The sequence below is a fragment of the Chiloscyllium punctatum genome, chromosome 48 (genome assembly GCF_047496795.1).
Source record: "Chiloscyllium punctatum isolate Juve2018m chromosome 48, sChiPun1.3, whole genome shotgun sequence".
Lineage (NCBI taxonomy): Eukaryota > Metazoa > Chordata > Chondrichthyes > Orectolobiformes > Hemiscylliidae > Chiloscyllium > Chiloscyllium punctatum.
Genome location: NC_092786.1, coordinates 49,518,159 through 49,662,337, shown reverse-complemented (window position 1 = coordinate 49,662,337; position 144,179 = coordinate 49,518,159). Strand labels below are relative to the sequence as shown.

General features: G+C 39.9%; 1 protein-coding gene across 5 annotated transcripts; it reads left to right on the top strand.

Moving 5' to 3' along the window:
* Positions 1 to 33,655: 33,655 nt before the first annotated feature.
* Positions 33,656 to 126,893, top strand: LOC140469008 (monoacylglycerol lipase ABHD2-like). Of its 5 annotated transcripts, none has more exons than XM_072565180.1 (10): positions 33,656 to 33,738; positions 53,109 to 53,317; positions 78,541 to 78,716; positions 79,928 to 80,095; positions 94,556 to 94,739; positions 112,517 to 112,609; positions 113,817 to 113,930; positions 119,092 to 119,161; positions 120,636 to 120,720; positions 126,163 to 126,893. In XM_072565180.1, exons 2-10 carry the CDS (start codon positions 53,115 to 53,117, stop codon positions 126,363 to 126,365), a joined length of 1,296 nt encoding a protein of 431 aa, XP_072421281.1. In that variant the 5' UTR covers positions 33,656 to 33,738; positions 53,109 to 53,114; the 3' UTR covers positions 126,366 to 126,893. The 5 variants fall into 5 exon arrangements, with proteins under 5 accessions (XP_072421281.1, XP_072421284.1, XP_072421282.1 ...); XM_072565183.1 differs by lacking the exon at positions 120,636 to 120,720 and adding an exon at positions 34,822 to 34,865 and having other exon boundaries at positions 33,694 to 33,738; positions 126,163 to 126,332; XM_072565181.1 differs by lacking the exon at positions 33,656 to 33,738 and adding an exon at positions 33,825 to 34,036.
* The last annotated feature ends 17,286 nt before the right edge of the window (positions 126,894 to 144,179 follow it).

The window sequence follows — 144,179 nt, the reverse complement described above, 5'->3', positions numbered from 1 at the left end:
AAATCATGAGAGGCATGGATAGGATAAATAGACAAGGTCTTTTCCCTGGGGTGGGGGAATCCAGGACTATAGGGCATGGGTTTAAAGTGAAAGGGGAGTGATTTAAAAGGGACATAAGGGCAACTCTTTTACATAGAGGACAGTACCAGAGGAAGTGATGGAGGCTGGTACGATTGCAGCATTTAAAAAGCATCTAGATAGGTATATGAATAGGAAGGATTTAGAGGGATATGAGCCAAGTGCTTGCAAATGGGACTAGATTAGGTAAGGATATCTGGTTGGCATGGATGAATTGGACCGAAGGGTCTGTTTCTACGCTGTACACCTTTGGCAGCTTATTTTAGATCTCTCCTGATATTTATTTCTGGTGAAAAGTTGCAATGTCAATATTTTACCTTATTTATTTTGTTATACAGCATCACTGTTGTACCACCCACAATTCCAGGTTTCTATCATGCTCCAGCTTCCTATTCATATCATAAGTAACACTGGCTTGACTTCTAAATGTTCTGCTTTTCTACATGAGAAATGTAGGTGATGGTTCAAGGATAGTACCAAGTTTGAAATGAGGAGGAGGGAATCTGTGATAAATCAAACTGATGAGACACCACTTTCTATGTCTCAAATTCTTTATGACTGTCAAATGAATATACACAGAAGAGTATTGGACATGCAAAAAAACCACACAGAAACAGGTTTTAATAAAAACAGAAAATGCTGGATATAGTCAGAAACAGGCCATTTGGTAGCAGGTCTATGCTGTTGTCTAAGCTCCACACTGGTGTCGTCCAACCATGTTTCACCTAGTGCCTAACCATTCATCATTTAGTGCTTAACCTTCTAATTCATTTTATCTTCTATACTTCCCTAGCTTTCATTTAAATGGATCTATACAATAAAGATTTGGATTGTTCTGGTCCACACACAGATGTACGGATTATTGTAATCCTGTATTTCCAGTTAATCCTTTCGCCCTTTATTCTCTAATTAATCAGCTATCTATTTTTTATTTGAGTCCTTCAATTGTACTATAACCTTTTACATTAAAGGGTAAGTATATACATCAATGTCACTTCTCAAGATACTTTTAGCCTGATCTATCCATAGTTTATAATCAAGTCCTTTCTGTTTTAATGTTTCAATGAGGGCGTAAGCTGCCAGTAAGAATCAAGATATGCAATTTTCTCAATTTGAGAGGAAAACAAGTGAATATGAACTCATATGTGGTTAACAAAGCCCTTCTAACTCCTTTAATGAAGCAAGAGTCTTGTTGCTCCCTGTGGACCCCTCTATTTATACCACATGTCTGGTTTTGATGAACACTGTTGTATCATAAATGGAAACTGATCCCACCCATCATGTGGTTCAGACAAACGGATATGCAAGATGTTGTTGGTTAAAAATCTAAATAAAACTCAAACCATCGTAATTTTTATATAAAATAAATTGGACACGGTATAAATATAAAAAAGAATTCTCTATACAGGAGTGTTCATTGACATTATTATTCCACATGTTTAATGACCCTTTCTGGCATGCTTGATGTATAAATTCTGTTTATTCCCTTCCTGGGGCAAAATTTTAAATGTGACCAGCATAAAGTAGTCAGATGCTTTAAGATAGCCTTAGAACATGCACAACTATGCAAAAAGGAACAATAACTCTTTCTCTGGTTTGTACCTTCTGATTAAAACCCTATAAAACTATTAAAAGAATAATTAGGGTCATTATTTTTATGTAACTCCTTTCTTAAAAGATATCTGCCTTCTCTTCAAGCTCCTGCATTTCTCATAAGTCAGCTTTATCAATTTGTGGGGTCAAGTTAATGTACCATGGGAAGGGGCACTGCTGATCCTGATGACTCTGTTCTCACTCAAGGTTTAACCTAAATATTTATTAGTGCCTTTCGCGACCTCAAAACATCCCCAAGTACTTTTAAACCAGGAAGGTATTTTTGATTTGTAATCCTTGGTATAAAAATAAAACCAGGTCACCAATTTTCATACAAGATCTTATAATCAGCAGTGTGGTATTAATCAGATAATCTATTTATAGTAACATTGCTGATAAATGTTGATGAGCACAGAAGGGAAGACTGTACTGCTCTCTTTCAAATATTACCCCAAATTGCATTATAGCCACCTGAGAGGACAGTTGGGAATTTGGTTTATCATCTCATCCAAAATATAGCACTCTAATAGTGTATCACTCCCTTCACACAGTGTTAGAATATCAAACTGAATGAACTGCTCAAAACTTTGAACTAGATTGTAAATCCATGACCTTCTGAGGGAAGACCACTGAACAAGAATTGAGGCACATACATTGTATTGAAACTTAGACCTTTTGCTACTTCCCTGACTGAATTCAGCTAACTCCAAGTGAGACTGGAACTTTTAGTTTGTGGAGTCTCATTTCTTTCCTGGGACATCAAGGATGTCTGCAGCACACTTTAATGCCAGCGCCCTAATTATGTTTCTCTTTATAACAAAGGTACCGCACCACCCCGATCATTTTTCTTTTTCTCTAATGATATATCTTTATCAAAGGTTGATGTATAATCACACCCTGCAAATAGCCATCATTTATGTTTTGTAAGACGTATTTTCTGTCCATGTACAATCCATTCAAATCACCTGTGAGTGGAAGATGAAGCAGTGCTGGCTTGTGATTTATTTGTGCTTTTAGAAGTAGGTAAATCTGTGAGTGTCTTTATTGAGATGTAAACACAGGGGAACAGCTCTGGCCTGAGGCCTGAAGGTCCATTACATCAACTTCACTTGAATAGACCATCTGACCTGCTCAATGTACTACGCTTTACTGTAATGGAAAGAACTAAAAATGCTATTACATGGAATGGTAACGAGTCAGAAAGGTTTCTATATGATTAACTTACAAACATAAAGGTGTTTTCTCCAAGCAATTTTCAAACAGAGGTTTAATCACGCTTACAGACAGCAGACAGCTTGTGGTATAGAACCACAGTTGTAACAGGAGTTCACTGTTACCAAAGCTCATCTATACATTGGAAATGCATTTCACATGTAATCTCTAACTTCTTCAAAGTGTTATGATCATCTCATGATAAACTTCAATTCCTTGATGACTCCATGGATAAATGGTTTCTGCATGAGTCATACATAATAACAACTAGCATTTATATGGTGCTTATACCATGAAAGTTTAATATGTGTGGTGCCATGAATTCCGTCTCTTTCTATCCAACTTATTGTCATAGATCAGACAAGGTGATTATTCATACACCATCACACCCTGCTGGGAACATTTCAGAAGTATGCTGAGATGTGCCTGTCTATTCCTGTCTCTTGACCCTCTAAACCCAACATTATAGCAAATCATTTCAGAAACACGCTGCTGCAGGGCTTACATTACAAGAGTTATTTGGATAATTATGTGTACACTAGAATTATCTGTTATTGAGAGGGAGTAAAAATGCCAAAGGCAAAGTTCCCGTCTTCTGATCAACGTTTGTTTTAAACTAATATCTTCTTTTAAACAAAGAAATATGGTAAGTGTAAAACCTGAATAGTCAAATTGACTAGTGCTCCATTGGACTAGTAAGACATCAATGTATCTTGAAGAGAAGATGATAAAACTGATATCAAACAAATGAAGGAAGAAACTGTAGGAGAAAGGGAAGGTGGAAATGCTGGAATTGTGGTGTTTCTTCTTTTAGGAATAATGAACACATTTGAGCAAGAAATTAATCTCGGCCAGTTTTGGGTTATCATCCTCATGCTCTCACCGACTCCTCATGCAACTGCCCTGGCATTATCCAATGCATATATCTCTCTGACAAAAAAAAGGCTTCTCTCCCTTCCCCAACCTGATAACCTCCAATATCCTATTCTATTTCTTTTGAATCTATTTAAATCTATGCCTCAGTCTCCACAACAGTATTGTCCAGCGAAGAAATTCAATGGCATATTGATTTGAAGTTGAACAGAATCTAAATTTGAAACTGAAATTAAAATTGCATTGAGATAGAAGTTGAATGAGAACTTTAATTTGAAATTGCAACAGCAAACACATTACACCAGACTCCAGAAATGGGAGGTGAACTGTATGGGAGCCCATATTATATTTGTTCTCTGAACTACAACTGCTATGGGAGGCCCTGGCTTGTGACCAAGCAAGATGCAGAAGGCTTCAAACAACCCATCTGCCCAACCCTTCAGACATCACCTGTTCCATATGTGGCAGCTGAATCTGCAGATTGTGCATTGGTCTTAGCAGCCATCTCAGAGCCCATCGAACCAGAGGGACTGCCTCAGAGAGACTGCCCTGGTTGTTAAATTAAAGGTGAGGAAATACTGAATGTTAGTTTCAGATTTCCAGCATCTGAATGATCTTGCTTTCATCTTACTAAAATGAAAAGATTTCAGTTGTTAAAAGTTGGCTTCCTTTGCTTCCCTTAGCCCTAAAACTATTTTTAAAATACCAGATAAAAAATATATAGACATTAGCTAGAGACTGGCATTAAGCTTTATTAGTGTAGGCTTTCTCACAGGAAAGCTCTGACTGGCAAATTCAAAACTCTAGGTAGAGGTTTGTCTCCACAGTGTGTGCATGTACTTTTCATTCCAACAGTGTCCCCACCCTAAACCAGGTTGGTGTACAAGCTTGGCACCTTGTCAGTCAGGGAGTACTGCAGTCACAGCCTAGGCACAAGTGCGTATCTTTCCCACTGCTATGGTAGAGGTTATAAGGCTGGCCTGAGGGGAAGATGATGGTGGTGGTGGTAGCAGTTGTTCAATGAAGATCAGAAGTTGTTATTGTAGCCTGATAGGGGTGGAGCCAGGCTGGTAATCACAGGACAGTGTGCAAAAGTGAGGGCTGGTTCCCTTTTGTGGGAGAGGCTTTGTTAATTCATGTTCGGAAGTGACATGTTTGCAAGTGTCAGGCAGGATCTGACCATGGAAGGTCATGGGGCCAGGAGCAGAAGAGCATGAGCCAAAAGCAGTATTGGGATACCTTTCAGTGCTGGCATGCAGTCATTTCTGCCTTTCAGGCTGGCCAGTGTTAAACTTGGAAGAGAGATCCACTCTGAAGCACTAGATTGAATAACTAGATTGAAATAACTTCACAGAGGCCAGTATCCAGTCACCAAGTCACTCTTTATTTACACTTAGACAGTCCTTGACTTATCAGCTCCCCCAGAGCCAGCTCTCAGAGTGAACAGGATGTCTGACACTCCTGTTCTCATCTGTCAGCCAGGGCTCCCTGATTGGACCAGATTAGCAACCCCAATCAGGGAACTCATATTCTATGAGGTTTACCTAGCTGAACTCTTTATAATCAGTACAAATAGGTTGCTTGGAGTGGGTTAGTTCACACACACATACACACATACACACACACACTCACACACTCATATCCATCATGACTGAACAATAATGTCAAGGTGAGTTTAAATTGAAGACCTTCAAAATCCAAGTGTTTAAATCAGGGTGTGATTGATTGGTTCAGATAAAGTAGATACAGAGAATAGTAAATTTCTTTCTCCCAGGTTAACTTGCACAGGATTGAAGACCTAATCACTCAAAACAGTCTCTGTCAGGCAGGACATGTTGTTCCTACTTCTGACACCAGATTCTTAAAGCAACTGCTCTGTTCAGAACTTGATTTCAGCAAGAGCTTCCTAGGTGTGCCCACCATCTACAAGACACAAATCAGGAGTGTGATGGAGTACGCCTCACTTGTCTGGATGAGTATAACTCCAAAAAAACTCAAGAAGCTCGACACCATCCAGGAAAAACAGCTTACTTGCCACGACACCACCAATGCTCAGTAGCAGCAGTGTGGACCATGAGTAAGTTGCACTGCAGAAATTCTCCAAAAGTCCTTAGACTGTACCATCCAAACCCATGGCCATAATTATCTAGCAGGACAAGGGCAGGAGATACATGAGAAAACCACCATTCAGAATTTCCCCTCTGAGTCATGCACCATACTGACATGGAGTCATATCACTCTTCCTTCAGTGTCATTGGGTCAAAATCTTGGAATTGCCTTCCTCATAGCATTGTGAGTCTAACACATGACATGGATGAGAGCAGTTCAAGAAAGAAACTCACCACACCTTCTCAGGGGCAACTAGGGATGGGCAATAAATGCTGATCCAGCCAATAGTCCCCACATCCAATGAGTGAATAAATAAAATTGGAAATGCCTTAGGGATGTACTCAAAGCATCCCTGAAGTTATGAATGATACTTGTTGACTCATGGGAGAAAAATCAGAAATTGCTGGAAAAAAATCGCATCTGTGGACAGAAAGCAGACTTAATGGTTCGGGTCCAGTGACACTTCAACAGAATTGATTGTAACTCGGAAATGGTTGAAGATTTGGTGAGGGGAGGTGGAAGGAGTAAACAACAGCTGGAAAATGGGAAGCCTTCAGAAATGAGATAACAATAATCCAGAGAAAGTATATTCCTGTCAAGGTGAAAGGGAAGGCTGGTAGGTATAGGGAATGCTGGATGATTATAAAGAAATTGAGGGTTTGATTAAGAAAAAGAAGGAAGCATATGTCAGGTATAGACAGGATAGATCGAGTGAATCCTTAGAGTATAAAGAAAGTAGGAGTAGACTGAAGAGGGAAATCAGGAGGGCAAAACAGGGACATGAGATAGCTTTGGCAAATAGAATTAAGGAGAATCCTAAGGGTTTTTACAAATATATTAAGGACAAAAGGGTAACTAGGGAGAGAATAGGGCCCCTCATAGATCAGCAAGGCGGCCTTTGTTTGGAGCCACAGAAAGTGGGGGAGATACGAAATTAATATTTTGCATCAGTATTTACTGTGGAAAAGGATATGTATGATAGAGACTGTAAGGAAATAGATGGTGACATCTTGCAAAATGTCCAGATTACAGAGTAGGTGGTGCTGGATGTCTTGAAACGGTTAAAGGTGGATAAATCCCCAGGATCTGATCAGATGTATCCGAGAATTCTGTGGGAAGCTAGAGAAGTGATTGCTGGGCCTCTTGCTGAGATATTTGTATAATCGATAGTCACAGGTGAGGTGCCAGTGAAGACTGGACGTTGGCAAACATGGTGCCACTGTTTAAGAAGGGCAGTAAAGACAAGCCAGGGAACTATAGACTGGTGAGCCTGACCTCGGTGGTGGGTAAGTTGTTGGAGGGAATCCTGAGGGACAGGATGTACATGTATTTGGAAATATTGCAGTTCAGGCAGCATCCAACGAGCAGCAAAATCGACGTTTCAGGCAAAAGCCCTTCATCAGGAAACCTTTTTACCTTTTTACCATGTATTTGGAAAGGCAAGGACTGATTCGGGATAGTCAACATGGCTTTGTGCATGGGAAATCATGTCTCACAAACTTGATTGAGTTTTTTGAAGAAGTAACAAAGAAGATTGATGAGGACAGAGCAGTAGATGTGATCTAGATGAACTTCAGTAAGGCGTTCGACAAGGTTCCCCATGGGAGACTGATTAACAAGGTTAGATGTCATGGAATAAAGGGAGAACTAGCCATTTGGATACAAAACTGGCTCAAAGGTAGAAGACGGAGGGTGGTGGTGGAAGGTTGTTTTTCAGACTGGAGGCCTGTGACCAGTGGAGTGCCACAAGATATGGTGCTGGGTCCTCTACTTTTTGTCATTTACATAAATGATTTGAATGCGAGATAAGAGGTACAGATAGTAAGTTTGCAGATGACACCAAAATTGGAGGTGTAGTGGACAGCAAAGAGGGTTACCTCAGATTACAACAGGGTCTGGACCAGATGGGCCAATGGGCTGAGAAGTGGCAGGTGGAGTTTAATTCAGATAAATGCGAGGTGCTGCATTTTGGGAAAGCAAATCTTAGCTGGACTTATACACTTAATGGTCAGGTCCTAGGGAGTGTTGCTGAACAAAGAGACCTTAGAGTGCAGATTCATAGCTCCTTGAAAGTGGAGTCACAGGTAGATAGGATAGTGAAGAAGGCGTGTGGTATGCTTTGCTTTATTGGTCAGAGCATTGAGTACAGGAGTTGGGAGGTCATGTTGCGGCTATACAGGACATCGGTTAGGCCACTGTTGGAATATTGCACACAATTATGGTCTCCTTCCTATCGGAAAGATGTTGTGAAACTTGAAAGGGTTCAAAAAAGATTTACAAGGATGTTGCCAGGGTTGGAGGATTTGGGCTATAGGGAGAGACGAAACAGGCTGGGGCTGGTTTCCCTGGAACGTCGGAGGCTGAGAGGTGACCTTACAGAGGTTTACAAAATTATGAGGGGCATGGATTGGATAAATAGACAAAGACTTTTCCCTGGGATTGGGGAGTCCAGTACTAGAGGCCATGGGTTTAGGGTGAGAGGGGAAAAATATAAAACAGACCTAAGGGGCAACTTTTGCACACAGAGGGTGGTACGGGTATGGAATGAGCTGCCAGAGGATGTGGTGGAGGCTGGTACAATTGCAACATTTAAGAGGCATTTGGATGGGTATATGAATAGGAAGGGTTTGGAGGGATATGGGCCGGGTGCTGGCAGGTGGGACTAGATTGAGTTGGGATATCTCGTCGGTATGGACAGGTTGGGCTGAAGGATCTGTTTCCATGCTGTACATCTCTATGACTCTATGACTTTAATAGGTGGAGATTGAGCACAGAAAGAGAGAAATATATTTGAGCAGACAAAGTAAATGTCAGCCTAGGAGATTTAATAGCTGCTAATGGGGACCGTCAGTAGCTGATGATGGGCTGTTTGTGGTAGCAACACATGATGTCAAGGTGTAGAATGTGGGGGTAGAATTATAGAATGTGGAAGCAGATTATTCGGCACATCAAGTCTACACTGACCTTCCAAACAGCGTCCCATGCAAACCTACCCCATCCCTGTAACACTGCATTCTCCATGGCTAATCCACTAGCTTGCACATCCTTGGATACTATGGGCAATTTAGCATGGCAAATCCAGCTGACCTGCACATCTATGGACTGTGGGAGGAAACCAGAGCACCTGGAAGAAGCCCATGCAGACACAGAGAGAATGTGCAAACTCCACACAAACAATTCCCTAAGACTGGAATCAAACCAGGCACTGTGAGGCAGTAGTGCTAACTGCTGAGCCACCATATTGGGTGAAGGACATGGATGAAGGTGCTCAGGCCTTAAGATTATTGAACTCTGCCCTGACAAACTCATCGGTGACCCTACCTTGTGAGTAACTGAAATGTGGAAGACTGTTTCGGGAAGGTAAGAATACGGTATAAAAAGTGCATTTAATCAGGGATGTGCAGAGGCAAATCTGAAGGGAGTGGACAAACCTTCAAACATCAATCAACCCAACCCTTCAATCACTAGCATCCCCACATGCAGCAATGGTGAGCCTGCAAATTGCGCATTGGATAATTCAGTCATGTCAGAACCAACCACACCAGAGGGACTGCCTCAAGAGAAAGATTTCTCTCGGTTGTAAAGTCAAGTCTGAGGATAAATACCTAAAATGAACACTCGGTCATTTAAGATCAATGTCAGGAGGCACATTTCCATGCAAAGGGTAGAAGAAATCTGGATTGTATATTCCGTTTATGCACTTTGATAGATTGCTCTTTCCAATTCTGTACATTCCTATGATATTTAAACAATTGCTTGCTAGGATGGCTACAAGTTGTGTGAGTGATTAGTTTATTGTGAGGTAGATAAAGTAAGTGGTAAGTTATTTGAATGAGTATTTGACGGTGCAACTATTTAAGGAAGTGATAGTTGAATGCTCAATTAATTCAGCAGTTTTGTGAGTGACTAATATTGAAGTAGGTGGTCGGTCATATTGCTGGTTAACTACTGTGATGTGAAGAGAATGAATCCGTCAAGCCATTCAGCCCTATTTGTAAGACTATAACTGAATTTTCATGTTGGACATAGAGTCATAGACTCATACAGCACGGAAATAGATCCTTCAGTCCAACTAGTCCATGCCAAACATAATCCCAGACTAGACCCACCTGCCTATTCCTGGCCCATATCCCTCCAAACCTTTCCTGTTCATGTAACTATCCAAATGTCTTTTAAATATTGTAATTGTACCATATCCAAAACTCCCGTGGAAACTCATTCCACTTTCGAACATTTTGTGCAAACAATTTGCCTCTTATGTCTTTTTTAAATCTCTCTCCTTTCAACATAAAAATGCACCCCCAAGTCTTGAAATCCCCCATTTGAGGGAAAAGACAACAACCCATTAACTCTATCAATACCTCTAATTATTTTATGAACTTCTATCAGGTCACCTGTCAAACCCTATGCTCCGGTGCAAAAGGTCCTAGCCTATCCAGCCTTTCAAACATTCCATACCCGGCAACATAGAGTCATAGAGTCAGAGAGATGTACAGCATGGAAACAGACTCTTCGGTCAAACTCCAAATAGATATCCTAACCTAATCTAGTCCCACTTGCCAACACTTGGCCCGTATCTCTCTAAACCCTTGCTATTCATATACCCATCCAGATGCCTTTTAAATTTTATAATTGTGCCAGTGTCCAACACTTCATCTGGCAGCTCATTCCATACAAGCACCACCCTCTGCGTGAAAAAAATGCCTCTTAGGTCCCTTTTACATTTTTCCCCTCTCACCCTAAACCTATGCCCTCTAGTTCAGGACACCCCCACTCCAGGGAAAAGACCTTGTCTATTTACCCTATGCATGCCCCTCATGATTTTATAAACCTCTGTAAGGTCACTCCTCAGCCTCCGATGCTCCAGGGAAAACAGCCCCAGCCTGTTCAGCCTCTCTCTGTAGCTCAAATCCTCCAACACTGGCAACATCCTTGTAAATCTTTTCTCAACTCTTTCAAGTTTCACAACATCCATCCGATAGGAAGGAGACCAGAATTGCATGCAATATTCCAAAAATGGCCTAGCCAATGTCCTGTATAGCCGCACCATGAACTCCCAACTCCTATACTCAATGCTCTGATGAATAAAGGAAAGCATACTAAATGCCTTCTTCACTATCCTATCTATCTGAGACTACTTTCAAGGAACTATGAACCTGCACTCCAAGGTCTCTTTGGTTAGCAACATTTCCCAGGACCTTACCATTAAGTGAATAAGTCCTGCTCTGATTTGCCTTTCTTAAATGCAGCACCTCACATTTATCTTAATCAAACTCCACCTGCCACTTCTCAGCCCATTAGCCCATTTGATCAATATCCTGTTGTCCTCTGAGTAATCTCCTTTGCTGTGCACTGCACCTCCAATTTTAGTGTCATCCACAAACGTACTAACAATACCTCCCATGTTCACATCCAAATCATTGAAATAAATGATGAAAATGCAGTGGACCCAGCACCAATCCATGTGGCACTCCACTGGTCACAGGCCTCCAGTCTGAAAAGCAATCCTCCACCACTACCCTCTGTCTTCCCCCTTCAAGCCAGTTCTGTATCCATGAGATCTATCCTTGCTAACCAGCCTACCATGAGGAAACTTATCGGATACCTTACTGAAGTCCATATAGATCACATCCACCGCTATGCCCTCATCAATCCTCTTTGTTATTTCTTCAAAAAATTCAATCAAGTTCTTGAAACATGATTTCCCATGCACAAAGCTATGCTAACTATTTCTAAACAGCCCTTGCTTTTCCAAATGCATGCAAATCCTGTCTTTCAGGCTTCCCTCCAACAACTTGCCCACCACCGATGTCAGGCTCACCGGTCTATAGTTCCCTGGCTTTTCCTTACACCTTTCTTAAAATGTGTCTTCATGTTAGCCAACCTCTAGTCTTCCAGCACTGCACCTGTGATTATCAATGATAAAAATATCTCAGCAATCACCTCCTTAACTTTCCACAGACTTCTAGGGTACACAGGATTAGGTCCTGGGGATTTATCCACTTTTATGCATTTCAAGATATCCAGCACCTCCTCCTCTGTAATGTGAACATTTTTCAAGATGTCACCAACTATTTCCCCAGATTCTTCTTCCATGTCCTTCTTCACAGTAAAGCCTGATGCAAAATACTTATTGATTAGTATCTCCCCCATCTTCTATTGTTCCACACATAGGCTGCCTTGCTGATCTTTGAGGGGAGCTATTCTCTCCCTAGTTACCCTTTTGTCCAGAACGTATTTATGAAATCCCTTTGGATTCTTATTCGCCAAAGCTATCTCATGTCCCCTTTTTGCCTTCCTGAGTCCCCTCTTAAGTATACTCAGACTGCCTTTATATTCTTCTAGGGAATCACTTGATCTTTGATGTCTATGCCTGACATATGCTTCCTACCTTTTCTTCACCAAAACCTCAATTTCTTTAGTCATCCAGCATTTCCTACACCTACTAGCCTTGTCTTTCACCCTAACAAGAATATACTGTCTCTCAATTCTTGTTATCTCATTTCTGAAGGCTTCCCATTTTCCAGCTGTCTCTTTCCCAGCTCAAATCTGCCCCCATCAGCTTTTGAGAGTTCTTGCCTAATATAGTCAAAATTGGCCTTCCTCCAATTTTGAACTTCAACTTTTAGATATAATCTATCCTTTTCTATCATTACTTTAAAACAAATAGAATAATGGTTGCTGGCCCCAAAGTGCTTCCCCATTGACATTTCAGTCACCGGCCCTGCCTTATTTCCCAAGAGTCGGTCAAGTTTTGCACCTTCTCTAGTAGGTACATCCACATACTGAATCAGAAAGTTTCCTTGTACACATTTAACAAATTCCTCTCCATTTCAACCCTCAACACTGTGTCAGTCCCATAGCCACCCTACCATAACCACCGTATTAGTCTTACAGATAAATGAGATCTCCTTATAAATTTATTTCTCAATTTCCTGCTGATTCTTGAGGGGTCTATAATATAATCCCAATAAGGTGACCAACCCTTTCCTATGTCTCAGTTCATACCAAATAACCTCCCTGGATGTATTCCCAGGAATATCCTCACTAAGTTCAGCTGTAATGGTATCCCTTATCAAAAATGCCATTCCCACCCTCCCCCCCCTTTCTTGCACCCCCCCACCTTAACTTTTCTCCCCTTCTTATACCATTTGTATCCTGGAACATTAAGCTGCCAATCCTGTCCAGCCCTAAGCCACATTGCTAATTGCTATGATATCCTCGTCCATTGTTCCTAACCATGCCCTGAGCCCATCTGCCTTCCCTGTTAGGCCTCTTGTATTGAAATAAATGCAGTTTAATTTATAAGCCCTGGCTTCTTCTCTGCTTTGTCCCTGCCTGCTCTGACTGTTTGACTTGCTCCTTTTCCCCGACTCTACCAGTCTCAGATTGATCTCTTTCCTCACTATTTTCCTAAGTCCCACCCCTCCACACTACTAGTTTAAATCCTCCCGAGCAGCTCTAGCAAATCTCCCTGCCTTTATATGCGTCATCTTCCAATTCAGGTGCAACCTGTCCTTCTTGTACAGGTCACTTCTACACTAGGAGAGATTCCAAGGATTCAAAAATGTGAACCTTTCTCCCCTGTACCAGCTCCTCAGCCACGCATTCATCTGCTCTATCCTCCTATTCCGACCCTCACTAGCTTGTAACACAAGGAGTAATCTAGATATTACTACCCTTGAGGATCTCCTTTCTAAATTCCTGCCTAATTTTCTATATTTTCCCTTCATCCATTTCTCTTCCTATGTCGTTAGTCCTGGTAAATCTCTTCTGAACCCTCTCCAGCTTAATAATAGCCTTCCCATAAGTGGGTGACCAGAACTGCACATAATATTCCAGAAGAGGCCTCAACAATATCCTGTATAGCTTCAACATGACATCCCAACTCCCATACTCAAAGGACTGAGCAATAAAGGCGAGCCTGCCAAACACCTTTTTAACCATCTTGTCTATACATGATACAAACTTCATAGAAATATGTACCTGCACTCCAAGGTCCCTGTTTTCTACAACACTACCCAAGACCCTACCATCAATTGTATAAGCCCTAGCCTTATGTGTCAGTCCCATAGCAATATCGTGCATTTACCCAGATTGAACTCAATCTGCCATTTTTCAGCCCATTGACCCATTTGATCAAGATCTCTTTTTAATCTTACCAAAACCTTCTTCACTGTCTACTATGCCACCTCTTGCAAGAATCAATACGTGAGGTGTTAATGTAATGGAAATAGTACAGAACAAATAGCATTTCATAGAGATATTGCCACAAAGTTTCATCATTATTTTTACAGTTTGAATCTCAGCATATATAGATTAATCTTTCTTCATTTCAATTGCTCAATATTGAAGCACATTTCCATCTCTTTTCATTTTTAAGGTGTTTTCCTATCCCACGTCTCATCACTTTGAACTGATCACCGCAGCTGGGTAGATTAGATTAGATTAGATTAGATAACTTACAGTGTGGAAACAGGCCCTTCGGCCCAACAAGTCCACACCGCCCCGCCAAAGCACAACCCACCCATACCCCTACATCTACCCCTTACCTAACACTATGGGCAATTTAGCATGGCCAATTCACCTGACCTGCACATCTTTGGACTGTGGGAGGAAACCGGAGCACCCGGAGGAAACCCACGCAGACACGGGGAGAACATGCAAACTCCACACAGTCAGTCGCCTGAGGCGGGAAGTGAACCCAGGTCTCTGGCGCAGTGAGGCAGCAGTGCTAAACACTGTGCTACCGTGCCGCCCTACTTGCAAACAAACATTTGGCTGGATGGTCATTTTCCTCTCGCTCAGTATTCGAGTGACACAGCTTTGTTGGAGAGGTGAGATCATCAGAAAAGAAGCAGATGTAAAACTATGTGGCTCTTTGGGCCTGCATTATTTCATGGATGTTCCATTATTTCATTATTTCATAACTGTTCAAAAAGTGTAATTACAACTCTCGGTCCAGGGTGCTGTATGAATCATTGCTCTAAGATTTCTGGTAAAATTCTTTGTATTATCTTTCTCCAGAAATGGCAACATGAGTATTACAGATACACTTGTTCAATCTGAGGAAGTGTCATATCAGACTTGAAATGTTAGTTCTGTTTCTCTCTCCGCAAATGCTACAGACCTGCTGAGTTTGTCCAGAATTCTCTTTTTTTTCAGTAACTGCATTACTGCATTTTTATTTGAGGATTACAGATGATTGTTTAAACTTGACGTTTTAACCTTTTTGTTTCTCAGGGAGAATCCAAATGATTCTCCAGACCTGAACAAAAATAATCAATCTTGAACGCTGTTCAGTCAACATAAAAACTCCATAAACCACAGAATAACCTGTGGATTTTGGCAACAAATCATTGATTAGCTGCAGAACCATTTTCACCTCGTCATTTGGATGGAAAATGCTAATCACAGGATAGCATGGACCTGCTTCAGAAATATTTTCAGGCTATCAATTGTTGTATTATTTTAAATAAGGGCTTTCATATCATCCTTTTAAATTGTTACTCTAGAAGCTTGGAGTCTCTCAGTTGTTGTGGACTAGTGCTCATCCTTTCCAGTCTATTGCTATCTCCCTCTGCTGGTTAGAATCAGCTAATTCACCATGCATCGGAGAAATGGGCACTATTCCTGAATGACTCAGCACCATACACCTAGCATGTTTCAGCCTTGACTCAGTCCAAACATGTCCGACATTTGATCTAAGGGATTAATTAGTTTGTCATTGACCTCTTGTGTCTCATTATTTCCTTGCTGCAGTTTGTCCTTGTCTGATCCACTATTTGCTTTCCATTTTGCTTCTTGCTGTATGTGAAATAACTCCACTGGGGCCGGTATCCTGTCACCAAGTCACCCTTTAGTTACATATCGAGAGTCTTTGACACTGACAGTCAGCTTCCAGAGTGAATAGAACCTCTGACACTCCTGTTTATATCTGTCAGTCAAAGTTCCCTAATGGGACCAGATTAACAGCCCCAATCAGGGAATCCATATTCTATGAGGTCCACCTTGTTGGCCTCGTTACAATCACGACATCCCTCCCTCTCTGCGCACCTTCTGGAGTATTTTAGCACTGGGCCAAGCTCCTCCAACTCTGCTTCTGATACGGACGGCGTATATCACACAGTACCTCACCTCTTACACCTGGAGTATCTTTGGAGAAATTAATTCTCCTCTTCAGGTGGCAAAGGCGGCGACATCCATTGTGTCAGATTCCGAGGTATTTTCAACGTTTTACGGAGAGGGAGAACCCACAGGTTCTGGAACAGTAGAAAAGGCTGTAGAGGAGCTGAACTCATTTTGTTCCTGCACTGCTTGCGAGTTTGCAGTTTTCATATGGTCCACATGCTGGCTCAGGACCATCGCACCTACCCAAACTTTATATGTCACTGGACCTTAAATTGCATCAATCTTGCCTCTTACCCAATTTGGGCCATTCCTATGGTTTCTACACCAAACATCGTCCCCTGAAGTAAACTTCCTCTCTCACTTAAAGGAATCTTGTGTCTGGCATTGGTGTTCCTGAGGTAAAAACAATGACTGCAGATGCTGGAAACCAGATTCTGGATTAGTGGTGCTGGAAGAGCACAGCAGTTCAGGCAGCATCCAAGTAGATGCATTTCACCCTCCCCCACCCAGATCCAGGAAGATCAGATTTAACATGCTGCAGAATCTTCTCCCCATTAGCAACTCTGCTGGGGCTATTCCTGTAGTTGATGATGCGTGGTCCCATAATCAAACAGGAACCGGGACAGTTTGGTGTAAATGAAGCTGCAGGCTATTTCTTTAAGGGGGAGAAAGTGAACACTGCAGATGCTGAAGATCAGAATCAAAAGAGTGTGGTGCTGGAAAAGCACAGCAGGTCAGGCAGCATCCAAGGAGCAGGAGATGAAAAGCTTATGCTTGAAACATCGATTCTCCTGCTCCTCGGATGCTGCCTGACCGGCTGTACTTTTCCAGCACCACACTCTTCGACTATTTATTTAAGCCTGCCTTCAAAGTTTGGACTGCTATTTCTGCCAGACCATTGGATAATGGATGATATGGAGCTGTCCTTATATGATGAATACCATTCAACTTTAGGAAATACGCATACTCCCAGCTGGTAAACGATGGACTGTTATTTGTGACCAACGGTTCCCGGGATCCATGTATTTCAAAAGGTGCACAATTTTTTTTATTGTCCTCCCATGTTTGAGGAATGAACTCTATGCATATCCAGCCATTTTGAGTGGGTGTCCATAATGACTAAGAATGTTGAGCCCCATGCATCATCATGGTGTAACTGAGTCCAGGGTTTAGCTAGCCAATCCCACTAATATGGCGGATATGCTGGCAATAAGTTCTGTCCTTGCTGGCACTCTGGGCACTGCCCCATCAACACAGCTATGTCTGCATCCAATCCTGGCCATCAGACATAACTTCTTCCCAACATCTTCATTTTGGAAACTGCTGGATGACCCTGGTGGAGTTCAGCCAGTATCTGGCAGTAACCTTTGCTTGGGGTAATCACTCTTGCTCCCCATAATAATGTGATTTGGTCTCTCTGGGTTCAAGAAAGCTTTTGATTCTGGTTGTGACAGCCCTTTGATTTCTCCCATCAATACCAATTGATTCAGGTTTACCAGGAATGGATCCTTCTGCGCCCAAAGTCTGACATTGTCAGCTGTGACTGGAAGTGTGTTCAAAGAATCTAAAATCATTACAGACACTTCCAGTGGCAGTTCCACCAATGGTCTATCTGTCAGTGGGAGGCAGTTCAAAGCATCCATGTTTGTTACTTGGCTTCCTGGATGATATTCCAACTTGTAATTATACGCATTTAATCTTAGAGCCCACTGCTGAATTCGGCCTGAATTTATGGGCGGCACTGCCTTGTCCTCTTTAAGTAGAGCTAGCAGGGGTTTATGATCAATTATTAATACAAGTTAACACCCATAAAGATATTGGTGGAACTTGCTGACTTCAAATATGACAACCAAACCTTCCTTAGCGAGTTTGAGAAGATTTGTAGCTCAGTTTGAGGTCCTGGATGTAAGTTTGCTCGCTGAGCTGGAAAGTTTGTTTTCAGACATTTTGCCACCATACTAGGTAGCATCATCACGGGCAACATGGTGGCTCAGTGGTTAGCACTGCTACCTCACAGCACCAGGGACATGGGTTTGATTCCAGCCTTGGGAGACTGTGTGTGTGGAGTTTGCACATTTTCCTTCTGTCTGCGTGGGTTTCCTTTGGGTTCTCTGGTTTCCTCACACAATCCAAAGCTGTGCATGTCAGGTGAATTGGCCATGCTAAGTTGCCCATAGTGTTAGGTGCATTAGTCAGGGGTAAAGATAGGATAGGGCAATGGGTATGGATGGGTTACTCTTTGGAGGTTGGTGTGTACTTGTTGGGCCGAATTGCCTGTTTCCATACTGTAGAGATTCTAATCTCATCAATGAAGCACTGATGTTAGTAACCCACTTTCTATTTATGTGTTTAGGCTTCCTTGAGCTGGTGATGTCATTTATTCTGGTGATGTCATATCATGTTCTTTTTCTCAGAGGTAAATGGAAGTCATTGCATTTGTTGATAGAGTCCTAGTTGGAATGCTATGCTTCTCGGGATTCTTGTGCGTGTCTCTGTTTGGCTTGTCCTAGGATGGATGTGCTGTCACAGATGAAGTGGTGTCCTTCCTCACCTGTATGTAACAATACTAGTGAGAGTGGGTCATGTCCTTTTGTGGCTAGTTAACGTTCATGTATCCTGGTGGCTAGTTTTCTGCCTGTTTGTCCAATATACCTTGCAAGGTATTTTGTCAATGATATTAGTTTTGTTTGTTGTCTGTATATGTTTAGATTAGATTAGATTACTTACAGTGTGGAAACAGGCCCTTCGGCCCAACAAGTCCACACCGACCCGCCGAAGCGCAACCCACCCATACCCCTACATTTACCCCTTACCTAACACTACGGGCAATTTAGCATGGCCAATTCACCTGACCCGCACATCTTTGGACTGTGGGAGGAAACCGGAGCACCCGGAGGAAACCCACGCAGACACGGGGAGAATGTGCAAACTCCACACAGTCAGTCGCCTGAGGCGGGAATTGAACCCGGGTCTCTGGAGCTGTGAGGCAGCAGTGCTAACCACTGTGCCACTGTGCATGTTCTTTCAAGTTTATTAGTTACTGTTTTAGTGTGTTGGTGTGTTTGTGGGCTACCATGATGCCAAGAGGTCTGAATAGTCTAGCAGTCATTCCCGTGATGTCATCAATGTAAGAGAGAGTGGCTCGGGTTTCTGGATGCATTTTGTCTGCTTATTTGGGTTTGTTGCTGAGAAATCGGAAGACCGTGTTCATTGGGTACCATTTTTGAATGGGCTATATCAGTGATTTTCCTCTGCTCTTCGTAGTTCCTCTGTGCTGCAGTGTGTAGTGGCTCATTGAAATAATGTTATAATGCCGCTTTGTTTGTGGGTGTTGGGATGATTGCTTCTGTAGTTCAATGTTTGGTTCACATGTGTTGTTTTCCTGTAGACGCTGGTATGAATTTAGCCATTGGCTGTTTGTTTTACTGTGACATCTAGGGGTGGCAGTTTGTTATTGTTTTCCTCCTCTTTAGTGAATTTTATGCCAGTAAGGGTATTATTGATGGTCTTTAAGGTTTCCTCTAATTTGTTTTGTTTAGTGATGACAAAGGTGTCGTCCACATAGCGGACCCAAAGTTTGGGTTGGATGGTTGGCAGAGCTGTTAGTTCAAGTCTCTGCATTACTGCCTCTGCTAAGAACCCTGATAATGGAGATCCCACAGGTGTTCCATTGATTTGTCTGTAGGTTTTGTTGTTGAAAGCGAAGTGAGTGGTAAGGCATAGGTCTTACTAGTCACTAACACTAATGCTTCACCAGATACTCACTGATGACATTACCTAGTATGGTGACAAAACATCTGAAAATGAACCTTCTAGCTCAGCGAGCAAGCTTACATCCAAACCTTCTTTCTCTGTCTGAGCATATTTACATTCCACTGCACTGCTGCACAATGATTAGTATTGCTGCCTCACAGCAAGGTGGCCTTGACTTCATCGATAGTCCCTACACTTTCCTGTAAAACATCCGTGTATTTAATTAGGACTTCACTCAGGCAGCCATCTTCTAATTGAAAAATGTTGAACCCAATCTAGGTGAATCTTTTACAACCAATTTCACCCCATACAGTTGTGCCCGAGCCTTTTACTATAATCAGTGGTAACTGAACGAGCTGCTTCGCACAAGGTTTGGAACTGAAGTTGTACCTTCAATTTGTAATGGTCCTCTGGTATAAGTCATCAGTCTAGCTGAGGTCTTGCACAAACTTACAGGTTGGAATTCAGAGCAAATGTTGTTAAAGACTGGTTTTGCAATCACTGAAATGGTCGCTTCCGTATTGACCTCCATAAGAAGCCCTGGGTTTATTTTGATTGGTTCTGATTTGGATGTTGTTGGGCAATTTAACTGTTCCAGGGTGTACACATTCCTGGATACTGGCTCATGAGTTCTTTTATTCAACTCAGATCTAGTAGGACTCTTTTGCTGTCTCGTGTCCGCATATTGGCAGCAACTACAATGGCTCGCTGGCCCAAATCCTGAAGAAACCTTGAACCTTTTGGCTGAGGCTTGGCTTTAGTTTGGAGTTTTGCTGTGGACTGACCCAAAGTCCCTCTGTTTATGATATGGCCTAAGTGAGGCTATGAAAATTGCTTTCACACAAGACGTGTTCATCAAGCTCAGTCAGCCTGGCGAAGGTGCCCCTTCCATTGGAATACCATACAACTAGAGTCATAGAGATGTACAGCATGGAAACAGACCCGTCGGTCCAACTTGTCCATGCTGACCAGATATCCCACCCCAATCTAGTCCCACCTGCCAGCACCTGGCCCATATCCCTCCAAACCCTTCCTATTCATATACCCATCCAGATGCCTTATAAATGTTACAATTGTACTAGCCTCCACCAGTTCCTCTGGCAGCTCATTCCATACACATACCACTCTCCGCATGAAAAAGTTGCCCCTTAGGTCCCTTTTACCCTAAACCTATGCCCCTCTAGTTCTGGACTCCTCCACCCCAGGGAAAAGACTTTGTCTATATACGCTATCTATGCCCCTCATGATTTTATAAACCTCTATAATGTCACCCCTCAGCCTTCAACGCTCCAGGGAAAACAGCCCCAGCCTATTCAACCTCTCTCTATAGCTCAAATTCTTGATAACACACTTGTAAATCTTTTCTGAACCCTTTCAAGTTTCACAACATTTTTCCAATAGGAAGGAGGCCAGAATTGCATGCAATATTCCAACGTGACCTAACCAATGTCCTGTATAGCCACAACATGACCTCCCAACTCCTGTACTCAATATTCAGACCAAGATTCCAGCCTTGGGCAACTGTCTGTGTGGAGTTTGCACATTCTCCCCGTGTCTGCGTGGGTTTCCTCCGGGTGCTCAGGTTTCCTCCCACATTCCAAAGAAGTGCAGGTCAGGCGAATTGGCCATGCTAAATTGCCCATATTATTACGTGCATTAGTCGGAGGGAAGTGGGTCTGATTGAGTTACTCTTAGGAGGGTCAGTGTGGACTGGTTGGGCCAAAGAGCCTGTTTCCACACTTTAGGGAATCTAATCTAATCTAATACCAAACGTCTTCTTCACTATCCTATCTACCTGTGACTCTACTTTCAAGCAGCTATGAACCTGCACTCCAAGGTCTCTTTGTTCAGCAGCACTCTCTAGGAGCTTATCATTAAGTGTATAAGTCCTGCTAAGATTTGCTTTCCCAAAATGCAGCACCTCACATTTATCTAAATTATACTCCATCTGCCACTTCTCAGCCAATTGGCCCATCTGATAAAGATCCCGTTGTAATCTGAGGTATCCTAAAAATGTATTACCATTTTAAACTCGTGATTACAGGTAGTGTTTGGCATGAAGAAACTTTTCAAGAAAGGATTATCAAACTACTGATAGAAATAAATGACTTAAATTTGCATTAAATCACTTTTCTTCCACTTGTCACATTTTTCAATAATGAAGCCAGTTGCAGTGCCTGTTGGGCTTCAGCTATTAAGCATTTTTGTATGCTTACATTATTAATCCTACAGGCCAAATGGTCTCTCAGCATCTCCATAAGGGTTAAACCAAAGTTACATGTCTCTGCCAGTCATCTCAAGCTCGTCAAAAGTCCTGACCCAAATTGCCGAGTTAAACCCATAGCATCTCAGAATTAAAGGGGGTTTGGGGTCATAATATTGCTTAACTATATCCATCAACTCTTGAAAGTTTTTCATATCTGGTGCCTCAGGAAAAGTTAGATGTGTAATAATCAAAAATGCTCCTGGTCCACAAGCTGTCAGGATAATTACTCATCACTTTTCATCTGCCCCCATGTCATTTGCCCAGAAAGATCGACAGCAAGATTGAATGACTAAATAATGGTATAATAAGAGAAATGCTTATCCAAAATCAAAGATGACAAATGCGAGTGAATTTCTTCAGGAGCGTGCTTTCCTCTCATTGCTACTGAAATAACTCCACAGAGGACCTCATCCCATTACCAAGCCACCCTCTATCAACACATGGAGAGTCTTTGACACTGATCCAGCTTCCTTAGAGAGAACCTGTGACATTCCTGTTTATATCTGTCAGCCAGGGTTCCCTCGTGGGACCAGATTAACAGCCCCAGTCAGAGAACTCATATTCTATTAGGTCTACTTGGCTGTCCTTATTACAATCACGACAATACTTAGTTACATTTTTTTATCAGTATTTATTCTGTATTTAAAAGATTTATGCTGGTTTTATTTATTGTGCTTCCCCTTCTATAATCTAAGATTGCAGAACTATGACTATGAGATTTCAGCTCCTCCTGCTTCCTGCCCTCTCACATGAGTTTGAATACAGACTGTCATTGGTGACTTCAAAGCACTGATCAACATTTAGCAATCTGCAAAGAAAACTGTTAAAAAAAAGTGATTCGCCAAGAAGAAATTTCCACATGTGAGAGGTCTACATGAAATGGGTTTGGACCATCTCACCATAGCAGGAACGGAGCCACAATATACTCTATCCCTGATTTGGATTGATATTGCTTGTTTTCACTTAGAAAGACTGTCATAGACTGATGTCGGAAATATGTATGACAGTACACAATGGTAAATGTTTTGCCCAGATTGAGGATGAGATGAGTCATCATTAGAAAGGGAACTATGATTTACATCTAACCAAGCTGCAACTGACTGTGTTCAAAGCTGACGCCTGTGTCAAAGTTGGTGCTGTGTTCCTCGTCAAATTTCCACCTTGAAATTCTTATCAGAGAACATTTCACATTTCTGAATTCCCGGCACACTGAAACAACATTTTGAGGATATTGGCAATGTAGCCCTAACTTTCTAACCTGCATTCCCCAGGAAAGTGCATTCCCACAGGTAATGCCAATTCATAGAATTAGCCTTCTGTCTGGAAACAATATATACATATTTTAGTCATCACTAATGTGATAAAATGATAAGGGTATTTCTGTATCATTTCTATTAAAGAGGTAAGAACCAATTGTATTAAAAATGATGTTTTAGTCAATAATATATTTGATTTTCTAATGTATGATATCACAACCAAAATTACTTTAAAAACTTGTCACATTGAATTACCCTTGTGGTAATGTGGTGCAGGCAAGCATGGCAGCTATTTTGCATTTAAGATCCTTCAAACAAGATTGAGATGATGATTGAGATGATGAGTAGTTAGCTTTCTTTCGTCTGGAACTGTGTTAGTTTTATTTGATCAGACTGTTTGTCTGGCATCCAAGCTTAGATGAGCTACAATTTTCTCCAGCTAAACAAATTAGAAACATGAAAGCCGTTGTATTCAACCCACACTTCAAATTCTGTATCCTTGCAATATTGACTCTATTCCTCCCGCAAGGTCATTGTATCAGTTTTTTCAGATTAGATTAGATTCCCAACAGTATGGAAACAGGCCATTTGGCCCAACCAGTCCACACCAACCCTCCGGAGAGAGTAACCCTCCCAGACCCATTTCCCTCTGACTGATGCACCTAACACCAAGGGCAATTTACAATGGCCAAGTCACCTGACCTGCACATCTTTAGACTGTGGGAGGAAACTGGAGCACCTAGACACAACCCATGCAGACACGGGGAGAATGTGCAAACTCCACACAGACAGTTGCCCAAGGCTGGAATTGAACCTGGCACCGTGGTGCTGTGAGGCAGCAGTGCTAACCACTGAGCCACCATGCCACCCCATGGGCTATGGGCTATAGGGATATGGGCTTCAATGGTTACATCAGCATTTCATGCCCATCTCTCAGTTTCCATTCTCTCAATTCCCTTTAGTATGTGAATTTCCTTTTGAATGACTGTCGTCCTTTTGGTGTAGGTAGATCCACAATACTATTGTGGAGGGACTTCAGGGATTTTAATCCATTGACAACAAAGGAATACCAACATATTTCCCAATCAGGATGGTGAGTGGCATGGAGGGGAACTTTCATGTGGTGGTGTTCCCATGTATCTGCTGTCCTTCTCCTTCTAGATGGTGATGGCTGTGGGTTTAGAAGGTGTTGGATAAGGAGCATGGCACACATTGCTGCTACTGAGCATCAATGGGGGAGAGACTGAATGTAGGAATACTTTGTCATAGATGGTGTCAAGCTTCTTGAGTGTTGTTAAATCTGAAGTCATCCAGACAAGTGGGGAATATTCCATCACACTCCTGTCTTGTGCCTTGAGTAGTAGGTCAGACTTTGGGAAGTAAGGAGGTGGGTTACCCACTGCAGAATTCCTAGACTCTGACCTGTTTTTCTAGCCACTGTATTTACATGGCTAGTCCAGTTCAGTTTCTGCTCAATGGTAATGCCATTGAACACCGTGACAGTTACATTCTCACATGTTGGAGACGTTCACTGCTTGGCACTTTGTGTGATCGACTCTTAATTCCTCCTTGTCAAGTCCCACCTACTCCGAAAGTGCATCAGAACCTCTCTGAACAGGTTGATTTAAAAAGTACCTATTACGAAGAACTCCTTCACTGGAACTAAAATACTGGCCTCAACAACCACAATCATCTGGTTCCCCTTTATATTGGCTGTTCCACTGAAATATTGATTTTTAAATAAACATTGAATAAGTCCTGTTATAATTTCTCTTGAGCATGAGCTTTTGATGCAGTGATGTAAATTACATCTGAATATATTCTCAGTCTCGAACATTGAGAGTAAGATTTCCACAGTTTATTAGTGACAAACGCAATAATGTATTTACAACTTTTGTATTTTATGTGCAAAGGGGAAACTTGCAACCATGATGACTAAAGCAAAGGAAAACCTTTCTTCATTATCCAACAAAAGAAGCATAGCAAACATTTTGTTTCATGTAATGTCTCTTCACTTAGTAAGTGATTGAAAATTCCCCTATCAACTGTATTACTTAATTCAAAATGTTTCAATAAATGCTGCACAAATGCCTTTTTAAATTGTAATTTTTTAATGCTTTCTAATGCATTATTAACTTAATTTGGGTTATGCCAAGGTTATAAACAATTCAAATTTGCAAGGGGTGGCATGGTGGCACAGTGGTTAGCACTGCTGCCTCACAGCGTCAGAGACCCAGGTTTAGTTCCCACCTCAGGCAACTGTCTGTGGAGTTCGCATATTCTCCTTGTGTCTGTGTGGGTTTCCTCCGGATGCTCCGGTTTGTTCCCACAGTCCAAAAATGTGCAGGTTAGGTGATTTGGCCATCCTAAATTGCCCGAAGTGTGAGGTAATGTAGGGGAGTGGGTCTGGGTGGGTTACTCTTCGGAGGGTCGGTGTGGACTTGTTGGGCCGAAGGGCCTGTTTCCACACTGTAAGTAATCTAATCTTAAATACAAACACACAGATTTAGTATAAATAGATTAAGATTAAGTTATTGCATGACTAGTGTCAGTAAGAAAACAAATGGCAAAATCTCAACAAGTTGATGTGAAACTTACTTATATTTTATCTAAGTTATAGGAGAAATTATGACCCTGTCACTAGGCTAATTCTGTTTGGGTCACAGATTCAAATCTACCGCAGCAACTGGTGGAACCTTAATTCAAATAATAAATCTGGAATTGAATTCTAGTTTCAGTATTGGCATTGTGGAACTACCACCAAATGTTATAAAAACACATCTATTTCAATAATAACCTGAAGGAAAGGAAGCCACCATCCCTACCCAGTTCAGCCGACAATTGACTTCAGGTCCATGGTAATATAACTGACTCTTAACTGTCCCCTGAGATGGTCTAGCCAGCTACATAGTTAAAGTGTAACAATGCGAGCCTTGAGAGTGATGGCTATGTAGTGTGAAAGAATAAAAATTATATAAAGATGTCTGTAATTATCAACTAAATTGTAGCCTATGGTTATAGGGTGGGGTTAGGGGAGGTATTATTGATTTAGATAGCAGTACGGTTGCTCGGTAATTAGCAATGCTGCCTCACAGTGCCAGGGACCCAGGTTAGATTCCAGCCTCAGGCAACTATCTGTGTGGAGTTTTCACATTCTCCCCGTGTGTGCATGGGATTTCTCCAGGTGCTCTGATTTCCTCCCACAATCCAAAAATGTGCAAGTCAGGTGAATTGGCAATGTTAAATTATCCATAGTGTTAGGTGCATTTGTCAGACGTAAATGTAGGGTAGGGAAATGGGTCTGGGTGGGTTACTCTCCGGAGGGTCGGTATGGACTTGTTGGGCCAAATGGCCTGTTTCCACACTGCAGGGAATCTAATCTAATCTAGATCTTGCTGCCTTAATTCAACTTAGATTGTAGATTAGATCAATTCAAACAGAATGTAAGTTTAGTTTTGTAGGATTAATGTGAGATCCCAGAAACTAATTATTCGGTCTTAAGGTCATACTCAATGGTCTGACAACGAGACTTACCCGTGTCCAATTTCTCATCAGGCCAAATTCTGCGATTACATCCCCATCACAATTTTCCATGACCCCTTATCAGTTTTGTGACATACATTTGTTACCTGTAAAGAATATTCCAGGCTCAATATTTAGTCTGTGCTGATTAGCTGAGACTGCACAGCAATAGGGAGTGTCTATAAAGGACAAGAAACAAGTTTTCAATAAGCACATAGATAGTAAGAAGTTAATGAATCTAAAAGTACTAAGAGATGAAAGAAATAAGCTTATCATGGACAATGACAGAGTGGCAGAACTGTTAGCATTTCTACCTGGATACAAGATCCATGTGATTTTCATTGCCATAGTGATGAGCTTTGAGATCTTCAGAGGTTTACACAAATCGGCAATCCACCAGTATTCAGGAAAGAGAGGCAGCTAGAGACCAATTTTTTTCTGGTTCACTACACAAGAATGTAAGTTGTAGCTTGTGCTCAGCTTGAAAAGACTCAAATTTGTGAGGATTTGAAAACAACACAGTAAAGTTTGACTAGCTTGCAATAGGGTCAAAATTTCCGGGAAAATATATCCACTCCCTTCCTTATTTTTAAATTGTGTCCTCTGGATCTCAACTCCCAACTAGTGGAAACATGATACCTGCATCTACCCGTGTATTCCCTTACTAGTTTGTAGCTTTCATTAAATCACCTTATACTGATTGAAACTTCAGTTTTCCGAATCTCTCTTCATTGGAAATTCCTGCCAATCCAATAACATGTCTGGTGAACATTTGCAGAACTCCCTCTGCAGCAATAATATCTTTCCTGAGATAAGGAGACCAAAACTGCACTCAGGTGTGCTCTAACCAATTTCCTTACTTATAGTGTGGAAACAGGCCCTTCGGCCCAACAAGTCCACACCGCCCCGCCGAAGCGCAACCCACCCATACCCCTACATTTACCCCCTTACCTAACACTACGGGCAATTTAGAATGGCCAATTCACCTAACCTGCACATCTTTGGACTGTGGGAGGAAACCGGAGCACCCAGAGGAAACCCACGCAGACACGGGGAGAACATGCAAACTCCACACAGACAGTCGCTTGAGGTGGGAATTGAACCCAGGTCTCTGGCACTGTGAGGCAGCAGTGCTAACCACTGTGCCACCGTGCCACCCATGGCATTTTACAATGAGATTAAAATCTTGAGACTCAAAGTTCTCACTGGTTTAATTGTTTTAATTCATTATAGTCTTGAAGACCTCAGCAGTAAAAATAAAAGTATGGAATTATTGATTTAACTTTCTAGATTTTTGAGTTTAACTGCACAAATACATACAGAGTCTGCATCATAGGTGTTTTGACAATGAAGATTAGTATTTTTGTAGCCATTATTATTGCAGCATCCAGACCAATACATTTCGCCTTCATTTTCACTGAAGTGTTGGACATTGAGGTTACTGTAGCCCATGACATAGGTGTAGAAAAGTGGCTATTATTAAAGTCAGATGATAGAAGTTACCCAAATGTCCAGATGTTTCCAGATAAAGGACATTGGATTGGCCTATAAATTTGAAACATTCGGTATGTGGAAATGAAAATAATGACAAAATGTTAGAAAGTGAAAAACATGGCAACCTCTCTGTGAAAAATGACACAAGTAGGCCAGGAAATTATGTGTCATTCAGTCTTACTTCAGTGGCTAAGCAACTACTGAAATTTATAAAAGATGTCAAATTACTAAGTACTTTGTGAATCAAGTTAATTAGTGGTATTCAGGTTAATTTCTATAAGGCTGTCATGCCTGACTGAATATACATCTTTAAAGAAAAATAAGGACGACAGACAAATGAAATGGCGAGTATATAGATCATCCAAAAGCATTTAATAAGATTCCACCTAAAGAGATGTGTCAAAATAATGAGTCATTGATTTAGGGGAATTGGAGCCACATGGATCCAGAAATTACTGGAGTGCAGAAAGCAAAGGATAGGCATGTTAGCAAGTTTATAGAACTTAGAAGACTATAGTCATGTAAGTCAATATTGGGCCCCTTTTATTTCCTACATAAGTTACTATATTACATTTACAGAGAGAGTCAGCTCAGTTGGCTGGATGACAGGTTTACATTGCAGAGAGACACCAACCACACAGGTTCAATTTCCTAACCAGCTGAGGTTACCATGAAGGCCCTGCTGCCTTCTCAATCTTGCCTTTTGCCTGAGGCATAGTAATCCTCACTTTAAACTCGCCATCAGTCATCTCTCTAATGAAAGCGCCGTCCTCTGGACGTTGCGGATACTACTATAGGTAGTAAGGTGATTGCTTACAAATTGACAGAATTGTACCCAGATTTGTGAATACCACCAACTGTTGTAAATGGCAGTATACTAATGAGGTTTATGAAAAACTTCATGATAACTTCGACAACATAGCAGGACAGACAGGCTGGTTACAAGTACATTTCAAAGTGAAGCAATATTTCTGGAAGAAAGATCAGAGAAAGCACATAAAAATTAAATTGAAAGATTTTAAATGAAGTCAAGAAAATGGACATTGATGGGTCAATACACAGATCAATAAAATTGCAAGCAGCTGAAGCCATTGATATAGAATTCATTGGTTTAGTACCTAGATGCAAGGAATAGTGACGCAAGTAGATGATTTAAAACTTGTTCAAAACCCATTTAGGTTCCAGTTGAAGTATCTTGTGTATACCCATAGACACTCCATTAGGGAAAAGATTTAAAGTCAATGGAACAGTGTGGTGCATATTTACAATACAGGAGGGGTGTATGACTTTTTTTTTCACTAAAACTGTGAAGGATAAATGAAGAACTGACAAACTTTCAAGATGGTGAAATATCATGTTACAAGAAGCAATGATAAATTTGTTTCCAATGGTTAGATTGACAATAACAAAATGGAAATAATTAAGATGACCAGATTTTTAAAAATTAAAGGGTAGAATGCAGGGATATGTTACAATTTTAAGTTTAAATATCTCAAGTAAAATTCCTTTGAAGACTCAGTGGCTATAGTTCCTCCTTATGAGGTCTGAACACCCTGCTTATGAAAGTTAGCTCACAATGTATGACATTTATTTTTATGAAAGCAAAATCTGAGACTAACAATAACATCCTCTGGTGATCTGTTTTAGTCACAATTGTCTTTTTTGCACATTTGTGCCTTCAGACTCTCTAAAGGAAGACTGAACAAGTTTGGTTCTAATTGTAAACAACATTATTCCACAACTAAGTTAAATGTACAGTCATAGTAGTATGATTAGAATAGCTTAATTGAAATGAATATACCAAATAAGGAACTTTTACCATCCTTCTTTGGTATGTTCTGGTACACTCATGCCAATGAAAAGGTTTTCTTTATTTTCTCTATCAAAACCTGAGAAAAACCGTAAGTGCTACAGAGCAGAAGAAGTCTATTCGGCCCATTGTGTCTACACCACCAATTCAATTGAGTATCATTGCCTAGTGCTGAAAATGTGTTGCTGGAAAAGCGCAGCAGGTCAGGCAGCATCCAAGGAGCAGGAGAATCGACGTTTCAGGCATGAGCCCTTGTTCAGGAATGAGGAAAGTGTGTCCAGCAGGCTAAGATAAAAGGTAGGGAGGAGGGACTTGGGGAAGGGGCATTGGAAATGCGATAGGTGGAAGGAGGTTAAGGTGAGGGTGATAGGCCGGAGTGGGGGTGGGGGCGGAGAAGTCAGGAAGAGGATTGCAGGTTAAGAAGGTGATGCTGAGTTCGAGGGTTGGGACTGAGACAAGGTGGGGAGAGGGGAAATGAGGAAACTGGAGAAATCTGAGTTCATCCCTTTGGTTGGAGGGTTCCTGGCGGAAGGTGAGGTGCCCTGGCGATGGAGGAGTCCAAGGAGCTGCATGTCCTTGGTGGAATGGGAGGGGGAGTTGAAGTGTTGAGCCACAGGGTGGTTGGGTTGGTTGGTCTGGGTGTCCCAGAGGTGTTCTCTGAAACGTTCCGCAAGTAGGCGGCCTGTCTCCCCAATATAGAGGAGGCCACATCGGGTGTAGCGGATGCAGTAAATGATGTCATTGCCTAGTAACAGCCTCCTCCTTTTCCTCATATTTTTCACATTATTTATATTCAAATAATCATCCAATGAACTTGCCTCCCCCACACTTTCAGGCAGTGCATTTCAAATCCTAACTATTCACTGTGTGAAGAAGACATTTTTTGCATCACATTTGGTCCTTTTGCAAATCATTTTAAATGTATGCCCTGTGGTTCTTGTTGCCTTTATGAGTAGGAACAGTTTCTCCCTATCCATTCAATCCAACTCACTTGTAATTTTGAAAATCCCCATCATATCCTGGATGTAGGTTTGCTCACTGACCTGGAAGGTTAGTTTTCAAATGTTTCATCACCATACTAGGTAGCATCATCAGTGAGCCTCCGAATGAAGCACTGGTGATATGGCCTGCTTTTTATTTATGTGTTTAGGTTTCCTTAGGTTGGTGATGTCATTTCCTGTGGTAATGCCATATCCTGTGGTGATGTCATTTCCTGTTCTTTTTCTCAGGGGGTGTTAAATGGGATCCAAGTCAATGTGTTTGTTGATAAAGTTCTGCTTAAAATGCCATGCTTCTAGGAATTCTCACTTATGTCTCTGTTTGGCTTGTCCTAGGATGGATGCATTGTCTCAGTCGAAGTGGTGTCATGTCTGTGTCATGTCCTTTTGTGCCTAGTTGATGATCATGAACAAACACATTGACTTGGATCCCGTTTAACACCCCCTGAGAAAAGGAACAGGAAATTACATCACCCCAGGAAATGACATCACCATGGAAAATGACATTGCCAACCCAAGGAAGCCTAAACATATAAATAAAAAGCAGGCCCTACCACCAGCGCTTCATCCGGAGACTCACTGATGATATTACCTCGTGTGGTGATGAAACATCTGAAAATGAACCTTCCAGCTCAGTGAGCAAACCTACATCCAGAACCTCAGCCTGACCTATAAATCTTCTCAAAACTCTCTATCATATCCTGCCAAGTCTTCTTTTCTCCAAAAGGTACTGTCCCAACTTCTTCAATCCATCTTCATAACTGAGGTCCTTCACTCCTGGAACAGTTCTTGTAAACCTTTTCTGTGCTGTCACAAAGCTAGCCCCTTTTTTTCCCTAAAAGCTGTTCCTTGGCTCAAGGAGATTCTCTCCTTGATTTTTTTCTGAGGGGCCATAGACTGGACCGGACTCTGATCAGTCTGGTTTGGTACAGAGATGAAAAGGATTTTGAGAGGCTTTTTGGTTATATGTAAACAGATGAGATTTCACACCAAAGTGGTCATGTTTTAGAAGTGACCTGTATAATGAAAGGGGAATGGTCAGATCTTTAGCTGGGCTGAGCAGTTTTAGTTCAGTCTTGAACTGGGAAGTTCAACAGGGATCTGTGCGGAAACTCTCTCTCTTTTCTGCCCTTCATCTTCAACTTGTAAGCATGTGCTCCATTTATACTGGGGATTTTAGAGGACCTTTGCTTATTGGGAATGTTGTGTATATTTGGAACAGCATAATTAAGTCTAGTTGGATAGGTGAGTTCCCTAGGGGTTCATTATTCTGTTCTTTGTGTTTCATTGTGTAATTTTGTGAATAGTAGTCAACCCAGCTGTCTTACTCTGGGTAATTTTCACTGTATACTTACTGAAACAAATTACAAAGTCACAGTCTGGGGCTGCCTGCTTAAGAGTGTCATAACACTGTGTATGGTTCCACATCACCTCTTTGCTCTTTTACTCTGTGCCCTATTGATAAAGCTGATACTATATGTCTTCTTAACTAATCTCTTCACCTATCCTGTCACCCTCAATAATCTTTGCATACTTACATCCAAGGTTTCTCTACTCCTGCACACCCTGTAAACTTCTAATAACTTGAAACAATATTCTAAAATCTTCTGGACATTCCCTACTTTGAGGGCAATAGTTCTATTTTCTTTCTCAAAATAAATGAAATCCATAATCCTGGACATTATTCTAATAAACACACTCTGCATCCTCTACAATCTCTTGACATTTTTTACAGTATGATGCCCAAGCCTGGACTAAAGGTTGGGCCACCCCGCCACACAGTGTTCCCTCAGTATGCGTGAGACATTATGTGGCTGCTGGATACCATTTGGACTACATTGTGGATTAATGGAGCAATATTACCATTTGAACACAGTGTAGGAACAAACTACTGCAGATGCTGGAATATGTACTCAAAACAAAAAATGCTGGAGATCACAGCAAGTCAGGCAGCATCCGTGAGGAGAGAGAAAGCAAGCTAACGTTTCGAATCTAGATGAGTCTTCATCAGAGCTGATGAACAGTCATCTGGACTTGAAACACTTGCTTATCTCCAGTGGATGCTGCCTGACCTGCTCTGATTTCCATCATTTTTTGCTCTCATTCAAATGTAAACGTTTGGAATTCATTGTGTTCTCTAAAGGATTGAGCAATCATGTTTTGAGGAACTACGCTTTCACAATTAAAGATCAATCATTCAAATTGCTATATTAAAACAATTACATTTTCATGGAGAAACAATTGCCACATAAAGATTCAAGGTACATGTTCTCAGGTTGAAGGTTGTCAGGTACCTGACGGGTCATTGGTAGACCATGCTGTCAATTATGCTGATGCCTGGTTATGGTCATGACGACGGTGCAGCCAATGGGGAAAGGTGGTAGGCGGGACCTACGCTTGTGTCTGGGGACGTAAGGAGGCGACGTGCACAAACGCGGCGGGCGGAATGATGAATGTGCATGATATCCAATAGGCGGGCGCAGACAAGATGATCGATGTGCATAGTACCCAATAGTACACAGAGACGGGTGGGTGGGCGCGGCCGGTGATTGCGGGAGACGGCGGTCAGGGGGCGGGATCTAGCGGTTGCCTGGAGGGGAAGGTGCTGTTGGTGGTACTGCCTGATGCTCGGCGTCGCTGGAGGTGAGGAAAGTGCTGCAACGTGTCTGGGGAAGGGGGCCGGGCGGTGAAGGGTTCGGGGAGTGGGGAGTGTGATACTTCTCCCGGTGGAGCTGCCGGGCGGGGATGGAGCGGCCTGTGGGTTGTCAAGAGGAGGAAGCGCCGCGTCTATATCCCGCAGCCACCGTCTGGAGCCTCCCCCACCCCCTCACAACAACTTTGCAGAATAGTAACAGTATGATTTAGATGCAATAATTGCCACAGAACTCGCCATTTTACATCCGTCTCTGTCTTTTGATGTCATATTTCTGGAATCTTTAAAGTAAGGGTGTAATATTGTAATGCTCCTATGGTTATTTTATCAAAAGTATTTTTTTCTCCTTTGTGTTTAAAAATATAACTGAATATTTTCCTTGTGACAGCCCCCCCCCCCCCCCCCCCCGGTTAGGTACTGATCCTGTATAACATAATGTTGCAATTCAGGTTTTTACTCCATTTTTGATTTGCGCCTTATTGTGAACCCAGAATTTACTGCTGCCTGTCAAAGTCAGCAGGTGGGTGATGGTGACTTGTCAAGTTTTAAGGGGAGGAAACCCCGACCGTTTATAACGTAGCTTGCTGATTTACAGCCACTGCTTCGGTGCACACCCTTATGGGAAAGTTGACTCCTTTATAGCAGAGGTTTTTGTTTCGCCAACGTTTTGAAGTTAATCTGAGACCATTTTGTAGTTGCTTGCAAAATTCTAGTTCCAAGTCTCTAGAACCCAGCGTAAACTGGCTGATTTATTTTTTTCTAAAGATTGCTTGAGTCTATTGTCAAGTATAATTGGGATTGCTATGGCTATTCAGGGTGTTGTTCTGAGCACTAAAGTTATTGAAGTTGTAAAAAAGATATTACCCTTAATTTCAAGATGTTTCATGTTTTGTTATAGGTGCTCCATTTTTTTATGTGGAGATTTTACAAACAAAAGTTAATCATGTCTTGCCACTGACATTAGTCCCAATGAGGCAAACTTTATTTTATTTTTAGTAAATTAACTGTCAAATATTTTGTTAATGGAATTGGATGTACAGTACTGAAGTAAATATATGATCTACAACAATTAGGTGCCACTTTTCTGACTGTGGATGCCTTGAAAGTTAATTTGTTGGTGAGTTACCAAACGTCCTTCATTTTAATTCTTGAATTGTTTTTAAGTATAGAAATTATTTAAAGAAGGCAAAGACATATTAAATCTTTAAAAAGCTGGAATCTGAATTAAATGATTGGGATATTTATCATATTTCAGTCCTTAATTTGCTTTTCTGGCTAGTGAACAATGTTTGTAATATCTTTATAAAAATGGTGCCAATTTTGTTTTAAAAATGTTAGCAAGGTCAGTATTGATTGTGTATCCTTAGATGCCCTTGAAAAGGTGATGAGCCATTTCCTTGAGCTGTGGTTAAAAATGTATTTCTGTTGCTCAAAATGTAGCTTATTATAACTCCACATACAGGTTAGTACATATTCTGCTAATTATTTCAAAACATTTTTTATTTAAACTCGAATGGAAGCTTAAATGGTATCATATTATCTAAACCCATGTGTCTGAACCTGAAATTTGTTTCACTGCACAAATTTCATTTTATTGCATACAAATTAAAATGCTTCCATAAATATTAAGAAAAGACTTTTATTTTAAACTGAGTTAATGCTATTAAAAGTGTTGAAGTTAAGGGTCTCTCCTCAATGTGATAATTAAAATCACTTGGAAGGGTTCCTTATATTTCCTTTCTCCTCTAGAACATAGAACATTACTGCACAGTACAGGCCCTTCGGCCCTCGATGTTGCACCAACCTGTGAAACCAATCTGAAGCCCATCTGACGTGCACAATTCCATTTTCATTTTTACGACTATCCTATGACTATTTAAATTCCCTTAAAGTTGGCGAGTCTACTACCGTTGCAGGCAGTGCATTCCACACCCCTACTACTTTCTGTAAAGAAACTACCTCTGACACCTGTTCTACATCTGTCACCGCTCAACTTAAAGCTACATCCCCTTGTTCTAGCCATCACCATCTGAGGAAAAAGGCTGAGGCTGGTACAATTGCAACATTTTTTTAGATTAGATTAGATTACTTAGTGTGGAAACAGGCCCTTTGGCCCAACAAGTCCACACCGACCCGTCGAAGGGTAACCCACCCAGACCCATTCCCCTACATTTACCCCTTCACCTGACACTACAGGCAATTTAGCATGGCCAATTCACCTAACCTGCACATTTTTGGATTGTGGGAGGAAACCCACACAGACACAGGGAGAATGTGCAAACTTCACATGGAGAGTTGCCTGAGGCATTTGGATGGGTATATGAATAGGAAGGGTTTGGAGGGATATGGGCCGGGTGCTGGCAGCTGGCTCTAGATTGGGTTGGGATATCTGATCGGCATGGACAGGTTGGACCGAAGGGTCTGTTTCCATGCTTTACATCTCTATGACTCTATGTAGTGATTTTTGATTTTCTTCCACTTTGAAAATTTCCTAGCCCCCGCTAGAATTTTCAGTGAGTAACAGTATCCAGTACTTGCATGCTTAAAACTGGTAGATAATGGTAGTGAGTGGGAAATTTAAAAATTGAGTAGTAAAATAATTTCAAAGATAATTTACTTCATGCTCTCGCCCAGAAGCCAAAGAAGAAATTGCATTGCCATCATCTACTCTTTTAACTTGCATTGCATTGCATTCTTCTTTGCTGTGAATGATGCTGTATAAATACACTAGCTGGATATATAGCACAGATTTAATCAAGTCAAATGAATGTATATTGGTGTGATGATGCTTCATATACAATCTCAAACTAATGGGTCAGATGTAAATTCTGTCGTCATGCCACACTCAGTGGTGGATGATGGTGAGCAACTACACGACTTGGAGGAGGAGGCTCCATCATGCCCCCATCATGAATAATGGGGGAGCTCAGCATTTCAGTGCAAATATCGAGGTGGATGCATTTGCATCTGTCTCCAGCTACAAGTGCCAAATGATTGATATATCTTGGATTGCACCTCAAGTCTCCAGCATCATGGATGCCAGCTACCTGATGAAGGGGCAGCTGTCCGAAAGCTAGTGCTTCCAAATAAACCTATTGGATTATAACCCGGTGTTGTGATTTTTAACTTTGTCCACAACACCAGCTTCTCCACGCCAAGTCTTCAATCAGTTTGTTTCACTCCATCAAGAAACATGAAAATGTTGGTTATTCCAAAGGCCCTGTCAACATATGACAATATGTACCTGTGCTGTGGAACTAGCCGTACCTCTGGTCAAGCTGTTTCAGTATGACTACAACATTGCCACCTATCAAGCAAATGCAAAATTGTCCAAGTTTGTTCTGTGCAGACAAAACAAAACAGGACAATTCCAACTCAACTAATTATTACCCAAATTCATTTGTTCTCAATTATTAGCTAAGTGAAATACTATCAAGCAGCACGTGCAATTGAATAACTTCTACATTAATGCAGTTTGGGTTCTGCTAGGATCATTCCTCATTGTTTTGGTCCATGCATGGATGGAAGAGCTGATTTCCAGGGATGAGGTGAGAGAGACTGCCTGCCTGTGAGGTGAAGACTGTATTTGACTGAGAATGGAGATAATGGGAGTTGAGGAAACTCTTGGCTGGTTGGAGTCATACCTAGCACAAAGGAAGATGATGGATGTGAAGGTCACTCATGTCAGCCCTAAGACATAACTGCAGCAGATCTTCAGAATAATACCCTAGATCCAAACTCATCTTCAGCTGCTTCATTGATGAGTCCTCACCCCTTCTATCATAAGGCCAGAAGTCAGGGAATGTTTGCTGATTGCACAATGGTTAGCATTGTTCACTTTATCTCATCCTGAGATTTTCTTATACAGCAAAACCTGAACAACATAGTGGTTAAGACTGATAAGTAATGAGTAACATTTTTGCTACACAAGTGTCAGGAAATGACCGTTTCCAACAAGAGCGAATGTAACTGTTGCTCAGTCCCCCATGATCAACATCTTGAGAGGTTCTATTGACCAGAAACTGAACTGGACTAACTATGTACATACTGCAAATGTCAGACCAGGTCAGGGTCTTTGGACTTTATAGTGATAATTCACTTGTTTTCTGCTCAACACGTGTCTACCACCTGCAGGCCCAACATAATGGTGTGATGGAGTTTCACACCATGACCAAAAAAAAGCAGCCCACTAGATTGGCATCCTGTCCACCACTTTCAACATTCACTTCCTTGACTACCGATGCACAGTGGCATTCACGTGCTCCACCTAGAAGATTTATCACTCTAACTCACCAAGGTTCCTTCAAAAGTACCTTCCAAACAAAATTCAAGAGCAACAGATATACCTTCAAATACCCCTTTTAATTGGATCCAACTTGCTATTGTTGTGCTGTCATTAGGTCAGAATCCTGGAATTCCTAAACAGCACTGTGGGTGAGTCTACACTCTAAGGACTGCAATTGTTCAAGAAGGTAGCTCACCGCCATCTATTCCAAGCAGTTGTACAGTAAATGCTACCCAAGCTAGCAGTGCACATATCCCATAATAAATGGAAAAAACAATTTCTTGACTGACTTAAACTTCTGAAGAGTCGTGGAAAAAATGATTGATTGCAAGTTTTGTTGAAATACCTGGAGTGATTTTTTTGTGAAAGAAGTCATTAAAGGACTCTGAAGTTTTTTATTATAGCATTGCTTCCTTGAAATGACATGACTGGTGATAACTGATCTGTTTTAGACCGTGCTTGGGCTATTTAAACCGTGACTGGATGGAGTGTGGTTTGGAACCTAGAACCAGTTAGGTGAGAGGTCTATGAGGAAGGGCTGCTCCGTAGTTCTCTGCTATATCTGAAAAGAACCCATCCTGTGTTCAGAGGGAAGCCTGTTTGTTCTTTTGACAGAGTGATCAAAGGAACTTCTCATTTGTATTTCCTGAGTAAGCTGTCTGCTAAACCTCCAGAGACAACAGCATGTGATTGACTTAACGCACATGCTAGAACATCAGAGCAGCAGTCTTTAGGACATTCTACGCTTTCAAGTTATTCTTGCAGACAAAAGGGATAATGGGCAGGAATGTTTTTTTAAATGAACCTCGGTAGAGAGATTTTTTTGGCGTTAACCCCATAATATGCACATCAGATAACTTTTTAAAGAGATAAACGTTTATGCTTACATATTACCAACTATATATGCAAACCAATCATTGCATCTTCATTGAAATAAGTTTTTTTTTGGTTTGATAATCCAGTAATTGTGTTCATTCAAGAAACCTGGTTGGTAGTCACTTTTATTTAAAACCTGAAGGAATTAATTGGCTGTTTTGATTGGGGGAAAAATATTTTTGTTTTGAATCATGGCCTATGGAGTACTGAGATGAGAATAGTAGTGCACTTCCTCAGCATCAGTTGTAACAATTTATGGGTTTGAAATAAATTAAGGTGCACTTAGCACATTCGATTTAGCATTTTCCAAGAAAATTTTGCAGATATTAAACTTTATCCCGAAAGAGAAATTCTAAAGCATCTCTTGCTTGCACTTGCCTTTAGTCTGGACCCCTTCACAAGCAACTGATTGATATTGTCTAAATGGAGTATTTAATCATAGATACAGATCTATCTTTGTAATTTCATTTCAGTTGTCAACTAGATCTTTAATGAAATAAGTAACACTGCCATTTGTTAGTGCTGATGCCTGTTCGACATGCCTTTGATTTGTGGGGCAAGGTGGATTTTAAAACACAATCTCTCTAGTTTGCCCTGAGGCCTTTTCTTTGAATGTATGTCTGATTGCAGAAGTGAAATCATCAGTTGGTATTGTCAAATGAAATTGGAGATTTCATGTCAGCTGTGATGGCTTTCGAAAGTCTCTGTTGTTAATTATTTTTTAGTATATAACTCTGTACCTTTTGGGTTCTTATTAAAAAATGTAATGATTTTGTATATTGCACGGAGCATAATGGATACCTGAGAGAGACTTCAGGGCAGATTTCAGCTCTGATCTTAAGCATCTGCAGTCCTCACTTTCTCCTCAGAGACTTCAGGGCAGTAAACCACTGAATTATGCTTAATTTACAACATTTGAGTAGGCCATTCACTCCAGCTGGTTTGTGCTGGTGCATATGTTCCAACAAACCCTTCTATCCCAAATTCATCAAGCTGTTCCATTACATTCTGTTTATTCATTTGTCTCTGAGGTTTGCATGGGTTTCAGCTTAAATCCCTCTGTGCTATTTTTCAGAACTACCAAGTTAACATTTTTCAATCCTCTGAATGAAAACATTTTGTATAGAAATAGTTATTGGATTTATTAGTGAGTGTCTTTCTGTCTTGTCCAATGTCGAAGCACCTTTTGCTATGTCTTGCTTATTGAACCTATTCATGATTTTGAAGACCTCTGTTGGGTACTTACTTGACAATTTGTAAATATCTGTTAATATTTGCAGTTACTGTATATTGCTTTGCAGCTCTAACTTATTAATACTGAACAACACAAACAAAGGTGAATTAATGGACTACAGCAAATTGAGGTTACATATAAAAGCAGTGGTTTTCTATGTAGGAACAGCCTCAGTTTATATAAACTGAATTTATCATTTTGTTTTGGTTGGTTACAGGTTGAGCCAATTCTACACAAAGTAGATTAGATTAGATTACTTAGTGTGGAAACGAGCCCTTCGGCCCAACAAGTCCACACAGACCCTCCGAAGAGCAACCCACCCAGACCCATTCTCCGACATTTACCCCTTCACCTAACACTATGGGCAATTTAGCATGGCCAATTCACCCAACCTGCACATCTTTGGACTGTGGGAGGAAACTGGAGCACCCAGAGGAAACCCACACAGACACTGGGAGAATATGCAAATTCCACACACAGTTGCCCGAGGGTAGTTTTTTTTAAAGATGAATTTAAGCATGAAAATAAAACCTCTGCTAATTCCAAGGCTCAGATTTCTGCTTTAAGAACAGGGTGCCAAAAGTGTGTAAAATGAATTTATAATTGTTATACATGCTTCCTAAGTCCCTTTGTTTTCACTAGATTGCTTAAGACCACGTCAAATGAATATTCTAACAAACATGCACACAACTTACTGATCATAACAGACCTCCAGGATCTGATTAGTATTCATCCACCACAACCCTGTCAAACATCCAGGCCTGAGAAATTCAAAAGAAACAAAACAGTGAAGAAATCTGACCGTGAATGGGTTTTAGCTGATGGGTTTGCATGCCAGATGTGATCCAAAGGATACTTGGACAACCCAGCAATGATGGATTTCTCTTTGAGGCTCCTGAGAGATCTGTAAATTAGGAGCTCTTTTTAAAAAATAACTTTGTCCTTTTGTTTTTAAATTTAGATTGAGAATTCCAAGTAATTTTATTCTCCACGTTTTATTCATTTTTCTATGCATTTTTCCTGTTGTCCCTGGGAACTCAGTCTCTGGGCTGATGTAAAGGATCCTCACATCAAATAACTGTGTGGGTGGAAAGAAGAAACTCGTAGGAGTAAAGGCATTCCTGCTTGAAAGGATTCAGGTGGTTGTATTTTAGAAATGAATATGGTTCGAGATGACTTGTGGAGATGGGAGTTGACAATAGGGTGGGCAGGCAAAGATGGCAGGTATTATTTTATGTTGCTGTGCTCTAACCTGTGTGGGAGTGCAGATTTGACTACAGTTACTTTTCTGAAGCTATGAAAAGCAAAATAATTTTCGGGGGATAGCTCTTCCTGTAGGAAAGTACTTGATTTCTGCTTGCTTTCTGTGATACATGCAAATAATTTTAGGTATTTTGTATGCCAAGAATCTGGAGTTTGTATCTCCCAACATACAGTATCAGTTACAGAACATAGAATGTTATAGCACAGTACAGGCCCTTCAGCCCTCGATGTTGCGCCAACCTTTGAAGCCAATCTGAAGCCCATCTAACCTACATTATTCTATTATCAACTATTTATTTCTCCAGTGACTATTTAAATGCCCTTAAAGTTGGCGAGTCTACCACTTTTGCAGGCAGGGCATTCCATGCCCCTACTACTGAGTAAAGAACCTACCTCTGACATTTGTCCTATATCTATCACCCCTCAATTTAAAGCTATGTCCCCTCATGCTAGCCATGGCCATTTTGAGGAAAAAGGCTCTCACTGTCCACCCTATCTAATCATCTGATCATCTAGTATGTCTCTATTAAGTCATCTCTCAACCACCTTCTCTCTAATAAAAACAGCCTCCAGTCCCTCAGCCTTTCCTCATAAGACCTCCCCTCAATACCAGGCAACATCCTGGTAAATCGTCTCTTGCATCCCTTCCAGTACTTCCACGTCGCTCCTATAATGCGGCGACCAGAACTGTACACAGTACTCCAAATGCGGCCATACCGGAGTTTTGTACAGGTGCAATGTGACCTCGTGACTCCGAAACTCAACCCCTCTATCAGTAAAAGGTAACACACCGTACACCTTCTTAACAGCCCTATTGACCTGGGTGGCAACTTTCAGGGCTCTGTCCACCTGGACACCACGATCTTTCTGCTCATCCACACTACCAAGAATCTTACCATTAGCCAGTTGAGTTTTAATCTCCAATTTTGGGTAACAACAATCAGCAGATACAAGTGTGGTATCACAGATCATTTAGTGTATTTAAAAACATTTTTGAATTATCTTGTTTAATCCCACAAATGTGTAAGCTTTTCTGTAAGGCATTTTCTGCAACTTTGCACAGCACAAGATTTTTTTTTACTTTAGCAATCTAATAATTGCTAAATAGTACATTAAAATTGTAGATAAAAATGGCAGGTGGCCTCAAATGAGGATAGTCAAAAATTATGAAATTATTCTTCATGTACTAACTTTGACTCTAGTTGGTAAACTATTATTATTTTTCTTTGTGTTGGTCTGTCTGAGGATGTTGTGTTTATGAAGAAGCTATCATAGTTGCAAAGTAGAATTTAGAAAGGATCGTGTAATAATTTCTCTACAACCATAGTCTCTCAATAGGTATTTTGAGATTAAAATTAGGCAGGACCGAAACTAAATGGACAGTCTTGAAAAGGCTGCAAGGACAGAGACCTAGTAGTTTACATTTTGGAAGTGATGGCAAGTTGATATGCTGCATTATTTAGTTGAGAAAAGATAAATAGAAATAACAAGTAGAGACATAATCTACAAAAATAAGAACTTGAGTTAAACCTTCATAAGTCATTGGTTAGGCCTTATCTGGAATCTTTTGTCTAATTAAAGAGAGCACATTTTTAGGAAGGATGTCAAGGGCTTCTAAAGGATGTCGAGAAAATTTATTAGGATACCAAGTAGGAAACTTTAGTTACCGTTATGTGGAGAACTAGAGTTGATTTCCTTGCAGCAAAGAAAGTTAAGGTATTGTAAGCTTTTGATCAGAATAAACAGGGAGGAACCCTTTCTATGGGCAAGATAGTTAAAAGAATATGATTTTAAGACCAAGGCAAAAAGCGAGGGAGATGAGAACTTTTTTTTCAGTGAGTTGCAAATGCATTACTGGAAAGAATGCTGTAAACTGATCCTATATAACTTTTCAAAGGAAATATCATGGATATATTTGCAAGGAAAAGTTTCTGCAGGGCAGTTGGACTATGTGACTAGCTCTTTCAAAAGCCAGCATGACCTGCCTGTCTCCTGTACTGTATGATTTTATGATGAGTTAATCTGATGGAAACAAGATAACTTGAGATTTGAGAACATGTTTAAATATTGTTGACCAGTGCAATTTTCCTAGTTTGCTTCAAAAGCAACTAATAAGTCTACAGATCCAATGAAGAGGGAAATTGTTGACATGATAGCCATCTTAGTTGCTTTGTTTTTCCTAAAAGTACAGCTGTTGGAACTGAGCTATCCCTTGGGTAGTTTCTGTTCTCTCTTGTACCATATGTGTAGTTTGGAGCTGAAGGCATAATCGCCTTTGGGCCCTACTTCAACAGAAGTATCTCAGCTTGAGATTCCCACAAGTACAGGTGTAAGAAGTGAATAATATTTCTGCAAATCTCCCTTGAGCATGCAGTCTCAGTGATATTGTTTCCCCTAAGCAGTTCTGACTCTTAACCTTGTTGCAAAATTTAACTCCTTTCTTGACTCTCAAACATGGGACTCGTGAATAGTGTTCTGACTTAACAGGAAAAAAACTCTCACTGTGAGGTCCCATGAGAATTTTCAAGCAACAGTTACGACACTAAAGTTAAAAAGAACATGATGCTGGTGTTACAAGGGTGGTTGGAGGACAAGACCAAACTAAAGGATATTGGATTAGAAGGAAGTATCAAGTTTTGGACCTGTTCTTATTTATTGTACGGAGAAATGATTCTGATTTGAGAAGTGATTATTAAAGTATGCAGTAAATAAGACCCCAAGAAGATATCAAACTGAATGGATGGAGTGTAAAGGGAGAAGATAAATTCTGATGGGTACTTGGGAAGATTAGTGTTATGTCTAAGAGTAAGCAGGAGGAACTTTACAAGTTATTGAGTCACTGTTACCTAACTGCTGTCATAGCCTGCTGCTCTCAAACTGGAAAGCCTCTGGCTCTCCCACAATGAAACCTGTTCCTATACCAGTCAAAGGACATGAGGCGAAATTCCCCTCTCCATTCCCACCCTAATCATTTGAAGGCAGGTTCTGGACCCAGAAACAGTTAATCTGTTTGCTTCTCCAGGTGGAGAAATCAGCCACAGATTTGAACCATTTAAAAATAGCAGTATTGTAGTTGTGCATAAGTAACTGCATTAATTTTAATCGTGGATTGAAAGACTTGGGGTCCAATGACAGAAGTAGGGAATAGAGGGAAAACAGATACTGCTAAGAATGGTCTTTAGATCCCCTAACAGTAGCCATACCATGGGACAGAGAATAAAATCTAGAGGTAGTGACAGTATGTATATTAATCATGGGTAACTTAAATCTTCATGTAACTTTGAATAGTCAGATTGGCAGAGGTAGCCATGAAGAACGATTTATGGAATGTATTTGGACAGTTTCCTGGAGTGGTATGTTGTGATCCAAGCAGGGATCAGACCACTTTGAATCTGACCCTTCATTGCTGCCTGACTGTGCTTTTCTAGCACCACTCTAATCTCATTTTTAATCTGATGTCTAATAAAGCAGTCTAAATAAATGTCAGAGTAAAAGATCCTCTAGGAAACAGTGACCACAACAAAGTATAATTTAGAGAGACAGAGGGAGCAACTTGGATCAGAAATGACTGTGCTAGCCTTAAATACGTCTGTATAAAGACATCTAAACAGAAGTCTGAGTAAGGGTAATTCCAAAAATTGAGGTAAAGTTGCAAAAGTAGACTGGCAAGAGAGTTTATTAGCAAAGAAGGTTGAGGAACAATGGCAAAAGTTTAAGAAAATAGTTCATAGCGAACTGAAAAGAATTGGCCAACTATTGTTAGCTTGGAAAGTTGAGGATAGCATTAAATTGCAAGGAAAAACCTACGATGTGGCATAGGTTAGTGGTAAATCTGAGGATTGAGAGTTTTAAAAGCCAAATAAAAACAAAAAGAATAAAGAGGGAGAAGTTAAACTTTGAGGGTACACTTGCAAGTAATATCAAGGCAGACAGCATGAGCTTCTTTTCAATATATAAAAGGGAAGAGAGAAACATGGTGGCTCAGTGGTTATCACTGCTGCCTCACAGGGACCAGGACTCTATTCCAGCCTGTGTGGTATTTGCCCATTCTCCCTGTGTCTGCGTGAGTTTCCTCTGGGTGCTCCAGTTTCCTCCCACAATCCAAAAGATGTCCAGGCCAGGTGAATTGGCCATGCTAAATTAGGTGCGCTAGTCATAGTAGTTCAGTCAATGTAGGGGGTTGGGTTACACTTCAGAAGTTTGGTTTGGACTTGGTGGGCCAAAGGGCCTATTTCCATGCTGTACGGAATCTATTAAAAATCTAATAATGTGAACATACTCCTCTTAGAGTTGGGGAAGGAGTGATGGGGAAGCAGAAATTGGCAGGGAAACCTAATAAATACTTTTCGGTATTCTTCCAAAATTACTAAATAATTGAGGGGCAAAAGGAGGAGGAGAAATAAACACAACAAACATGGTGGAAAACGTCTTGGCGAAAATACTAGGACTAAAGACAATTAAGTTGCCTGGACCTGATGAGTTAGCCCTCTGGGATATTAAAGGAAGTAGCTACAGAGATAGTTGTTGCACAGGTGATAATCTTCCAAGATTCCTTAAATTCTGGAAAAGTTGCAGAGGATTCAAAAATTACCAATGTAGCATCTTCATTTAAAAAGAGAACTATTGTGATGCAGTGGTAGCATCCTACCTGTAGCAACATCTCTGAACAGCTTGATTATTGAAAAAAAGGTTGAAAAGGGAAGGAAACAAAAAAATGTATAGACCAGAGTTTGTTATAAAGGATGTAATAGCAGAGCATTTAAAATGCATGACATGATCAAGTAGAGTCAGTATCTTTTATAAAGAGGAAGTCATGAAATGGATTTACTAGAATTGTTTGACAAATTAAAAAACAGGTTAGATAAAAGGGGAAACATTGGTTATAACTTTTGGATTTCATAAATTACCACTCATTTGTTTTGAAGATGTGGGTGTTTTGTACCTTTTTTAAGAGGGTTAAAAGCAAGCAGAATGACCTAACAGCACTAAATGTTCTGAATAAGATATAATGTAACATGTGGTCCAGCTACTGGGGTTGCTAGGGTAGTTGGTTGCCTGGAGAAAAAAAGATACGAATTAGGCCAATCAGTTTAAATTATACCCCGCAAAAAAACCGATCTCCAATCCAGTTTGAATTTAGTATATTGACAGACTTAAAAGCCAATGACACAATCTGATGCTTTGAGGGTATAAGACTGGGGAAAGTTGAACAGTTGGGAGGAGAACTGTCAAACCATCAGCATGTAGAGACTGCCCAAAAGAAAGCTTTCTTAAAGGTACCTTTATCGATCAGTAATCTGTGAAGCAGGATCCCCAAGAAGAAGAAAAGACGACAGGAATCCAGAGAAGACTGAAAGCGGTCCGGTTATGAGAAGTTTTGTTTCGTAAATCTTAATCCGGGGTTTTATCAGGCTGGTATTATAGAAGGAAAGGTAAAAGATAGGCTCGAGGAAGGAGTTGTTAGTTAATTATTCTGTCATACTTTAGGAAATAAAGTTGTTTATTTTTACTTTAAATAGTTCTTGGCCTCTCGAATTTTCATAGATTACTGCACGGGATAAATCAGTAAGGGATTTAAGAGTTATAGGGAAAAGGCAGGAAAGTAGACTTGAGGCTTATCAGATCAGCCATGATCTCATTGAATAGTGGAGTAGACTTGATGGGCTAAATGTCCTACTTTTGCTTCTGCATCTTATGGTACTATAAAGGTTTTAATACATTGCTGTTTTAAGATTCTATTGCTCTAACTTAAACGGTCTTTTGCTGTGAACAATTATCAAAAGGATTTCAAAATCTGTGAATGATTTTGAAATGGTGATTGTGTAAGTTTGGTTGGACTCTTTGACAAATGTCGATTAGTAATTATGTTGAGAACAATGAAGGAGGAAGTTGAAATATTTTCATACAAAAGGCTGCGCAATCATGCAGTGTTTATCTGAATTGGCAATTAGTGTCTAGTATTAGTATTAATTTTATGTATTGTATTATTAGAAAGTGTTTGAAAAAGAATTTTAAAGGATGTGTTTGTTTGAAAGATTTATATTAGGCTGCTCCAATTATTAAAATGTTAGCATGGAAGGTAAGAGCTGCGTGACATTTTCTCTGCTCTAATTTTATGGTTTTATTATATTCTGTACTTGTGGCAAAGCAGCTGATGTTGGCAGAAACTATTAATTTTGAGAAGAAAATCTTTCCTTAAGAAATCAACAAATGGAGACCAGTTTATCTGCTGACATTAAAAACTAGTGTTGAATTTATATCAAAAAAACTGCTTTTAAAAATTTTGAGTATGAAAGCATATTTCACTTATTTCTATCCTCCCATCTCATGTGTTTTCTTTGAGACGTGGACACATTTAAGAAACTGGTATCAGTGTGCATTCAGTGTTCCTTCTTCTGAGATTGCAGTTGACATTCAGATTTGTTACAGGCTCGCAATTCTTAAAAAATTATTTAGTTTAATTTCCATTTGTCCATTTAATAGCCTGACTGTAGAGCTGATCAAATAACATAAGTTTATTCTCAGTATCAGCAAACACTGTGTAATATATGAATCATGTTTAACTGTCTCCATTGATGCAGTCAAGTTGTGTCATGGATGAGGTAAGCTGCTCTAAATGATGACCACACCAATGGAAAGGTGTGTAAGAGCCATGTTGATCATTCAGAGTTTAACCAAAGTGTGTTAGGTTTGTCTAAAGCCTGTGGTTGAATTTTTGTTGGTTTGCAAGGTCTTTGCATAAAGAATAAATGTTGTGGCAAGCCATTTTTAAAAAATTGTTTACAACTGCCAACACTCCTTTTTAATAATGCAATGTCTTTCAGTCCCTTGAACTGACAAATTCCATCTTAGACATGTGCCTTGTTCTTTCTGGTGTATAATCAATGGCAGTGTTTTTTAGATATCTTGCCTCAGAACTATGCAACTGCCTCTTTTAACCTTTTGTCTTGAAGTTTCACCACACTTTTGAAAATCCCCCTTTTAATTCCAGTCTGTTATCAATAGTGCTTTCAACCAATTCCCATAATACTCTTGCCACTTTAGTGTGACCTGAACTTTAAAATACCTTGGGACATTTTTCTAGAACAAAATTTAGGAATATTCATGGCAAGAAGAAGAAAGCAATTCTGCATTGATTAGATTTCCTACTGTGTGGAAACAGGCCTTTTGGCCCAACTAGTCCACACCGATCCTCCGAAGAGTAACCCACCCAGACCTGTTTCCCTCTAACTAATGCACCTAACCCTATGGGCAATTTAGCATGGCCAATTCACCTGACCCGCACATCTTTGGATTGTGGGAGGAAACCGGAGGAAACCCACACAGACATGGGGAGAATGTGCAAAATCCACAGGGGCAGTTGCCCAAGGCTGGAATCGAACCTGGGACCCTGGTGCTGTGAGGTAGCAGTGTTAACCACTGAGCCACCGTACCACCCATAATTGCTGGATTAGGCCAGCACTTTCAACCCACTGGATAGTTAGAGGGTTTTCAGCAACCTTGCTAGCTTTAGCTTTAGAAAATATCCAATGTAAAGTCAGTAGGAAGGTGGTCACAAAAACAAAAGACGTAACTTAATTTACAGTTTATTTAAATCTGAAGCTGAACCATAGCCATTGTCTAAAATTTAAAATTGGTAAGGATACCTTGATCCGATTCAGTAATTCACAGGTATTTTTAACCTCCGTGTTAGAGAATTTTCTACAGTTAGCATACATTTGCATTTTTTGGTTTAGATATGAAGTAATATAGCTTTTGCTTGATTTTAGGTTCAGAGTCCAAGATCTGAACCTTGTTGCCGGAACTGAATTGACATGACTACTGAAATTTTGTTTTCACAAGAGTAAATAACGAAATTTATAAGTTCTGTCAAATCCTTAATTTTCTTTTACATTTGTACTGAATATGGAAGGGGATTGCTAGAAATTTAGATAAAATGATTTTAAGATTAACCCATTCTTGACATTCTCTCAAAAGTGGATATGGGTCTGCTTGGGACAGTTTCTATTCTTGTTGTTCACTTGAGAAAATCAGGTGAAGGAGCAAAGCCCCTCATGCGGGACACCAAAACTGAAGAGTTGAATAAGAAGGGAGAGAAATTTATGAAATGCTGGTTTGGGAACTCCAAATTGAACAAAAGTTCAAATTCTTTCATATTAATCTGGGTGAGAGGGGAAAGATATAAAAGAAATCTAAGGGGCAACTTTTTCACGTAGAGGGTGGTACGTGTATAGAATGAGCTGCCAGAGGAAGTGGTGGAAGCTGGTACAATTGCAACATTTAAGAGTCATTTGGATGGGTATATGAATAGGAAGGGTTTGGAGGGATATGGGCTGGGTGCTGGCAGGTGGGACTAGATTGGGTTGGGATATCTGGTTGGCATGGACGGGTTGGACCGAAGAGTCTGTTTCCATGCTGTACATCTGACTCTAAAATCTATCTCCTAAAGGTATGTGGGCAAAAAGTGGTTTATGTTATCTTTTAACTTCCAAAGTGCTGCTTTCAATCAGAAATGTAAGATTTTTTTTAAACTCATTCGTGGGTAGTGCTGGTTAGCCCAACATTTATTGCCTATCCCTAATTGCTCTGAGGAAGGTGGTGGTGAGCAGTCTTTTTGAAGCATTGCAGCCCTTGTAGGTGTAAGAACTCTGTGCTGCTTAGGAGGGAGTTCTAGGTTTTGAATCAACAAATGCTGGCAAATGGGACTAGGTTAGGTTAGAATATCTAGTTGACATGGATGAGTTGGACCAAAGGGTCTGTTTCCATGCTGTATATCCCTAAGACACTCTATAACGGTAAAGAAACAGTAATAGTTCCTAGTAAGGATGATGTGTGTCTTGAGGGGAAATTGCAGGTGGTGATGTATCCATGTATCTGTCGTCTTTGTCCTCCTTACTGGTTGAGGTCAGAGGTTACAAAATGTTCTCAAGGAATCAGTGCATGAAGCCTTCATTGTGCGTTAATGGGGAGGGAATTGAATTTTGAAGGTGATGGACATGTGCCGATCAAGTAGTCTGCTTTGTCCTGAGTTAAAAATCACACAACACCAGGTTATAGTCCAACAGGTTTAATTGGAAGCACTAGCTTTCGGAGCGCCGCTCCTTCATCAGGTGGTTGTGGAGGACACAATTGTAAGACACAGAATTTATAGCAAAAGTTTACAGTGTGATGTAACTGAAATTATACATTGAAAAATACCTTGATTGTTGTCTCCAAATCATGCTTTGTCCTGGATGGTGTCAAAATTCTTCAGTAGCAAGTGAGTAGTATTCTGTCAAACTCACCTTGTAGATGGTGGACAGACTTTGGGAGACAGGAGTTCAGTTCCTCACCACACAATTCATGGCTTATGACTCACATTCACATCTCACAAGTGCCAAAATATAACTGCCTCCAATAAGGGAGAATTTAACCATTATTTTGACATTCAATTGATAGCTGTTTTCGTTCGATTTCTGGTCAATGATAAGCCCTAGGGTATTGATAGTGGGAGATTTAACAATAGCAATCCAATTGAATGTCGAATGATGGTTAAATTCTCCCTTGTTGGAGGTGGGTTTTTTTATTGGCACTTGTATGATGTGAATGTTACTTGCCACTTATTACCCAAGCCTGGATACATCTAGTATCTGAGATGTCTAGTATACTGAGGAATTCAAGAAGGGCCTTTGTAATGCAGTGATAATGCCCTTACTACTGGGCCAGGAGACCTGGACTCACCTGCTCCAGATGTGTGTAATAATATCTCTGAGCAGGTTACTTAGAAATATCTACTCTGAGGAACCCCTGCAATGATGGCCTGAAACTGAGATAGAATCATAGAATCCCTACAGTGTGGAAACAGGCCATTTGGCCCAACAAGTCCACCACAACCCTCTGAAGAGTAACACCACCAGAACCATTCGCCTACATTTTCCCTGACTAATGTTCCTAACTTAGATGTCCCTGAACATTATGGGCAATTTAGCATGGCCAAACTACCTAACTTGCACAGGTTTGGACTGTGGGAGGAAACTGGGGCACCTGGAGGAAATCCACACAGGCACTGGGAGATTGTGGAAACTCCACAGAGACAGTTGCCCAAGGCTGGAATCGAATCCAGGTACCTGGTGCTGTGATGTAGCAGTGCTAATCATTGAGCCACCATGTCAGCCTTCTATAGGGGTGATTGAGAGGGTGCAGAAGAGATTTAAAAGGATGTTGCTGGGACTTAAGTTTTAGGGAGAGACTAGTAGGCTAGAACTTTTTCCTTGGAGCATCGGAGGCTGAGGGGTGATGTTATAGAGGTTTATAAAATCATGAGGGACAAAGGGTGAATAGTCAAGGGCTTTTACCTCGGGCCAAAACTAGAGGGCGCAGATTTAATGCAAGAGGGGAAAGATTTAAGAAATCTGAGGGGTAACTTTTTCAGGCAGAAGCTGGTGCATATATGAAATAAGCTGCCAGGGGAAGTGGTGGAGGCACATACAGTTCCAACATTTATAAAGCATGTGGAAGAGGAAGGGTTTAGAGGGATATTGGCAAATGGGACTAAGTCAGATTAGGATGTCTGGTCAGCGTGGACAAGTTGGACCAAAGGGTCTGTTTCCATGCTGTACATCTCTCTGACTCTACCACAATTGCCTTCATTTGTGCTGGATATGTCTCCAACCAATGTAGACCTTTTGCATGATTCTCATTGATTTCGGTTTGCTCGAGCTTTTTGATGTTCTACCAGGTCAAATGCTGCTTTGATCTAAAGACTGGTCACTTGCTTCTATGGTGTTCAGCTGTTTTGTCTATGTTTAGACCAAGGCTATAATGAGTTCAGTGACCCCGGTGGTATCCAAAATGAGCAGCGTTGATTAGATGACTCCTTTGCAAGTGCACTTGATAGTACTCTTGACCTCTCTCATTTTGCAGATGGACGAGGGTAGACAAGCAAATAATTGGCTGGGTTGGATTTGTCCAGCCTTTTGTGTATAGTACATACCCAGACAATTTTTACCTTGTCTGTGTTGTAACAGAACAGGAATAGCTTGGCTAAGGGCATGGCTATTTCCATACTATAAATCTTTGGTAATATTGGCAGAGCATTGTCACTGTCCAACACCTTTTCAGTATCCAATATCTTGTCTTTTCTTGACATTATGTGGAATGAATGTGAAGCTGGGGACTTTGGGAGGAGGCCTAGATGGATCATCTCCTTGGCATTTCTGCTGAAGATGGATGCCAAACCAAGGGCAGATGTTTCGCAGTAATGAACTTGGCATCTCCCCTCATTGAGGATGGAGCCTACTCCATTTCAGTTGTTTAGTTGTCCACTATCATGATTTACTACAACTGCATATGATGTATAAAGGACTCTGAAAACCTTCCCCCATCCCCCATTCTCTCTAAGTTACAAACAAACAGATTGCATGTGCACTTTTTCGCAACAGACATACTACATGCATAATGGAACGTGAACATTTTAGTCTAACTGCATTGTAGCTCCATGTTTGTGCTTGCCCAACTCCTCTCCCAATCTATCCTTGACATCAATTGCATATTTTCCCATTTCTTCTCTGTATTTCCCTTTCTGTGGCTGTTTTGGAATCGACTGAGCTGGTTTGAGTTGGGCAAGTTTGTCGTAGTTAAAGCCTCATGATCTCCACAGCAACGAGCTCTCGTTTTAATGACATTTATACTTAAATCAATTTTATCTTTTTAAATACTTGTAGGCAACAATGGCAGACTCCGAGGGTGTAAGGATTGCGCCTGAAATGCCAGCAATGTTTGATGGGATGAAGCTGGCCGCAGTCGCTGCAGTGCTATACATCATTGTAAGATGTCTCAATCTGAAGAGTCCAACTGCTCCTCCAGAGCTGACTTTCCAGGATAACGCACTCTCACGATTCTTGCTGAAGTCATGCCCACTGCTGACCAAAGAGTAAGTAAACAAATTGCTTTCCAGCAGTTAGTGGATAGGAAAGAGATAAATGTATTACTGAGGATAGCAATGTGATGTGTAGTTATTAACTAAACAATGAATTTTATTCAAACTCAATTGTAACAATATGGAAAATAGTGCAAATGTAGGAATGATGAAACAAAAACAGAAAATGTGGTTGTTAGCAGGTTAGTTAACATCTTTTAGAAAGTGAAGAATGTTAATATTGCAGCAATTACTCTTCATCAGAACTGTTGTCTTTACCTGCTGAGTCTTTCCAACATTTTTGCTCAAACAAATAGTTTTTGCTTGGGTGTTGGAAGAATTGATAGAAGTGAATCATTTTCTTTTTGGTCAAGTTGACTGTTAAGCCGTTTTCATATTCATCTTGTAATTCAGATTCTAGGACTCCAGTTTGTGTCTAGTTCTCAACATTTGTGATATGGTATTGAATCAGTTTCCTGTTGATTGACAGCTGATATTTAATCTTGTATTATCTGCATTTTGAATTCAAAAGGTAGTGTACAAAGCCATTTTGAAGACTCTTAGGTGCATGTTTTTTCTCTTATACATCCAAAGTAAAGTTATTGGATTGAAACGTTAACTCTGTCTCTTCCCCCAGACCTGCTGAGTTTTTTCCAAACTTCTATTTTAACATTAACTTATCAATCGCTTCAATGGGTTCAATTTTTGTGGAAATTTTGCACATAGATGCTAAGTTGATTGGAAGTCATTTTCAATTATTGCACTCCACATTTTTTTCTAAAAATTATTTCTCTTGTACTGGTGCTGATGAGATCATTTCTGGAGTACTCTGAACAGTTTTGAACCCTTTATTTAAGGAAAGGTATCATTTCATTGGAGGCAATTATAAAGTCATATAATATGGAAATAGACCCTTCAGTCCAACAAGTCCGTACTAACTGTAATCCCAATCTAAACCAGTCCCACCTGCCTGCATTTGGATCAAACCTTTCTAATTCATGAACTTATCCAGATGTCTTTTAAATATTGGAACTGTATCCTCCTCCACCACTTCCTCTGGAAGTTCATCCCACACCCACAATACTTTTTATGTTTAAAACAAATGTCCCTCATCTCTTGTTTTTTAAAATCTTTCTCCTCATTACCATCACCTTAAGAATATGCCCTAGTCTTGAAATCCCCATTCCAGGGCAAAGACACCTGCCATTCACCTTATCTATACCCTTCATTTTATAAACATGCATAAGGTCACCCCTCAACCTCCTATGCTCAAGGGGAAAAAAGTCCCAGCCTATCCAGCTTCTCCTTATAACTTAAACACTGTTCCTGGCAACATCCTGGTAAGTACTTTCTGAACCCTCTTCAGCTTAATAATATCCTTCCTGTAACAGGAACTGCACACGGTATTCCAGAAGCGGTCTCACCAATGTCCTATACAACACAACACGATGCCCCAACTCCTGTGCTCAAAGGTTTGGGCAATGAAGGCAAGTGTGCTAAATGCCTTTAACCATCTTGTCTATGTAGAGTCATAGAGATGTGATGCTAACTTCAAAGAATTAGTTACCTGAACTCCTAGGTCTCTGCTCTGCAATACTACCCAAGGCCCTACTTTTCATTTGTTTGTTCTTACCAAAATGCGATACCTCACACTTATCCAAATTAAACTCCATCTGCGATTCCTCAGCCCATTGACCCAATTTATCAAGACCTCCTTTGTAATCTTCACTGTCTGCAATACCATCAATTTTGGTGCCATCTGCAAACTTACTAACTATGCCTTCTATGTTCTCATTTAAATCATTTATATAAATGACAAAAAGTGGACCCAGCACCAATCCCTGTGGAACACTGCAGGTAACAGGTCTCCAGTCCAATAAACAACCCTCCACCACCACTTTGTCTCCTCTCGTTAAGCCAATTTTGTAATAAATTTGCAAGCTCACCCTGCCAGAGACAGTTCACTGGTATGGAGGGATTGCTTTATGAACAAAGGCTAAATAGGTTGGAATGAAAGGGGTCAAGAGAGGAGAGGGAGTGGCTTTTTTGATAAGTGATAGCATTGCAGCTGTACTGAGGAAGGATATTCATCCAGGCAAGTTATTTGGGTGGAACTGAGAAATAGGAAAGGGATGGTCACCTTATTGGGATTGTATTATTGACCCCCCTAATAGTCAGTGGGAAACTGAGAAACAAATTTATAAGGAGATTTCAGTTCTCTGTAAGAATAATAGGATGGTTATGATAGGGGTTTTAACTTTCCAAACATCAACTGGGACTGCCATAGCGTGAAGGGTTTAGATGGAGAGGAATTTAAGTGTATGATTTAGTATGTGGATGTACCTACTAGAGAGAGTGCAAAACGTGACCTACTCTTGGGAAATAAAGCAGGGTAGGTGACTGAGATGCCGGTGGGGGAGCACTTTGGGGCCAGCGACCATAATTCTATTAGTTTTAAAATAGTGATGAAAAAGGAGAGACCAGATCTAAAAGTTGAAGCTCTAAATTGAAGGAAGGCTAATTTTGATGCTATTAGGCAAGAACTTTCAAAAGCTGTTTGGGGGCAGATGTTCACAGGTAAACGGACAGCTGGAAAATGGGAAGCCTTCAGAAATGAGATAATGAGAGTCCAGAGATAGTATATCCTTGTTAAGGTGAAAGGAAAGGTTGGTAGGTGTAGGGAATGCTGGATGACTAGAGAAATTGAGGTTTTGGTTAAGAAAAAGATGGAAGCATATGTCCGGTATAGGCAAGAGAGATTGAGAGAATCCTTAGAATATTAAGGCAGTAGGAGTATACTTAAGAGGGAAATCAGGAGGGTATAAAGGAGACATGAGATAGCTTTGGCAAATAGAGTTAAGGAGAATCCAAAGGGTTTTTATAAATACATTTAAGGACAAAAGGGTAACTAGTGAGAGAATAGGGTCCCCTCAAAGATCAGCAAGGCAGCCTTTGTGTGGACCCGCAGGAGATATTAAACAAGTATTTTGCATCAGCTGATGGTAAGGTTGGAGGGAGTATTGTTGAACAAAAAGACTTTGGAGTGTAGGTTCATAGTTCCTTGAAAGTAGAGTCGCAGGAGGATAAGATAGTGAAGAAGGCATTTGGTATGCTTTGCGTTATTGGTCAGAGTATTGACTAAAGGAGTTGGGAGGTCATGTTGCGGCTGTACAGAACGTTGATTAGGCCACTTTTGGAATATAGCTGCAATTTTGGTCTCCTTCCTATCAGAAGGATATTGTGAAACTTGAAAGGGTTCAGAAAAGATTTATAAGGGTGTTGCCAGCGTAGGAGAATTTGAGCAATAGGGAGAGGCTGAATAGGCTGTGTAAGTTTAACTATAAAATAGTTAACATGGTATATCTGGCATTTAAAAAGCACAGATTAATGTATTGTTAACTAGTTGATTTGAATTTTGAGTTGTTAATAGTTGAAATGTTAGTAGTTAGGCTGTGGCAGATGAGAACAGGAAGGGAGGGCATTAGTTTCTTGTGGTCTGGAGGAGCTTTTCTGACTCGTACCACTTAGATTGATAAAGATACAAAATCAGCTGTTGATATTGGACAAAGCCTCTTTTATTCAAAACTACCTTTTAATAGCTGTTTCTGGTGCCATCCTTTTTACTTAAACAAATTTGAACTTAGTAAATCAATTTGGATTTTGTTTCTTATGCATTTTCTTTGCTTTTTAAAGAAAATCTAAATAGAAAAATCCATTATATCCATTATATCCTTGACAAAAAAGCTGATGCAAATCTCTGGTTTTTGAAATCATTTTGACATACTTTTTTTTTGTTCTATATAAACTTTATTGAAATACAATGTTTTCTCCAAGCCTTTCAGCTGATCTGTTTTTAAAAATAAGAACAACTGTAATTTGACTAATGTAATGCTACTCTATGAAGTCATAACGCCAATGATTTATTCTTAATATTCAAACTGTTGTTGCAGTCCAGCCAGCATTTATTTGAAAGAAACTAAACAAATTCTGCTCTTTGGATCTATACAGCTCCACTTTTTGATTTCAATTAATGTGGATGATTATTGTGAGACTGACTGACTGAAACTTGTTGCCACTGGATAGAGGGGAGCCTTTTTTGATTTCTTAAAAAATAAAGCTTTTCTTTAAAATAATTGAAAGAAACCTGCTTGGATTAAAATTGAATATTTGAAAAATATAAACCATCTGGTTTAGATTTGTCCATAAATAGAGCTCCTGTATTGAATTCTTTCAACATAGTGCTGTTCACTACTGAGCCGATGTTGAGGATAATATGCTTAGGAAGGTTAACAGGTTTATTCATGCAGCTCTGTCTTTTGGTCAGGTTAAACTACTCTTGATATAAATGTTTCACAGATGATGGGCAGTGTCGTTTTTTTGGAAACTATGGAACAATGACTTTTTTTTTTGGGGGGGGGGGGGTGCGAAAATTCTCCACTTTCCCTAGCCTGTAGCTCAGTTACTTTTTCTCTTTGGAGTTGAACCATGGCATAGCACTGTGCATGGACTGAAATGATTTTAACATTCTTTGTGTATGTTTTTTGGTTATAGATTTTCTTGTGTTCAGCTAACAGAACCATCCTTTCCTCTGGATAAACAAAGAGCACTTCCAGTTAATTCAAACCTAGCACATGATAACCCCTCAATACATCCTCAAATTTCATCCACAATAATGCAGTTCCTCTGTGTTAAACATTCTATTTCTTTTTAAGAAATAGACTTAGTCAAAACAAGGCACATCTGTTCATTTGAAAGAAGCAGTCTATTGTCTTAAAATTCCAGACCTTGCATTACTATCAGACTCAACAAGTGACTTCCTTTCTAAATCCTTCAGTTCCATTTGTTTATAAGTTTAATGAGAACTATGTGGCTAAAAGTTTTGACCTTTCACACTATAATTGGGCATTTGTTTGCCATTGATGCAAGAAAAATCCTTTATCAAGTTCCCCAAATTCCTATTTTTTTGTATGAAGCAAATTGGAAATCTTATTCCTACATCAGTGCTCATGCAACTGACTCATATATATTCTATGTGTGTGTGTGTGTATTTATGTACATAAAATGTATATGTTACTTACAATTTTCTCTTTGCTGAGAGGGAAATTCCTGCAAGGTTTGTGAAGGTTTGTAGCTCAGGTTGAGGTTTAGGGTGTAGGTTTGCTCGCTAAGCTGTAGGTTTGATATCCAGACGTTTCATTACCTGGCTAGGTAACATCATCAGTGGCGACCTCCAGGTGAAGCGAAGCTGTTGTCTCCTGCTTTCTATTTATATGTTTGTCCTGGATGGGGTTCCTGGGGTTTGTGGTGATGTCATTTCCTGTTCGTTTTCCGAGGGGGTGATAGATGGTTTATAGATCTGTGTGTTTGTTTATGGCGTTGTGGTTGGAGTGCCAGGCCTCTAGGAATTCTCTGGCATGTCTTTGCTTAGACTGTCCCAGGATAGATGTGTTGTCCCAGTCGAAATGGTGGGTTTTTTTCTCCGTGTGTAGGGCTGCAAGGGATGTTCTTATATCCTGGTGGCTAACTTTCTACTTGTTTGTCCTACGTAGTGTTTGTGGCAGACTGCCACACCAGCTAGCCATAAAAAGACACTACCCTCTCTCCCTCGTAGCCCTACACACAGAGGAAAAAAAACCACCATTTCGACTGGGACAACACATCCATCCTGGGACAGTCTAAGCAAAGACATGCTAGAGAATTCCTAGAGGCCTGGCACTCCAATCACAACGCCATAAACAAACACACAGATCTATAAACCATCTATCACCCCCTCGGAAAATGAACAGGAAATGACATCACCACAAACCCCAGGAACCCCATCCAGGACAAACATATAAATAGAAAGCAGGAGACAACAGCTTCGCTTCACTTGGAGGTCGCCACTGATGATGTTACCTAACCAGGTAATGAAACGTCTGGATATCAAACCTACAGCTCAGCGAGCAAACTTACTCCCTAAAGGGAAATCCCTTTTCACCTCTCCAACCTGTGTAAATGATCCACCTTTACTCATTGCCTTTGTGAATCTTTGCACTCACACTTCAAGGCTGTACCAACTATATTTGAGTTTACAGTGACAGCATGTCACATGACTGTGTTCATAATTGGTGCACAAAATATGTAAAGAGAAGAAAGGCTATTTTTGAAGAAAAGACAATTTAGTGGTTTTGTATCCTTGCATACTAGTGAGGCATTGGGTGAAATTTTGACTTGAACAAAACTTCTTCAATTATACAGATTTTAAAAATTGAGGCCACTATTATTTTTGTAATGCTAATTTTATTTAATCATATAATGTGTGTGTCAATACCAATGTTAGCATTTATTGCACTTAACTACTTTCTCTAATTGCATAGGTAATGGTCAGCTGCCTCCTTGAACCAATGCGGTCTGTGTTTTTGGTTAATCTGTAATGTTGAACACAGCTGGAAAGTTATGCCATATGCCCATGAGGGGATATGCATTGCAAATGCTGAAGAAATAGGCAACTTCTAAAGGAAAAAAAGTGCGAGATTTGGCAGAGTCATTCAGTCTTTGACAACTACTTATTGCATTTCATTGTTCAGTACAAACTCCAGTCTGCTCTCTCCCCTTTGTGACTACCTCCAATTATGTGGGCTGTAGCTGTCCTTTATTTCATAAAATAAACTAAATTGAGTTATAGTATTCTTTTAGGGAAGGTAACTTGTATTTACCTGGTCTTCCCTACATGTGACTCAAGACTCTCAGTAATAAAGTTGACTCTTAATGACCTTCTGGGCATTTAAAGATGGGCAATAAATGCTGGGTTGGTGGGGAGGAGAGCCTAAAACGTGGAAGGACAGAATCTGGTTTTAAAATTATTGAACTCGATGCTGAGTCCTACTGGCTGCTGGATCCCCAAGTGAAAATAGAGGTGCTGTTCTTTGAGCTTCAGCTGAGGCTTGTTGACACACTTGCAGCAGGCCTACAACAGATATGATGATGTAGGAACACAGCGGTCTGTTGAAATGGTGGGTAACTGGAAGCTCAGGGTCATTTTTGTAGATAGAATGTAGCTATTCTGCAAAGGTGTCACCCAGTCTAGAGGAGACCCCACTGTGAACAGTGAGTGCAGTAAATGACGTTGAATGAAGTACAGGTAAATTGCTGCTTTGCCTAGAAGGTATTTGGGTAGTGAGGATAGAGTAGACGAATGGGCAGATGGTACGCGATCTGTGATTGTGTGGGAAGGTGCCAATGGGGTGTAGATTGGTGTTGGAAATAGAGGAGGAATGGATGATGGTATCGTCAAGGGAATGGTCCCTGCAGAATGCTAATGGAGGAGGGGAGGTGAATTGTTATGGACCACACCAAACCCCCTCAAAATATTTTCTGAAAGTAGCCCAGAACCTAACTTTTCTATATGTTTTAAGCAGATGAATATTTCCAGGAGCAATGCAGCTGGTCAAACTACTGTTTTCAAAAACACACACAAAAGAAAACCGAATTTAGAATAGCATAACTATATTTCAAAACCGAACCGACACAGTGACGCAACTTAACAAAGGGCAAAAAGGTAAAGTCAAACACAGGCTCTTAAAAGAGAGAGATGTCTCAGAGAGAGGATCAGCATGGGGCTGTTGCTTTGGGTCCCCAAAACTAGACAAAACCTGGAACTGGGAGAACTGGCCACTCCTCTATCATTGTACAAGTGTTTTTTTTTAAAAAAACGGAAAGCCTTTCCTTAGTGTTGACTTTGGCAGCATCTGTTAGCTATTATTAATGTAGCCAGTTCAGACATTTCGGCACTTCTGTCTTTACGACGCCTCTTAAAAAAATAACCCAAAGACCTAATAACCTTGTTAAAGGAGCAGCATTGTCACTGAATATAGCCATAGAGCTGTATAATTGGAATCAGACCCTTCAGTCCAACTCATCCATGCAGACCAGATATCTGAAATTAATCTAGTCCCATTTGGCCCATATCACTCTAAACCATGATTAGATTCCCTACTGTGTGGAAACAGGCCCTTCGGCCCAACCAGTCCACACCGACCCTCCGAAGAGTAACCCACCCAGACACATTTCCCTCCGACTAATGCACCTCACACTATGGGCAATTTATCATGGCCAATTCACCTGACCTGCACATCTTTGGACTGTGGGAGGAAACCCACACAGACACTGTGCAAACTTGACACAGACAGTTGCCCGAGGCTGGAATCGAACCTGGGACCCTGGTGCTGTGAAGCAGCAATGTGAACCACTGAGCCCATGGTGGTCTATGAATTGGTATAATTCATATACTAATTCAAATGCCTTTTAAATGTTGTAATTGTACCAGCCTCTTCCACTTCCTCTGGAAGTTCATTCCATACACTCATCACCCTCTGTGTTTTTTAAAAAAAATTGCTCCTTAGGTCCCTTTTAAATCTTTCCCCTCTCACCTTAATCTATGCCCTCTAGTTTTGGAATCCCCCACCCTAGGGGGAAAAAAAAAACTTTATTGACCCAATCCGTGCCCCACATGATTTTATAAACCTCTATAAGGTCACCCCACAGCCTCTGGCATTCCAGGGAAAATCCCGTAGCCTATTCAGCCTTTCCCTATAGCTCAAACCCTCCAACCCTGGCAATATCCTTGTAAATCTTTTTGAACTTTTTCCAACTTTCATAACATTCTTGCTATAGCAAGCAGACCAGAATTGGATGCTGTATTCCAAAAATGGCCTTACCAATGTCCTGGACAGCTGCAACATGACCTCCCAACTCCAGTACTCAATGCACTTACAAGCATACCAATGCTGCCTTCACTATCCTGTCCACCTGGGACTCCACTTTTGAGGAACTATGAACCTGCACTCCAAGGTTTCTTTGTTCTGCATCACACCCCAAGACCATTGCACTTAAGTGTACAAGTCCTACCCTGATTTGCCTTTCCTAAATACAGCACCTCAGATTTTTCTAAATTAAACTCCATCAGCCACTCCTCTGCCAATTGGCCCATCTGCTCAAGGTCCCATTGTAATCTAAAGTAGCCTTCTTCGCTGTCCGCTGCACCTCCAATTTTGGTGTCATCTGCAAACTTACTAACTACACTTCCTATGTTCACATTTGAATCATTTATATAAATGGCGAAAAGCAGTGGACCAAGCACCGATCTTTGTGGCGCACCACTGATTACAGGCCTCCATTCTGAAAAGCAACCTACACCAGCACCCTCTGTTTTCTGCCTTCAAGCCAGTTCTATATCCAAATGGCTAGATCTCCTGTATTCCATGTGATGTAATCTTGTACCATGTGGAACCTTGTCGAATGCCTTACTGAAGTCCATATCGATCACATCCACAGCTCTGCCCTCATCAATCCTCTTTGTTACTTCTTAAAATAACTCAATCAAGTTATTCAGCCACACTTTCCCATGCACAGAGTCATGTTGACTATCCCTAATCAGTCCCGGCCCTTCCTAAAAATGTAAATCTTGTCCCTCAGGATTCCCTCCAACAACTTGCCCACTGCTGATGTCAGGCTCACTGGTCTATAGTTCCCTGGCTTTTTCTTACCACTTTTCTTAAATAGTGCCACCACGTTAGTCGAACTGCAGTGTTCAGGCATCACACTTTGATTATGGATGATTCAAATATCTCAACAGCGGGCCCAGTAATCGCTTCCCCAGCTTCCCATAACATTCCAAGTACACCTGATCAGGTCCTGGGAATTTATCCACTTTTTGTGTTTTAACATGTCCAGCACCACCTGTGTAATATGCACATGTATCTTGTTGTGGCATCTTGATGAAGGTGAGGGAAATGGTGACTTACAAACTTTTGGATGTGCAAGCTGGTGGGGTAGTAAGTGAGTACAGGGGAACTCTATCGTTATTGTGCGAGGGAAGGAAAGGAGTAAGGCAGAAGTGCGGATGATGGGTCAGACATGGCTAAGGGTCCTATCCACTTTCGCATGCTTGCCTTCATTGCTCAAACCTTTGAGCATAGGAGTTAGGAAGTCATGTTGGAGTTGTCCAAGACATTGAGTGTCTTCTGGAGTACTGTGTCCAGTTATGGTTGCCCTGTTTACAGGAAGGATATAATTAAGCTGGAGAGGATTCACAAGTGATTTACCATGATGTTGCCAGGCACAGATAGTTTGAGTTATAAGGAGAAGCTGGATAGACTGGGACTTTGTTTTAATGCAGTGTTGGGAGGTTGAGGGGTGATCTTAGAGGTTTATAAAATCATGAGGGGTATTGATAGGTGTCTTTCCCTAAGGTGGGAGATTAAGACTAGGGGCCATATTTTTAAGATGACAAGACATTTTTTTCACACAATGGTTTGTATATGGGATGAATTTCCAAAAGAGGTGTTGGACCCAGGTACAGTTACAATATTTAAAAGGCACTTGGATATGTACATGAATAAGAATTGTTTGCAGGGATGTGGGCCCAGCACAGGGAGGTGGGACTAGTTTCATTTGAGATTATGGCCGTCATAGACTAGTTAGACTGAATGGTCTGTTTCCATGCTATATGACTCAGTAATTCTGTAACCATGGTTGACTGTCTGTTTGTAGAATTCTGTTATCATGATAGTGACTCAGCATCTCAACTGCTCTAATTTCAGCTCTGCTCCAGGGCAGAGTTCAATGTTGTAATGATTCATGTTTATGTGAGGGACTTTGGTTTTACATTTTTGAGGATCGTTGGCATTTTGGTAGAGAAATATGTAATGCAGGATTTTTCAGTATTGAATATGATCTATTTATAGATCTTAGTGAAAACATAAATGTTGCACATGCACAGCAGGAGAAATTGCCTTTATCTGGCCAGCATTGTCAATTTTTGTTTCCGATTTGTGGCACTCATAGCATGGATCTCTCTTTTGCTTTGTCACTCAATTTTAATTTTAAACTCTGCACCTATGAATTGAATTCCAAATTATGTTTTACTCAATTTTATATCTGATCTTTTTAATTTTAATACATTTGATGTAGAAGTAATCCATTTGGCCTGTTGTCTCTGGTGATGCAAGTTCTCTCACTGGTGTTATCTGTTCTGGGCTTTGTTGTCAATTAGATCATCATAGGTTTAATCCTGGGTGGGTTTTTTTAAACTTTGTGGATGCTTCAACTTTTAAATTTTATATTATGTATGTTTAAAGAAATGTGTGTTGTAGAGGCAGAGACAAAATTACTCAACAAAAAATAGACAATTGAAGATGCTGTTTAAGAAATTTCCCTTAAATTGAGATGGGAAACTGAAATATCTTATTAATGGTATGCTTACGCCAGGGTTTATTGCCCTTTGGATTATTAACTCAACAAAAGAAATCACTTGGCAACAAATACTTAGAGGTATTTATTGCATAGCAAGGTTTCTTAATCTGCAATTAGATGAATGATTTGTTGCTGTGATGGAATAGCTTGATAGTTATGCCAGCCACAGTGCAAACTTTTGCATAGCACCAAGCAATCTTCCACTGAGAGCAGGAACATTAGCTCAGCATTTCATCTGAAGTGTGGTACTTTAACAGTGCAGCACACTCAACATGGCACTGGTGTAACAGTCCTGTTTACGTGTTCATTCTCATTCTTTGGACTCTGACACAGGAGTTTTATCAATCTAACCCATACTTTATCAACTTGTTTTCACACCATAAGTACCTTTTTATATGGTTTCTTGTAATCTTACAAATGCTTATTCTGACAGATGAGCAATGTAAAAACTATACAGTATGAACTGTCACACTGTATTGAAATTAAATGTGTAAATTCAACACAATAGTTGAATTTACTATTTTATCCTTAAATCACTCCCAAGGAAGGTTTGAACATTGATACTGTTGTCACAGTCAATACTATAAAGTAAATGGGATACTATGTGATTTTGTATGCAAAATGTGAGAACCCTAGGCTCCAGCATTTTTCCAATGTTCTTCCCTTCCTCGGCCAAAGTACCTGACCTTCATTTAATCTATCCATCTCACAGAAGACTAACGTAAGGAACTTAATGTGGTAAATTGTAGCTGCAACTTCATGCTGTATCATTTTTTGAAAGCAATTGCTGTTCTGTTGAGTTTAGCTGTTTCACTCAACTTTCTTTAGGCTATTTCTAGAAATGACTCCAAGTCAAAGCAATTGTAAGATCTTGACTAAAAGCTCGGACAAAGAAATCAATTTTAGTAATGTTCTTTGAATGTGGAGGAGTTAGAGAGGGGATATCCAGAGAATAGAGCTGAAAAGTTGAAGTCATGCTTCTGATGGTGAAGCAAAGGCACTGCAGCATGAGCAAGAGACGAGAACTCTTGAAGTGTTGTAGGAATGGAGAAACTTAGAAATAAAGAGCAACAAGACCATGAAAGGATTAACCATACAGTTGACTGTTTTAGAAAGAATATATTGAGGCTACCATTGGCATGTAGTTAGCCTTTACTAAGTAAATATGGGCCATGTTGGCCTAACAGGAGAGGCTTTGGTGGATTGGATATGTTGGATGGATTCAACTTGCATATCTGGGCTCAGGAACTTCAATCCTCCACTCTCAAAAGAATTGTGATAATCTTTTACATTTTCTTTTTATTTTGAATGAAAATCTGTAACTACGGAGAGTTGTGAAGGAAATTTGAGTTGGGTTAGTTTGAAAGCTAGTGTAGCAGTTTGTTTCAGTGAAATACTTCAGAGAGATTCTTAAATTTTATCTTTAATTAGACTTGAAATTCAGAAGAATGATGAACATTCTGCAGTACAATAGCAGTAGTGGTGTTTAATACAACTGGACAGTCAGTAAAACATCTCAAATATTGTATGAAACCATTTATGGATGTGGTTCAGATGTTTTGAATGCTTGACCAGAAATCTTGTGTTTACTCTTGGCTGCAGAGTGTGACACTGCATTAATGACAAAGCAACCTGCCCAATGATGTCTCAGATTGGATTGTTATATAGCTGATTCAGCTTTGAATTTGCTGTACTATGGATTTGAGTATATAAATCTAGTTTAATATTTCAATCCCCCCAGTATCCTAGGCAATGTGTGTGTCTCAGCTGACATAGTTTAACTGGTAACTTATCTAATTTGCTGGTAGTGGAGCCTTGTCTTTTGCCTTTACTTCAAAAGGTTACTTTGGTTTTGCAGCAATTTTGATGTCCAGAGTACATGAAAGGCACTATCAGAATGCAAGTCTGTCTTTCAGAGGTGGTGCCCCTCACATTGATTTTTCTCTCTTGCAGCCAGCCACTATTTGCATGGGTGATGTTGATGGTTCAGTGAACCTTATGTACACAGTTACTTTGTTTGTATTACATTAGAGTTTATATAAATATTTGCTTTTAAAATGGTGGCTTAAGAGAGCCTCCTTGAAATGTTTAAATCATCAGTAAAATACTTTGAATAGCATACAAGGTCATAACTTATTACATCTACCATTTTGTTTTACCGGCTGCTCTGTATTTAGAGATGATAAGAATTTTTTTCTTTTCAAAAACAAGTATACCTCATGTATACATCTAATATACATTTAGATTAGTTAATTCAGCACAGGTGTGAGGTGGGATCTTCTTGAATATGTAGTTTAAATGAGTGTGCTACATTGTTTGCTTACACACTGATTCACCAGCAAAACTTTAATCTAGCATTTCATACACAGTTGATAATTTCAATTTGGATGCCAAATTAATAGATTATCTAAAATGTTGCTTTTCTTCACTGTCTGCATTTTTTTCAGATGTTAATAACATAAAATGCTGTGGAACCATTGTCTGTGTGAATGATGTAATGGTTTCACTGGGCAATGTTTGTGTGATGTTTATTTGTGTATAGCTGAAGCTACTGTGTAATGTGTGTAATTTTTGAGCTTCAGTATAGCCTGAATCAAAATGCAGTGTAGTCACTTGGGTTTATTGACTGTAAGATCCAGTGAAATAGGAACTGGGTTAGGACATTGGGAAGCATTCGACAAGGTTCCTTTTGCGAGACGGGTTAGCAAGTTTAGATCTCATGGAATACGGTGGGGACTAGCCATTTGGATACAGAACTGGCTCGAAGGTAGAAGACAGAGGGTGGTGGTGGAGGGTTGTTTTTCAGACTGGAGGCCTGTGACGAATGGTGTGCCACAAGTTTGGTGCTGGGTCCACTATTTTTCATCATTTATATAAATTATCCGAATATAAACATAGGTACAGGTAGTAAGTTTACAGATGACACCAAAATTGGAGGTGTAGTGGACAGCGAAGAAGGTTACCTCAGATTACAATAGGATCTTGATCAGATGGGCCAGTGGGCTGAGGAGTGGCAGGTGGAGTTTAATTTTGATAAATGCGAGGTGCTGCATTTTGGGAAAGCAAATCTTAGCAGCATTTATATACCTTTTAACGGTAAGGTTCGAGGGAGTGTTGCTGAACAAAGACCTCGGAGTGAGGTTCTTAGCTCCTTGAAAGTGGAGTCACAGGTTGATAGGATAGTGAAAAAGGTGTTTGGTATGCTTTCCTTTATTGGTCAGAGTATTGAGTACAGGAGTTGGGAGGTCATGTTGCAGCTGTACAGGACATTGGTTCAACCACTTTTTTGGAATGTTGCATACAGATCTGGTCTCCTTCCTATTGGAAGGATGTTGTGAAACTTGAGGTTGAATAGGCTCAGGCTGTTTTCCCTGGAGTGTCGAAGACTGAGGGGTGACCAAATAGAGGTTTATAAAATCATGAAGGGTATGGATAGGATAAATAGGCCCAGTCTTTTCCTTGGGGTGGGGGAGTTCAGAACGAGGACAGAGGTTTAAGGTGAGAGGGGAAGATATAAAAGAGAGACCTAAGGGGCAACTTTTTCCTGCAGAGGGTAGTGCCTATATGGAATGAGATGCCAGAGGAAGTGGTGGAGGCTAGTACAATTGCAACTTTAAAAGGCATCTAGATGGGTATATGAATAGGAAGAGTTAAGGGCTATGGGCCAAGTGCTGGCAGGTGGGACTAGATTAGGTTGGGATATCTGGTCGGCATGGTCGGGTTGGACCGAAGGGTCTGTTTCCTAGCTGTACATCTGACTCCATGTCAACTTGCTTGTCTATGGCCTTAACTCCACTTGCCTGTTTGCCAATAATCCTTGACTCCCTTCCAAATCAAAAATCTAACATATATTGTGCTCCAGAAACAATTTCAAAGTTTCTTTTTCTTACGTTAATCTGTATGTGTATTGCATTTATGTGAAGTCAGAATCCAGTCTACAATTTGAGCTCATAATCTGCATAATTTTATTTTGTGGTTATTAAGTGATGAGGACTGTCAGAAGTTTTATTCTTGAGGCAGGTAAACCAAGGCCGAATGTGCCCGTTTACTTTGGATAGATTTCTGAAGGGGGTGTTCTGTATTATCATCAACATTATTTACTCAACCATTGCCTTCAGGATCAGGCAAATTAATCATTTCATTAAAATGTAATTAGGCAATTTGTTTTTTTTAAATTTACTCAAGGGATTAGCTGGTCAGCATTTATTACATGTCCTTAGTTGTCCATGAGAGAGTGGTGGTGAGCTTTCTTCTTGAACTGCTGCAGTTCATGAACTGCTGTAGGTAGACTCTCAATGCCATTAGGGAGGGAATTCCAAGATATTGACCCAGCAACAGTGGAAGAACAGCAATATTTCTAAGAGAGGGTGGTGAGTGACTTTGAGAGGAACTTGCTGGTGTTCCTATGTATCTGCTGCCCTTGGGGTTATGAGTATGGAAGGTGTTGCTGAAGAACTTTTGGTGAATTGCAGCTGTGCACCTTGTCGATGCTGCTGATCATAAGGATTTTGGTAAAGAGAGTTTGTTTATGGATATGATGCTAGTCAATCCAGCTGCATTGTCCTGGAAGTTGTCATGCTGCTTGAATGTTGAAACAGCACTCATCCAGGTAGGTGGGGAGTATTCCATGCCTTGTAAATAGTAGACAAATTTTTACGTGTGAGGGGAGTTACTGTCTGCAGTACTCCTAGCCTCAGATGTGCCTGTGTTGTCACTGTATTCATGTGGCAAATCCAGTTGAGTTTCTGGCCAATGGTAACTGCCGGGATATTGACAGTTCCGGATTCAGCAATGGTAACACAATTGAATGTCAAGGATTTGCAATAGATTGTTTCTTATTGGAGATGGTCTTTGCCTGGCATTTGTTACTTGCCAGCTCAAGCCTGGATATTGTCCAGGCCTTGTTACATTTGAACATGAACTGCTTCAGTACCTGATGAGTTGCACACAGTGTTGGACATTGCAATCATGGGAGGAAGGTCAGTAATGAAGCATGCCCTGACCAACTCTATCAGTACTGCTGGTGGACATTGAAATCCCCCTGTGTCGAGTAAATTCTGCAACCTCCCACCCTCCGTGTTTCCTCCAATATGGAGGAGTATTGATGCATCATCTGAGGGAGGACAGTGCTTGGTAATCATTAGGATGTTCCCCGTATTTAACCTGATGCCATGGGACTTAATGGAGTCTGGAGTCACTGTTGAGGACTCCCAGTGCAATTTCATCCTGACTGCCTGCTACTTCTGTTGGGTCTGTCCTGCAGGTGGGACAGGACATATCCAGGGATTGAGAGTGTAGCCTGAGACATTTTCTTTAAGATCTAATTCTGTGAGTATAAGTGTCAGGCTTTTGCTTCACTAGATTGAGAGACAACTCTCCCAGTTTTGACACTAACCCTAGATGTTAGTAAGGAGGACTTTGCAATAGAGCAGAGCAGATGAGGATTTTTTTTCTGTTAATGGGCAGTGGTTCCATGGTCATCATTAGATTTTTTAATTCCAGATATTTTATTGAATTCTGATTCCATTGCCATGGTGGTATTCAAATCTGAGTCCCCAGAACATTGATTGAGTTTCTGGATTGATAGTCCAGCAAAAGTACCACCAGGCCATCACCTCCCCTGCAGGCAAAATGGCTATGAAGAACTTAACTTGCTGTAGTGGTGCCCAAAGTAACACAGAACATATGTAAAACTTTAGTCTTCCTGACAAACACAAATTGTGTAAATGCCAGTCTTTAAAACATTTCAATTGATATTAAGCCAAATAGCCTCCTGTGTCATAAATAACGCCACAACCTAAAATTGTGTTTTGAGGACTACATTTGCATAAAAATACAGTGGTTGAGGAAAAAAAGTTAAATTTGGTAGTGGGTCAGCCTATATTAGCCAAGTCATGAAGATAATTATGCATGCAAATGTTGGTTTCCAAATGCCCCATGGGATACTGTCTGGTATTGGCGAAATGTAGTGAAAAGCTACTGCAATGTCTTCATGAAGAGAGAATTCCTCCTAATCAGGTCTGTAATTGTGTCAGAAATGTGTGTGCTATGATAACAAGATTAGTTCCTGTTGGGAAATCTGGCTTCCCAAGTTTTGGACCAGATGAAAAGTGAAATAAGAAGGTTTAACTGAATCTGCCAAAGAGGGGAACATTTTCTTTTTCGTGATGGCTTTCGTAATTAGTGATGGATTTTGTTTTGTGTAATTTGCAAAAAAGGCAGAGATAATTAGGTGTTTTAAACTGCTTTCCCAGACTTATTATGGTTGCAAAAAAATATATTCGAGATGAATTCATATTATTGTACCTTAAATACGTGAGCAATAACTGACAATTGAAAATGCAATCATAGCTCAGAGTCTGCGTTGAACAAACCTGGGTGAATAATGCAAGTGATTTGGCATAAACTCCTAAGTTTTATTTTTTGGTACTATAAACTGTTTATAAAATTCCATATATATTCTTGCAATGTATCGTTCATTCACCATTTCAAATAGTGCTAGTTAGTAATGGTTGACTTGTATTTCTACAAATGCAGAGAGCAAAATGCTGTATAAATAATCCGCGATTAAGTGGACCAAATCTGTAACTGTGGATTTCACTAAAACCCAAGAGTGGATTTGTCTCATTATCACCTGTGATTTTAATTTTAATGTCAGTCTCCCCTCAAATATGAGCTTAATCATGACCAATAATACATTCTCATTTTCTAGCAGCGTCTGGATATTTTGTAATCGCCCTGTTTAGAGGTGAGATTTGCACACTGGTGTGCTTTAATTTTTAAATATTAACACCGGTGTTCTCCATAATTCAAGTAATGGAGGAGCCAATTTTCATTCTTAAAATCCTGAGAAATATAATGGGCAGAATCTTGCTAGCTGCTGAACAACTTGGGCATTGATGAAAAAGTTGGATAAATTGCATGAGATCTGATGTCTGGAGGTTCCTGACATCCAGGAACAAAATACAAAGTCAAGTATTGAATGGCAAGATGAGATTTCCACTATGTGTAGCGAAGGGCCTTTTTGCATGCATTCATGTCATAAATGTTAGATTGTTTCACCTCATTGGTGCACAGTTTTTTATTCTCCTCATCCACAGGTAGAAATTGGATGGCAACAATTTCCAACATGAAAGTCAACGGTAATTTGGCAACATCTGCTTGCTCCTCCAGAGCTTTATCTTGAACATCACCATCCTGTTCCGTGGACAGTAACAACATCCATCCCCTGCCAGCAATCTGGACAGGATAGCTACTGCACAGGGTAGCTATCATTTGCCCTAGATGTGTCAAAGATGGCACTAATGCCATCTGGGAGATGCCACCTATGGGGAATGGGCGAATACAGCAAATGGGGGCATCATAGAGGTGTGGTGCATAGGCAATGAGGTGAGAATGGGAAGATTATTTGAGAAAACACGTTAACGTCTGGGAAGAAAATTCAGTGAAACTCTCTAAAATTGACACAGCTGATTTCTGGTAAAGTTCAGCCTGATGTTCTCCTAAAGGTGCCTATTCTTTCCATTCTAAGACCATGCGAAATATGCAGGTCCTCAATTTTTTGTGACATACTGCAAACTTAACTTTCTAAGTTTGTGAATGTAAAGGTCCAATTATGCTGCAATTTAACCTGATGCCTTGTAAAATCTGAAACCTTGTTTTCCTGTTCACCCTCTGCCCTGATTATGTTCATTTTTGGAAAAGGGGAGACAGGTCACTGAGCTTTGTGATCTTTGAGTACTGTTAACAGGGTCCCACATGGCTGGCTGAATTTTTAATATCCTTTGTCATTAACTTTATGTGCTGATTGTGTATTTTACCATGAACCAGAGTGTTTCCTGTTTAAGCTCAAAATCATGTTTGTGATTGAAGAGCTTTCCCTTTTTTTCTTTAAATCTCATACTATTTGACAAATGACATTTTAATGCTGCTCTTAGTGACTTAACCCTTGACAGCATAAATTGTGTAATTATTATAGTAATTTACTAACCAATTTTTAATTTGTGCTGTGTTGTTTCTGTTGCAATTGGCCATGAATTACTGGTGACTTAATTATTTTCTGTCATTGGAAATGATGCATTCTGATGAAGCATTTGATATAACTGGGGGAAAAAAAAATCACCTTTTTAAGAATAGAAAATAATGCAATACACCGCATTCAAAGCTCAGTCTCAACCTACAAAGTATTCCATCTTTTTAAGGTGCTGACCAAATATATCTAGCATTTTCGATTTTGCTTAGTTGACCACATTAATTAAACAAATATAACTATCATAATAGACGATTGCACTACAGCAAGTTTATATTAGATTACTTACAGTGTGGAAACAGGCCCTTCGGTCCAACAAGTCCACACCGACCCGCCGAAGCGTAACCCACCCATTCCCCTACATTTACCTCTTCACCTAACACTACGGGCAATTTAGCATGGCCAATTCACCTAACCTGCACATCTTTGGACTGTGGGAGGAAACCGGAGCACCCGGAGGAAACCCACTCAGACACGGGGAGAATGTGCAGACTCCACACAGTCAGTCGCCTGAGGTGGGAATTGAACCCAGGTCTCTGGCGCTGTGAGGCAGCAATGCTAACCACTGTGCCACCGTACCGCCCACTAAGTTCTAGTCGCCCTGGAGAGGGTTCAGAAGAGAATTACCAGGATGTTGCTGGGAATGGAGGGTTTGAGTGAAAAGAAGAGGCTGGGTCGACTGGGACATTTTTCACTGGAGATCTATAAAATCCTAAGGGGTGTAGATAATGTGAATGGCAGGTGTCTTTTCCCGAGGATTGGGGTTTTCAAGATTAAGGGGCATATTTTTAAGGAGAGAGAAGGAGAATTTAAAAAAGACATGAGGGGCAATGTTTTTTTCATGTGTGGATGAGCTTCCTGAGGAAGTGGTAGATTTGGGTCCAGTTACAATGTTTATAAATATGAAACGTTGGGAGGGGTATGGGCCAGGCGCAGACAGGTGGGACTAGTTTTGTTTGGGATTATGGTCAGCATAGACCGTTTGGACTGAAGAGTCTGTTTCCATGCTGTGTGACTGAGTACATGACAGCTTGCAGAGCCATCCTTTGTGTGCTGATTTATGTCCTTTATGTCCATGTTTACTTCGTTCAAGCTTTACATTTTGTTTTTTATCTAATCTTATACAGCCATCAAATGATCAGGTCTCTCCAAATATTGCAGTTGAATCTGCGTTCATAAGTGGTTAACTACACCTGTGTTGTCCAGGAATGAAATATAAAAAAAGTCAGCAATGTAATGTGTCAACCCTGCTTTACTTTACACTGGATGGAAATTAGAGTATGTACCTAACTGATGACAGCACTGTACTTGTGTTTTAAATTAAGGTTAATTGCATTGCTTCTGTCAACAGTATGCAATGTAACATTTATTATTTAGTGTGGAAAAGGATAATGTCCTCACAGTATAACACAAATTTAAAAACTCCTAAAGATGAGCAATTACAAGCTCTAAAATAGTCTGATGTACAGTGTTTGCATGACCTGAATTCAAATTGATTTGACAAACAGCACTGGATACTACTGCTTGATTCTAATCTTTCATATAATGTGATTTATTGATGTTCAGCCTTTTGTACTGAGTGCAATCAAAGTTGTATTTGAAGATATTTCTAGAAAATTATTTAAAACCTAATGCATAGAAGACTTTGTTAGTCATTTCATCTAGAGTTCAAAAAATGTTTTTTAATTTGTTGTCATTGAGTTGAAGACCAAGTTCTATCCTAAGTATGTTGTGACTTGATTGTTTTACATCCACGGGGAAAATATTCCTGATACAATACATTGAGAAGGCCAATATGTCAAGGAACCTCTGTACTTCAAGCCAAATAAAAGGAATCCTTCATATAAGTCACTATATCTGTCGCCATGGCTTCCACAAAGCAAACATTTGAATATTATATACATTGCACACAAACAATGCCTGGAAAATGGCAATACTGGTAGAGAATTTCTTTTCAGCTTCATTGTAGCTTACCATGTCTTTAAGCCGAATAGTAAAGGGAATTCTCTGGAGAATCAACAATCTTTTGACTCCTTGTTCAATGGGTTTGAACTGCTTTGTGGTTTTGGTTTATAGATAATGTGAGTTTGAAGAGCTTTGTGGAAAATGATAAAAAGCTGTTTTGTGGACCAGCAACAGCTGGGCATACAACATGGGGAGGATTTAAACAAGTATGATGGGAAGGTGAGACCCAGGCAGGTACTGAGCAAAGAGATCAATCTGAGACTGGTACAGTTGAGAACAGAGGTGAGTCAAACAGTCAGGGCAGGCAGAGACAAAGCAGAGAACAGGGTAGGACTGATAAATGAAACTACATTTATTTCAATGCAAGGGGCCTAACAGGGAAGGCAGATGAATCCAGGGTATGGTTAGGAACATGGGACTGGCATATCATAGCAGTTACAGAAACATGGCTCAGGGATGGACAGGGGTGGCAGATTAATGTTCCAGGATACAAATGCTACAGGAAGGACAGAAAGGGAAGCAAGAGAGGAGGGTGAGTGGCATTTTTTGATAAGGGATAGCATTGCAGCTGTGCTGAGTGAGGATATTCCCAGAAATACATCCAAGCAAGTTATTTGGGTGGAACTGAGAAATAAAGGGATGATCACCTTATTGGGATTATATTGTAGACCCCCTAATAGTCAGAGGGAAGTTGAGAAACAAACTTGTAAGGAGATCTCTGCTATCTGTAAGAATAATAGGCTGGTTGTGGTCAGGGATTTTAACTTTCCAAACATAGACTGAGACTGCCACAGTGTTAAAGATTTAGATGGAGAGGAATTTGATAAGTATGTACTAGAAAATTTTCTGATTCAGTATGTGGATGTACCTACTAGAGAAGGTGCAAAGCTTAACCTACTCCTTGGGAAATAAGGCAGAGCAGGTGACTGAGGTGTCAGTGGGGGAGCACTTTGGGGCCAGCAACCATTATTCTATTCGTTTTAAAATAGTGATGGAAAAGGATAGCCCAAATCTAAAAGTTGAAGCTCTAAATTGGAGAAAGACCAATTTTGATGGTATTAGGCAAAAACTTCCAAAAGCTGATTAGAGGCAGATGTTCGCAGGTAAAGGGATAGCTGGAAAATGGGAAGCCCCTTCAGAAATGAGATCATGAGAATCCAGAGAAAGTATATTCCTGTCAGGGTGAAAGGAAAGGCTGGTAGCTATAGGGAATGCTGGATGACTAAAGAAATTGAGGGTTTGATTAAGAAAAAGAAGGAAGCATATGTCAGGTATAGACAGGATAGATCGAGCGAATCCTTAGAGTATAAAGGCAGTAGGAGTAGACTGAAGAGGGAAATCAGGAGGGCAAAAAGGGGACATGAGATAGCTTTGGCAAATAGTGTTAAGGAGAACCCAAAGGGTTTTTATAATTACATTAAGGACTAAAGGGTAACTAGAGAGAGAATAGGGCCCCTCATAGCTCAGCAAGGCAGCCTTTGTGTGGAGTTGCAGGAGATAGGGGAGATACTAAATAAGTATTTAGCGTCAGTATTTACTGTGGAAAAGAACATGGAAGATATAGACTGTAGGGAAATAGATGGTGACATCTTGCAAAATGTCCATATTACAGACTAAGTGCTGGATGTCTTGAAAGCGGATAAATCCCCAGGACCTGATCAGGTGCACCCTTGAACTCTGTGGGAAGCTAGGGAAATGATTACTGGGCCTCTTACTGAGATACTTGTATCATCGATAGTCTCAGGTGAGGTGCCGGAAGCTGGAGGTTGGCTAACATGGTGCCACTACTTAAAAGAAGGGTGGTAAGGACAAGAGGGAACTATAAACCAGTGAGCCTGACGCCAGTGGTGGGCAAGTTGTTGGAGGGAATCCTGAGCGATTGGATGCACATGTATTTGGAAAGGCAAGGACTGATTAGGCATAGTCAACATGGTTTTGTGGGTGGGAAATCCTGTCTCTCAAACTTGATTTTTTTTGAAGAAGTAACAAAAAGGATTGATGAGGGCAGAGCGGCAGCCGTGATCTTTGTGGACTTCAGTAAAGCGCTTGACAAGGTTCCCCGTGGGAGACTGATTAGCATGGTTAGATCTCATGGAATACAGGGAGAACTAGCCACTTGGATACAGAACTGGCTGAAAGGTAGAAGACAGAGGGTGGTGGTGGAGGGTTGTTTTTCGATCTGGAGGCCTGTGACCAGTGGAGTGCCACAAGCATCAGTGCTTGGTCCGCTACTTTTCATCATTTATATAAATGATTTGGATGTGAGCATAAGAGGTATACTTAATAAGTTTGCAGATGACACCAAATTGGTTACCTCAGATTACAATGGGATCTTGATCAGATGGGCCAATGGGCTGAGAAGTGGCAGATGGAGTTTAATTTAGATAAGTGCGAGGTACTGCATTTTGGGAAAGCTAGTCTTAGCAGGATTTATACACTAAATGGTAAGGTTCTAGGGAGTGTTGCTGAACAGAGAGATCTTGGAGTGCAGGTTCATAGCTGCTTGAAAGTGGAGTCACAGGTAGATAGAATTGAGAAGAAGGCATTTGGTATGCTTTTCTTTATTGGTCAGAGTATTGAGTACAGGAGTTGGGAGATAATGTTGCAGCTGTACAGGACTTTTGGAATATTGCATACTATTCTGGTCTCCTTCCTATTGGAAAGATGTTGTGAAACTTGCAAGGGTTCAGAAAGATTCACAAAGATGTTGCCAGGGTTGGAGGATTTGAGCTATAGGGAGAGGTTGAATAGGCTAGGGCTGTTTTCCCTGCAGTGTTAGAGGCTGAATGGTGACCTTCTAGAAGTTCATAAAATTGAGGGGCATGGATAGGGTAAATAGACCCAGTCCTTTCCCTGGGGAAGAGTCCACAACTAGAGGGCACAGGTTTCAGGTGAGAGGAGAAAGATAAAAAAGAGACGTAAAGGACAACCTTTTCACACTGAGGATGGTACGTGTATGGAATGAGCTACCAGAGGAAGTGTGGAGGCTAGTACAATTGCACCATTTAAAAGGCATCTGAATGGATATATGAATAAGAAGGGATATAGGCTGGGTGCTGGCAGGTAGGATTAGATTGGGGTGGGATATCTGGTCGGCATGACAAGTTTGACTCAAGGGTCTATTTCCATGCTGTACATCTCTGACTCTATATGAAAACTTTGCCAGTGAAATGAGTAGTCACTGTGACAAGGCATTTGATCTAATCTTGGTGCAATTCTACTTTCCCCTTATTCCCCTATAGATACAGAATCTGTCTATTTCTGGTCAGAATATATTCAGAGACTGGGCACCCACAACTCTCTAGGACAATGAATTCCAAAGGTTGACCATATGAGAGAAGACTCTCCCTCTATTGGTTTTAAGTGGTTGATAGATTATGTTTAAACTGTGCCCCAGTTTTAGATTTCTGCATCATCTCAGTACCCACCTCTCAATTCCCCTCAGAATTTTGTCTTTTAAATGCTTTGAGTTCCTCTAAACTCCATGGTATGTGGGCCCAGTCTGCCAGCCTTCCCAATAAGTCCACCTCTTCATCTGAGAAGTCAACCTAGTGAACTGTCTCTGCACCATCTCCACATCCTCTTTAAATAAATGTACGAAAACATTGTGCATTATCCTGGGTATTGTCTTCCAATGCATAACTTAGTGTAACCAACAGGAGAAGTAGGGTTTTAAGATTAATTTAAAAACTGAGTGAGTGGAAACTGAAGAAATGTAAATGTTAAGAATGTATATGCAGTGTTTTAGTGATTGTTTTTAGTATTAGTTTGTGTTAAGTTTTCAGTGAAGCTGCTGTGATGGGAGGAGGGTTTCAGATCAATAGGAAGCCTTTTCTTAAAAGTATGATTCGCACCCTGTCAGAGTCTTTGGGTTGGTTTGGATGATAGATGGGGAACAGTAGAAACTCTAATGGAAGGAAGCAGGATGAGGGAATAAAATGCTTTTGAAGTGACTTGTTGATACATACAATTATATAACTAAAGGTTTTTTAAAATATGCTTTAATTATTAGATATATCCCACCCCTGATCTGGGGCAAGAGTGGACATGTACAGACAGCATTATATGGTAAAATGGGGCGTGTAAGCTCTCCTCATCCTTATGGTCTCCGCAAATATCTCTCTATGCCTGATGGAGCGACTGCTACATGGGATCTTTTTGAGCCTTTGGCAGAGCATAACACTGGAGGTAAGTGAAATGAATGGGAAAATTGACAAAGATTACTTCAATTAAGCTTACATAGCGCTGCCTTTTGTATGTGTATGCAAAGGCAGGAAAATGAAATGTTCAAATTCTATTTTTGTTAGTTGATCATTGCTGCAGCAGTAGCAAAGGGCATGAGATTCTCCTCCTGGTTTTTGTCCAGTAATTCTTGTGAACAGTTCACATGGGGTAATTGGATGAAGGACAGTAATCTGTTCACTGGTGTTGCCCTTATAGGAAAACAAAATGTGCATGTTAGCCTAATGTGTAGTGCTGCGTCAGGCCAGGCCCCACCTAAACAACTGTATACTGTTCTGGTCACCTAATCAAGGTGCTAGTGTTCATGAATAATCAAAAGTTTAATAATGAAAGCAGAACATTCAATTAGAAGGGAAATGTAATTAACTTGGGTTTATATGCCATAGAAAGCAAAGTCTAACATTAGGTCTTGCAAGGGTGCAAAAGAAATTGGTAAAGTTGATGCAGACTGATTTTTTTTTTCATTGCTCTGTCAAATATCAAGAACATACATTTAAAATTGGGTTTTTTCTTCTTTCATTCATAAACTGCTGACAAGACCAACATTTATTACTCATCTCAAATTGTTTTTGAGCAAAGCTATTAAGATATTTTAATTCATTCATTAGTTGAGGGCTTCACTGGCTAAGTACACCTGTTTCATTGGCCAGAGGGCAGTTGAGAGTCAATCTCTGGAGACCATACCAGGTAATGATGGCAGTTTCCTTCCCTGAAGACCATTAATGAAGCAGATCAGTTTTTCTAACAGTCAGCAATGGTTTCCCGGTCACCATCAAACTCTTAAATCCGGAGATTTATTGCAGTCAAATTCCACCATCTACCTTGGCAGGATTTGAACCAAGGTTTCCAGAACATTACCTGGGTCTCTGACAAAAATGTCATTAGACCATCACTGTCCCCTTTTGAGGTGAGGGAAGTATTTTCATACAATGGTGCTGCAATTGCAGAATTATTCATCTTTGACGGGTGTCCAGGTCCAAATAAGGTTTAGAGAAGGAACTATGGAACTAAATTAGTGTAGAATTGAAAGAGACATTTGTGGTTGAAACAATAAAATCTGTTAAGAATTGATACGTTGGATAAAATGATTGTGTGAAATGACATTTAAATAAAATTCAGTGTATAAAAATCTCATGCTGCATTCCTATGTTTGCTAGAGGACATTACTATGGTGATTTGTCCTGGGATAGCTAATCACAGTGAAAAGCAGTATATCAGAACATTTGTCGACTATGCGCAGAAGCATGGCTACCGATGTGCTGTTCTTAATCATCTTGGCGCGTTGCCGAACATTGAGCTCACCTCTCCTCGTATGTTTACATACGGTAAGGAAGTTTTCATCCTGATTTTTCTTTTTGTTTAGGAGAGAAATGTTTTATACAATGATCTTGAGATATATAAAACTGTAATGGACATAACCATAAAACAGTATGTGTGAAACATTTTGTCCAAGCATTCATCTATGTAAACTGAATTTTCCATTCCAATGAAATAAAGTTATTTCACTGTTCCTTCATGTCAACAGCAACAAACGTTGGCATTTATATTATGACTTTAGCTTATTAAAGTGGTCAAAGCTGTCACTTCTGAGCGTATTCAGCATTAAGACCTTCTGATGCTATCACAGATAACTGGATGCCACTTCTTTCAACAAAGTTGATCTCGTCAACTTTGGTGAAATGCAACCAGCTAGTAGATTTTGTAATTCACCAGTAGCACGTATTCTGTTATTTGTTGGTGTGGGTAGAATGTGAAGAGGCTTTTCGTGAGCTGTTGAGAATCTCTGGCTGCTTCCCTTCAGTGATGTTTAAAGTTTCTTATTGTGATTTTCTGCATGGTGGTTTTGTAGCTGAGAGCCTGGTTTTATTGAGAAAATTCCTGTCGTGAACACAAGGTTATGTCGTTCTGGTGCTATTTTTCCCACCAATGTGATGTTAATTCCTATTTGAATTTTACACAGGATTTTGATACCAGGTTCTGTTACTTGGATTGTGCATAAAATAAGTATAGTGCAGTAAAAATGCTGAGCTAATTAAATCTTTTTAGTAGATCACTGCATTTGTCAGGCTACATTTATTTCAACTCTAATATCCCATTTAATCTTGTACTAAGTTGAGAGTACTGCTAAAATGAAGTTTGTAGACCATATTGGAAAAAACATAAGTCTTAATGATTTGTGTATTGTGGCACCTTGGCTAGGACTACTGCCTTGTAACGTCAAGGACCTAGATTCGATTCCAGCATTGGGTGACTGTGTGTGTGGATTTTGCATGTTTTCCCTGCGTCTGCATGGTTTTCCTCTGGACAATTTGGTTTCCTGCATGATCCAGTGATATGCAGGTCAGTTGGATCAGCCATGCTAAAAGTTGCCTTGTACTGTCCAGGGAGGTGTAAGTTAGTTGGGTTAGTTATGGTAAAAATCATATGTGGGGTTGCAGGATGGAATGGGCATTGAGAGTCTGGGTGGGATGCAGCCTCAATGTGCTGAATGGTCTTTTTATGCAAAGTAAGGATTCTGATTCCTGAAGAAGGGCTTATGCCCAAAACGTCGATTCTCCTGTTCCTTGGATCCTGCCTGACCTGCTGCGCTTTTCCAGCAACACATTTTCAGCTAAGGATTCTATAAATCTGTTTCCCGTAATTCAACAGAAGTGCCACATCCAATGATTAAAATTTGCTGCTAATTTCCATTCCTTGCAGGTGGAGTGTTTGTGAACTTGTATTCTTTGCCATTAAAGCTTGATTTAACTAAATAGATTTTTGAAAGAGGAAGCCATCCCTTTTCTTGCCAGTTGATGGAATACCTCTTCTCTTCCCTACTTACCTTGCATCCCCACTTTCTCCTGCTGTGGTTCACACTGGTGCTGTTCCCTTCCTCCCTTCCTCCCTTCCTCCCTTCCTCCCTTCCTCCCTTCCTCCCTTCCTCCCTTCCTCCCTTCCTCCCTTCCTCCCATTTTCTACTCTCCTTCCCAAACCCTGGATTCTCCTATCTTTTCAGTTCCCATTTTCCTGACCAAGTTGATTTGCTGTTCACCACAATTTCTAGCTTTTACCTACTTCTCTAACAAATCAAACACAGCTGCACACTGTAGATAGGGATTGTTGTTGTATGCTTGGAGCAACATTACTGATTAGAAGCTGTGACAAAGGCATTGAAGCAGAAGACAAGGGGTGATTTGCTTGAATTCTAAGTTCTAAAAATGTGGCCTGAATCTCGGCTGTAGCTTGCCAGTGACTCGGATAATTTCCAGTGTAGAATTAATATATTTGAAAGTTTTAAAATTTCTATCCCAAATCAGTTCGGGGCGAGATGATTTCAGCTGAGTCAGGATGCTATAACTGGTCCCTGTCAGTGCAATAAAACTGAGAACATCAGCCTCAAGTCATTAAGCTGACTGCTGTCCTGCTGGAAATTGCATCTTCTGAAAGTTTGAGTAGATTAGAAATGTTCTGACATTGGCATAGACAATTGCTCTGACCTCTTCCCTAGTAGAATAATCTCAGTGTTCAATTATACAGGTTTATACTACACATAGAATGGAGGAAGTACCAGAGGTGTGTCTGAGCAAGTACAGAGGGGAGCAACTGTTTATCATTGTCATAAATTTGTTTATTAGTGTTCAGAGATCACCTTTGAATACTTGCTAAAGTACTACCTTCATAAATAATTAATTATATATGTATTGCCTTATAAAAGGAGTTACACAATAAGCATAAACTTTAGTTTGTGTTTGCATTTTTTTAGAATTGTTTTTTTCTTTGGTTAGCCTCTTTTGGGAAGAATTTAACTGGCTTTGTTTAATTTGGAGGCTGCACTTTGGACAACTGAAGCAGGAAAGCTGTAGCTTTTGAATGTTAACAATTAGAAATGGTACAATAGAATGCAATAAGATAATAGCAGTGAATTTAATGCCCATTTCTATTGGTTCAGTATTTTTGTGTTGACTCGTTGCTGTACAGCAAGATTCTATAATGCTTTGCATTGAAAGAGTTGACAAAAGCTCTGGCTACATTACTTGTTCCTAAAAATCATAGTCAACTTTTCAAGATTGCCAAACTGAAGGCAATCCCTAGAATTTATGCCTAATGGACCGTCAGTTGTGTACTTGTATTATGATAGTTGAGTTTCTAATTTGAATCCCAATTCAAGGTGAGTGATGAGCAAATGGAGAACAGTGACCTCTCTCTCTTTTTTTCTGTGTTTTTAATGGTGGTGAAGATACCTGAGACCAGAGGTAACTGAAGGTCTGATGACAAATTGGCACAAAACTTTGGTATCTGACACTATTGAATTAAAAAGAGATTGACCTTTGAACTTCGGTCACGAGGGAGAGTGGGTGCTTTGTTGACAATGCCTCTTCTAATAGAAAATTGTCTTTGGAGGCTCTACGCCATGCAGGACATGTATCCTTCAACATGTGGTTGTTTTTTTGCTCCCCCTTACCCCCCAATTACACAATACACTAAAGGTGTTACCACAATCTCTCTTCCTTGTTTATACCTATATTGAATGGTATTGCTGTTATGCTTCTCTTCTGCATGTTCTGAATTTGTTTTCTTTGCTGTATGTTCTTAATCCTCCTTGCATTCGTGTTGAAATTAAGACTCATCGCAGAAATCTAATCTGCTGCTCTAATTTTATTTTATTCTTTCCCAGAAGAATGCTACAATCCTACAATCTCCAGCCTTTTAAAGCCCAAGCTTGGTTGCTAGCACAAAAGTAAGGAGTTCGGAAAATGAGGACAAGGACTGGACATTAGAAAGACGTAATTACAATATAATTTTGCAAAGAAAATAAGGTTACTCATTTTGAGAGGGGAATGAGTGGAAATGAAAAGGGCATAGTCAGCAAGAAATCATGAGGTTGATTCCAAAACTCTTTGGAAGTGGAATTATAGGTGGATATAAGCATGAACAGCACTTTAGGTTTGATAAAACTGGTGTACAACTTGATAACATCAGGATAATTGTAAATTTGTACACACCAATTATTAGGCAGATAAGATTGAACAGTTTTAAGGTAGTTTTGTGCAAACAACACTAAAACTACAGAAAGTTTTCAGCATATACTTTCCAGGGATTGAAAGTAGTTGAGGACAATCTTGAAATACTGTAACTATTTCTACTGCAATAAAGACTTTGGAGATGATTTAATAAAAGATTTTTTGAGAAAAGAATCATGTATTTAAATAAGCAGGGTAAATAAGCTGAGAATAGTGCATCTTTTCAAGAATTAATAAATATTTGTAGCATTAGTAAGTAAAAAGAAATAGACAGAAGGGATCTGGTTCATTTGTTGAGGACTGTTATGGCAGAAGTCTGACTCAAGCAATTTAAACCATGTGATTTTTTTTTATGACGCAAGATTCTCTATCTACTACTTAGCTAGTACCAGTTGCTCCTTTCTCTTACTATCTTTTTAAATGTATTGTCCAATATTCTGATGCTTGGCTCTTCACCTGGGCTCCTCAATTTTTCTTTTTAAGGCATAATTTAACCCAAAATCTAAACCTGGTACATAAACTTTCACTGTTTAAAGTGAGATCATGATTGTTTGAAATTTTGCCAACATGGTAAATGTCTGGTGTGACCATGAGTAGAATACAATGGTAAGAAGGCAATGATACTCCGAACCTAAGTGTTTTGTTGATTCTTGAAAGAGTTGAGGATACAATTACTGCCAAATTTGAACTTGTCTGAAAGATGGCATGTCTTTAAAACCAAAGCATATACCTCAACAGTTTATGAAATGCTAATCTCCATAGGTACCTCGCAATCTCTCTTGCCTAGAAAAATAGGGCAACAGTGAAGAACACCCAATTGCAAATTCTCATCCAGTTCACATACTTTCACTTGGAAATATTACTGTTTGTTAATTGTCAGTGGATAAAAATCCTGGAACTGACTGCCTAACAACTTTTTGGATGTACTGTACATTTGGTGATGGTCCATTGATTCGAGGATACCTCTTCTAGTTTGCATGTTCTATCATGGGTCCTTCGTATGGCTGGATCAGTTCTCAACTTGCAGACTTTGGGCACATGCAGCGGGATGAGCATGATTAGATTAGATTAGATTAGATTAGATTAGATTAGATTAGATTAGATTAGATTAGATTAGATTAGATTAGATTAGATTAGATTACTTACAGTGTGGAAACAGGCCCTTCGGCCCAACAAGTTCACACCGCCCTGCGGGGGACGCAACCTACCCATACCCCTACATCTACCCCTTACCTAACACTACGGGCAATTTAGCATGGCCAATTCACCTGACCTGCACATCTTTGGACTGTGGGAGGAAACCCATGCAGACACGGGGAGAACGTGCAAACTCCACACAGTCAGTCGCCTGAGGCGGGAATTGAACTCTGGTCTCTGGCGCTGTGAGGCAGCAGTGCTAACCACTGTGCCACCGTGCCACCAGTATTCTTTTTCATTGCTGGGCAGGGAGAGGGTGGAGAGAATTTAAGGACATGTGCATATGAGGCCATATGACTAGAGGTTTTGGGGATGGCGTGATAACAGATTGCTGAATCTTTGAGAGTAGGTGTGTACCGAATGTACGAGAAACTTGGCAATTAAAAAGAAGGGATAAACAACGTCCTGACAAAAGAGAACCTGTGGCATCCACCTCAAATATGGGTTGAGTTCTCAAAATCTGAGATGGTTGGTTACTCTGGGCAAGATATCCCTTGTGACAGTGGGATCTGGAGTACGAGATTTGCTTTCTTTTGTTTCCTTCTCTGTTGCCTGACTGTTTCATTATTAAGACATGGGATTCAAAACATGATGCAGCTTTATGCAGTTGTCGCCATTCTCAATGGTTGTCAGCAAGCTCCTCCTAGTTATTTAAGATCAATGCTGCTGAACTTTGAGGAGAGCTTAATGGTGTGACTTTTATTTATCCTGCCTGGAATGTTGGCAATTTGAAAGTTGAGGATAAAAAGAGCTGGCAGGGGAGAAGATTTTCAGCCATCTGAATATAGTTCAGTATGTCAAAGTTCACTTCAGATTAATTTTGCCTGAATGTTTGTGAACCTGACTTAAAGAAGGTCACTACTGTTTGTTTGACCACTTCCCCATTGGATTTGGAGTCTATGGCAGAGACACTGCTGTTGGAGTTTTGCGAGCTCATGCAGCACTGACTGAAACTGCTGTCCTTCCAAGTGATGCCCACATCTTGTAAACAATGTTTACTTAAAGTAAAACACCCTATGTATTCTCAACCTTTGACAACTGTGAAGGTCCAAGAACATTTGAATTTTTGCTACTTGAGGTGTAGTTTATCATCAAGTGCTGGAGCTATCTAGTTAATGCTTCCACTACTGACAATACCTCACTAATTGAAAAACTCCCATAGTTTCTCATCTGTTTGAACTTTAGTTTGATGTTAAGTTCAATTATTAATCTTTGAAGGACTAACATTGGTCGGTTGTTGAAGTTTTAACCCATCAGCTTTTATCCTTCTGCACTGCTGGGACCAACTTAACATAATAAGAATAAAAAAACAAGATCAGTGTTCAGCTTTGTATTCTTTCCTAACCAAATGGTCAATAACCGCTGGCAATGAAATGGCCTAAATATATTAGCTTGCATGTGGAGCAAAGCACTTGATTGGAAGAGTGATGCTCTATTTTTTGTGCCTGAAGCATATTTAATTTTTACTTCGTTTTCTGCTTATATTTCTGTATTTCAAAGTCCTGCTAGCTGCTTTTGTCTCCTGCAAATGATTTAGTACTCTGTTCTGATTTTTTAAGAACAAACATTTACATTTCAGTAGCCTGTTTATGCTCTGTCCAGATTGGTATTTGGCAAATCTAATCAAAAGTCTCTTAACAGGTGAATAATTGTATTGATGTGATTCTGATGTGTTCAGTGGACCTTCTGATTAGAATTAGAGAAGATAAGTTCTGTCTTTGAAGTTACAATGCTGTTCCAATGTGGGCCCTCTCCCAAACCCTACCACCTTCAACTTCTTATTTTCAGATATTTTAAAATCTCAACTGCATGCCCCCCATCTCAACACCTCCACAATAATGTACATATTTCTATTACAGATGTTAGGAGAACTGGTAAGTGTAACTATGCAGCAGAGAAACAGAGCTGATGGATCAAATGAAATTTTTAAAATCAAGATTAGCAGTTGGGAACTCGTTGCACGTTTGCTGTTTTCATTTCTATGATACAAAGCTTCTGGATAATTGTAAGACTCTAATATACAATGCAAAGCCTTGAATAGTTTGTCATCGGAGCCCCTTGATTTTGTTGTTAATTTAGAACAGATGCCCATTTAAGCAGTTTTTCTTGCAGCAGATTAGTTTTTAGATAACTCTTCAGTACTGTCAATTGTACATTGTTCAAGAAGATACAGTGACAACATTTAAAAGACATTTGGATTAGTGTATGAATAGGAAGGTTTGAAGGGGTATGGACCACATACAGGCAAGTTGGACTAATTTAGTTTGGGACTAGTCGGACTGAAGGGTCTGCTTTCATGTTGTATGGCTCTATGACTCTAAAATAGTTACTTAAGTAAGATACTAATAATTTGTGAAATTGTGCAACATCGTAAGTATATTCAAAAGATTGAAATAAATTTGGCATAAAAATAGACAGACCAGTGTTCCGTGGAATCCAGGTCTCAAGGTCCAGTGCACTTTATTTTTCTAATATCTAGGAATTGGCTGAACTAACATTCTTAAGTTTATTCTTGACATAGTATTGAGAATTGCCTGCTATTGCTTTCAGGGATGGGAGTAACATGTAAGCATAACTTTTCTTGGTAATTCCTTCTGCAATGATAGTTGAGTGCTTGGGTAGCATTAAAGAAAAGGCACGGAGGGTATTGTTCCTACTCGTAATATCTCAAAATGTTTGAGCTCCTCAGAGTTTTACAGCATGGAAACAGACTAGCCAGTCCAACTCATGCATGCCGACCAACCAGATATCCTAAACTGATCTTGTCCCTTTTCCAAGCATTTGGCCCATTTCCCTCTAAACCCTTCCTATTCATGTACCCATCCAGATGATTTTTAAATGTTGTAATTGAACACTCCTCTACCACTTGCTCGGGCAGCTCATTCCATACATGTGCCACCCTCTGCATGAAAACGTTGCCCCTTAGGTCCCTTTTTAAATCTTTCCTTCTCACCTTAAAACTGTACACTTTACACTTTAGTTTTGGACTCCTGGGAAAAAGATTTTGGCTATTGACCCTCTCTGTGCCCCTCATGATTTTATACATCTTTAGAAAGTCACCCCTTAGCCTTCAAAGCTGCAGGAAAAAAAATCCCCAGCCTATTCGACCTCTCAAACCCACCAGACCAGGCACAATCCTTAAAACTTTCCTGAAACCTTTCAAGTTCAACTCTTTCCAAAGCAGACAGACCAGAATTGAACACAGTATCCCAAAAGTGGCTTAAATAATGCCCTGTATAGCCGCAACAAGACATCCCAACTCCTTTACTCAATGCACGTAGTAATGATGGTAAATGTGCCAAACACCACCTTCGCCACCCTATCCTCCTCCACTTTCAAGGAACTAAGCATCTGCAGCCCTAGCTTTAGCCTGCTTTTCCTCTGTTACGCTTTCAACTCTATAATTAACATTGGTGTTTGGTTGTCCTTTTATCTCTTAGCCTTGTGTCCTGCTCCAAGGGCTTTGGCTAAATTCTTCATCTAATTATTTCAAAAGAAAGGTCTAACTAAACAAGATGTGTGGATGTCTTGAGGGCTGTTTTTGCATGATTTCTACCAGCCCAGTTGTCCCATAATAAATTGTTTGTGACTATCAGTACCATCAACTCTGCATGAATGCAATAACCCGATTGAGCAAAAAACAGGGAGACATTCCAATACCACTTTCAGTTCAATTATATTCTCTATATATGCCAAAACAAATTGATCCTCATTGCTTTATGGGGTATTTTCATTTCTTATGATTGTCACCATTGTAAGGGTGAAAATGATAATGTGAAACACTTTTACTATCGATGCGATAAGGCACTCTGCACCAAGACAGCTTGGCAGGCTTGCACAGATTGCTGGAAACTTGATTAATCTGTTCTAGGTATTCATTTTGAAATTGAAAAGGCATTCTCTAGAGTAGACTTTCTCGAGTAATCAAATAAATAGATTGTGCATGTCATAATATGCTTTATAGTTGTATATCTATTTCTTGAATGTTTTGTTAACTTCAAAAAGATTCAAAAGGAACTTAGTTTCCATTGCAATCTGTAAAAATTGTGGTTCACGTGCACTATTTGTGACTGGAACAAAATTGCCTGAAGTGCATGGTCAATTTTTTCTTTATTCCACACTAACACAAATGTATTTATTACAATTTAGTATTGGTTAGCTATAATATGATGCACAATTATACCAATAGCATGGGTTCAATCACATGTCAGTTAGAGTCATACAAATGTATAGCATGGAAACACACCCTTCGGTCCAACCTGTCCATGCCGACCAGATATCCCAATCCAATCTAGTCCCACCTGCCAGCACCCGGCCCATATCCCTCCAAACCCTTCCTATTCATATACCCATCCAAATGCCTATTAAATGTTGCAATTGTACCAGCCTCCATCACATCCTCTGGCAGCTCATTGCATACACGTACCACCCTCTGCATGAAAAAGTTGCCCCTTCGATCTCTTTTATATCTTTCCCCTCTCACCCTAAACCTATGCCCTCTAGTTCTGGACTCCCTGACGCCAGGGAAAAGATTTTGTCTATTTATCCAATCCATGCCCCTCATAATTTTGTAAACTTCTATAAGGTCACCTCTCAACCTCCACTCCAGGGAAAACAGGCCCAGCCTGTTCAGCCTCTCCCTGTAGCTCAAATCCACCAACCCTGGCAACATCCTTGTAAATCTTTTCTGAACCCTTTCAAGTTTCACAACATCTTTCCGATAGGAAGGAGACCAGAATTGCACGCAATATTCCAACAGTGGCCTAACCAGTGCCCTGTATAGCCGCAACATGACCTCCCAACTCCTGTACTCGATGCTCTGACCAATAAAGGAAAGCATACAAGCGCCTACTTCACAATCCTATCAACCTGCGACTCCACTTTCAAGGAGCTATGAACCTGCACTCCAAGGTCTCTTTGTTCAGCAACCCTAGGACCTTACCATTAAGTGTATAAGTCCTGCTAAGATTTGCTTTTCCAAAATGCAGCGCCTCGCATTTATCTAAATTAAACTCCATCTGCCACTTCTCAGCCCATTGGCCCATCTGGTCCAGATCCTGTTGTAATCTGAGGTAACCCTCTTCGGTGTCCACTAATTTTGGTGTCATCTGCAAACTTACTAACTGTACCTCTTATGCTCACATCCAAATCATTTATGTAAATTACAAAAAGTAGAGGACCCAGCACCAATCCTTGTGGCACTCCACTGGTCACAGGCCTCCAGTCTGAAAAACAACCCTCCACCACCACCCTCTGTCTTCTACCTTTTGAGCCAGTTTTGTATCCAAATGGCTAGTTCTCTCTGTATTCCATGAGATCTAACCTTGCTAACCAGTCTCCCATGAGGAACCTTGTCGAACGCCTTACTGAAGTCCACATAGATCACATCTACCACTCTGTCCTCATCATTCTTCTTTGTTACTACTTCAAAAAACTCGACCAAGCTTGTGAGACATGATTTCCCACGCACAAAGCCATGTTGACTATTCTGAATAAGTTCTTGCCTTTCCAAATACTTGTACATCCTGTCCCTCAGGATTCCCTCCGACAACCTGCCCACTACTGAGGTCAGGCTCACTGGTCTATAGTTCCCTGGCTTGTCTTTACCGCCCTTCTTCAACAGTGGCACTACGTATGCCAACCTCCAGTCTTCTGGCACCTCACCTGTGACTATCGATGATACAAATATCTCAGCAAGAGGCCCAGCAATCACTTCTCTAGCTTCCCACAGAGTTTTCGGGTACACCTGGTCTGGTCCTGGGGATTTACCCACCTTTAACCGTTTCAAGACATCCAGCACTTCCTCCTCTGTAGTTTGGACAGTTTGCAAGATGTCACCATCTATTTCTCTGCAGTCTATATCTTCCTTATCCTTTTCCACAGTAAATACTGATGCAAAATATTAATTTAGTATCTCCCCCATTTTTTGTGCCTCGACACAAAGGCTGTCTTGCTGATCTTTGAGGGGCGCTATTCTCTCCCTAGTTACCCTTTTGTCCTTAATATATTTGTAAAAACCCTTTTGGATTCTCCTTATTTCTCTTTGCCAATGCTATCTCATGTCCCCTTTTTGCCCTCCTGTTTTCCCTCTTAAGTATACTCCTACTTCCTTTATACTCTTCTAAGGATTCACTCGATGTATCCTGGCTATACCTTATATATGCTTCCTTCTCTTTCTTAACCACACCCTCAATTTCTTTAGTCATCCAGCATTCCCTATACCTACCAGCCTTTCCTTTCACCCTGACAGGAATATACTTTCGCTGGATTCTCGATATCTCATTTCTGAAAGCTTCCCATTTTCCAGCCATCCTTTTACCTGAGAACATCTACCGTCAATCAGCTTTCAAAAGTTTTTGCCTGATACCGTCAGAATTGGTCTTTCTTCAGTTTCAAACTTCAACTTTTAGATGTGGTCTATCCTTTTCCATCACGATTTTAAAATGAATAGAATTATGGTCGCTGGCCCCAAAGTGCTCCCCCACTGACACCTCCGTTATCTGCCCTGCCTTATTTCCCAAGAGTAGGTCAAGTTTGTGCACCTTCTCTAGTAGGTACATCCACATACTGAATCAGAAAATTGTCTTGTATGCACTTAAGAATTCCTCTCCATCTAAACTTTAACACTATGGCAGTCCCAGTCGATGTTTGGAAAGTTAAAATCCCCTACCATACCTACCGTATTATTCTTACAGATAGCTGAGACCTCCTTACAAGTTTGTTTCTCAATTTCCCTCTGACTATTGGGGGTCTATAATGCCATCTCAATAATGTTATCATCCCTTTCTTATTTCTCAGTTCCACCCAAATAACATCCCTGGATGTATTTCTGGGAATATCCTCCCTCAGCACAGCTGTGATGCTATCCCTTATCAAAAATGCCACTCACCCTCCTCTCTTGCATCCCTTTCTATCCTTCCTGTAGCATTTGTAGCCTGGAACATTCAGCTGCCAGTCCTGCCCATCCCTGAGCCATGTTTCTGTAATTGCTATGATAACCCAGTCCCATGTTCCTAACCGTGCCCTGAGTTCATCTGCCTTTCCTGTTAGGCCCCTTCCTTTGAAATAAATGCAGTTTAATTTATTAGTTCTACCTTGTCTCTGCCTGCCCTGACTGTTTGACTCACCTCTGTTCTCAACTGTACCAGTCTCTGATCTCTTTGCTCACTATCTCCCTGGGTCACCACGACCTCCCCCTCTGCGCCCCCCACCCCCACCCCCACCTTACTAGTTTAAATCCTCCCAAGCAGTTCTAGCAAACATCCTGCCAGTATATTAGTCCCTGTCCAATTTAGGTGCAATCCGGCCTTCTTGTACAGGTCCCTTCTACCCCAAAAGAGATTCCAATGATCCAAAAATGTGAATCCTTCTCTCATACACCAGCTCCTCAGTTCTGGGAGTAATCCAGATATTACTACCCTTGAGGACCTCCTTTTTAAATTTCTACCTAACTCTCTCTCTAATGTCCCTTCAGAATCTCAACCTTTTCCCTTCCTATGTCATTGGTTCCACTGTGGGCAATGACCTCCTGCTGGCCCCTCTCCCCAGTGAGAACATTCTGCACCCTCTCTGAGACATCCTTGATCCTGGCACCAGGGAAACAACACACCATTCTGCTTTATTTCTGCTGGCCACAGAAACGTCTGTCTGTACCTCGGACTACAGAATCCCCGAACACAATTGACCTCTTGGAAGCCAATGTACCCCTCGTTGCATTAGAGCCACTCTCAATACCAGAAACTTGGCTGTTTGTGCCACGTTCCCCTGAGAATCCATCACCCCCTCCAATTTTTTAAGAGCATACCTGTTTGAAATGGGTATGTCCACAAAAGACTCCTGCACGAGCTGCCTACCTCTCTTACCCTTCCTGGAGTTAATCCATCTTTGTGACTGTATCTGAGGCTTTCCCCCTTCCTATAACTGCCATCCATCACATACTGTTGCTGTTGCAAATTCCTCATCGCTTCTATCTGTCTCTCCAATCGATCCACTCGATCTGATGAGATTCGCATTCAACAGCATTTATGGCAGATATAATCCGCAGTCACTCTTAAACTCTCTTTAACCTCCCACATCTGACAAGAAGTACATATCACTGCAAAGGCCACTCTACAGACCCAGAAAAAATAACATTCCTCTACAAAATACTGCCCCAGATTAAATTAATAGCTATGGCTTATATTTTAAGTTTAATCAAGAGACTTATCTCCAAAAACGTATAATCAAGAAAGAATCTACTATACTCACTAATACAGCCTTTCTCTTGGACAGACTTAAAACAACAATTAACTTACCTGATTCTGTTTGTTAATTTTCCCAGATGCACTCCGAGGTCCAGTGACACATGAATTCAAAAGTAGCAAAGGCAGTAACTGTGCAGGCTCTCCCTCCCCACTCTTTCTTCTCTCTCTCTCTCTCTCTCTCTCTCTCTCTCTCTCTCTCTCTCTCTCTCTCTCTCTCTCTCTCTTTCTTCCCCTGTCTCCCCTGCACTGTCCTCACCATGTGTTTCCTTTGTCTGTTTTTCACCATTTTAAAACTGCTGTTGTTTTGACTTTTTTTTTCCCAAAGTTCCAAAACAATGCAACAGCATATAAAACAGTAATTGCTGTTCCTGGAATTCAAGGAAATCACCTCCAGCACGTAAAATACCCCTAAAAAAGGAGCAGCCAGAAATTTTTCCCATCCTCCATCTTTGGTCAGTTATGATAGTTCATGGACAACCACCTTCTTTATTTGCTCGTGCTCGATGCAGAGTGGTACCCCCTCAGCAACATGTCACTTTTCCCTATCTAACCAAGAAAAAAATTACCTATGATCACTAGTGGACTGTGGCTAATTACTGTAGAAAGATCATTCCCCCATTTGACCTATCGCCTTCTCCCCCACCTTCAGCTACCTGCTCCTGAACCCCACCCTCTACCATTTATCTCTCAGCCCCGACCCACAAGTCTCAGTCCTGATGAAGAGCTTATGCTTGAAATGTCAATTCTCCTGCTCCTTGGATGCTGCCTGACCTGCTGTGCATTTCCAGCACTACAGTCTTGACTCTGAGCTCCAGTATCTGCAGTCCTCATTTTCTCCTAAACTTTGGATCTGCCCTTTATCAGCAGCACAGACTTCAATCTTGGGTATAACTCTTTGAATGCCATTACTAACAGGGAAAATATTTGCTCAAGAATAATGTGGGTAAGAGCTGGTCTGCAAACTGGGGCACTCTGTGTAGCTTCCAATATTAGAACAACATTGAAAGATTGAACAAATGCTGCTGATGGTATGAGTTTATTTATGAGTCATCTGTAATAAGTAGAGTCAAAATCCCCTGAAAAAAGTGAATTCCCAAGCTGAATAGTATTATAACTCTGACAGTGAATGGGTTTCCTTGAATTATGTTTCTTAACTTCAGAATACCGTTTAAGTTGCTAAATTGCGCAGATTTTGCCAGTGTGCAGCTAGCAGAATCTATAAAATAACTGAGGTGGAATAGAATGAATAGGAGTTTAAATGTTCATACAAATTACTTTAAAATCTGCTCCTTTCACTTATTTTGGTGCTTTGAAAATTAACTGATTTTTTTTCTTTTTGTAGGTTGTACGTGGGAGTTTGGTGCCATGGTAAATTACATAAAGAAAACCTTTCCTCAGACCCAGCTGGTGGTTGTGGGTTTTAGTCTTGGTGGAAACATTGTTTGCAAATATCTTGGAGAGAATCGAACCAATCAAGAGAAGGTTCTTTGTTGCATCAGTGTCTGCCAAGGCTATAGTGCACTCCGGTGAGTTTTTCAAAATGAAATATATATCTATTCATTTCTTTATTGCAAAAAAATCTAGTTTGATGTGTTAAATTGATTCAGCAAAGCTAAATATTCAATATGGTATGGTACTGAGCCAACCAAACCAAATGTTTACTATGTCAGATGTTCAGCCAAAGTAGCATTTAATCTCTGACCATTGACTTAGAGCACAAAAGTGTAATGGTCATTCAGAACTCCAGGTTAATGTTCTAGGGATATGAGTTTTAATATCACCATGGCAATCAATCTCAATTGCTCTCTGGGCATATAAGCCCGCGTTCTATGAGTGATTTTCTTTTTAAAAAAGTGATTGTACAGTTATTGAATGAAATTTGGCATCAAATCAGATGAGATATTGGGTCACATGACCAAAAGCCCACCAAGACGTTAGGTTTTAAGAAGTATCTTGGAGGAAAGAGTTGAAGGTTTAGAGAGGAAATTCAAGGTCTTAGGCTATGACAGCTAAAGGAATAGTAACAGTGATTTGAGGGATTAAAATTGGGGTGCTTAAGAAGCCAGAATTCAAAGTGATGGGCAGGTATTTTGGAGACCTGCAAAGCTGGAGGAACTTGCTGATGAGAAGGAATGAAGCCATGGAAGTATTCTTAAATAAAAATTTTAAACTCAAGATATCGATTGGCTGGAAGACTGTGTAGGTCAGTTAGCATAGGGTAATGGGCAGTATTAGAATATGGGTAGCAATATTTTGGATTGAGTTTATGGAGGGTAAAATGTGACTTGGGATGGGGCGCTTGTGAAGGTTTGGAGGAGATGGGGCCTTATTTGCCAGTTTACAGAGATGGAAATAAGTTGTTGAAGTGGCAGCATGGATCCAGAAGCTCTTCTGGCAGTCAATTAGGAACTATGATTATGAACAATCTGTTTCAGCCTTGCCCTGTTGTTGGCGAAGGGGTAGAATTGGTAACTAAGAAACAAATTGTAAAAGACACTAAAACCAATGGCTTTGATCTTCCCAAAATTTAGTTTAAGTAAACGTTTTATTATTACTGCATTTCAGACAGGAGGTCTTGGCAATTTGAAAAGCAGTGGAGGGGTGTACACAGTTGATAATAAGGTAGAACTGGGTGTCATCAGCAGACATGTGGAAGCTATTTATTTTTGGATGATGTTATGAGGAGAAACAAAATGTATTTGAGAAACAGGAGGGAGCCAAGAATAGATCTTTGGAAAAACACTAGTCCAAATGGTGAATGAGAAAATAAGCCTCTGCAAGTGATTTCCTGGCTATAACTGAATAACCTAAGAATTTAAGAAAACAAAACAAGCCTCTTGTATGACAGGACTCTGAAGATACCAGGTAAGTAAAAGATCAGGGCTCGCTTTGGTGCTCTACACTGTTGAATAGCAAGTTTACACTTGTATTTAAGGCCAATCATAATGAATAGAAAGAACCATGTGGCTTCCAGCACTCTGGAATTACAACGTAGTTCCTTTTAGGAGGAGGGGGAAAAGAAACAAACGTTTAAAATATGTATTTTTCATAGGAATCCAAATTTATGTAAACTGTTAAATTCGAACGATTGCTTGCTCTAAATTGTAATACTTTAAACATCAATTTTTCCAGACTTTATCAGTTAGTTGTTTAAAAGGCTCATTCAGTAAGTTATGAAGATTCATAAGTTGCAAATTCGTAAGTCCTAGTTAATTGGTCTATCAGAACTCCTATGTTGTGTTGGATCAATTTTTTAACATTACTTTTTAGCCTGTAAATAAAATTGCTATCTGTAATCAAAAATTAGCAATGCTTGGCATTCAAAGTTTCTGGTAAATCAAAGAACTGTAGTTAAAGACAGTATATTTAGCGTCAGCGTGTCCTAGACACTTAGGACTAAATTAAAGACTTTAAGCTACTGATTAGATAATGCAGTAGAACCTCAGATAAGAACACTGAAGTTATAAATTAACTTGAATAAAACCAAAATGCTGGGAAAGCTGAGCAAGTTTCGCACCATCTGTGGAAGGAGAAAACATTGATGTTGCAGGTTTAATATGAGTTTTATTCCGAACAGAAGAGAGAGAAGTGATTAGGTTTATTCAGTAGAGAAAGATGGAGAGAAGCAAGTGAAACTGATGAAAAGGTGAGAGAAGGTTAGAGGGCAACAGAGATTAGAGATCACAAATGTCAGAACAAAAGGTAAAGTGATTGATACTGGTCATAGAGGAGGAAGAGGTGCATAGTAGATGTTAATTGCAGAACATAGGTCAGTTCTGCTGAAAGCAAAGCCAAGCAAACCAGACTCTTTTTGAGCAGGTGTGAATCAAATATACGATACAGTTTTGATCTGAAGTTGAATTAACTGTTGAGTTCAGAGGTATGTAAAGTATCTGAACAGAACATGAAATGATGTTCTTTCTGCTTGAGTTTGTCTTCACAGAGAAACACAACAACAGGACAACTAGGGCAGAAGTATAAGTATGGGAGCAAGGTGATAAATCAAAAATGAAAAGATATCAGAAGTTCTGGTCATGTTTGTGGACTAAGTGGAGGTATTCTGCATTTGATCTCCTTGTGAAGAGGAGATCACATTGTGGGTAATCAGTGCAGTAAACTAGATTTGAAAGAAGCACTGCTTTACCTCAGTGTTTTTAGGCCATGGATTGTAACGAGGGAGGAGGTGAAAGAGCAAGTGTTCAATCGCCACGGAAGGTTGAGGGTGATATTTTGGTGGACCAGAGTGTAACAGAGGAATGGTCCTTTGGCAGTGTTGACAGAGGAGAGGAAAATGTGTTTGGTGGTGACATCAGGCTGGTGGCAAAAATGACAGACGATGATTCTTTTGAAACCTTTGTTTTGATTATAAATTAACTGGCCAGCAGAGAAAATGTACATTACTTTTGCATTTCACATTTGGTCTTATGTTTATTACAGGTACATTTTGCATTTTTTTTTTGCAAAACCTTGCAGAAAGCCAGACATTTTATTGGATGCTCTGAGGTTGAGTAGAATAGAAAATTCCTGGTTGGAAAGTGACCGGGTGTTTGGATGTTGAGCAAGCTGATAGAGGGAGCTAAGACTAGTGAAGTGTTTCACAGTTGAAAGTCCTGGCGTGTAATATATTATGGAAGCATTTTATTCCAATATATCTGAAATTGATACCTACTTTTAAAAATTCAATATTCCACTTATTAACCAAAACAATGACCCATCACGATTTCACATTTTAAAACATTTTTACTGTAACAAATGACATTGCACTTGACTGAGCATATTTTTTTCTGTAGTTCATATTTTAACTGCAGTATGTGGCATTTCCCTTGTAAATATTTTTAATCAACCTGTTTCAGACACGAGGACCTATCTTTGGAACAGGTCGTTGTTGAAACCAGACCTTTTGGCTCATTCCTCTTGTATTCTTACTCTCCACAGATTTACAGTCATCTTAGCAGTTACTTCAGCTTCTAATGGGTTCCTTCATTCCACCTGTTCACATGACTCTTGTTCTGATTATTCTTCTGCCTGGCCATGCCAGAGCAAATCTCCCTGACTCCTCAGAACATTGCAGAACGTGCATCTTCAAGTATAGGCAGTCTTTCTCCTGCACCTGGTTATGATAAACACATAACCAAGGAGCCTTTTCTTTCTGTGCACAGAAATCTTATGATCTGTGATGTTCATTTATTATAATGGCAGTTTATAACCCGATTTTAAAATGTGTTCCGGTACCCTCTTTCCCCATTACCGTGTGAATCGCATTAACATGGATTCGGGTAGAATTGTTATTTAACTGTCTTCACTTCTAAAGGGAAGAGGTAAATTGGATCAAATCCAATGCGTATAACAACATTCTGGAGCTTTGGGAAACTTGAGATCTCCTCATAATTTAAGAAACTCTAAATTTTTGCCATTGAATCTGAATGTGGATACTGTCCCACCAAAGCAATCTGAATCTCCTTTTGATCTTTAGCAGTCAAACCCTTCCCAGGCTTAACTGTTGAGCGGACTTCAGAACTGATAACTTATTCCCTTCAAAGATCTAAAATTAAAACTACAGCCCCAAAGAGGTATTATGTTATAAAAATCGTAAATGTAACAATAGGAATGACAAAGTGTATTAAGATAGTGCAGATGGGAGGATCCAAAGTATATTTTTTTAATCGTTGGAGTATTGCAGATTTATAGTCTTATAGTCTCAATTCAGATTAACATTCCTCAGATTTGAGGTATTTGCAATTTTAGTGTTTGCTGTGTGTATCTGAAAAGTGCAGTAATTTAAGATACAATTTCTGTTGTGGTTCTCCCTTTCTCTTTCTGTGCCTTTACTCCTAGATTTCTTTTTCAATTAGATATAAGATCTTTTGTAATTGTCCTCAAAAAAGCATTTGAAGATGGAATAAAACAAGGATTATGAAAGGCAACTAATTCTGTATCAACACTTGCATTGCAAGTCCCATTCCTTTCCTTTATTTAGCAGTAAAGTAGCTTTGTTACTTTGGGTACTAGAACTGAGCTAGATGTTCTAGATTAGAGTGGTGCTGGAAAAGCACAGCAGGTCAGGCAGCATCCGAGGAGCAGTCAATGTTTTGGGTAAAAGCCCTTCATCAGGAATGATTAATAGATGTTCTGTCTAGTGTCTCCTGATTGTACAGATATTTCTGTCTCAGTAGTGGATGTTTTGTCAAGATATAAAATATAATGTTAACATTTGGTCCATCCAACTGACTTGTTGCAACAGACCATGCCTAATTTGCATTTATCCGAATTTCGGATTTTTCGGACAAGATAGCGATATCCCAATGCTTGACTAAACCATTATCAGGCATTTGATTATCTGAACATTCGATTACCCGAACAAAATACTTCCCGCCTGTGTTGTTCAGCTAATTGAGGTTCCTCTGTACTTATAGAGTCTTAGAGATGTACAGCATGGACACAGACCATTCGGTCCAACCCGTCCATGCCGACCAGATATTCAACCCAATCTAGTCCCACCTGCCAGCACCCGGCCCATATCCCTCCAATCCCTTCCTATTCATATACCCATCCAAATGCCTCTTAAATGTTGCAATTGTACCAGCCTCCACCACATCCTCTGGCAGCTCATTCCATACACGTACCACCCTCTGCGTGAAAACGCTGCCCCTTAAATCTCTTTTATATCTTTCCCCTCTCACGCTAAAGCTATGCCCTCTAGTTCTGGACTCCCCAACCCCAGGGAAAAGACTTCGCCTATTTATCCTATCCATGTCCTTCGTAATTTTGTAAACCTCTATAAGGTCACCCCTCAGCCTCCAACGCTCCAGGGAAAACAGCCCCAGCCTGTTCAGCCTCTCCCTGTAGCTCAGATCCTCCAACCCTGGCAACATCCTTGTAAATCTTTTCTGAACCCTTTCAAGTTTCACAACATCTTTCTGATAGGAAGGAGACCAGAATTGCACGCAATATTCCAACAGTGGCCTAACTAATGTCCTGTACAGCTGCAACATGACCTCCCAATTCCTGTACTCAATACTCTGACCAATAAAGGAAAGCATACCAAACACCACCTTCACTATCCTATCTACCTGCGACTCCCCTTTCAAGGAGCTATGAACCTGCACTCTAAGGTCTCTTTGTTCAGCAACACTCCCTAGGACCTTACCACTGAGTGTATAAGTCCTGCAAAGATTTGCTTTTCCAAAATGCAGCACCTCACATTTATCTGAATTAAACTCCATCTACCACTTCTCAGCCCATTGGCCCATCTGGTCCAGATCCTGTTGTAATCTGAGGTAACCCTCTTTGCTGTCCACTACACCTCTAATTTTGGTGTTGTCTGCAAACTTACTAACTGTACCTCTTATCTCGCATCCAAATCACTTATGTAAATGACAAAAAGTAGAGGACCCAGCACCGGTCCTTGCGGCACTCCACTGGTAACAGGCCTCCAGTCTGAAAAACAGCCCTCCACCACCACCCTCTGTCTTCTACCTTTGAGCCAGTTCTGTATCCAAACGGGCTAGTTCTCTGTGTTCCATGCGATCTAACCTTGCTAATCAGTCTCCCATGGAGAACCTTGTCGAACGCCTTACTGAAGTCCATATAGATCACATCTACTGCTCTGCCCTCATCAATCTTCTTTGTTACTTCATCAAAAAACTCAATCAAGTTTGTGAGACATGATTTCCCACTCACAAAGCCATGTTGACTATCCCTAATCAGTCCTTGCCTTTCCAAATACATGTACATCCTGTCCCTCAGGATTCCCTCCAACAACTTGCCCACCACCAAGGTCAGGTCTATAGTTCCCTGGCCTATCTTTACTGCCCTTCTTAAACAGTGGCACCATGTTTGCCAACCTCCAGTCTTCCGGCACCTCACCTGTGACTAGCAATGATACAAATATCTCAGCAAGAGGTCCAGCAATCACTTCTCTAGCTTCCCACAGAGTTCTCGGGTACACCTGGTCTGGTCCTGGGGATTTATCCACCTTTAACCGTTTCAAGACATCCAGCACTTCCTCCTCTGTAAATTGGACACTTTGCAAGATGTCACCATCTATTTCTCTGCAGTCTATATCTTCCATATCCTTTTCCACAGTAAATACTGATGCAAAATATTCATTTAGTATCTCCCACATTTTTTGTGCCTCCACACAAAGGCCGCCTTGCTGATCTTTGAGGGGCCCTTTTCTCTCCCTAGTTACCCTTTTGTCCTTAATATATTTGTAAAACCCCTTTGGATCCTCCTTAATTCTATTTGCCAAAGCTATCTCATGTCCCCGTTTTGCCCTCCTGATTTCCATCTTAAGTATACTCCTACTTCCTTTATACTCTTCTAAGAATTCACTCGATCTATCCTGTCTGTACCTGACATATGCTTCCTTCTTTTTCTTAACCTAACCCTCAATTTCTTTAGTCACCAGCATTCCCTATAGTTAACAGCCTTCCCTTTCACCCTGACAGGAATATACTTTCGCTGGATTCTTGTTATCTCATTTCTGAAGGCTTCCCATTTTCCAGCCGTCCCTTACCTGCGAACATCTGCCTCCAATCAGCTTTTGAAAGTTCTTGCCTAATACTGTCAAAATTGGTCTTTCTCCAATTTAGAACTTCAACTTTTAGATCTGGTCTATCCTTTTCCATCACTATTTTAAAACAAATAGAATTATGGTCACTGGCTCCAAAGTGCTCCCCCACTGACACCTCAGACATCTGCCCTGCCGTATTTCCCAAGAGTAGGTCAAGCTTTGCACCTTCTCTGGTAGGTACGCCCACATACTGAATCAGAAAATTGTCTTGTATGCATTTAAGAAATTCCTCTCCATCTAAACCTTTAACACTATGGCAGTCCCACTCGATGTTTGGAAAGTTAAAATCCCCTATTATTCTTGCAGATAGCTGAGATCTCCTTACAAGTTTGTTTCTCCATTTCCCTCTGACTATTGGGGGTCTATAATAAAATCCCAATAAGGTGATCATCCCTTTCTTATTTCTCAATTCCACCCAAATAACTTCCCTGGTTGAATTTCTGTGAATATCCTCTCTTAGCACAGCTGCAATGTTATCCCTTACCAAACATGTCACTCCCCCTCCTCTTTTGCCTCCCTTTCTATCCTTCCTGTAGCATTTGTACCCTGGAACATACTTGTTTTGCATTCAGAAGGTTCAGGTTTATGTGTCCCTCACAATCTTGGCTGCAACTTCAGTGCAGTTCTGAGAGAGTGCTGCATTGTTGAAAGAATGAACTTTTATTGATATGCTAAACTGTATTCATGTTGCAGTAGATGTTAAATGATTCTCTGCTGCTCTTTCACAAAGATGTTATCCTGCTATGGTGACCACATTGTTCTCTCAACTAACACAATACACTCTTTCAAATTGTTCTGTGAGATTTTACCATGTGCAAAATGATGACTCCTTAAATGACCATTGTTGCATTTCACAATAATTTGTCATATGTGAACAGTGGCATCTTTTACAATTTGGAACTGTCAGGCAACATTCAAACTTTGAATTCTGATTACTCCTGCAAAGTAATGCATCTACTATTGGACTGAAATATCAGATACTGCTGGATTGAGGCTTTAATTCAGTCCTTGTGACTGAGTCTTTCCACTGAATGAGTGTTATTTCGGTGTTTAACACTCGTGCGGGACCAAAACACTGAGACAAGCCATGTCTTAATGTAGAAAAGGGAGATGGTGAATACCAACTAATTAAACTGTGTTTATTTCACTCAAAGTGAGGCATGAAATGAACGCTTGTTCGTTTAAGACAAGTATAGAACAAGTACAATTATGTTTCAGCACTAACCTTCAATCCCTTCTGAGGTGACACTTAATTTAAAATTACATCCCAGCTGTTCCTTGGAGTGTTGTGGATTGTTGTATTTAAGATTTTTTGATTCATCAGAAGCTTAATTGAATTTGGTTGAGACAATATTTTACATGGCAACTAGGAGTTATTTAGCCTGTATGAAAGTGACGAAGATATTGACTTTGTGGTTGATCCACATGAAAGCAGCAAATTAGGTGATTTAACTTTAGAAAGTGTACAGTGGGGAATCATGGTGGTACAGTAATTCTTTGGGCTAGAAAGCGAAAACTCTGATTTTGCATCTATTATATCATACAATGATTGATTGCTTTTCTTTGATGAAAACTGATAGACATTTACAGCGCAGAAAGAGCTATTTGGCCTATTGTGTCCATGCCAGTTAACCAGGATCTGGCAATACGAATCACAATTTGCAGCTTTTGGCCCAGAGCCCTGGAGGCTATGGTAATGCAAGTGAATATGTAAATGTTGCTTAAATGATTTGACAGTTTCAGACTCAGCCACCCTTTCAGGCAGAGAGTTGCAGACTCTTTCCCCCCCCCCCCCCCCCAACCCTCTGAAAAAAACAATTATCCTCAACTTCTCCATTCGGCCTTCTGCCTCGTGTCTTAAATCTATTCTGCTTGGTTGTTGATGCATTTACTGAATGGGGGGAAAAAAAAATTCCTGTCCTCTCTGTGTCCCTCCCAATCTTGTATAACTGTATCTATAATGACCTCTCTCCACCTTTGTTGCTCCAAGGAAACAATGACGATGTACTGCTAAAATAAAGTCATCTGATAGAATTCAGAAGACATGGTCAACTTGTGTCTCAAACATGCAAATCTTTATTAAACTAAGAATAACCTTTTATTATACAGCATAAGAATTTTATTTCTCACTCGACCATTGCCAAAACATCCAGGTCCCATGCTCCTCTTCTCAGTAATGCCAACTAAGTTCTCCACTTGAAAGTTTGTTTCTTTACCCCTCAGATTCTTAAAGTGCTGACTTTTTATTCCTTGAATTTAACTTGCTGCATTTTGGCCAATAGTCATACTGAAATTTTTCAGGTTGGGATACTTCCTAGCTGTTACCTCCTATTCATTTTTCCTAGAGATTTTTGCTCAGTACAGTATCTCACAAAGCAGGATGTGACCTCTAGTGATTGCATGAGTGAACTGCATCCTTGCAATCCATATATGCCTGTGACTTTGTTCCCAAGATCATTTTTTTCCTCTCCTGTGATGCATGTTGAATGGGTTGCCGTTACACTGAGAGACTACCTTCATTTGTACAAGGAAAGATTAGACATTATAAAGGAGTGGTTTGTCCCTCTAATTTGTAATCATTGACTTTAAACTTGATGAATTCCTGGGGAAATACCTGCTTACAGCACTTTTGTGATTCAATATGAAAGCCAAGCAATAGCACTTTTGTAGCTCGTATCTTTATTGAACAGTTGGTCTATTATACTTGGCTTTAACTTTATTTCAACATAATTCACTGTGCTTTATAACCATGTAATAAAACTTTCTTCCTATGCATTTGCTTGGTCTGTAATAATATACGTGGAGAAAGTGAGGACTGCAGATTCTGGAGATCAGTGTCAAACCGTGTGGTGCTGGAAAAACACAACTGATCACAGCATCCAAGGAGCAGGAGCCCTTCATTAGGAATGACGCTTGTGAGTCAGTGAGGCTTAGAGATAAATGGGAGTGGGCTGTGGGACTGGGAATAGTAGATGGGAATGCGATACACAGATGAGGGTGGGGGTGGAAGTGATAGGTCAGTGAGGAGGGTGGAGCAGATAGGTGGGAAGGAAGATGGACAGGTAGGACTGTTCAAGCAGGTGGTGACATGTTGAAGGTTGGGATTGGAATAAGGTGGGAGGGAAGGGAATTGGGGAATCTGGTGAAATCAATGTGAATTTCACCAGTTTCTCCATTTCCCCCCCAACCTTATCCCAGTCCCAATCTTCATGGCAATCACCCTCTTGAATGGTCCTATCTGTCCATTTTCCTTCCCATCTGTGTTCACCCTCCACTCTGACCTATCACTTCCATTTTCATCTGCCTATCTCATTTGCAGCTACCATCCCCTAGCCCCACCTCCCCTCCCATTTATCTCTCAGCCCCTTTGGTCCACAAGCCTAATTCCTGATGAAGGGTTTATGCCTGATATGTCAATTCTCCTCCTCTGATGCTGTGTGATCAGCTGTGTTTTTACAGCACCCCACTCTTCAGCTCTAATAATATACATGTTTGTACAGTTTCAGTTTTGTTCAGATGTGGTATTTTAGGCATTGCTTTCTCTTTTGCTCATCCACACGCCTTGTAAAACTGGAATTTTTCATTCTTTACACTAGTATTCCTTTAAAGTATCAGTAAGGTGTATGTTCAAGACAAATTACCCCTGTTTTTCTCAGATTATAGTCAATATTTAAATCCATGTATGATTTCCACTTTAATATATTACTCATCACAAATTCTTGCTAATTAGTACCAAATTTTTGCCAGTTTTGTTCTTGTGCCAGCCATGGGTCCGTGGTCGTACATGTGCTCAACCTGGCTTCCAGAACCACTCCAGATAAGCAAATACAACATCTGTTTGATATAAATATACTGGCAATCCAGCTGGGTCCTTTGCCTGAGATCAGGGAAACAAGACAGGGTTATAGGGGTGACATAAGGAAATGAGCAAGGAATAGGTTAAAAAAAGTTCATATGAACAACATAATGTCACTTAACCAGGGCTGGCAACTTGAGAATAGGCTAAAACTGGAATAGTGCAGGTGGGAGGAATAGCATGGTGTGGTATGTGACTAGCTGGAAATACTGCAAATCTGTTGTTTTTGCAAAGCACATAGTCTTGAAATAGATTTGTCCTGATTACTTATTGCTCATTCTCTACAATGCTCCTGTTTAAAATGAGAAAACTGCCTCCAGAGGAAGACCAGTATGGTTTCTAAAGGCTGGTATTCAAATATAGGGCATGTTCATCAGCAATCTCCTTCTGCAGTGCCACCCATGTGCTTTCTTGAATTATGCAATTTATAAGCTTACCTCTCCTGCCAGTTCATTTTGTTGGCATCCACTGTCCAACATGATGCCATTGTGTTGGCACATTTGCTTGAGCTGACAAGTGAGAAGTTACATTCCCAACACACACATGCCAGGCAATGAACATCTCCAATAAAAGACAATTTAACCAATTTAATGTAACAATCAAGGATGTTGCCATCACCAAATTCCCCCGCTATCAACATTGACCGAAAACTCAACTGGACTTGCAGCCTGAACAGTGGCCACACGAGCAAGTCAGAGGCTAGGAATACTGTGGCGAGTAACTCCCCTCTGTGACTCTGCAAAGTCTGCCCACCATCTACAAGGCACAAGTCAGGAGTGTGATGGAATACTCCCACTTGACTGGATGGGTGCAGCAAGAAGCTTGACACCATCTAGTAGAAAGCAGCCTGATTGACTGGCACCATATTCACAAGTATCTGCTCCCTCCTCCACCAATGCTCATTGGCAGAAATGTGTACTATCTATGAGATACCCTGAAGAAATTCACTGAAGGTCCTTAGACAACAACATCCAAACTCGTGACCACTTCCATCTAGAAGGACAAGGGTAGCAATTATATGTGAATACCACTACCTGCAAGTTCCTAATCAAGCCACATTCCATATTGATTTGGAAATATATTGCCGTTCCTTTGCTATTGCTGCATCAAATTAATGGAGTCCCTCCCTGAGGGCATTATGGATCAACCTATAGCATGTGAATTGCAGTGGTTCAAGAAGGCATCTCACCACCACCACCTCAGGAGCAACCAACCAGTGCCCATGTCCCACATGTGAAATAAAAAAAAACTTTCAAGGGCACTGTCTTTTTGAAGAGCATTAAATTGATGCCCCCGTTTGCCCTTGTAGGTAGATAGAACAATTCAATGTCACAAGTCAGCAGATTAGCAGGGGGGAAAAAAATCATTTTACATTGTATTAAAATATAATGACTGGTTTAACAAACATTCATATACTAGGGGCACAACTTGAGAATAAGGTTTCTGTTTCATGTTGGATTACATAATTTTAGCTTTAGACTGTAGTTCTCTTGTGTTTACATGGAAAATATTATCTCAAAATGTACCTAAAAGCGGAGTTTATTTCCTTTTGTTTCAACAAAACTTGGAGACTAACACATTACACTTAAGTAGCTAGAGTGCTTGATGCAGAACAGTAATAACACCTTTACTCCTTACTCCGTCTCCAAACTGTTCCAGAATTATAAATGTATCTGGGTTGACACCTATAATTATGAACTCAAAATCATTATGAACAAGAGTTGTTGCTACAAGGTGGATTATATTCTGTGGTAATTGACTTTCGATAGATTGGGATAAAACCAAAGGTCGGGCACTGACAGAATGCAGATGGAAATGTTGACCCCTTTTGAAACTTTCCAAACACCAAAATTGCCTTCATGTATAGAAATACAGATCCTTCCCTGTAGGGTAATCTGAATAGTCTTGAGAGTGATTGAGTGAATAAGGAAAAGCTTGTAAAATGGGAAGGTTTCCGAGAATGAATGGATTTTAAATCGTGGTTTGTAGAAGTAATTTTTCCCGAGGTAAGAGAGTTTAAGCGTTACTGCGGATTATATCTGCTATAAATGCTATTGGATGCGAATCTTATCAGATCAAATGGATCGGTTTGAGAGACAGTTAGAAGCATTGAGGAATTTGCAACTGCAACAGTATGAGATGGGTGGCAGTTATAGGAAGGAGGGAAAGTCTCAGATAAGGTCACATAGATGGGTTAACTCCAGGAAAGGTAAGAGAGGTAGACACCTAGTGCAGGAGTCTTTTGTGGATATACCCATTTCAAACAGTATGCTGTTTTGGAAAATGTAGGGGGTGATGATTTTCAGGGGAACGTAGGACAAACAGCCAAGTTTCTGGGATTGAGGCAGGCTCTAATTCAATGAGGTATACGTCGGTTTCCAAGAAATCAGTTGTGTTAGGGAATTCTGTAGTCTGAGTTACAGACCGATGTTTCTGTGGCCAGCAGCAAAAAAGCAGAATGGTGTGTTGCTTCCCTGGTGCCAGGATAAAGGATGTCCCAGAGGGTGCAGAACGTTCTCACGGGGGAGAGGGGCCAGCAAGAGATCATTATCCATGTTGGAACCAGCGACATAGGAAGGAAAAAGGTTGAGATTCTGAAGGGAGATTACAGAGAATCAGTCAGAAATTTAAAAAGGAGATCCTCAAGGGTAGTAATATCTGAATTATTCCCAGTGCTATGAGCTAGCGAGGGCAGGAATAGGAGGATAGAGCAGATGAATGCATGGCTGAGGAGCTGGTGTATGGGAGAAGGATTCACATTTTTGGATCATTGGAATCTCTTTTGGGGGAGAAGTGACCTGTACAAGAAGGACGGATTACACCTAAATTGGAAGGGGACTAATATACTGGCAGGGAAATTTGCGAGAGCTACTCGGGAGGAATTAAACTAGTAAGGTGGAGGGATGGGACCCAGGGAGATAGTGAGGAAAGAGATCAATCTGAGGCTGGTACAGTTGAGAACGGAAGTGAGTCACAGTCAGGGCAGGCAGGGAGAAGGTAGGACTAAGAAATTAAACTGCATTTATTGCGATGCAAGGGGCCGAATAGGGAAGGCAGATGAACTCGGGGCATGGTTAGGAACACGGGACTGGGATATCATAGCAATTACAGAAACATGGCTCAGGGATGGGCAGCACTGGAAGCTTAATGTTCCAGGATACAAATGCTACAGTAAGGATAGAAAGGGAGGCAAGAGAGGATGGTGAGTGGCATTTTTGATTAGGGATAGCATTTCAGCTGTGCTGAGGGAGGATATTCCTGGAAATACATCCAGGGAAGTTGTTTGGGTGGAACTGAGAAATAAGAAAGGGATGATCACCTTATTGGGATTGTATTATAGACCCCCCCAATAGTCAGAGGGAAATTGAGAAACAAACTTCGAAGGAAATCTCAGCTCTCTTTAAGAATAATAGGATGGTTATGGTAGGAGATTTTAACTTTCCAAACATCGACTGGGACTACCATAATGTTAAAGATTTAGATGGAGAAGAATTTGTTAAGTGTGTACAAGACAATTTTCTGATTCAGTATGTGGACGTACCTACTAGAGAAGGTGCAAAACTTGACCTACTCTTGGGAAATAAGGCAGGGCAGGTGACTGAGGTATAAGTGGGGGAGCACTTTGTGGCCAGTGACCATAATTCTCTTAGATTTAAAGTAGTGATGGAAAAGGATAGACCAGATCTAAAAGTCCAAGTTCTAACTTGGGGAAAGTCTAATTTTGACAGTTTTATGCAAGAACTTTTGAAAGCTGATCGGGGGCAGATGTTCACAGGTAAAGGGATGGCTGGAAAATGGGAAGCCTTCAGTAATGAGATAATGAGAATCCAGAGAAAGTATATTCCTGTCAGGGTGAAAGGAAAGGCTAGTAGGTATAGGGAATGCTGGATGACTAAAGAAATTGAGGGTTTGGTTAAGACATATAGACAAGACAGATTGAGTGATTCCTTAGAGTATAAAGGAAGTAGGAGTATACTTAAGAGGGAAACTAGGAGGGCAAAATGGGGACATGAGATAGCTTTGGCAAAGAGAAATAAGGAGAATCCAAAGGGTTTTTACAAATACATTAAGGACAAAAGGGTAGTTAGGGAGGGAATAGGACCCTTCAAAGATTAACAAAACCGGCCTTTATGTGGAGCCACAGAAAATGGGGGAGATACTAAAAGAGTATTTTGCATCATTACTTACTGTGGCAAAGGATATAGGAGATATAGACTGTAGGAAAATAGATGGTGACATCTTGCAAAATGTCCAGATTACAGAGGAGGAAGTGCTGGATGTCTTGAAATGGTTAAAGGTGGATAACTCCCCAGGACCTGATCAGGTGTACCCGAGAACTCTGTGGGAAGCTAGAGAAGTGATTGCTGGGCCTCTTGCTGAGATATTTGTATCATCGCTAGTCATAGGTGAGGTGCCGGAAGACTGGAGGTTGGCAAACGTGGTGCCACTGTTTAAGAAGGGTGGTAAGGACAAGCCAGGGAACTATAGACCAGTGAGCCTGACCTCGGTGGTGGGCAAGTTGTTGGAGGGACTCCTGAGAGACAGGATGTACATGTATTTGGAAAGGCAAGGACTGATTAGGGATAGTCAACATGGCTTTGTGCATGGGAAATCATGTCTCACGAACTTGATTGAGTTTTTGAAGAAGTAACAAAGAGGATTGATGAGGGCGGAGTGGTAGATGTGATCTATATGGACTTCAGTAAGGCGTTCGACAAGGTTCCCCAGGGGAGACTGATTAGCAAGGTTAGGTCTCATAGAATACAGGGAGAACTAGCCATTTGGATACAGAACTGGCTCAAAGGTAGAAGACAGAGGGTGGTGGAGTGTTGTTTTTCGGACTGGAGGCCTGTGACCAGTGGAGTGCCGCAAGGATCGGTGCTGGGCCCTCTACTTTTTGTCATTTACATAAATGATTAGGATGCGAGCATAAGAGGTACAGTTAGTAAGTTTGCAGATGACACCAAAATTAGAGGTGTAGTGGACAGCGAAGAGGGTTACCTCAGATTACAACAGGATCTGGACCAGATGGGCCAATGGGCTGAGAATTAGCAGATGGAGTTTAATTCAGATAAATGCGAGGTGCTACATTTTGGGAAAGCAAATCTTAGCTGGACTTATACACCTTAATGGTAAGGTCCTAGGGAGTGTTGCTGAACAAAGAGACCTTGGAGTGCAGGTTCATAGCTCTTTGAAAGTGGAGTCGCAGGTAGATAGGATAGTGAAGAAGGCTTTTGGTATGATATTTTTTATTGCTCAGAGTATTGAGTAAAGGAGTTGGGAGGTCCTGTTGCGGCTGTACAGGATATTGGTTTAGGCCACTGTTGGAATATTGTGTGCAATTCTGGTCTCCTTCCTATCCGAAAGATGTTGTGAAACTTGAAAGAGTTCAGAAAAGATTTACAAGGATGTTGCCAGGATTGGAGGATTTGAGCTATAGGGAGAGGCTGAACAGGCTGGGGCTGTTTTCCCTGAAGCATCAGAGGCTGAGGGGGTGACCTTTATAGAGGTTTATAAGATCATGAAGGGCAGAATAGGGTAAATAGGCAAAGTCTCTTCACTGGGGTTGGGGAGTCCAGAACTAGAGGGTTTGGGGTGAGAGGGGAAAGATATAAAAGAGACCTAAGGGGCAACTTTTTCTCACACGGTGATATGGCTATGGAATGAGCTGCCAGCGGAAGTGGTGGAGGCTGGTACCGTTGCAACACTGAAGAGGTATTTGCATGGGTATATGATTAGGAAAGGTTTGGAGGGATATTGGCCTGGTGCTGGCAGGTGGGACTAGATTGGGTTGGGATATCTGGTCGCCATGGATGGGTTCGACCGAAGGGTCCGTTTCCATGCTGTACATCTCTATGACTCTACTTCAGAGGCCGCATATGAACCTCTGTTGTCTGACTTTTGACCACTGCCAGATTTGTGTCATGAGAGGAGGGTGGCAGGTTTTGAACAGCCTTCTGTTGGTTTCATTAGGTACTTACCTCAAATAAAACTTTTGTTTTGGTTAATTATGAAAATTACTGCTACATCATTAATCCAATTAACGAGATATTTTAATTTATTTTTTCACGTTCACACTCTTGGACAATTACAGCAATTGGTACTATTTATAGAGGAGCTGTTGCAAGGCATTTAGTGAGTGTACCTACTGAACCTAACTTACTGCTGCTCCTCGGATGCTGCCTGAACTGCTGTGCTCTTCCAGCACCACTAATCCAGAATCTGGTTTCCAGCATCTGCAGTCATTGTTTTTACCTTCTACTGAGTTTTATTAAGCCTGTTGTGATACTCCCAGTACTGTGCTATATTGATGGTCAATCATTATGCAGTACATCACCTGTGTCAAAAAAAATGAGTTTAATTCTAGTGACAAAATTATGCAAATCTGCAGGTCACTTTTCCTGTATACTATGTGGGGAAGGGCTAGAGTAGTGTGGGAAAGGATGATATGAAAAGGGTTCCATAGTTTTTAAGCTTCCAGAAAGAATTAGTTGAAAGTGACTACTGGAATGATAATTTTGAAATCATAAGGTTTACAAGGTGCAACGCACTTGGACTGCTAATGTTAACATTGACTCAGTAGAATAAATGCCCTGTAATAAGTATGTGAGGGAGAGAGGTTGAAGACTAGAAACTGGTGCCTACTGAACAAGAAGCTGCTCCTTGTCTGTCTCCGGTGTTTTCAAGAATTTCCTGATGTGGGATTCATGTCTTGAGCAAGCGTAGTGGTGATAAGTTATTACTGCTTTTTGTTTTACCTTTGGAATTCTGAACTCTAACTCACTGTTAGATACAGGTTTGAACAGTAGCTTAACTTGTGCTTTTTATTCTGATGTCATGTCCTCTTGCCTAAAATATTTTCTTTTGCTTAGGGCACAAGAAACATTCCTTCAATGGGATCAATGCCGGAGATTTTACAACTTCCTAATGGCAGACAACATGAAAAAGATTATTTTATTTCACAGGTGATTATGTTACATTTATGTTGGTTATTTGTATGTTTATTGTGATTATTCAATATATTCTAATTAATAAGAGTTGCAGAGTATTCAGAAATTTCTTTAGAGAAAAGACTGACCAGATAAACTCTAATTGTAATGACCAATCTTTAACCTATTTTAGGCATAAGAAACCATTTACTTTAATTCTTTTCATTCTTTCTTTCTAATGCACCTGTGTGTGGTTTCTTAATCTAACTTAATGTAGCTCTTCATCTATTAAAGCGCGCACTTGAAAATGTAAACTGATTTAATATTTTGCTGTCTATCATTGTAACTTCCTGGGTCCTTGTATTACAGGTCTTACTTAGTAAATCAATAATGTCAAAGCAAACATGTTAGATTTGCTAAAATTAACACTTCCATATTGCTTAGTCATTGACCCAGGAAAGTTTACTTTGGTACTGGTATCCTCGTTGTCTGGGGGTTGCTAGCACTCCTAACCATATGTAGTAAAAGCAACGCTTATTGCCTTGACCAAACAACATTTTTTTGTATTTTTTGAACTTTTTTTAAGACTTAGAATGTTGCCTTTCTATTGATGCATTGCTAATAGTAGGTAGAAGATAACTTTGCCATAGAAACTAGTACTAAAATAAAAAATGCATATCCTACAGTTTCTCGAGCCAATATTTCATGGCATCTGCGAAATCTATAGTTATTCTCCTGTTACACTCCTGAAGTCGTCTTAGCACTGTAGTTTTAGCTTCTGTATAAAATAGTCTGCGTCGCAATTACTTTGAATTTAGCAGATCAGAATTCCGCAGTGAAGATGAGGAATATTGGCTTACTTTGTTCATTCTTGCATTTTTCATCTATGTAGGTTGTATGATTTGTTTCCATAAACTATCTGGCGCCGATGTTTATCTTAGCAATATCTACATTAAAATAGTTGTTAATGCTCAATTATATAAGCGTACTATATCAAGGGATAGAATAGAGGTAAGCTGGAAATCTGAAATAAAAACAGTAAGTGCTGCAGAAACTCAGCAGGTGGCATCTGTGGAGAGAGCAACTGAATTAAGATTTTCAAGTTCAGTATAATACTAAGGAATAGTGCATGTGTTTTCCTGGGTCTCCTTCTCATAATGCAAGATTCTCTGTCAATTGGTATTGGTCAATATTAGTAAGAAATAGGTAACATTTTGATTTGTTTGCATTCTGTATGTTGCAGAAAAATTTTATTTGGAGAAAATGAATGCAAAGCTCCAAATTCTCTGGCAGATGTAGACCTTAGCAAACTTTATACAGCAACTTCCCTGATGCATATCGATGATAACATCATGAGGTAAGCAGTAGTCTGCCATCTTAGTTTGTGTGAGCAGTATTGCTTCTTAGAAGTTTGGTTTCCAGCTAAGAGTTTAATTTTTTTATTCTGAGTTAACACAGCAGCAAAGCGTTGTGGGGATGCTGATTTATCACAGCAGCTGTACTTCAAATAACACTATTTAGATGGAAATAAAAGATCCCATGTCCTTTTCAGTGAAGATCTGAAGACTTTCCTAGTGTGTCATTGGCATTGCTCTTTCCAATCCTGAATAGACAGCTTTTTTTTTTGTCTCCTAATGGTGTTTCAAAAGGTTTCCTGGTATCACCATGTTGAAAGGTACTAGAGATCTGATGGTCCATGCCCTTTTTTTAAAAATGTACTTGTGTTTAACAGATTACTCTATTTAAACCCATAAACATTTGCGAGGATGTTTCCTCAGAATTGCTTGTTTGGCTGTTTTCAGAACAAATCATCTTTTTCTCCATTTTGTGTTAATTCAAAATCATTTCATTTATACAATTTTTTTTCCTGTGGAAGTGTTTTGGTTAATAGAAATTGAAAACATAAGTGCTTTACCCATGCTATTTTTGTGAGCTTTCTTCTATATGTGATATAGTCAAGAGGTCTCATTAGAGGCCTGATGAATTCAGGAGGGTGTTTGTAGTATTGGAGCTTAGCAATTGGGTGAAATACAATCATATAGTTATTTAACATAAAAAAAATTAAAAAGGAGGGGTTGGAGGCAGGAAATTTATGCATGTGTCTAAAATTCACTTTGAAGAAATACTGCACAACTCATGGTGATAATTTAACTTAGAAGGACAAAAAACTGTTTAACATAAGTGTGTTGCTGACAGAGAACACAATGTAATGAATCTAGAAAAACCTAAGCTATGTCTATGATTCCTGACACAAATTTATTCTCTAACCACTCTCCTGGTGACTTTATAAGGTTGATTTTGTTTTTCCATCCTTTATTCTTTATTTGGCCCCAAGATGAACTTCTTACCACATATCAATGCCGTCACCAAGATTTACTACTATATCATCTGTGCCACATTGCCTGACTGTCCTGCGTCAGCCTCAGTTTTTTGCTGAAACCCTCATCTGTATCTTTTACCTCTAGGCTTGACTGTGTATTCTTCTACCATGTTTCTAACTCTCAACAGGAGCACAGTCAAAACTCTGCTACCCACGTCCTATCTTGTGTCAAATCATATTCGCCTATCACCTCCCTGACTTGTATTGGCCTAGTTCCAGTTGCACCTCAATTTTAAAATCTTCATACTTTTTTCACATCTCTCTATGATCTTGCACCTCTTTATGCCTATGGTCTGTGCCAGATCTGCAATCTCTCAAAATTTCTGTGATTCTCAAAATCCAGTCTTGTTTTTCGATTAGATTAGATTACTTGGTGTGGAAACAGGCCCTTCGGCCCAACAAGTCCACACTGACCTGCCGAAGCGCAACCCACCCAGACTATTCCCCTACATTTACCCCTTCACCTAACACTACGGGCAATTTAGCATGGCCAATTCACCTAACCTGCGCAGTTTTTGGACTGTGGGAGGAAACCAGAGCACCTGGAGGAAACCCATGCAGACACTGGGAGAATGTGCAAACTCCACACAGGCAGTCACCTGAAGCAGGAGTTGAACCCGGGTCTCTGGTGCTGTGAGGCAGCAGGCTAACCACTGAGCCACCGTGTTTGTATTTGCTGATTTTTAAACAGACCACCATTAGCAGAAATACTTTCAACTACTGAGCCGCTGAGTTTTAGACCTACCTTCCAAATCACTTTTCCTTTTAAAGCATTAGTCTACTTGTTTAACAAGGCTCTTGGACTATCCAAATATTTCCTTGTGTGACCTAGTGTCAAATTTTGTTTGATAGCACTTCTGTGCAGCACGCCAGCATGTTTACTGAGTAAAGACACTATAAAATAGAATTTTTTTTTCAACAACTTGTATCCTGACATGACAGAAGTTAATACTTAGTTTGAGAGTGAAAAACCTAGGTCAGAAACAGTTGTGTTTACTTAAATAAAGGGATTTATAATGAAATGAGGATACAGTTACCTAAAGTGAACTGGGCAGATAGATCAGCAAAAATGATGGTCAGCAAAAGGCAGTAACAGATATTTAAGGAGGTAATTCATGACTCTCGGCAAAAGTACATCCCAGTAAGGAGGAAAGATTCTAAGAGAGGGATAAATCAACCATGGCTAACCTAGGAAGTTGAGGAGCGTATTAAGGTGAAAGAAAAAACATACAAGGAAGCCAAAGTCATTGATTATCCCAATCTTCAGGACAAATTCCAAATCCATCAAAGGAGGACTAAAAAGAAAATAAAGACAAAGAAAATAAACTGTGAAGCAAACTAACAAGTAATATTAAAAACCGGCAATAAGAGCTTCTTTAAATATTTAAATTGGTAGAGAGAGGTCCTAGTGAACATAATCCCCTTAAAAAATGAGTCTGGGGAGACCGTTTTAGGAAACAAGGAAATAGTAGAGGAGTTAAACATATTATTTAACATTCTTTACGTTGGGAGATACTTCAAACATTCCATTATTACTGAAGAATACAGGGGAGGAATTAGGTACTATAACCACCATTAACAAAATAATATTAGACAAACTGATGGGGCAAAGGCAAGTTAAGTCCCCTGATCCTCTGCTCTGTATGCTAGGATCTTAAAAGAGGTAGTTACAAATAGCATTGGTTGTAATTTTTGTAATTTTCCAAGAATACAAGTTGGATCTCCAAGTTGGATTCTGAAGAACACAACAGCACAGGAACATACCCTTCAGCCCACCAAAATTGTGCCAACATATGCCTTCCTAAATTAAAAACTTATTGCCTCTATGCAGTCCATAGCTTCTCTTCCCCATCTATTTATATATATGTCAACATGCCTCTTAGAAATTGCAGTCGTAATTGCCTCCTTCACCAGCTCTAGCAGTGCATTCCAGGCACTTAACACCCTCTGTTTTAAAAAAAACTTGCTTCTGACATCTTTACACTTACCCCCTTTTCCCTTAAACCCTTGTCCCCCAGTATTTCTATGCTGAGGAAAAAGACTGACTATCCATTCAATCTATGCTTTTCATACTTTTGTAAATTTCTATCTGGTCACCCCTCATCCTTTAACATTTAAGTGAATACAAACCAAGTTTGTCCAATCTCTCATCATAGCTAATACCCTCCAAACCAGGCCATATCCTGGTAAATGGTTTCTGTATGCTGGCCAAAGCCTCCACATCCTCCACATGATTCCCTTGAGAGGCCACCTACTCCTCCAAGCTATCCAAGAAAGTATACCTGTTGGAGAGGGGCATTGCTACAGGGGACCCCTACATTGCCTGCCCACACTTACTTGTCTTCCTAGTGGTCACCCAACTCTTCTGCCTGTGTAGCCAATACAGGGATGTGACCACCTCGCTAAACATGCTGTCCACAACATTCTCAGCCTCATGGATGCTCCATAGAAAGTCCATCCATAGTTTCAGGCGTTCTACTTCGCAAATCAGGAGCTGCAGCTAAATGTACTTACTGCATAAATAGTCACCATGGACACTAAGTGTCCCTGATTTCCGACATATTGCAGGAGGAGCATTCAACAGGGTTGAGGTCTCCTGCTATTTCAAATCCTATTGAATAAATCAACCTTCTCAATGACTGGCAACAGTCCAAGAACTGATTACACAGCATTATCCACTCATCACCAAACCTGGGTCTCTCACTCCTGCTCTTTATCCCTAGCAGTCTACAACTACAAAACATCAGTACTTTATCTCTGCCCAGAAACTGCTCAGTCTGCAAATCTGGCTCCAGAGCAAAAAGGCCTGTGTCACATTCTCATTTGTGACACCATTTACTGAGGTCCACCCCTAGTTTCAGCTCAATCTTGCTGCTGTTCAGCCAGAGGTTCACTGTTCTTCACCCTGTTTCTACTGCTGTCACTACTCAAAATGATCTCTGTCCAGCCCTGCTCCTCAGATATTTATCCTGCTGTCACTACTTGGAATTCAGCATTCCTGAAGAAGGGGTCCGGCCCGAAACGCCGATTTTCCTACTCCTTGGATGCTGCCTGACCTGCTGTGCTTTTCCAGCAACACACACTCAACTCTAATCACCAGCATCTGCAGACCTCACAGAAAGGTAACCCACGGGTGCAGCAGGTAATCAGGAAGGCCTAATGAAATGGTGGAACTTGCCTCGGCAGGGGGAGGGTGGGGTTTAGAATATTTGAGTAGGGAAGACTTACTGCAACTGTACAAGATGCTGGCAAGGCCATATCTGGAGTACTATGAGCAGTTTGGATCCCCTTAATTAGAAACATATCTTTTCACTGGAGACAGTTCAGAGAAGATTCGCCAGGATAATCTCATATGGAGAGATCGTCTTGCAAGCAAAGGCTTAACCAGGTTGGGAGTCTACTTGCTGGAGTTTAGAGCAAGAAGAGGTGATCTCATTGAAGGGTATAGGATTCTTAAGGGGCTTGACACAGTAAACGCTGAGAGGATGTTTTCCCTCATGGAAGAGTCGAGAACCAGAGGTCCGAATAAAGAGGCATCAGTTTACAACTGAGTTGAGGAGGAACTACTTCTGAGGGTTGAGACTCTTCGGAATTCCTTGCCACAGAGAGCCATGGTGGTAGAATGCCTGTTTACATTTAAGGTTGAGATGGATAGATTCTTGAGAAATAGGGAATCATGGGTTATTGGGAAAGTCCAGAAAAGTGGACATGAGGGATGTTGGATCAGTCGTGATCCTATTGAATAGTTGAGCAGGCTCGAGAGGGCTGAATGGTCTTCTTCTGTCCCAGTTTCTTATGGTCTTCTAAGTCTTTCTAACCCTCCACTTGCATGTTGCAATAATCCTAAAGAGTTTGTTAGTTTGTGGAAATATGGTTTCACAATAAAATCTGCGGTCATAATTTTAATATTTTTCTTTGGTCACCTCTTAACCTTTGTTCTAGCAAATACATGGATTGTGGCAGTGAAAAAGTGTTAAATTGAGATGTTTTAGTAATTCATTGTTTTTATATTGTGTGTTTTCATGATAGTTATACCATATGCATATTTTGATTGTACTGAGTGTTTAGCTTCAAAACATTTTCCTTTGAGCTTATCCAAAATACATTTTGGATTTACCGTAATATCTATCTGTTTCAGAAAATTCCATGGGTATGACACACTGAAAGAATATTATGAGAAAGAAAGCTGTATGCACTATCTTCACAATGTAAGTCAGCTTAATTCAGGTTTGAATTATAATCCATTTCTTTACAAATTATTGCAAAGTGGTTTGTAATAACTTTACCCACTTTTAAAAAGACTGTAAAAAGCAGATGTCACGACAAGCGACATGGTATGTGGTCAATTGACATTGCTGGAAATGGCCTTGTGTGCATTCATATATCAAGCACTGCTTTCTATTTCCCTGCGTAGAGTTGTATTACTCCACTTGAAATGAATTGCAGAAGAATCCACATCAGGGCTTTGTCCTTGAGGCCTTGAAGCTTAATGGAAGTACTTTCAAAGGAAAAATCATTTTGAACGACGGAATCCGACAAATTTGTTTCATTGATAAATACAAATTGTTATTGAATTGTATTGTTAAAGTGCAAATTAATGAAATGGAAAAGGGCTTAACATTGCCTAAAACCATTGCCATGACAACAAAGCGTAATTAGCGTCAAGAATATATTGTATTATAGATGTGCAGATTCTTTGTTTTGAGATGTAAAATTGAAAATCCACTCTCTATATTTTGAGACACATAGCAAGAAGGACTATTAAGACCTTCCCTAGTTTTGTATAGTACTCCAAGCAAATCTGTCCCTCTCCAGAATATTTTTGGACTTGAGGTTTATATCCTTCAGGAGGATGAAGTATTCAGTGCTACATAATTTCCTGTGAAAACTTCTACCGTGGCTGCTGGGGAAGAGACTGTGTTTTCCCCACACTCAATTATTTTTATCTGTATTTTACAAAATATATCCAGGTTAATCCATGGGTGTGTACCACTTAACTTTGTTGATACCAAATTGAGCTTGATGCATTTTAGGCATCTACACATAGTATTAAAGGTGGAAGGTTGTGAATTCTCCATCAGTCATTTAAAATAGTTACAGCATTTTTTTTTGTGGTGTTCTTCAAACACTATGCATTAATACTAGGATTATTTTTGGCATATTTCTATTCATAAACAGAAGAAGATATTGTACAGGCTAGTTCACTTTAAAGTGCTGTGTTTGTTTTCTCTCGAACTATTCCCATCTATGTGGATTTGTAACAACTGGTACTATGCGCAGAATGTGCTGTCAGGACAACAGAAATTTATCTAAAGAAGATTGAGCATGCTGGATGTTTTCCATAGCTAAGGGACATAAAGTAAAAACAATCTTCAAGCATTCACCATTTGGCTTTACTAAAATTCATATTTTTGGTTGGGTTTGGCAGAACTATAGGAAGGAAGAGGAGATAAATTTACAGTGAATTTAATAAGACATTAACAAACCTGCGATTAAGCATTTCTGAACTGTTTGTATAGTAAGAATACTTGGAGTAAGATTCAAGGAAATGGTCAAGATAATGCAATTTCTTTGCACAAGGAAACAGTTGGAGTTGGAGTATTTAAAAGACTTGACTTTGCTATTTCTTTTAGTATATGGCATCTGTTTGCAATGTAATGACTGTTTTACCTGCTAATGCAGATCCAGGTTCCTCTTCTACTAGTGAATGCTTCTGATGATCCCCTAGTACACGAAAGCTTGTTGACCATTCCCCGTTCACTTGCAGGTGAGTTTAATAATTCTACCTTTTATATGTTAGAAACAAACAGCAAACTACTACTCTCTTTAAAAATGACTGGTAGAGGAGTCATTAGCTTAGTTAAATGGATAGCTTTGGGATGCAGAGTGATGCCAACAGCACGGTTTTAACTCGCATAATGTTGAGGTTGCCATGAGGGCACTCCTTCTTCTCAACTTTTCCCTCACCTGAGGCGCTGTGACCCTCAGGTTAAAACCACCATCATTAACTCTTAGAAAACAGCTCTATGGTCTGGTAAGGCTATGGAAATTTTACCTTTATTATGCAAGTACTTTCTACCTAACAAATTAGAAATGCTTGACATTACATTGTTTAAACATTAGTACCAAATAATTTAATACCGCCTGATTCAGATTCAGTTTATATTTTAAAATTGTCATTTTTTGAGGATTGTGAGAAAACAAATTGTTTGCACTTTTAAAATTGTGTTAGACTTATTGTTGCTTTCATTTCATTCAGAAGTGCAGTCTAGCTCCTGAAATCTGGCAAGTTTATATTCTGTATTGCTACCAACTGTGCAAGACCTCTGTGCTGGGAGCCTGTGGTGCTGTGCAACGTGAAAGCAGTTTATCTGCACTTGTCATCTTCACATTTGACATAACTCTAACATTACATACCTGTCCCTGTAACTTGTCCATCGCTCACAGCTTTTGCTTGATAAAACTAAAAACGGTTGTGCCATACTTAAACCTGCATTTGTTTTACTGTTGTACTTTTTTGACACCCAGCATCAATTATGTTTTGCATCTATGTTAAATTCTGCTAATGAACAATGCCTGAAGGAATGCAGCTGAGCAGAAAATTAAACTGTATAGTTTGACTATTATCCTATAAATTAGACATCAAGCAGAACTTTAAGTAGCCAGTCTTGGTCATTCTCATTAAATTCAGTCTGTGACCAGGTCAACTAGGAGACTATAGCAACGCCTTGGGTGACTTGATCTGGAACATGATTTGACACAGGGCACTAGTAGGAAGGAATGATATATGCAGTAAACCACTTTTTAAAAATATTTTAAAACCTTGTTTGATATACAACTACTTTATGGGAAAGTTTCTTGCACAACCGTCACAGATTGAACTGCAAGATCAGCGTGGTGCATACCTCTGAACTATGAGAGTTCTGGACTGCAGTTAAATTGATTAGGTGTGTACTCCTGAATACCAGAGAAGTTTGGCAGCCATGAAATCTTTCCTTCTGCACACATGGGATGAATTTGTTCAATTCTTAGTCATTGGTTGAGTGTCTGTTTGTACTATGATTACAATAGATTAGACAATAAGTCTGAGCCTGATAGCTGCACAGAGTACCATGCAGCTAGCAAAGCCAGAATTATACCAAGAGCTGTGAATCACACATTGGACACAAGCAGAGCTCTGCTGGTTGTTAATCAATTTGAAGTATTTTCAGAGCACAAATGGTCATGTCTGTTTTCATGAAGCACTGAAATAAAAACCTCTTTATAAGATTATGAAGTGACGATATCCTTAATTGAACCTGAATGAACTGCAGATACTTTCAGGAGTGGGATCATGACCTGACTCTGGGGGTTCAACTGTTGATTTAGCATGAATGTAAAATGGTTATGTATGTGTTGGTAGTTTTATATAAGGGTTGTTTCAGGTGAGATTTGGGAGGAAAGCAGGAAAGTGAACACTGAAAAGTGCTAAAATAATAGATTAAGGAAATTATACTGTTAATTCTAAATTGTGCCTCTTGAGTTTAAAAAATTGTCAATGTCATTCCAATATTTAAGGAAGCAAGTAAACTAAAAACACACCTGATAAAGTAACTGGAATCCAGCATTATAGACAATATAACTGATGGAAAATAATCAACATAGACTTCTGTAGGATCAATTATGTCTGACTAATTTAGTTGAATTTTTTGTTGCAATTGGTAGAGATTGTAAGTACGGGCTTCCAGAAGGAATTTACAGAGGTTTTGCACAAAAGATTGTTGTCAAAAATTGCTAAGCAAAGAATTGAAGATAACTTGCTAGCACAGGCTAGGAGATAGTTGACAAATTGAGATACAGGGACATTTCTTTGGCAGAATGTGACAGGTGGTCTCTTTGGGACTGATCTTGTGGCCATAACTTATCACAATACCTATTCATAAATTTGATGAAGGGCTCGACATTTGTAGCCAAACTTGCAGGCAACTTCCTCCTCCCATCTAAATAACAAACCATGACCCTGTGACTTATTATTAAAGATAGAAAGAGTAACTGAGCAGGCAAAACTAATACAGAATTCATAATAGAAAGGTGTCAGGGTTGGATCTGAGAAAAACATTGGGATATTTTCTTGGTAATGACAGCAAATTCTATGAAAGAACACGGTGGTCCAATGGTTAGCACTGCTGCCTCACAGCATCAGTGTCCCAGGTTCAATTCTAGCCTTGGGCAACTGTCTGTGTGGAGTTTGCACATTCTCCCTGTGTCTGCGTGGGTTTCCTCCAGGTGCTCCGGTTTCCCCCCACAGGTAAGGTGAGTTGGCCATGCTAAATTGCCCCTAGGTTAGGTGCGTTAGTCAGAGGGAAATGGGTCTGGGTGGGTTACTCTTTGGAGGGTTGGTATGGACTTGTTGGGCTGAAGGGCCTGTTTCCACGCTGTAAGGATTCTAATCTAATCTTCTAATCTAAACACATCTGCTTTATTAATAGCCTGCCTTCCATCAAAACATTAGAGGTGGGTTCATTTGCTGATTGATCTCTCAATGTCCAACGCTGAAGCAATCCATGTCCAAATGCAGAAGAAAAGGACAACTTTCAGACTTGGACTGCAAGTGACATTTGTACCATGCAGGCAATAGCTGTTGTCAACTATTGGCATTCAATGGTATTGCCATCACTGAATCCCCAATATCAAAATTATAGCTGTTAGCATTGACCAGAAACTGAATTGAACCAGTCGTACAAACACTATAGAGCGGAGGCTGGGAATTCTCCAGTGAGCAACATCCTTCCTAACAACTCAAAGCCAGTCCACTAACTGCAAGGCACAAGTGAGGAGTACCCTTCACTTAACTGGATGAATGCAACTGTTACAACACTAAAAGCTTGTCACTATCGGGAACACAGTAGCCCATTTGTTTGCTACTCCATCTAATACCTCAGCATTCACCACCTCTACTGCTGATACACAATGGCAGTAGTGTTTACCAACTACGAGATGCACTGCAGCAACTCAAACTTGTTCATATTACATGTGGAGTACTGCATTTAACTTTGAGCACCAAATTTCAGCATGCATATCTTTTAACTAGGTACAGTCAGTTCTGAAGAAGGATCATTGGACTCAAAATATTGTTTGCTTTCTCTCCATAGATGCTGCTAGACCTGCTGATTGCTGCAGCAGTTTGTTTTGTTTCAGGAATGTGTTGATTGGCCTTGGACCAAATTCATTAGAATGATGCTGGTTTTAAAAGATTAAATTCAAGACTACCTCTGGACACTTAACTTGTATTCTCCTAAACTTAGAAGGTTGAGGTTATAAGGGGGTGCATCAATTCCTGTATACTGTATTCCAATTCCTCCACTGATAATAACACGTTTTAATTTTAATCAGTGATGGTATGTTTAGTTATATAGATTTCAAGTTGTGGGTTTTAAGTCAGCCATGATTCCTCAGCCAATAAAGACTAAAGATTTATTACAAATAAAACTTAAATGTGCAAAGATTATTGACAAAACCAATTTAGACTGCAGTGATAGATATACAGAGTCATTTGGTCGCAACAAATTTCACTATCGAGAGAACTGTAAATATACCTGGAGGAGAGTCACATGTGTTTGACATAAGGGTATACCTCCGTTGGCTGTGCAGGCTGACTTTTTTTTTTAAAAAGTGCAGATGATCAATTCAAATACATGAATGCTCTCTTCCACTTGTCAGAACTGAAAGTGTTTTATGGATTTGAAAACCTGCCAATATATTTGTGAAATAAGGAGCAGTCTTAACATAATAAATAGTATTGCTTTAACACAAAAATTAATATATTTTTCCACTCTGAACACTGTCTAGAGTGTGACATATAGTGAGGCAGTAAGACCAGGTGTTGCTTGCCAATGGTTTGATGTGAGTTTAGTGACCATAGTAAAATCTGTGTTGTTTTTCTCTCCAATATAACAATGGGACAATCTCTAATTCTGAAATTATTATATGTATAAAAATATGTATCATAATTGCCACTTTTTTATATCAATGATTGCTCTAAAGCAGTAAGCTAAAATTTCCCAAACTGGAAGTTCAAAATAGATTTGATACATATTGAGTTATTAGGTCTATAGAAAACTAGTGGATAAAACACTTTGGCATGTGTAGCACAAACATGTATTTTCATCCTTGCTAAAAGTTAGTGGAAAATAGTTTTACTCTTTTGGTTGGATCTTTCATCTACTGATTTAATTTTGCTTGATGTAAATATAAACCGTCCTTTGGGGCAGAAGCACCATAAAAGACATTGAAGCTTCTTAGCTTCATCAGTCAAGCTGTTGATTTCCTGTTATGTACAAGAAAACGTGGCCTGTGTAGTGAAAAAGCCATTCAGCAGTGCAGAGATCTGAAGCTCTCTGATGTTTGTTTGGTTACCTTGTACTCACAGTATGCCAATTGACCATGAAGCCATGCTGCAGTTTAATGAGCTGGACAGCAGGTGCTGCTGGGTAAATATTTGGCTACGGCGCCATCTCCTGAACAAATACACTGCACTTACTGACTTGTCCTTTATCCCTATCCTCTAAAGTGGATGTATTCATGAGCTAAAACAAGTTTATAGTTGAATAAAAATATTTTGTGGGGTTATCACAGTTTCAGATGAATCCGATGCATTAATTAAATAGCGGTGCAAAGCATATGTTTTGTTTAATTAGTATAAATTGAATTTTTAAGTGCATCTTTAACCAGATTGCAACTTCTGACTGTTGTGGCATGGATATCAAAAGAAGGTCTCACTGTGACCTTGTCTAACATGCACACTTTTAGGTCAGTGGATATTGATCAAGAACTTTTTGGCTTATTTCTTGTCCCCAGTCCAGTCCTGTAATGCCTTCTCTGACCCTCACTTTCACCCTTTGCATGCTCCTTCTCTCTCTTCCTCAGTAGTTGGTCAGTGAGGCTAGTTGTAGCAGCTTTACCCTTCCTTAGACTGAGGCCAATCAATTCAACTACAATAATCTTTCAATGTGGCTCTATTCTTCACTAATCAGTTGACATACTTCACTTACCAACTGAACTATCAAGGAAATTATAGATCTGATGTGAAGCTTTAATGGCTCTTTATATATGCAAACAAAGAATCAAGATTGCATTTCTTTGAACTAGCAAATATTAATGTTTACTGATGTACATTCAGTTCTCTGAATAGCTGGCAATTTATAACTACGTTCTCGTATTTTCCTTTCAGAGAAAAAAGAAAACGTCATGTTTGTGTTAACTCTACATGGTGGCCACCTTGGATTCTTTGAAGGAGCAGTACTCTTCCCAAAACCTTTAACTTGGATGGATAAGCTTATAATAGAATACACAAATGCCATCTGTCACTGGGAGAAAAACAAGCCCCATTGTACGGCAGCTGGAGACCAGAGCTGCTCAGACTACAGCGATTAACCTTTGCACAAATCCTGTGTGTCAAAACTCTGATCATTTAGCCCTTATCATTATTACATTCCTGACCTGGAGTTGACTACCTTAAAACTAATCCCTGCTATTAATGTAGTTCAACCAGCAGAATCAAACTCTTTTATCACAAAGGTTTAAATATGATTGCAACGCCCTTTTCTATGCCTATCTCCACCAAAAGCAACTTGGAGCACACACAAAATGATGACTCACTGTGTTTGCACAACAGTGTAGTTATTATATGGGGACAACAGTTGCTCTTACCAATGAATAGCTGATATCAGTAGGTTTGGAGCAAATGAGCAACATATAGGGTTTCCAGAAGTTAAACGTGTCTTTGCAAGAGCTCATTTGTTTTAAAAAAAAATTGTGCCTTCTATTACATTTTTTTAATTTATGACGAAAGGTGTTTATTTTTCTGCCCTACCAAGAGATTCAGTTTTGGTCATTTGATCAGACTAAGTGCAGCAAAGTGTTTGAGTTAAAAAAAATAAATAAATACATTTGCAAAGAGAAGACTTTCTCTGGTTTTTGTCTTTTTAGAGAAACAGAATTTAGAACTCTCACTTAGAGGTATGGCTGGGGGAACTCTTGCAACATCATTTTAGTACTTCTGTTTGCCCCTCTGGGAAAGGTACTCCAGGTAGATATTGTAAACATCCTGTTCAGATGTGTTTTGAAAATCTTGAGGATTAGGTAGGATTTGAACTTGAGCTTTCTGGCTCAACAGTAGGGACACTACCACTGCATCACAACAGCTGTCTATATGTATTCCAGAAACAATATTAAGCTGGATGATCTGCAGGTGTGGTGCAAGTTGCCTCTGGAATGAGTCTCAAATCTGAGTGTTTACTACTGTGGTGCTTGATCACCACTATTTTAGCTTTTCAAAGCAGACACAATGGAATGTCTATGGAAATAATTTTGCAAAAAAAAACAGTAATTTCCACTTACATCCATGTATTTCTACTTGTTTTTTTTTCAAATATGGAAGGTGCAACTGACCTATGAGCATAAATTTGAAATTGATCTGCACTTATTTAAAAATCATTTTAAAAATGTTTTTTTTTACTCTGGTTATAAATGCTGACCTGTGTCGAGATCATTCCACTGAGAACCTGATACCTTCTCAGCCATTCCAGCAAGTGCAAAGTTAATTGTGAATCCTTTTAGGTCAGGTGACTGTTCTATTGCCTGGTGGAATTTGTATAGCACAACCATTTCATATGTTCAAAGTAAACAATTGAGAGGTGGTGTAAATTGCAGGGAAATTAGTTGAAACATTAATTAGTTCTTAAAACCTATTTCTTGTCACTATTATAAAACTGTTTCTCAAGTTATTCATGATCTGTACAGAGTTAAGTGACTTTGACTAGGGAAGCAATAATAGGAAATGCTCCAGTTGGTGACTAGACTCCAAGGATATTTGGAAATAAAACATTTCCTTCCACTTTCTGGTCACACTGTAACAGTTTTTGCACACTCTCAACACCTAATATTGTGGAATGGACTTTGAGGTTTAAGAATGTATTTGCTGCCAGGAAAATGTGAGGGAGCATCATTTAGATTAGTTTCCCCACAGTGTGGAAACAGGCCCTTCGGCCCAACCACTCCACACCGACCCTCTGAAGAGTAATCCACCCATTTCCCTCTGACTAATTGACCTAATACTATGGAGCAATTTGGCATGGCTAATTAATCTAACCTGCACACCTTTGGACTGTGGGAGGAAACCGGAGCACCCAGAGGAAACCCACGCTGACACAGGGAGAAAGTGCAAGCTCCACACAGACAGTCACCGGAGGCTGGAATCGAACCTGGGACCCTGGTGCTGTGAGGCAGCAGTGCTAACCACTAAGCCACTGTGCTGCATCTGTGCCACACAGATGAAAATTGGGAAGCCATTGTTGATCAACTTGTGGTCCATCTCTTTCCATTCCTTCATTGCCCATTCCAAGAACAATTGTGTTCTAGTCAGCCAATGACAGTGGATGAGTATGAGATTTTGTTCAACATCCAGTTATGACTTGGAGTTCCAATGCTTCCTCAATAGGATATTGGTGAGAGAGTCAACTTAGCTCATATCAAAGATTCTCAAGTTAAAACTTTAATTTAACAGTTTCAATAGAGCTATTATGAAATCAATGCATCTTAAAAGAAAAACTAACCAGCTTGTGTAACAGAAATAATTATCCCTTTTGAATGATGTACATCAGCATGAGAATAGCCAGGTTCCATTTTTCTTTTAAACAAATTGATGTCTGTTCTATACTGATTTTATTTAACTCTCACCAGTCCTATTAACACTTGAATCAAAAGATTGCTGCCTCTGGAGTTGAAACTTAGCTGTACACAATTCCATTCTCCAGATGTGATTTCCCTTGACTCAGTACTGGTCAACTTTGCGGTGAGGAAACCAAAGCCCTGTGCACAATTGTGATTATTGACTGGAAAGGCTGAAATCCAGTCGAAACTAATTTACATTTTTGAATTATTGTCTCCTGCAAAATTGTTTCATAAATTCCGTCAGCTATTGTAATATTTTATAGTAACAAAAGTATGCAATTTATGTTGTATCCAGTAAATTTTTTTTGTCATGTAGAATGAACCTCAGTTTGGTCAAGTCAGTAGTTACTAAACTGAAGACAGTTGAGTTCATTTGTATTTAGTCACTATCAGCATGCCAGCAGCAGTCTTTATGGCACAGGGTCTCTTTGACTAAGTTCAAAATATATATATTGCTCCACTGTTGCTGCTGCTTCCAACTTGAGAAGGAAACTCATTCATTTGAATCTCTGTTTTAAGATTTGAGAACTGATTTTGATTCTCAGTGCCTGGTTTTCAAGGCTGTCAGGTTAGCCTTATAAGATTGTATAACATAGTGCAGACATCTGTTTATAGATGCATTAGTTAATGCTATTGCTGTGCATGAGGAATCTAGGAAAGTGGAGGGAAAGAATTGATAACTGAAAAGCTTTTAGCATTATTGTTAGAATTGCTAATAGCACAAAAAAATCTCCATCAGGCGATGAGTGCCTTGAAAATTTAAGTATAGGTAGTATACAGTTGACATCCAGACAGCCAGCTCCTGATAGCAATCAATTATTCTACCTGTCTGTGCATCTGGGTGATGATTGATTAATGTTTACAATCTGAATTTTACCTGCTTGAAAATATAACTTGTGCAAATAGTGAGCCCCCATCACGTTATGAAATTATTACAATTCTCAACATTTATCAGCCACTTAACAATTTATTTGATGTTTTCTACTTAAAAGAAGGAAAACAGTAGCTTTAAAAAGCTGTAGTCAGACTTCAGTCCCTAGAATATCTTGGGGTGCCCTTGGTCTGCTGATGCTTGGCTTTCTTTTCGGTGTGACATTTTATGGATGCCTCTTCTCATTTTTACTTATTACATCAATCCTACTGTCTGTAATGAAGACCAAAGGCAACATAACTCCATTATCTCACGATTAGCAGTTTCATTATTAAATCTACGTCTGAATGATGCGCTGGAGAAGTAGGATATGATGATCAGATCTGAACTTTAGGACACTTGTAATTTGTATAGCTTTTTGTACATGGTATATATTTAGGAACAGCACTTAAGGTCTATGTTATGATTTGGAGATGCCGGTGTTGGACTGGGGCAGAGGTGGGGAACCTTTTCATGTTGAAAGGCCTCATTATGTTAGTTGTAATCTAATAAGGCCGCATCCAAGAAACTTCAATTATATATTCTTCAACGTTCACATTATTTTGTAAAAATCTAACTACTATGTACTAACTAACTTAAAAAAAATGAAAAAAAAGTTAATTCTAAAGTTAACTAACCTTTCAATGACTTTGTGACTGCTTTTTGTAGGAAAGCATTTGAATATTTGGTTGCAGCATGGAGGTCTGCAGTTTTAGCTGATCCTCTAAATGGGTATCCATCATTTGTGACATTAAGGGCGTCTTAACTTTGGTTAAGTAGGAGAATGTAGATTCGCAGCAATAAGTGGTTGAAAAGCAAGAAAGCATTTTTTGTACATGTTGCAAAATTTGGATTCATTCAAAAGGCCACACACAGTGGCCTAGAAGGCTGCATGTGGCCTTAAGGCTGCAGGTTCCCCATCCCTGGACTGGGGTGTACAAAGTTAAAAATCTCACAACACCAGGTTATAGTCCAACAGGTTAATTGGAAGCACACTAGCTTTCAGAGCGACGCTCCTTCATCAGGTGATTGTGGAGGACACAATTGTAAGGCATAGAATTTATAGCAAATATTTAGTGTGATGTAACTGAAATTATATATTGAAAAATACCTTGTGTGTCTGTTGAGTCTTTCATCTGTTCGAATACCATGATAGTTTCACTTCTTTCATGTGTAAATCACAAAACTAGTTTTTAAAAACTACATTCTCAGGTTACCTGTAACAATTGGTATTAGCCAGACAATATGTTGGTGTCAGCCCCCATGTTCTCTGTCTGTGCCATAATGTTTAGACTGATTCTAATCTAAAAAGTGAGATCAGTGTTTTACATGAATTCATCAAGTTTTTGAGCAAAGTACAATGTAACTCTGCAAGTACGAATTCGCCCCACAAAATATGTGTGCGCATGTGTGTCTGTCTGGGTTGGGGGTTGTGTGTGTGAGAGAGTGTGTATATGTGTATGTAGTGAGTGTAGAGTGTCTTAAGTCTGTGAGGGGGTGCACGTGTGAGAGTGTGTGTGTGTGTCTAGGGTGGGGGTTTGGAAGTGTCTGTGAGAGAGTGTATATGTGTGTGCAGAAGTGTAGAGTCATCTAAGTCTCTGAGAGGATGTCTGTGTGTGTGTGTGTGTGTGTGTGTGTGTGTGTGTGTGTGTAGTGCAATGGTGGTCACCTGTAGTGTGACATGAACCCGAGGTCCCGGTTGAGGCCCTCCCTATGGGTATGGAACTTAGCTATCAGCCTCTGCTCGACCACTTTTCGCTGCTACCTGTCCCGAAGTCCACCTTGGAGGATGGTCACCCGAAGGTCCGAGGTTGAATGTCCTGGACCACTGAAGTGTTCCCCAACTCTGAGGAAGCACTCCTATCTAGGCAAAATGCTGTTTAGATGCTGTTTGCATTTGAATAACCTACTTATGCAAGATCTCTTTTTCCAAGTCTCCTTGACAAAGTTTAGGATAATAAGAAAGAGGGTTTAATTTAATATTAGTTGGATAAAGGTCCTTCAACTTCATTTCCTGTGCTCGGTTCAGCTGCAAATCATTTCCGTGCTGTAGTGCATTAAATGGCATTCAAACATCAAGCATTGACATTCAATTTGTAAATATGAATGCAATGACAGCATGAGTTAGTACCAGTTTGACTAGTTGAGACTAATGTCAACAATGTTGCATAGGTATTATCTCAAGGCCAGTTTGAGAACTTTTTCTAATAATTGGGCAACTAGATGAGGTTTTTTAAGAAACATAAATAACCATCAGTAAAATAAATGCTGTCTTTCCTTTGTTACATTGTGGTTTTGACTTTGAACATTTCACTGCAACACATTTTAGTCTCTATTACACAGGTTAAAAGTTGCATGCTGAATACCTTGTAATAGGAATTTTCTTATTTTCACTGCATGTTGGAGGATGAATTGCAATAGATCATGGACGTATACTGGTAATTTTATTTTGTTTTGGTAGGGTTTTGTCTAATATTGCTATATTCATGATTGAACGTGCAATTTGGCCTTTATAACAAGAATACGGAGTTAATTATTTGAAACAATTTTTTTATTAAGCTTTTTTCACAGTTGCAATATCCTCATTGGCTTCAACATTTCACCATTGCATTGTGTTTGGAACTGCAGTTCTAAGGTGCAGTCTGTAAGTGCACTTTACTGTTTTTTAAGAAGTTAGACCTGTCAAAAACTGTGTTGTTAGGAGACCGGTGAGCTATGTCTTTTTTCTTAGCATATAACCTCAAAAGTTAGATACAAAGTGAATGAGGAGCGTTTTGCCTGTCTTTGACTAGCCTGCCAATGCAAGATTGTTATTTTGAAACTTGTTGCTAAAGATTAGAGGCAAGGATTTGAGTTCTATTATAACAAATATCTGTCTTCAGGACAGTAGAACTGGCATAAACTTGCCCATGATCTATAATATCGATCTTTTTAAATCTTGTGATTTTAAAAGCCAGATAAAGATGCCCTTAAAATCCCAATTATATATAAAAGCGCATGTGTGATCTTGGGGCAGTTTGAAGAATTTTGAGTGTTAAGGGTGGCTCGGTGCCTCAGTGGTTAGCACTGTTGCGTCACAGCACCAGGGACTGAGAATCGATTCCAGCCTCGGGCAATTGTCCGTGTGGTGTTTGCACATTCTCCCTGTGTCTGCGTGGGTTACCTTTGGATGCTTCAGTTTTCTCCCACAATCCAAAAGATGTGCAAGTCAGGTGAATTGGCCATAGTGTTAGGTGCATTAGTTTAGGGTAAAAATAGGGTGGGGGAATGGGTCTGGGTGGGTTACCCTTCGGAAAATTGGTGTGGGTGTTTTGGGCCGAAGGGCTTGTTTCCACACTGTAGGGGATCTAATCTAACAAAGCACTTTAGTATAAATGTGCTTTTACCAAATAAATCCCAGTTTAAGCACAGCAATACTGTCTAGTTCACATTTGTGGTAATGACTGGAGTCTTGCTTGGAACTTTCAATTATCGAACAAGATATCAGTGATTTTGTTCCTTATTCTAGTGAATATTTAATTTTCAACTTCCTCTCTGTTCTGTTAATATTGGTTGCAAACTCTATTCATAAATGAAACTAAGGTAAAACTGAAAATATTATTCACATAAATTAGTTTTTAAAACGACTGCATCAGTCCATGATTACCATTAGTTATGGAGGATTTGCACTCTGGCAGATGTAGCATTAACATAATATAAAGCTGGTTTTAAAATCTCAATACATAAATATGCTCCAACTAGTTTCAAGGGAAGTTTAATAGCAGAATACATCTTTGTTAACTCTGAAGTCCTGGCCAGAGGGTCTTCATTCTAAATGCTTATTTTAATTAAGTTTTAACAAATAATAAAGATTAGATTTGATTGGAATTTGTAAGCCAACATGGGATGCACTGTCAAGATATCACGTGAATCTAGCTGAAGAGAATGTCCAATTAATTTTTTTTTCTTTTGTGCCTTTGCCTGCTTTATTACAATAAATAAGGGAAAGTATTTTTAGCTATCTGTATCAGACCATCAATTATAACTATAAAGCAGAAACCCAAAATATATTTTATGCCTTATAATGGTTTGTAGTGTACTGAGAACTTCACTGTCACTCCTATCCTGATGTCTTTTGCACTTCCCTTTTAGATGTCCACATGCCAACCAAATTAATTCTGCATCTTGATAAAAGCATAATTTCTGTTTGGATAATGTTGTAGACTGTGTTTCCGTTTCTGCTAGGGCAATTGCAATTTCTAAGAGCACATCAGAAAATGTAATCTTACTGCGGTTATTTAAAAGCAGCAACACATTCTTGTTGAGCAATGTGAAAGTTATAGAGTAATACAGGTTAACTTATAATATTCAACAATCTTATGTTAACCACTATTACCCTATGAAAGTGTCACTACCTTTCAACATTTTTGAAATGTTATTACAGTAAGTAGGACTAATACCTGCACTATTTGGCGCTAAAGCATGGTTTTAGCAAGGTTCCGTATTAACTGCTATTCGTTTTGATTTGTGCTCACAAACAAGCTGTTTTTATAGAACAGCTAAACATAATTCAATATGGGAGAAGAATTTTGAGATATGATGGCAAATTTGTGTTTCTTCTCAAGAATAATCTGGTTATTATTGAAAAGAGTGTAAATTTCTGTTAACAGAATTTTTAAACATTTCTTTCTCTCCCTTCCATCTATGCACTTATACTGTGAGCTAAGTTTGCAGAAATTGCACACAAATGATTTTAATACACCCTTTCAGTCTTCTATTTGCTGAGATTATTGTTGAATCATATTCTATTTCTTTTGGTTCTTATTGTTCAGTGTGATGAAAGCGAATCTAGAAAATGCACCAGGCGGAGCATTGACGTTGAATTGTTGCACTCAAGAAGTGATTATGTTTTGTAATTTTGTTCCATTGATTCCAATTTGCCTTTCTTGAGAAGATAACATTTGTTTCTACATAAATTTGTTTTTCTGGTTACAGAATAGAACTTCAAAAGAAAATCTACTGAAGATGTAGAATTGCAGAAACTGAAAAATCCTACAAACATTTAGTAGAAAGCAAGGACATTTTAGTAGTGCCTTTAGTGTTCTCAGGATGTTCCCAAAGCATTTCACAACATGTGAAGTACCTTAAGTGTGATAACTGGCTGCTGTGTTGCTCTCTATTATGATAGTTTCTGTACAGCAATGTCCCACATTTGCCATGATGTATTTTTAGTAATATTGATTGAAGGATAAATATTGGTCAAGCAAGAGAACTTCCCCATCACCCACTTCAAGTAATCCCATGGGAATTTTTATTCACAATCTAGAGGAAATTTAAAGATCTCCATGAATTCAATCCACTAACAATTTTTTGCCTAATTTTTTGACAAAGTAAAATACTCCTTATAATTTAGCAATGCCACCATAAGAGGAAGACTTTCCCACAACAGTGAACACTTCTAACATACTTCCTCTTTGAGTTACAAGTATAACCTATACACAACTTCAGAATTTGCATTTGTTCAGCATACACCAATGAAAATCCTTGCTATATTCATCTCTGGATATGGATAGGTTTTAAATTTTGTAGGATTGAAAGTAAAATTTATGAATGGAAAATATTGATCAATAAAAGCAGGATGTGCATATCACCTGGGTCAGCATTGGGGCACCCTCATTTTCGGCTGGTGACCAGTCGTTGTGTATTTCCAATATTTTATTTGCTTTAATTTTCTATAAATAATTGTAAGCCTCTTCTGTTGAGAGTTGATTGGTTTGTATCAAAATCCCCTTCACTTGACCATGAATGACAGCTTTCCAATGAAGAAGTTTTCCCTCTCTGGGCAATATTTGAACCCAGGTGTTTGCATGGGTGACAGGTTTTGTTCCTTGTTACTATTTATAAATGTCATCTTCAAGACAAATCTGAACTATGTTTTATCATACTGTTAAAATTTCTATCCCGGAATATTAGGGCAGAATTAGAAGAGAAGTGTCTTGATTATTTCACAGACTGTTCACTGCCAAGTGCATTTCTCCAGTCAGAAGGATGCAAGTCTGAGCCCCAACATAATGTCCTGGCAAACACTGTGCCTGGGGCACAATTGGCAATTTTTGGCATAGACACAGATGGAATCCAATTGAAAGTGTGGTTCATAACTGGGTTTACAAATGACTATTTAGAAGCACTGAGCGGGGGGGCCAGATGCCGTTCCTCAATGGAATCATTAGAGAGTCATCGCCACTAAATAGCAACAGGTTTAGGGCAAGCAGATAGACTTCGGGGCCTGCTTGTATCTTTATTGCTATGCTTGTTTCTAGGCCTGAGGACACTAGAAACTGGGGTGCAATATAGAAAGGAAGCAATGCCCTTTAGCCTACCATGTGTCTGCTTAGGAAATGTTCCTTCTATTTGACCATGAAACCCACGCCACTGAAAAAAGTAATTCAAGTGATTGAACTGCGCCGAAGTTTGACCTTGTGCCTTTGTAATGATAGTCTATTCATGCTAAAAGGCATTCACTCAAGAATGAAGTTGAGAAACGTTAATGGAAGTGTTACAGCCTTTTACAAACTGGCAGCGTAAATCTGTTTCTTTGTCGTCCTGTGCATAGCAATGTGTAATCCAATGAGAAGTTACTTTTTTTTTGCTTTCCCTTGTGGCTCTTGCGGTAGTTTTAACCAAGTTTCTTGAAGGAGCAGAGGTCATGTTTGCAAGATTCACATAATTTCAATGGATGGCTCCGTTTCATTTCACACTTTGACACTTGCACAACATTTCTGACAATCCATACATCAGATGGAGTATGTAAATAGACAGCCTTGAAACAGCACTAAGGATGATTAATACCAGAGTGCCAATGATCAAATCCTGAACACAAACCATGCATGTAAAAAGCACCTTAGAGAGGGATCAGGTGTTAGAAAGGTGATTGGGTGATCATAATCTTGGAGGTCTGAAGGTACAAAGTACCAGTACAAATTATAATACAAATAAAGTGGAAAGTAACTGGACTAAGGAATGAAAGACAGCATAAGGGTGCAGAACAGATGGTTTTTGAATATGCACATCTGTTCAGTTAAAGGTTTGTAGGCATATGAGAAGGCAAAAATTCCAATTTATCCAAAATAAAACAGTTGCAACCCTGTTTGCAATAATTGGGCATCTTCGTTACATCCATTGGATAGACACACCTCATGCTAATGAGAATGCGCTTTTGGAGTGTTGATATTGGAAACCTTTAGCAAACCCACAGGCCCGATTCCCTGTTTGATATGTCATTCCAGGAGAATCAAACTGTCAAGTGAAATTTGAGTCTTATTTGGTACTACAAAATCAATAGGAATTACAGCAAGAAGCAACTAGCAATGCAATGTTCCGAACATCACAATGTTTACCTACATGTGAAATAGAATTTTGTTCTTTGTGTTGATTTCTAAGCAATTTGCTAATGGACTTGTATGGAATTGTGCAATGTATTTAAATAGTTACACTTCAACTATTTTCTTTATTGCATTAAAATTGTTGTAGAATTTTATAGATTTTATTTGAATTTGTGGGTTTGATTTTCAGTTGTTGAAATAAACATGGTAAATCTGATAAACATGAATGTCTCAATGTTCCTCCTTGTTTAATAAATTTACCCGCATTGTGTATAAGGCATTAATTCTATTCCAGTTTGAAGTGCTAAAGTGGAAGACCCCCAAGAAACATGTTTTGTGATGCTGCTGCTTTGCCAGTTTGGGCCTAAGTGAGGTTGCTAGTTTAAAAAGGGGAAAGACACAGCATATATATCACCCTCCAGATTTTCCAAACCATTCTGCAGCCAGTGAGAAGGAGTTCCCTTTTTTATAAAAGGTACTGTTACAAATCCAGTTTTCACACAGTAAGATTACACAAACAGCAATGTAACAAAGAGTAAGTGGCTTTTGAGATGCTGGTTGAGATGATAAATATTGGCAAGGCAATGTGGGAGAACTCTACTTTTTGAAAATATCCACTTTAGAAGACAGGTGGAACTTTGTTTAACGCAAGCTGGTAAATCATTTCAATTCTGACAAAACGGGATCTTCTCAGTGAAGAAGTATTTTGAATCCTTATCGTTTTACTTGGAGTGTGTAACCATCAAGCTTTAACTAATAACTCTGCAAATTAGTTGTGACAGACATTTAGTTTATTATGCAAAGTATTAACTGAGGCTAATCAACAGTTCCACAATTTTAAGGTCATTGGTTGGAGATTGTATTCCACTAACTTGATTCCTTATAAAGCATGTAGCATATAGGCAATAAGTACAGTCAAGGGGAAAACGTGCAATGAAGCATTATAAAGTGTGTTTTGATTTTTTTTTAAGTTTCTACAGATATTGAATAAAGTCAGCGCTTCCCAACTTGAAAAATTTGGACTTAATGATGACTCCAATGTCAAATTACATGCTTTCCATCTGTGAAGAGAGCAGCATCAGTGATATTTAAAGAACTGACAGTCGATTTAAGATACATTCAGTGAAGCAACATCTGCAATAAGGTGGATCACTGAAGTCCTTCCAACACATTGTTATTTCTAATTGCAACAACGGCAGCTCTGCTAGACTGCAAATATCTTTAATGAAGCAAGAGACCCAACAAAGTGAGCAATTCCACCTGTGTTGATATTGGCTCCTCATAAATTCCAGCTAAGCCAAGTAACCTTCAATTATCAAGTTACAGACTGTATGCCTTATAATTATGAGGGATGGAATTAAAAACATGAGAAAAATAGGTTTGTGAAAAATGCTTTCATTTTGACCAATTCCCTTGCCCAAGATTCCAGGGAAGTAAATGTTATGCATTTTGCTTTTCTATGGTTAGATTTTCTTGCTTCCTTTTTCCCTTGATGATTACCACCTCCTCCTGAAGAAAATCGAATGAATGGTAACTTCACATGGAATATTGAAACTGTAGCTTTGTCGGTGAATTTGCAATATTTCGCAAGCAGCAGATATTTGGATTTGCAGAGATGAAATTTATTTCTTTCAGATTATTTTTAAGACAGTTCATTATTCCTGCTATACTGTGATTTTGGCATTGCACCAGGATAGATGGAAATTAGGATTTGACAGATGCGAAACTCCCAAATTTAAGGCCTAACACTGTAGGGAAGTGCAGAGTTGTTGGACAGAAATTGAAATGGTAATGACAATGATCCTTGGAACTGTTTTTGAGATGGTATCTTTTTCACTCTGCCTCAAATGTCATTGCATTGTTGGTATAGTGGAGGCAAAGAATAGAAAAATGAGACATTGTTTTCAAACCTCAAACTCAGAGACAGCTCTTGGCTTAAAACTTAAGTTTAAGTCAACAATGACCGAGGGGTCCTGATTACAATCTGAAGGTCTGCATCCAGGATTGTTTGTTAATGATCCTCTGAGCCAATAGACACACAATAACTTGATCCATTCATGCAGAAGCCACTTCCTTCCACTTGGCTCAGAGGATCATTAACAAACAAACCTTGATGCAGACCTTCAGGTTGTAATCAGGGCACCTTACCCCTCCACCACCCCAGCCCCCCAACTATTGCTTCCATTTATCAAAGTTTGGTGTCCCTATTACCTTCTTAAAGAGAAGTATTAATTAAGATACGTAGAGGCTGCAAGTTATTGAGGTTGGATGTTTTCCTTTTTCTTCACCCTAGAACTTACATGAACCTTTTTTTTTCCTCTACTTACCAAAACAAGACCTGTAGAAGAAAAATCAGTCTGTCTTGGAAGAAGTGCAACAGTAATAACTGTAACAATATTTCAAACATTGCTATTCTAAAATTGTCTTTTAAAGCTTGTTTGGAATTTCTATTGTTGCCATGAAGGTGCCAAGTTTGACAGTGTACACAACTGTTTTGTTGTGCAATTGCATCAAACAGGGACACAACCAAGAAAACTTTATCTTACAAAGGATGCCTTATGATCCAGGTGGAGATAGATCACATCTGAGACAGGTACAGACATGACTGATGAAAAGGAAGCCCTAGTGCAAAATGTCGTCATCAATATATAATTTTATCACTGCTTGTGTTGACTTAAGACTGATCAAATCATGTACGTACCTTCTAACCATTCATAATGTACAACAATGAAGGATTCTAATCTAGCTATTTAAGGGAGAGTTATATTTGGCTGATTCCTGATCCCCTCCCCCCAAAAAAATTCCAAAATATCTATTTAATCCAACAAGCAAAGCTATTTATGAAAAGGTTTGAGTGGTGACCATTCTGATGCTCCAAATCTCAATGTTTCTGTGCCAGATTTTATCAATAAGACTCCATTATAAAACACGATCCTATGTGCAATGTGGCAGAGGATCAGCTAATACATTTATTAAATGTGCATCTAAAGTAAGCTATGTTTATGACACAGGTTTGAATAATTTTCCATTCCTGTTACATGGTCCCAGACCAGAAACCACAGTCATTTTGGCTTCTGTGGGGTGCTTGCCAATGTAGCATGAGCACAAAACTGATCCCTATGCGATAAGTTCAGATTTACTTTGTGTAGGTACCAGAGTGACTGTGATGGATTCCAATGTATTTTGGAGTTTGGACATCGTTACCATCACCCCCCCCCCCGCCATATGTACTTATACATGGTTTTCGTCCATAGAACTAAATCAACTGATGACTACAATACTTTTGTACAATTGGGATATGCTTAGTGTCCTGGAGGCTTTTACTTACCTCAGAGACATGTCCCTGGCTAATTTTCTAATCATTAAGTCATTTCTATTGTCATTATTGTGAACCCATCAGCCCATGGCAGGCAGTTCACCTGAATGATGAGGTAGAAAGTGGTCATTGTGAAGTTGCTGGCTGTTGCTGGAAAAGGTCCAAAACAAAATAGCCCCAAATTTCACTGTGTGGGTGGGTGGGGTCCATTGCTCTCGCTTTAAAGTTAAGTAATATCTTTGTCACCACAGCAATGCTAGGTGTCAGATTGTAGCGCAGCACTTCAAATGACATCACTTCTATTTGAAGATCAAAATTATTCGCGTCCCATATGAACTTAGTTTCAATTTTCTTCAGTAAGGAATTATGTTAACTTATTTTCCACCTTGTGCACACCACCAGCAGAGGACATTGTAGGACATATACTTGTGGTACGTTCCAATAAAACGGGTAACCTGACTTAGGCAAAGTTTTTGCTGCATTTTTCACGAAAAAGAAAATTGAAAAAAGCAAATGTGAAGGAAGCCTGGAAAAGCAATGACTATTGTTAAAGAAGAGTCACACCAACAATTCCAATCATAGGCGAGTGATTTTGCTCAACAAAATAATGAGATGGAGATGAAAATGTGATTGCAATTGTGTGCACTTTCAAAGTTGATCTGCACTCACTCGTGTTTGGTAAGTGATCTTTTAAATGTGGCAACCAAACTATTACAATGTGGGATGGTTATTATTAGAGTTGTGTGTGCTGATTAGCTGTCTAGGGCATGATTGGGAATGATCAATTGGATCAGGTTTTAGAAGTACTTTGTATTTATGGGCTTGCCAAAATGAATAGGAGCATCATTTTTAGATCTTTATCCTATTTTTGTTGAAGATCCAAGCCTCCATTAATCAGAATTTGACCACATTCCTCATTGCATTCTCTTTCAACACTTCTAAACTTCAGTATCGAAAACAGGAAGGCAGATTTTTATCTGGGTAGCAATAGACTGGGAAATAGGTATGATGAGACCCTGGTGTCCTTGTACACTAGTCACTGAGATTAAGCATGAAGGTGAAGAAAACAGGAATGTTGGCTTACGTAATGAAAAAAATTACAGGAGCAGAGATATCTTGTGGCAGTTATACAGATTTTGGTTAGACCACACCTGGGGATTATTTGTAATTTTGGCCTCCTTACCAGAGGAAGGATATTTTGACTACAGAGGGAGTACAATGAAGATTTACCAGACAAATTCCTGGAATGGCAAGACTGCTGTAGAAAGAAAGATCAGATCAGTTAGAACACGCTCGCAGGACTACACAGTAAACACAGAAAGGATGTTCCTGATGACTGGGATGATTAGAACCAGGGGCCACTGCCTCTGGTAGAGGGTAGGCTGTTTCTTCAAGCAGCGTGGTAAGCCTGTGGAATTCTCTGCTACAAAAACATTTGAATGTTTACAAGAAAGAGTTTGATACAGTTCTTAGGGCTAAAGGGATCAAAGGGCTTGGGGAGAAAGGAGGAATAGGGTATTGAGTTGGATGACCAGTCATGATCATATTGAATAGCAGAGCAGACTTAAAGGACTAAATAGCTTCTTCCTGCTCCTGTTTTCTACGTTTCGGATATACACCTCTTGTTTATCTGCCCTCATCTATAATACCTGCCTCCATACCCTCTCTGGTTCTTCTGTTACAGATACAAGCTTTACAGGATTGTTATGTTTGGTGATCATTTTCATTCCTCCATCTTACAGTGGAGTCACGCAACCTTTTCTGAATCCTGCTGAAGCAGTTGTGTGATGGTATTATCGCTGGGCAAGAAATCCAGAAAAATCTAATTCCTGGAGCCTCTGGTTCAAATCCCACCATCTCTGGTGATGAAATTTGAATGTAATAAAAATATGATGACTAAAACCATTGTCTACCATCATAAAAACTCTTGTGGATCACTAAAACACAAAATTGTCATCATAAAGTCCTAGCAGATTAAAGGCGACTCTCTGAAGTTAGTGAGAGAGAGATGACAGCTGTTGGTTTACTCTGAGGGTCACCACACCCCATGTGAGGTGTCACTTTGGGAAGGAGGGGTCTTCATGGTAACCTCAGGTGGTACAGGAGTGGAACCCACAATGTTGGCAATACTGTGTCACGCAAACTAACCATCCATCCCACTGAGCCAACTGGCTCCCAGTTCACTGATGTACTTGAGGGAAGGAAAACTTTCTGTCCCTACCTGCTGTGGCTGCCTACATGTGATTCTCCAGCAATGTGCTTGCCTCTGAAGTGGGCTAGCAAGTCACTCCAATGAAAACAGAAGTTGCTGGAAAAGCTCAGCAGGTCTGGTAGCATCTATAAAGAGAAATCAGAGTTAATGTTTCAGGTCCAGTGACCTTTCCTCATCATTGGACCAGAAACACTAACTCTGATTTCCTGTCACAGATCCTGCCAAACTTGCTGAGCTTTTCCAGCAATTTCTGTTCCAGTTTTTTTGGTTTTTAGCAAGTCACTCCTTTCCGCTAACCACTAGAAAGTCTTAAACGAAGAACGAAACTGAATGAAACCACTCAGCAGCTATTCAGGAGGCCAGCTCACCCCCACCTTCTCAATGCCAACTAGGGCTGGGAAGTAAGCGCTAGACCAGTCAGCGATACCCGCTTCACATGAAGAATAAGAAAATTAGACTTGGGGAATGTTAGAAACATTAGATTTTGTAAGCATATGTACTTTGACCTGGTAATTTAAATGCAAGTGTTTGGAGTGCAGCGTATCTACTTGGATAGAAGGCCCATTTGATTCACACTGTCATGGAGATTGTCTTCCTGTGGACTCTTTTGCCTCAAAAAGGTATTGTAGATTAGGCTGCGGATTTTCCATAAAGAAAATCACTGCACATGATAAACTTGTGCAGTCTGCAAGAACCAGAGAGAGAGAGCAGAGAAATAGGGCAATATTGTTTGTGCTGTATGCCAAATAGAATGCAGTGGGAGCTCTAACTCATATTGATAAGACTATAATTGTGAAGGTTAAAAGAGCAAAGAGAGGACGTGAGCAGCCTTTAGCAGGTAGAATAAAGGAGAACCCTAAAGCTTTCTATTGGTATGTGATGAATAAAAGGATGACTAGGGTAGGAATAGGGCCAGTCAAAGACAGAAGTGGGAAGTTGTGTGTGGATCCTGTGGAGATCGGAGAGGTGCTAAATGAATATTTCTCATTTGCTTTCACTCAGGAAAAGTAGTAGTAGAGAAGACGAATGAGATACGTGATATTAGACTAGAAAGGATCAAGGTTAGTGAGGAAGAGGTGTTGTCTATTTTCACTCTTTCTAGAATTGATAAGTCCCCTGGGCTGGATGGGATTTATCTGAGGATTCTCTAGGAAGCTCAGGAGGTGGTGTTGGAGTCTTTGGCTTTGATCCTTGAGTCATCATTGTCTACAGGTTTAGTACCAGAGGACTGGAGGATTGCAAATATTGTGCCCTTGTTCAAGAAGGGTAGTAGACACGACGCAGGTAATTATAGATCAGTGAGTCTTTCGTCTATGGAAGGAAAGGATTATGGGAGATAGGATTTATAATCTTCTAGAAAGCAGCAATTTGATTGCAGATAGTCAACATGGTTTTGTCACTTCAGAGGTTTTTGAGAAGGTGACCAAACATGTGGATGAGGGTCTGGCAGTTGTTGTGGTGTACATGGACTTCAGTAAAGCCTTTGATAAGGTTCCACATGGTAGGCTGTTGGAGAAAATGCAGAGGCATGGGATTGAGGGTGATTTAGCAGTTTGGATTAGAAACTGGCTTTTCGTAAGAAGGCAGCGAGTGATAGTTGACAGAAAATAGTCAGCCTGGAGTCCGGTTACTCGTGGTGTGCCACAAGGATCTGTTTTAGGACCACTGCTGTTTGTCATTTTTATAAATGACTTAGACGTGGATCTAGGTGGCTGGC

Coding starts and splice junctions, on each gene's coding strand:
- LOC140469008 (XM_072565180.1), top strand. CDS start 53,115: ATGGCAGACTCCGAGGGTGTAAGGATTGCGCCTGAAATGCCAGCAATG. Junction 94,740..112,516: donor CAAGGCTATAGTGCACTCCG/GTGAGTTTTTCA, acceptor TCTTTTGCTTAG/GGCACAAGAAACATTCCTTC. Junction 119,162..120,635: donor GTATGCACTATCTTCACAAT/GTAAGTCAGCTT, acceptor CTGCTAATGCAG/ATCCAGGTTCCTCTTCTACT.